This window comes from Desmodus rotundus, chromosome 8 (genome assembly GCF_022682495.2).
Source record: "Desmodus rotundus isolate HL8 chromosome 8, HLdesRot8A.1, whole genome shotgun sequence".
Classification (NCBI taxonomy): domain Eukaryota; kingdom Metazoa; phylum Chordata; class Mammalia; order Chiroptera; family Phyllostomidae; genus Desmodus; species Desmodus rotundus.
The window spans coordinates 37126315-37270493 of record NC_071394.1 but is presented as its reverse complement, the minus strand read 5'-3'; the positions used below and the strand labels follow the sequence as shown (position 1 = coordinate 37270493).

General features: G+C 39.8%; 1 protein-coding gene across 1 annotated transcript; it reads right to left on the bottom strand.

Annotated features, from left to right (window-relative positions):
• Positions 1-22672: 22672 nt before the first annotated feature.
• Positions 22673-92454, bottom strand: CPA6 (carboxypeptidase A6). The gene is made up of 9 exons (XM_024572248.4): positions 92273-92454; positions 85131-85245; positions 82959-83060; positions 80218-80322; positions 60138-60248; positions 59573-59663; positions 31339-31541; positions 27448-27532; positions 22673-22958 (listed from the first exon to the last, which is right to left on the bottom strand). The coding sequence occupies exons 1-9, from the start codon at positions 92452-92454 to the stop codon at positions 22771-22773; spliced, it is 1182 nt and encodes a 393-aa protein (XP_024428016.3). The 3' UTR covers positions 22673-22770.
• Positions 92455-144179: the final 51725 nt, after the last annotated feature.

Below are 144179 nucleotides of genomic sequence, written 5' to 3'. Positions count from 1 at the left end.
GAGCAGTTTAATTTTGTCTGTTTTATTTAAATAAGCCCAGTTTTAGTTAGGGCAAAATGGAGCAGTTATCAGAGCAGACACCTTGAGTGAACTGGAAATATTTTATTTATTTGGCTGACATTTTTCTGAACATCTCCTATATGTCCTTACCCATGCCCTCATATAATAACATTACGTTTTTTGAGAAAATATTATAAGATCACAGATATGAGAGGCCACAGACCTTGTCTAGAGAGATGGGGAAATATCAAACTCTATGAAGAATCTGGGATTTTACCCTACTTGCAAGCTAACAAGCCAGCCTGGTAATATTTCATGGGTGCTGACAGAAGACACAGGACTCCTAGGCCAGGGACAAATGACTTTACTACTCACAGCACAGTGGGCAGGGCTAGCATGGTGTCGGTACCAGGTCCCCTTACCCCTGCCCATGTCCCATGGTGCACTTGGGTCCCATGCCAGTACATGCCATAGGGTGTGTTACAGAAGAGGAATGCTAAGCTTTTATAGTGAGTGGCAAGCAAGATGCCACTTCAGCCTTCCAGATTGCTCTCTGCAAGCACGGCTGTTAGAGATGGCCTGGGTGAAGAGTAACCAGGGCTTTGTGTTTTTGGCATCCCTGGCAAAAATGTGCAGGAGGGATGCTCAGGGCCCATGCTTAATGACTTCTAGCAGAAACTTCACTGAGAAGACATTTAGATTGGAATGAATTGATATGTGATGAGAACAAGAAAGACACATTCCAGTCAAAAGAAATAGCATTTGCCAAGGCCCTGAGGTATGAGAGATACTGAGATGTTTCAGGAACAGTGGAGAGTCTGGCATGATTGGCATGGTGGCGATAAGGTTGAACAAGTAGTCTGGCATCCAGCCAGCAAGGGCTTTGCGTGCCATTGGGATTATGGTGCATTGGCTTTTGTTTTATTTTTACTTACAAAGCTCTGAGCATTTTAAGTAGAGATATAACATGATTGAATTTTATTTTCTATTATCTAGTGATAATGTGGAGAATAGGCCAGAATCAGAGATAAGGTACCTGAGCCTTTTATTAGGTATTCTGGAACATCTCACTTATTTTATATTCTTTGAACCTCTGCCCTTTTCCCCCCTAATTTTTCTAAGACTTCCGACCTTATCTTACCCTATGTTCTGTTCTCAGCTTCAAGGGCCCCACACACTCACCTTCACGCCTGGCAGCTCTCTCCCCTCTCCCTTTAACTCACATTGAAAATGTTGACATATTTTCTGCTATACAGTAGGAATATTTTTATTTAATTTACCCAATTTTCCAGTACTTTTAGAGTTGTAAACATGTTATTTTCTGGGAATTTATCCACTGATTTTTTCATATGTCAACATTCTAGTAAGAATTTTTACTTGGCATGATGTAATTTATAAATCCAAAGTCTGGAAAAAGTGACTTATAACATTCAATTTATTAAAATAAAAAACACACAAATATTCTTTCAAGTAGTATTTACTTATTCTGAAAAGAAATCATATAAAGATAACTATAATATTTTAAAAGATTAAAAAATGGACTAACTGTATTGAACAAAAAGTCAAGACTCAAAGTGTTTTCTTTTATTTTCTCTGTAATTTTAAGACCATTCCAAATTTTGCAATGCATTCTGGGGAAGAAGTGATCTCACCATTATTTTTAAAATCCTTTCTGGGAAAGTGCTCTCAATCCTTGTGTTAGTTCCTTATTACCACTGTAACAAATTGCCACAAATTTAGTGGCATAAAACACTATAGTTGGGGAGGTCAGTAGTTCATAATAATTATTTTTTAAAATTTGTCCATTACAGTTGGCAGTCAATTATTTTATATTAGTTTCAGGTGTACATCATGGTGGTTAGACATTTATATAATTTATAAGTGATCCCCTAAAAAGTCTAGTACCACCTGACACCATACATAGTTATGACAATATTATTGACTATATTTCCTAAGCTGTACTTTATATTCCCATGACTTTGTAACTGCCAATTTGTACTTTGCCATCGTTTTTACTGGGTTAAAGTATAGATGGGGGCAGGATTGCTTCCTTCTGAGAGCTCTGAGGGGGAGGACCTGCATTGTCACCTTTTTTGCCTTTTAGTGGCACCTGTATTCCTTGGCTCATGGCCCCTCCCTCTACCTTCAAAGCGTTTCACTGTGACCTCTGTTGTTACTGTTGTTACATCTGTTTCTGTTGTTACATCTCCTCTGCCTCGGGTCCTCCTTCATCCCTCTTACAAGGACTGCGTGAGTACATTGGGCCCACCTAGGTAATTCAGGATAATTTTCCATCTCAAAATCTTTAACCTAGTCATACCTGCAAAGTCCCTTTAACCTTAAAAGGAAACATCCACGTGTTCTCAGGATTAGGATGTGGAATACTTTTTCAGGGAAGAGGGTCATTATTCAATGCGCCACAATCCCACTTCCCACTGAAAGCGCTGTTCTTTTCTTTTTCCACAGCTTTACTTGATTTGGGGTTATGGCTGAGATAATTGGATTTCCTAAGCATGTCATTCCTGCATTGCTCTGTTTTAGAATAGGTTTAGAAAAATACGTTCTTGGAGCTCGAGGTTTCTGAGTAAGTCCTCCTCCTCCACGGAATAGCTGTTCTTAGAATATGCCAGGTGGGTTGCTAGGTCTGTCTCTCATTACGTCCCCTATCTGTCTGTGCCCTACCCATACCCCCTCATCCTTCCCATTTCAGGCATCATGCCTCCAGGCTGCTGGTATCTGCATCTCTTTGCCCTGGTCTCAGAGCCTCTTCTCTCTGTTCTGGGACAGGCTGGGCATGCTGCAGAAACGAACACCCCCAGCCCTCAGCCCCCCTGACTAATAAATGGAGCTAGTGTATAAAGATCCCAGTGTCTTCATTTGTTTATGGTAATTTGTTTCATTGAGATATAATTTATATAACAAAATTCATATCAAAGTAGAAAATTCAGTTACTTTTCGTATATTTGCAATGTCATACAACCATCATCACTATCCACATTTTTATTCCCCCCTGCCCCTGCAAAACCCCCATACCTCTTACGGAGTTACTACTCCCAGTTCCTCCTCCTCCATCCCCTGACCACCACTAGTCTCCTTGCTGTCTCCATGAATTGGCCAATTCTGGACATTTCATGTAAATGGAATCATACTCATTTTTGGATGGACAGCTTCAGGGCATATGTTCAATGCTGATTTTCAGATTTCCCCAGCAGGATTAAACTCATTGCCCACACTGGTAATTGGCAATGAGTTGACTGCTTTTCCTTTCTTTCCTCACTTTCTTACCTACCCACCAATGTGTCCTTGAATTACCTCTCAAATAAAGAGCATGAACTCAAATCCTTGCTTTAGGGTCTGCTTCTGGGGAAACCCAAACTAAAATACCAGGTATATCAAGGTAACTAATCCACTCATCAAATATACACTGAATATTCACTCTGTGCTTGGCGCATCGCTCAACACCAAAGAGCAGCACAAACAAGCCCAGTATCAGCCCAGCTCTCATGGAGGGTGTTTAAGAGGGGAGTAAAGACATTACACAACTTACAAGTGAGATGAGTGTTCCAAAGGAGTGGGTGCGATCTGAGGAACACAAGGGACTTAGCCAGGTGAAAAGGGCGGGGAACATGTTCCTGGCACGTGGACCCACTCCAAGATAAGGGTGAGCATGGTGCTCTGGGGAAGTGTGAGAAAGCCCTGTGGCTCTTGAAGAAAGAGTTGGAGAATAGCTGGGTGGGGTACTAACATCTCCCTTCAAGGAAGGATTTAGTGTCCTGCTGTGGAGCCTACAGCAGTCAGCAAAACAGTCCACAGCTGTCAGCTGTTTCAGGCCTACTTCTCTCCCAGAGCCACCTCACCCAAGGTCACTCCCTTCCTGGAGCTGTATCTCGTAGCTGAGTGAAACAGGTACCTGGAGGCACAGCCATCAGGCCCTGGTGGGGGACGCTCTCACCGGCAGTACTCACCCCAGAGCTCCTGGCTCCATTTGTTGTATCTGCATTGCAGTTCTATTGCTTCCTCAGTCGAACCTGCTTCTGCCCCCCCCCTTTCACAGGGGTTAATCCTCCAGAAACATCGTGTTCCTCAAACTCTGCATCAGAACTGGCTACTGGAGGACCTGATCTTCAACAGCAAGGGAACAGGAAGGCTTTGTGCCATATGTGATAATACTGTGAGGTTTCTCTCCTCTGACATGAAGGCAGTGAGGATCCTCAGAACCTGATAGGGATGGACTCCACTGTGGGGAACTGTTCCACGCGTGGGAAATGTGGCTCAGCCTCCACTTGGAAAAGCCAGTGGGGAGCGAGGTTGGCGGGCAGGACCCACGCCCATGGATAGGTTCTCCAGTGGGAAATCAGGCCTGCGTTGTACCTAGACTGCTATGAGACTTGCTCTTGCTAAAACTCCCTCACCCTGAGGCAGCAAATGTTTACTGAGTATCTTTATCTTCCCAAAATCTGAGCTAGACCTTCCAGATAAGGAGCGTAGCCTGTTTCAACCACTTCTCCCTTTACATTGCAAATACCCTCCTTTGATGTATTCAGCCACACCCTCTCCTTTGTCTGCAAAAGATAACCACCCAAAACAAACCTTTGCGTAGTAAAGGAGGACCATCTTTGATGTAAGGGGCCTAGAAAAACAATAAAAGCCTGTCCAGGCAAGGGTCGGGGTGCTCTCCTCTTGAGGGAGTGGCCAAGCCATTCCTTTTCCTCCACAGGATTTCTGTAGTCCCTGTGTATGTGTATATTGCGGCCACAACAGCAGATCCTGCGGGCCAGGATCTGTGTCATCTGGCGCAACCGCATCACTCCATGTCTGGTGAAGTAAATGAGAGTAACTTCGGAGTCCTTCCTGAAGGGTTTGCAGGTAAGTTTGCCTTTGAGACATTCTGGAAATTCAAGAAGAGCTGGAGGAGAGTGAGAATTTGTTAGGAGCTTTGACATTTTGGGGTACATTTAAAATGCATTTTATTCTTTCTATGTATTTCTCTAAATTTGTCCCAAATGATAACATTTGTATATGTCTATATAAATTAACCATATCTTGTACTAGTAATATATCTGCTTAGATTTATATGGCTTTTCATCCCTGGATCCCTTAGGAATGTGAGCAAAAGAGAACATCATAACAACGTTTTTTCCATGGAGGAAGATATTAGATTATATACTGCTGGCATTTTAAATTTTACGTTCTGTCTGGGTTGTAGACTTTTAAAATGATGATTAGATGCTACTCCAGTGGGTACTTTGAAAAGCACTGAAATATTAAATAACTTGAATGTTTAATTATATTAGCTAGAACAGGGGTATCTCCATTCCTCTTCCCTTACCTTATAGTGTACCACTATGGTCTAGTTTGCCCCCAAGGTACAGGTACAGGAGCCCCTGCCCACCCTAGAGCTCCTGGGATGCTACAGATATCTGTTTTCATTACAGATGTCTTTGAGCACACAGGCAGTTGTGTGACTCCAGTCACTAAATGACTAGAGGTGTATGGATGGGCATTGCCACGAAGGTGATGGCACAGCACCTGCCTTACACAGCCTGGGGTGCTGGAGTCATTCTCCATTGGGCACAGTGCCCCTCACAGCCATTGCTTCCTGGGTGCCCTGGCCCAAGTGCTTCTTGACTTGGGGACCCATTGCAGAAGGCCATCAGGGGTCCCTGACCTAAGCTACTCTTTCTTCTCCCTCTAGTCACTTCCTTAGATTCTGATGTCTCCCCTGAGACCAGAAAAATGTCCAGCGCCCTCCCCTCTCCTTGAGGGAGAGCAACATGGTGCTATCTTTGGGGCTTTTCAGGCAATTTCAGATTAAATAAGTAAAAATACATTATAAATCCTCTGCCAAATAGCAAAATGTCTCGAATTTGTGAAAATGAAAGCAATTTCAATGAAGTTCTAGAACAAACAAAACTAATCAATGGTGATAAAAATCAGAACAATAGTTGCCTCTGGATGTGGTGGGTATTGGACTAGAAAGGGCCTTGAGGATCTTTTCTAGAATGAAAGAAATGCTCTGTACCTTCATTGGGTGTGGGGTGTGTGTTTGTCAAAACTCACTGAAGTGTGTATTTACAATCCATGCATTTTATTTTATGTAAGTTTAAAAAGAACTAGGATGACAGTTCAAAAATGAAAAAGAAATGACTACATAAAATAATCCAGGAAAGATTTAAATTTCAAAATTGTTTGGTTTTAATTTTCTGACTTGAAGACCCATCATCAGCATGCAGCTGTGCTAAAGGGCTGTAAAGACATTTTAATCCATAATCATTTGTATTGTAAACAAAGACTCTTGCGTGAAACAGAAAAATATTGGTTTTTGCATTTCATAAAGTTACCTAGATGAGATTTGGTACACATTTATTTTAGCTTTTGTCTTCAACTGACACAATATAGCAAGTCCTTGAATAAAGTGATTCAGTCAATATAGTTTCCCTTCAACGTTGATGAGAAAAACAAAAGCGCTCATCTGGGGCCACTGTCTATTTGCACGTTCTGACCACGTCCGCATGGGTTTTCTCTTGGACTCCAGGTTCCTCCCACATCTCAAAGATGTGCCATGAGGTGATGTGCCCGTGAGGTGAGTAGGTGGGTGGCCCTATTCACGTCCCTATCTGAGGGAGTGTGGGTGGCCCTGGGATAGAAGGGTGTCCTCTCCAGGGTGGGTTCCCCCCTTGCGCCCTGAGCTGCTGGGACAGGCTCCAGCCACCGTGACCATGAACTGGAATAAGCAGGTAGGAAATTAACTACGTTACTTGTTTTTACTCATCTTAAATGCATGTCTAGCCCACATTGATTTGACTGCTTAATATCAGAAGTGTTCTGGGTCTTTAGTTAGAGGTTTGGTAATGTTTTTGTGACTAGAAATATGCAGTAGGAACTTAGCTCTTGTTATCAATTGGCCTATGGTAAAGTAGGTTTCGTTATATGTCCTTTTACTTAAAGTTGCAGTTTCCAAGAACCACTGAGGATGTTAAGTGAGTACTTAATGTATTTCTAACTACACAGTGGCCACAAAGTTTGGAAAAATAGGTAACTCTGCTTTGTTTGCCCATGTTGTGTGACCACCAATTAGTGTATGCTCTTGACAGGAAAGGGAAGGTCCCTCTGAGACCGACTGTTGCGTGACCCTGGAGTGGTAGGACAGTTTCTAAAGCTGGCCAGATGAGAACACCCTTGGGCGTGGATGCCAGGAAAACTCAGGATGCCAGATGAAAAGTTCAATTGGTGTGTCAGATAAGCAACAAATAATTTGTTAGTATAAGTGTTCATGAGGATACTTACATATCCCTTGCATAAGTGGGATATTACATGGGACATATCGGAAGGGATATAATTATACTAAAAACTTACTTTTTAAAAATCTGAAATTCAAATTTAACTAGTGTTCTTCTACATTTTTATTTGCTGAGTCTGGCAACCCTGTGCTTGGGGTCTGCTGAAAGTGCAGGGGTTTTGTTTTTCTTCAGTGAAAATCAGAGGCGAACAGTCTGAGCCTGTGGTTCTCAAACTTGAGCTTGCACGAGAATCGGCTGCAGAACTTGTTAAAACAGTGTCTGATTCATTAAGGCTGGGGTGAGGCCCCCAGAACTCGCACTTTTACCATTCCCAGGCATTACTGATACTGCTGATTCCAGCGATCTCATCTGAGAGCTACTGAAGGGAGGCGATGCATTACACAGGTATGTGCAAGGATTGCTGAAAATGCTGTGTTGATGTGCTCTGTTCATTGCCATTCTGCCCAGCACACTAAACTATGCACACTAATGAGAGACACCACATCAAATGTCATGTATTGTCATGTAATATCAATAAGCCATTTATTAGACATAGTTGCCTCTGTTTCCATACTTCATGGACACTCTATAGGTGAGTTATTTGCCTCTGCAGTGAATGGATTGCCTTTTAATGAGTGTGAAATTAAAATTCCATATGAAAATTAGAATAGGATTCAAATTTCCATAAGCCCATAAAATAGTCATAGCAGAGAACCTTTGTTAAATTACATACCAAAGTAATATTGAACAAGGTGAGACACTCAGGAATTTTATTTATCTTTTATTAAATACCACCACAATTTCCGTAGCAAATTATATATACGCATAGCATTCATGCAGCCTCAGGACTTTTGGGGTACCCAGAACTGAATTGCCACTTCATGAGTTTTTCCAGGGACCTGATTTTCTTGGAGGAAGACACGATAGAAGAGGGATTTGATTGTGCTTTTGGCAGAACAGGAACACACTGAAATTTTTTTAAGTAATCTTTAAAGCTGATATTTTATATTTCTACTATCAAGATAACTGGTTTTTGTTTTTCACTTTTCTATTTATTGCCTTATTAAAATTGATTTGGATTCCTCTTTGAGGGAGAGAAATACATAAGGAAAAAATGAAAAAGGGTTACTAGAATATTTTGTTGGATGTCCAAGTCCTTTGGCTATTCTTTGATCTACCACACGTACACGTTAAAATCTAAGGACTACCTTATTAGAGATAAATACTAAAGTATTTGTGGATGAAATGGTGTGATATCTAGGATTTGCTTAAAAATGCTACAATAAGAAAAAAGTTGGAGGAGGAAAGATGAAATGTTTGGTAAAATAAAATATTGATAATTGTTAAAACTGGATGATGGGACCTTAGGGTTTCATATACTAAATTACTTTCATGTATTTTAAATTTTCTATTAGTTAAAAAAAAAAGAACTTGGCTTATAGTCGCAGTTTTCCCACTAACTGGACCGAAAAACCATATTGAAATCATTGAGATGTTCTGTGTGTCAATTTTTAGAAATGATTACATTGCAATTAATCAATCATTAAGTAATTATTGAGCAAAGCTTTCTGTGTTGGGAGCACTCTGATGGTACCGGCCAAATTCCCAGGAATGTTGTCAGGTTACTGGAAAGTGTCACGTACTTTAAAAAACTTAATTTAGGTGGTGAGGGACAAATACCATATGATCTCACCTTTAACTGGAACATAATCAACAAAAGAAAAAAGCAAACAAAATATAACCAGAGACATTGAAATTAAGAACAATGTAACAATAGCCAGAGGGGAGTAGGGAGGGGACAGTGGGGAGAGGGGATTACAGGAACTACTATAAAGGACACATGGACAAAACCAAAGGGGAGGGGGGAGGTGGAGGAGGGAGGTGGGTTTGGCTGGGGTGGGGTGGAGGGATGGGGAGAAAATGCAGACAACTGTAATTGAATAACAGTAAAAATAAAAATAAAAATAAAAATAAAAATAAATAAAACATCAAAAAAATCCTTAACTTATGTTTCGAGTATTATTATCACAAAATCTGTTGTTGAAATTTGTTGAGTACAAATGCTTGCAGCACAGACCTTTGGTAAATGAAGGTTCCTGAAGACATTTTTTTCACATTTAAGAATTCAGGCCCTGGGTGGGTAGCTCAGCAGGTGGAATCTCTGGCCAGGGCTCACACAAGAATCAACCAAAAAATGCATAAATAAGTGGAACAACAAATCGATATTTCTCCCTCCCCTCTCCCTCTCTCCTCTCCTTTCTGCCCTTTCTCTCTTCCTCTGTCTTTCTCTCCCTCTCCCTCCCTCCCTTCCCTCTCTCTAAAATCAGTAAATAAAAATCAAAACAGAATAGTTACTCAGGTTAGGTATCTGCTGAGAGAGTAGCTGCTCAGATTCCTACATGAGAATAGGACAGAAAAAAATGTTACACATCTTGCCTCTTTCTGTGTTTTCGAAGAAAAAGAAAAGTAACCCTTAAGACTTCTAAATACCATCTGTATCTACTACGGTAATATATAATTTAGTTTGGACACTTTTGTGGTCAATTCCCTAAAAGGCAGGTAAATGTACAAAGACAACCTTAAAGGTTAAGAACATGCATGCTTGTATGTCTGTTGCTGTGTGTGCAAGAGCATAAAAGGTTTAGAAAATTTGGAATACAATCCAGATACGGCTCTGTGGCAAACTGCCAGAATAGGGAAGACAATGTCCCCCTTCTTTGTTTTATTGTTGTTCATTTATAGCTGTCTCCATTTCCCACCCCCCACTCCCCCTGCCCCACCCATCCTCACTTCCCACCCTCGATCCTACCTGCCTTTGGCTTTGTCCATGTGTCCTTTATACATGTGCCTTGATGAGCCTTCCCCTACTTTCCCCATTATCCCTCTCCCAACTGGTTACTGTCAGTTTTTTCTTTATTTCAATGTCTCTGGTTATAATTTGCTAGCTTGTTTGTTTTGTTGATTAGGTTTCACTTTTAGGTGAGATCATATGTGTTGTCTTTCACTGCCTGGCTTATTTCACTTAGCATAATGCTCTCCAGTTCCATCCACACTGTTGCGAAGGGTAGGAGCTCCTTCTTTCTTCCTGCTGCATGGTATTCCATTGTATAAATGTATCACAGTTTTTTGATCCACTCATTCACTGATGGACACTTAGGTTACTTCCGACACTTGGCTATCGTAAAAACTGTGCTGTTATGAACATTGGGGTGCATAGTTTCTGTCCCCCTTCTTATTTGTGGACTTGAAGTCATAGGATGGGTCAGGTCCAGAAAAGGCCAGTGGCCTGAAGGTCTGGGGACTGGACAGTGTGATCACATGCCCAGCTGTCAGTGAAGTGGTTTACTGCCCACTCCTGAATGGCACTAAAGAAGTGGGAACAAGAAACAACCATAAACTAGGATGAGGATGCGCCCTGCACCCAGTTGAGTAGGTTAGACCCAGGAGCCACAAGGCAGGACTAGGGTGTAGTTACCCCCCTAAATCATTAGAAATTCTTTCCTATGGTTGCTAAGCGATTACTCCCTGCCTAAAGGTGCATTCTGTGCAAAGAGGGCTAAAATCCTTTCATAATGAGGTGTGTTTGAGTTAACTGTACCCCCTTGGTTACAGACTGAGTGTTTGTTGTCCACCCTCCAATTCCTGTGTTGAAGTGATAACCCCAGGCATAGATGTACTTGGAGATGGGGCCTCTGAGGAAGCAGTTAAGGTTAAATAAGGTCATAAGAGTGGGGCTTGTTCTCCCTCTCCTCCCTCTATCTCCCTCTACTCTTCTCCCTGTCTCTCTCCTCCTTGCCCCCTTTCTTCCCCTCTTCTCTCTCTGCCTTCCCCACTTCTCCATCCCCCCCGCCCCATCTACTCCATACACATGAAAGAAAGACAAGCCAGGAAGAGAGGCCTTAGCATGAACTGAATTGGTTAGAACCTTGGTCTTGGACTTTCAGGCTCCAGAACTGTGGGAAAATGAATGTTGTTTAAGCCACCCAGTCTGTGGTGTCAATATTTGTTTTGGCAGCTTGAGCAAACAAATACATCCTCCAATAGATAGCTGAGAGTACTTCCTCCTTCTGCGCACCAGACAGGTCAGTTTTTGCAGGAAGAGGTGAGGAGGAAAGTCTGGAGCATGAGACCTATCTGGAAAGGCAGGCCAATGGGAGGCAACAGAGGGTGCTAGTTATCCAGAGGGCACAGAATTGCCAAGAGAGAAGGCATTGATGCAAGCTTCCCTTTCTTTGTTTACAGTTTTGCTTGTGGACTCTCCTGGCAAGAGACAGTACTGATCACACAATAATTGGTCAGTAAACCTTTGGATAAGTATGCAATTCCCTTGGGACATAGAGTTTTTTTCCCCCCCTCCAGCAGATAACTTGTTCACCATATGCACAGAATGGCTAATGTATCCAATTACTCTTTTAGTCTTGTTAGTTTAGGTTTTTAAGAGTACTATCTTTATCCACAGAGCACTGAATAGGGATATTTCCTCCTACATGAAAGTCTGTATTTAAATTATCTCCTCCTTTTACACGAGCTGTTTATTGAATTTTTTTTCTATGTTGACTTACTTTGTCAACAGTGTGATATAGGAAAGGAAATGAATTTCTTTTAGTTAAACAAGGTGTCCAGTAGCTTGAGTATGAGAAAAGTCTATCAGGAAAGAACACTGCCCCGGCCTTTGTGGCTCAGTGGGTTGGAGCACTGTCTCGGAACCAACAGATTGAGGGCACGACTCCCGGTCAGGGCACAGTCCTATGTTGCAAATTTGACCCCCAGTCTGGGTGTACATGGGAGGCAACCAAGGAATGCTTCTCTCTCTTTCTCTCCCTTTCTCTCTAAAAGCAATGAAAATACATCCTTGGATGAGGATAGAATATATTTTAAAAATTAAAAGAAAAAAAGGGTCCTAGTGATCAGTTACCCACAGTCAATGAAGATGTTTGCATGCTTTGACTATATTAATACTTTTCCCTCCTGTAAAAAAAATGTGCCCGCATTCCCTAGTCTATGTTTTCGCATATTGTAAAATTTAGAAAACTGCTTGGTATGGACAAAGCAGGGCTAGGGCCCTTCACTGGTATTGTTCATATGTTACCTCCTTTAATCCACACATTACACCTGTAATACAGGTCCTGTTATCCCTAATTTGCAGACAAAAACTAAAGGAGGTCTCTCCTGGAGAATGACTTAGAAACCCAGCACTACTAACCTGAACCCCTTTCTCTTCCAAACACAAACCCAAATATTCTTCTTGTCTCATTGTGCCCTCTCTTGTAATGGTCACATTTGGCAATTACATTTGGGATTTTGAAAACACCGTATTCCAGGGTCTCTCATGCCATTTTCATTAATATTTTGGAAACAAAACCGTACTTTGAACTAAGAGCCACTGATTAAAATGTACAAGTAACATAATCCAGCAAATCATGCCTGGGCTAAACATGAAACTAGAGTAAGCCTGGAAAACTGAGCCATTGTTCTCATATGCGACCCAATAAGAGTTTTAATACAGTGTTTGTGTGGCACCAGAATTGGTGCTAGCTGATTAAACAAGAAAGGAGTTCATTACAATATCTAGATATTAATGGGACAACCAGCTCAAAGCTGAGAGTCTAGGAATGCCGAACAACTACAGGCCGCAGAACTGGCCAGAGGAGATTAACCATGGCCGCCACTGCTGCCCAGCAACCATTAGGGACACTGCTGCCGCCCCCGCCCACCACTGCCATTTCTGCAGCGTGAACTTGCCTGCCGTTTGTGCTACCATATGGACTCCGTGTGGTGCCTCCTTTCTCAAGTTGCTCTTTCCCTTTGAAATTTCCTATATTGATTAAAAAAACTTGTGTTATGAACATTTGGTATGACATCTATTCTTTTAGCAAAATTTTAAGTGTACAATCCAGTATTAACTCTAGGAACAATGTTGTACAACAGATTTCTAGAACTTACTCATCTAGTGTAAGTGAAACTTTATACTCATTGGGTAGTAACTCTCACTTCTGAACATATTCTTAGAAGAGCCTAAGTCACATTTCTGTATTCTGCAAAAGATATTGGGGAACCACATTTTCTGGGTTTCATCTTGGAAACACAGGATTCTTCTTTTTTAAAGGTATTTATTTTCTGAGAGGGAAAGAGAGGGAGAAAAACATCGATGTGCAAGAGGAACATGGACCAGTTACCTCTCTCACGCTCCCAGCTGGGGACCTGGCCTACCACCTAGGCATGTGCCCTGACTGAGAATCAAACCGGGTGCTCAGCTCACAGAGCCACACCAGCCAGGGCTGGAAATGCAGGATTCCTAAGACTTCATATTACTTAGACATGGCAAGGGCATTCTAAGTTGCTAGCTATTCAGGAATTGTATTAAATATCCAATACAGATTTTAATATTTATAAGACTGGGATCCAAATGGTTTATTCTCAAATAATGATGTATTTAAAAGAATATGGCCCAGCAATTTCAAAGTCCTTGTTGAACACTGCAAAAATCTTCAGCAATGATTCTTAAAATTCCTTCTTTACTCTCCTATACATCACTCATGCCTCCTGTTCTCAAAGTCCCTGGAAAAGTTCCCATTCCTTATCTAAGGATCCTCTTGCTCCCTCCATTCTACCTTTCCTCCCAATTCCCCATGCAAAAGCTCTAGAACTGGTTTAGTAAGGAAGAAACTGCCTTGGATGCAGGCAGAGGAAAAAGATTAAGACAGACAAAACTAGGAATTCTCTCTAGCCCTGAAGGGAAGGAGGAGAAAGACAGTGGTGCACTAAAAATTTGTATCCAGTCATGGGACATTTTTAATGGTGATTTTCAGCATTAATGGTGTCTTCCATATGAAGACAACTAGGCTAAAGATAATAAATACATAAAAAAGAATAGACTCCCAAGTATTTTAAAAGAGAGATAATGGCTAATGTTCCTATTTATGAATCTAAAAAGTCAATAATTTAGTTTTGCGTCCCCAGTACAGAATTAATCCCTTAGGGGTCAATTTTACTCGGGGAGTTATATTATTATCACAAATAATTAGTTGATTCTTGGACACCCTTAGCTAGCTCAGTGCCACCTCTTCGGTGCATCCCCATGCGTCTCCCATGATAGATTGTGACAGGTGCGGTGACACTTCAAATATTCATTCTTTTATGAAATTCTGTTGACCCTGGCACAAAGCCATTAAACTGTCTATTCACATTTGCTGCTCTACCAGATGAAAATCTTACACGGTTTTTCAGACCAGTATTGCTTGAGACAGATAACTACATCTAAACACATCTAGCGACACAATTTCTGCTCAGCAGACAGCAGACAGTCTCCCTCAGAGTATTGAATACAGCTTTAAATTACCAAAGAATGCTACTTACTGTAGCAGGGGTCTGTGCCAAAAGTATAGCTATAATAGAAATTCAATAACTGAACCTAACACCAGTCATTGGGTCATAAATTTTTTTCTTCTAGAACATGTACACTGGGCAGCTGGCTCACTTTCTGGAGAGGCTGGGTGTTCCTGTTGCTTTGCATTCTTCCCAACCTGGGGAAGCATTTACTCTTGAGTCAGTTTGAAACTTAGGACACACTCTTTCTGTTATGTAGGAAGCTATCACTTTTGTTTAACTCATAATTAAATCATATGGTGAACTGTACTAGAGTCCATACACTATGAAGTCTAGAGTTATCATTTGATGTGCTTTCCTCTCCTCTCCCAGGCTGGTGGAACAAGGATGGATGCCCTGGGCAGAAACTGCCACAGGATTCCCACTGGGGAAAGAAGAAGTTGTCCTGGAAGTCCTACCTACAGAAACATGGCGGGAGGACTGGCGGCACACTGGAAATGAGGAGTTCGAGTCTGCTGTAGAAGGTGTTCAAGTTGCATTTATTTTTGTATGAGTTATTCAGGTATCTTAGCAGTTCTCAGAGCCGTTTGTTTTGTAAAATATATTAGGTATTCAGTATAGCTGTTTTCAGGTTTATTATGCATTATTCTGATTCATGAAAATATTCTATTAAATGTAATTGCTCAGGTAATTACCTTACTTAATCTACAGCATACTTTAATTAACATTGCAGAAATCTGATTCAATCAATTAGGTTTGATCTAGTATAACTTAGCTGTAAATACTTTTCATGATGCAGCAGCCCAAAATAATTATCGAGAGCTAAGGTAAAACATGACACTACCTAAAACCGATGAATTTCCCATGTTAAGAAAGGAAGTCACAATTTGAATATAACCTTATTTAAGAAAGTAAACTATAAAGAATAGATACTTCTGTTTCCATTACTAGTCTATTATAAACAACCTCATAAGGAGTGTTAGAACATAAAGAAATATGCTTTATTTTTACAGCTATTCCCCAACAGTTAGCCTTGAGAACAAATGATTAAACTCAAGCAAGAGTCATCATTTTTTGCTTTGTTAATAGACTCATCAATATCTCATGATATTTGTTTACTGTTATGGGTTAACATTTGTCCCACTCACCGCCCCCCCAAAAAAAGGTATGTTGAAGTTGTAATTCCCCAGTACCTCATAACATGACTTTATTTGGAAATTGGGTCACTTCAGATGTAAGAAGTTAAGATGAGGTCACAATGAAGTAGAGTGGGCTCCCAACTCAATGTCTAGTGTCCTTGTAAGAACACCACCCTGTGATAATACAGAGACACAGAGCAAGAAGGCCATGTGAAAGGAAGGCTGAGTTTGAACTTGTACTTGTTAGCCATGGAACACTAAAGATAGCTGGCAACTGGCCAGAAACTAAGAAGAGGCATGGAAGGATTCTCCTACAGGTTTCAGAGGGAGTCTGGACCTGCTGGCACCTCGATTTTAGAATTCCAGCCTCCAGAACTGTAAGACAAATTTCTGTTGTTTCAGCCACCAATTTGTGGTACTTCGTTATGGTAGACCTAGGAAATTAATACACTCACTCAAACTAAGTTGAGAGCTATAACTCAACATAACCAGAATCTATAAAATTACTTTTAATAATTGTATGTGGGGAGGAAGTATCTTGCTAAATTAATTTTTTAATCCTCACCCGAGGACATGCTTACTGACTTTAGAGAGGGGGGAAGGGAGAGAGAGAGAGAGAGGGAGAGAAACATCCATCAGCTGCCCCTTGTCCTGATTGGAAAATGTACCTGCTACTTAGGCATATGTCCTGACTAGGAATTGCACCTGCAAATTTTTGGTTTGTGGGACAATGCTCCAAACAACTGAGCCACACCTGCCTGGGTTAAACTAATTTCTAAAATGCATGTGCTGTTTTTAGTTTGGTTAACTTACATTCCTGAGCAAGTGTCAACATAAATATAACACTTTTTGCTCCTAGCACCCCTCCACACACATAGCACTGAGCAGGGTGTCTTGAACATAAATCATCCAGCAGTACATTTTGTGGCTTAGTTTAAAAAGATTAGCCTATAAATATTAAAATACCCACTTATAGAACTTGAGCCTTAAATATATAGTGTTACTGAAATGTGAAAAGAATTTACATGAGCTTCATCAAGGCAAATTTTATCTCAAATCTGTATGTGATAATAAGGAAACTGTATTCCCAGCTAATTTGTGGATTATTCAGATTTTCTGTTGTCCTCATTTTGACTTTGAAAAAATATTCTTAGTACCTATGCTATGTGAAGGGCAAGAAAGAAAAATAATATAAATTTAAGTTATTAGTGTTAACTTACTGACAGATTTTATTACATAGGGTAGATAATAGATGGAAATTCAAAATATAAAAAATAAGTCCTGGCTGGTGTGGCTCAGTGGATTGAGTGATGGCCTGAGAACCAAAGTGTTGCTGGTTTGATTCCCAGTCAGGGCATATGCCTGGGTTGCAGGCCAGTTCCCCAGTAGGGGGTGCATGAGAGGCAGCCACACATTGATGTTTCTCTCCCTCTCTTTCTCCCTCCCATCCCTTCTGTCTAAAAATAAATAAATAAAATCTTTAAAAATACATAAAAAATGAAGCTTGGGGAATAACTGTAAATTCTTATTTCAAGAGCTGATTATCATTTGGTTGTTACAGGGGTGATAGTGTTTGATGGAAAGACATTACTATACACCAGCAAAGGATCTGGACCCAGACAGCAATCAGAGCAGGGGCTTTGCAGCTCGCTCCCAATCAAAGGGAAAAGCTTCCTGGCCTCAATGGTCCATGAAGGCCACCAGATGACACCAGTCAGTTGTGTGCATCTTTGTCAGATCCTTTGACAAGCAGCACTTTCCCAATATCGGAAGTCTTCATGAACTTCCAGTCCTCCTGGTTGTTCTGAGTACTTTGGCTTTTGCTTGTTCTATGGGTAGAAATAACTAGCTATACAACCCTCCATTCCTGATCATTTCTGAGCATTTACTGCCAGATGGGGTGAATTGAAGTTTAAATTCCCAGGTGTACTATTCCTAAGCAGGAATGAGCCTCAAACCTACCTGAGATCCATTCCTGCAAACATATAACTGGAGCTACAAGATAAAAAGATAAATTAGATTTATAAAAGAGAAAATTAACACTTCCTGTTTGTCTATTGTACTCTAGGTTCTGTGCTAGGCATTCCACATATAATCTCATTTACTATTTTTAAATTTAATTTTGATTTTTTTAACTGAAACAATGTACATGTTATAGACATCAAAAACTGGATGGTGAGTTGTTGGGGATTCATTAAAAAAATGATCTTCCTTTAAGGGGAGTATACTCTTGGTATGATTAAAAAAATAATAAAACCAGTCAAATTTTATGACAAGTCTCACATTAAAAACAGCAGTCCTCTCCTCCATCCTTCCTTACTCCCTTTCATTAGTTCAATGATTCATAATCTCTTAAATTATTTCTTCTAGTATTTACCTTCTTATTTCTAAGTTAAATGCAAATGCTGGTATTTCTTGTTTTTTCAGTTTTAGGTGTTGTCTATTGACTTCCTGCTCCAGCAAATGAGGACTTAGCTCTCCGATACCTCCTCTCCTTACATACACTTACTTCTTCCTGTCCTTTCAATATATTTATATCACAATTCTTGGTTAAATTAATATTTAGGGCTAACATTATTTAACTCTAACATAAATACTATTTATAGCTAAGTCACATGGTATACTATGATTATATTTCTTCCCTTACATTACTCATTGTTTTTACCAGAGTTAACAATTATATATATATTTGTTGTTTCCTTTGTTTCTGTGCTTTTATTACTAGTTCATCCCCAAACTGTCTGATGTAAGTGGAAGTTGCCTCTGAACATGTGTGTGGTCTGCTCATATTCATCTTGGAGAATTTCATCTGAAGTCTTCAGTACTCCTCCTCCTGTTCCAAGTTAGTTTTGCTGTAAGCCCGACATACAGTGGTTGCTGTATGCTGAATTTTCTCTTCACCATTATCTTTAGATTTTTCTCCATGACTTTCTCCTATGTCGGATTTCCTATTTTCTGAGATCCTACATCTTTCTCTTGATTTACTCCCTCATTTTGGTAGAGCATATTCTTCACAAGCTTCCTGAGAAAGGTACATAATTTAGGGCCTCAATTGTATAAAAATATTCTACCCTGACATTTCATTGATTGTTTTGCTAGGTATAGATTTTTAGGATAGAAAATGTCCTCAAAACTCCGATACATTTCTTAATGGTCTTCAAACTGCCGTGGTGCTTGAGAAGTTTCATGCTACTCTAGGCTTCATTCCTTTGTGATCATTTTGTTCCCTCTCTGAATGTTTTTAAGCTTATCTCATTTTTCCTGGTGTTCATGATACATCAGGTAAATCCTTTGAGAGGATTTGTATTTTCTTCTACCAAATACTTGGAGAATATAACCAATCTGGGATTAATCTGAATTAAATTCTTGGTTAGAGCTTTATCAGATCAGTTAGGTATAGGTTTCCCAAGTTATTCAAAAGTAGCCTCTTCCTATGGAACCTTTCAAAAGCTGAAATGGCAGTAAGTAAAGAAGTGATTTCCTCAGGGCACATCTTGCTAATGGATGCACAGGATAAATGGAGATGAAGCACAGATAATCACAGACACAGTTCAGAGGTCTGGTGGCTTGAGGCTGAGATGCTGTGTGTGGCTTCTCGTGAAGGAGCTTGGTGGGGCTGTTCTTGATGCAAAACAAATGAGAAATGCTCTGTTCGCTTTTCGTCTTTATTTGAAAATCCTCTTCAGATTTCTTTCGGCTAGTGAAAACGAGTACTGACATAGGTCTTTTGTAAAAGCCACGTGGTATAAAGTGAACTTCTGAAAAGAGGGGGATTCCTGTAGGCTGAATTCAGGCCAAAATCCCGGTGAGGGTTGACGTGTGGTTCCAAATTCCCATTGGCGATTCCCCCCTCTTTACTCTCACCAAAATTTGAAACTGTTCATTTTCCATGTGGTCCACTGGAGGTAGTATGGGGGCTATTTGCAATTTACCCTTGGAATTCCCAGAATTCCTGTGGAAGAATCTGCTATTAGACTTACCACCTTGGAGGAGCCTTGGGCTTTTTTCTCTGCTCTCATTCTCCACAAAGCTGTGAAAATTAGTCAGTACTCACTTGGTGTGATAATGCTCTCAGGATAATGGTGCACAACTTAGCTTTCTAGGTTCTTGCCTTTACTCAGTGCCTGGCCTGAGATTCCCTTACTTTTTTGTCTGAAGTGTCAAAGATGATCCAAAAATTACATTTTGTCCAGAAGTTTTAGTTATCTCCAGCAGTCCAGATACATAACTTGCCTTTCAAAACCTCAATTTTCTCATTTGAAAATGAGGATAATAGTAGTACCTCCTGTAGTATTTGAGGAACAATGTGAGATTATTACGTAAAGCTCTTAATGCTGTGTCTGGCACCTCAATTCATGTTTTCTCCTATTTTAAAAGTGGTATTTTTTTCTCTTCCTGTCAAGATGGCAGTGTAGGTAGAAAAGGCTCGCCTCTGCACAGCAACAACAAAATTACAACTAAAATATAGAACAACCATCACTCAGAACTGATAGAAATAGAGTTGATTGGAAGTGTGACAACTATGGAATTTAATCACATTCAGCCAGATGGCAGGAGGGGCGCAGATGTGGAATGGGCTGGTCCCACATCCATGTGTGGTGGATAAAATTTCGGGAGGGATATCTTGGGAGCAAGGAGTCCCAGCCCCACACCAGGACCCATAGCCTAGGTTCCAGGGTCAGGAAGATAAGTCTGCACAACTTCTGGCTGCAAAAACCATCAGGGATTGAGTCAGTTGAAGAAACTGCTGGAGCCCCAAGCAGTTTCTCTTAAAGAACTCACACGTGGACTCACCTACTCAGGCTCTCTCCCTCTGGGCTCGGGTGACAGGGTGGCAGCATGAGGGGCACCAGTGGCATGCAGGGGGAGGCTGAGGTGCCTGGCATCAAGGTGGCCATTGTCCCTTTTCTGGGCCCTCCCCCCATAGAGCCTGAAGACTGGTGCCTTTTTTAAGATTCCATCAACCGAGCTAACACTGTTTGACCTGCCTTGGAGATCCCCAGAGACTCCACCCCACCCAATTTACAGGCCCACCCAAGCTGCTTTTCCATATGAATAGTCTTGGCTCAAGCTTCACAACTTCCTAAATCCTCTCAAACAGGCCACAACTGGTCTCTGTGAGCCCCAGTCCAGGAACTAGCTGCCTAGATTCACAGCTTGGCTTCCCCTGGAAATCTCCAAGGCTAGCACAAGTACCAGCCATCTCAGGTTGCTGTATGACTCAGGCAGGGTGCCACCAGGCAAAACACAGGTAGGGGCTGACCTTGGCCTGACACATCCAGGAAATCCCAGGGGCAAGTACACTAAGGAGACAGCTACAGACCACGTAGGAGCATCTCCACTCTGCTCCTGTGCAGCTGATCCTCCACGGAGGCTGGAGGTTGGTGGTCAGTGGTCACAGCCAGTCCTTGCAGCTGACTGGCCTGGGTAAACCCCTCCCATTGATCTGCCAACAGCAACCAAAGCTCAACTACAAGAGGAGGGTGTACTCACCCCACACTAAGGGTTCACCTCGAGTACTCAGCTTGCATGATTGGGGAGACTGTGCCACTGGACCCTACAGGACACCTACTACATTAGGCCACACTACTGAGACATGGAGTCAAAGCAGCTCTATCTAATACATAGAAACAAACACAGGGAGGTTGCCAAAATGAGCAGACAAAGAAACATGCCCCAAATGAAAGAACAGATCAAAACTCCAGAAAAATAGCTAAACAAAATGGAGATAAGCAATCTTTCAGATGCAGAGTTCAAAATACTGTTTATAAGGATGCTGAAGGAACTTAGTGAGGACCTTAACAGCATAAAAAGGATCCATTCAGAAGCAAAGGATACACTAATTGAAATAAAGAACAATTTACAGGGAAACAACAGTAGAGTGGGTAAAGCTGAGAATCAAATCAATTATTTGGAACATAAGGAAGCAATAAACAACCAATCAGAACAACGAGAAGAAAAGAGGATCCAAAAAAACAAGGATAGTGTAAGCAGCCTGTGGGACAACTTTAAGCAATCCAACATTTGCGTAATTGGGGTTCCAGAAGCAGAAGAGAAAGAGCAAGAAATTGGATATCTATCTGAAAGAATAATGAAAGAAAACTTCCCTAATTTGGTGAAGGAAATAGACATGCAAGTCCAGGAAGCACAGAAAGTCCTGAACAAGATAAATGCAAAGAGGCCTAATCCAAGACACATCATAATTTAATGCCAAAGATTAAAGATAAAGAGATGGGACTATGGGTGTGGGAGAACGAGTGAGAGGTGAAGGGCTTAAGAAGTGCAAATAGGTAGTTACAGAATATCCATGGGGATGTAGAATACAGTATAGGAAAGGGAGTAGCCAATGAACTTACATGCATGACCCGTGGACATGAACAATGGTGGGGGGATTGCCTGAGGGAGTGAGGGGTGCTGAATGGAGGGAGGTGAAGGGGGAAAAGCAGAAGAACTGTAATAGCATAATCAATAACATATAATTTTTAAAAAGTGGTATTCTCAGAATCTAAACATAAGTGCTCTATCTTGCTATATTTTTATAGGTGTATGTGGTACACTAATGCCATGGGATAAAGCTGTGAATACTCCAAGGTCTTGAAAATTTTTTATTTATTATATTAAGGAATATAGTTATTGCTATTTCAAAAGAACCAAGTGATTAAACATCATTGGTAGGTCTGAATTGAGAATAGGTGATTTATTGAAGTAACATTCTCAATTTGTACATTTCATGAGACAAAAATAATTGGAAAACATCCCCCACCTTAGTCCAATGAGACTCTACTGGGATATAAAGTAAATGCTTTTGCTTACAAAAAACTAGGCTATGCTCTTATTTATTTTTTACCATTTTTTAAAAATTGCCACAGAGAGTTAAATTGCATGAGAAATTCCTTTAAAAGTCTAGAGATATGTTCACTCCAAGCAGTTGCCCCTCTCTTTAAAAACAATTTTCATCCACTGTCAAGTAGCTCTTGTGCAAAATCAGCTTTTCCTCTGGCGGCTGACCTGACCCTCAGGCCACATCAGGGACACTTCTTGAATAGGTGCACTGTGATATTCTTCACAGCGAGCATGGTCTCAGTACAGGTGGGTTTGATGAGTGCCTCTGGGAGCAAAAATCCAAAATGCCCAGTGTCACGGAGTTCAAAAGCAAATGTGTAGGGTATTCCGTTTTTGTAGGCCCAATCCATTGAGCTACCAGAACTCACATCTAGAATTTAAAAGGAAAAAAAAATCAGCTTCACTAAAGAGTCTGTATAATTTTCATAAATATATATGTTACTAAGCTACATTAAATTCTTTTGATACACATCATTTCAACAAGAATGATTTAACAGCAGTTTGTTGGCATCGAGCTCATAGACCTTATAAGTCATATCTGCCATCATCCTAAGTGTTGATGCGTTCCCAGTATAGTGACCTCAGATTTCTCAGCCTCAACTCCAACAATATTTGTCTCCACCTGCACTCTATTCACTCATAACCAAAACCATGCCGTGGACTTTCTTCCTCTTGTCACTCAGTTCTTCACTTCCAAGGTCTAAAATATTGAAATTCTGTTCCCCCAAATCCTTCTCATTTCTTGTACTTCTCCCCTCTTTTAAAAAATTCCTAATGAACTTGTTCTTTGCCTTTGCTTAAGTTTGTAGTTCACAGACTCTTCCCAGCCTTATAATTTCATTTTACTCTCTACCTGGCCCTGGTCAATTACTTCACTAAATTTCTCACCAGGCCCCCTAATAAGCCTCATCCATTCCTTTCTCTGCCTTGGTTTTGCTAATTCTCAATCTCTGGCCCAGTTTCTCTGCTTTCACACCTTGTGAGGTACCTGGAGAAATTCAGCTACCTTGCTATAAAGTCTTTGCTATAAATTCACACCAATTGCTAAAGTCTTTCTCTGTTCCCAAAGCTGCTCTAGGTTCCTTTTTTCTAGACCTCTACTTATGGAACTTTTCCCATTCTCTTCTAGTCCTGCCCCTCACTTTCTCATTGTCCCCATACTCCAAAAGTGCAATGTGCCCATCACCTCCTCTGCTGACATCACAGCCCTCTGAATTCTCCCCTTTAGCTCAGAGGAAGAAATGTTGCTCATCTTTTACATGTGTCATCTTTTGATCATTTTACATCTGTCTTCTCTGCTGGGGGACGGGTTCCTTCTCCAGGCCTTTGTTTCATTAATTAACCGCCCCTGTCCATCTTGCAGCATTGACCAAAATGTTCAAGTACCACTTTTCCACAGCACTTCCGTTTCATCATCCCTCTATATGCCATCCTCTTGTTCTCCTTCCTGTTGCTTTAAAACTAAAAGAGAATTGATATATGTAGTTTCTTCTGCATCCTCAGTCAGTTTCTACCTGGTTCTTGCTTCTACTTGTCTATGTTCTTCTCGGTAACACTTTCTTCTCAGTAAATATCAGACTATGACTATGCCTTGATATCAAGCTGCAAAGGTGAAGTGTAAGATTTTTAAAAATTAATGTCTTAGAATTGCTAATATGATGGGTATTAATTGGTAATGTGATTTTTCCCATTATTTAAATTAAAAATTTTTTTCTTTTTCTTAAAAAAGATTTTATTTATTTATTTTTAGACAGAGGGGAAGGGAGGGAGAGAGGGCGAGAAACATCAACGTTTGGTTGCCTCTCATGTGCCCCCTACTGGGGACCTGGCCCGCAACCCAGGCATGTGCCCTGACTGGGAATTTAACCAGAGACCCTTTGGTTCACCGGCCAGCACTCAATCCACTGAGCCACACCAGCCAGAGCAAAATTTTTAAAATTTTTAAATTACAGTTGATATTCAATAGCATATTAGTTTCATGTTTACAGCATAGGGATTAGACATTTATATGCCTTATGAACAGATCCCCTCTGATAAGTCTAGTACCTACCTGGAACCATTACAATATTGTTACAATACTATTGATTACATTGTCCATGCTGTACTTAACATCCTTGTGACTATTTTGTAACTGACAATTTGTACTTCTTAAACCCTTCCTGTTTTACAGACAGCCCCAAACCTTCTCCATCTGACAACCATCCGTTTGTTCTCTGTATCTATAAGTTTGTTTCTATTTTGTTTGTTTGTTTATTTTGTCTTTTAGATTCCACATATAAGTGAAATCATATGTATTTGTCTTTCTCTGTCCAACTTATTTCACTTGGTGTAATATCCTCTAGGTCCATCCATGTTGTTGCAAATGGCAAAATTACATTCCTTTTTTATGGCTGAGTAATATTCCATTATACACACATGTGTGGTGAGTGTGACCTCCTCTTTATCTGACCACCTACCGATGGACACTTAGGTTGCTTCCATATCTTTGCTATTGTAAATAATGCTGCAATGAACATTGGAATGCCTATGTCTTTTCAAATTAGTGTTTTATGTTTCTTTGGATAATACTTTGAAGGGGAATAGCTGGGTCATACGGTAGTTACAGTTTACAATTTTTGCAGAATCTCCATACTGTTTTCCATAGTGGCTGCACCAATTTACAATCCCATCAACAGTGCAGGAGGGTCTCCTTTTCTCCACATCCTCACCAACACCTGTTTGTTTATTTATTGAGGACAGCTTTTCTGACAGGTGTGCGGTAATATCTCATTTTGGTTTTAATTTGAATTTCTCTGATGATTAGTGACATTGAGAATTTTTTCATACGTCTGTGTATGTCTTCTTTGGTTCAATGTCTGTTTGGGTGATCTGCAACTGCTAGCTGCCTGTGCTGGGCTTGGAGGTGCCTGGGAGAGGCTATGCTGTGTATTGAGGCTGAATGCCACTAGTGGTGGCCTTGGGGCCACTTCATAGTAGATACAGAGCATGCTGCGGCTGGCCACTGCTTGTTTTGGGTTTGTAGACCTTTGAGAGATTTTAGTGAAGTCCGCAGCATGGGCCAAGTCTGGCTGCTTACGTGGAACAGCCGCTTGAAGTGGTTTGGGCTGGCATGTGAGTTGGGTGGGCAGTGTCTCAGGGAATTACCAGGGTGGGGCAAGTGGTATTAGCCAGGTAGGTAGAGACTCAGATTTGTCACCTGAGTGCACATACAGGCTACGCTAGGGTAGGGTTCAACAGGGGAATCAGGGCACCTGCCAGCACTTCTGTCCTTGGAGAGAGCTGCCCCTCTAGCTCTTGACTGGAAGCCAGTCAATTCATTTCCTCCCCATAAGTCCCTGGTGCTTTTTCAGCTGCTGTTCCTTCCCTGTGTGTGAGCGTTTGTGAGTGAGTCTGTGTTTGGGCTCTTTAAGAGGACGTCTGGGCCTGTGGCAGTTCTCTGTATCACCTGGACAAGTAGATCCCTGCTGATTTTCACAGACATATATTGTGGGGACTCCTCTTCTTGGCACAGGTGCTCTGGGCTGTGGAGTCCAAAGTGGGCTGGGAACCCTCACCTCCAGGGGTGGCCTCTGCAGCCAAGATATCCTTCCTGATTTGTAACCTCCATACTCGCGTGTGGAACCAGCCCATCTTGTGTCTCCACTCCTCCTACCAGTCTCCAAGTGGCTTCTTCTTTATGTCCTTAGTTATAGGACTTCTCTTCAGCTAGTCTTCAGTTTTCTCTCAAGGGTGGTTGTTCTGTAATTTAGTTGTAATTTGATGTGGTGCTGAGAGGAGGTGAGCATATCATTTACCTACTCCGCCATCTTGACTAGAAATCTGTAATGTGATTTTTTAAATACTATATTCCCCCTTTCATGGTGGCTTTATTGAAAAGTAGTTCTAAAAATGTCAGACTGAGACCATTGATCGTGGAGTATGAAAAAAGTTCTGATACTTAGGACATTATCATTATTAGGATAAACTTATTTGATAAGTAGTGTTGACAAACCAAGCTCTTCTGAAGGGTGAAGAAAGTAAGCAGTTATGAATATAACGGTAAGTACATTAAAGACATCAGGAGGAATTTGCCACCTCACTATAAAGCATAATTGGGTATCACTATCTGTACATATACACATGACCTGTGTGTGTGCATAACTTGACATGCATCCATGAACATTCAGATATTTAGGATTTCTCACTAGAGTCTGAACAGCTGTGGGACATGATCTAGTCTGATTTCTCACTTAACAGTTGTATATACCAAAGCCCAGGAGTGATGTCTGGGCCAGGATTGCATCCTGACTAGCGGCAGAATTAGGACTAGAACCCATGTCTCCCGATTCGTTGTCCAAGTTCTTTCCATATACCCAATTGTTCTTAATTAAAATATTTACTTTATGTAAGAAATATTTCAATCGCCTTTTAAGGGGAAATTCAGCTGAAGATGTTATGTAAGAAATGGAATTTCATAACAAGAATGGTGGGGGAAAAGAATAAAAGGGAAGCTCTTTTCAGGCTGAAACATTACTTCGTGATTTCCTCAAGGCCTATTTCCAGGCTTATAGTAGTTAGAATTGCTTAAGGAGCCTATTTTGGTATTTTCTACTGACATAAGATCTCAATTCAACTTTATAGTCATTACTATATGGCTAGAATATTCTCTGCTTCAAATTTGTCTAAATTGGTACAGTGATTTCTGTCAAGCAGTGTAAAAATAATCAGATATAAACTCCCTTCATCTTCCTTGGCTAATTTGGTAGTCAAAAAATTCACTTTTGTGGGGGACGCACACTCTCTTTTTTTTAAAAGGGAAGTCTTTATACAGGATATTGGTTCAAGAAATGACTCTAACATAACACACACAGGAAACTTACACAATGTGCTGGAGGCAGGTCCGTATCTATACCGTACCCCATACACCGATCGAAGTGCATTCACAGCTTTATAAGCTGCAGATTCCTGTGAGGAAAAAATGGAGAAATCATACCACTTACATCATTGCACTGAAACTTTTGGAAAAACCGGCATGTTGTTTGATCCTTATCAGTCATTCATTTGGAGAACGAGGATGGACACATGAGTTAATAGCTATATGTAATAATATTAGGTTACTCTTTGTCACATGCTGCATTTTGCAATATGTTTTAGAACACATTTCCTTCAACTGATCCTCACGACAAGCCAGTGATCAGTAATATTTCCATTTTACAGATGAGAAAGTCTCAGAGAAGTTAAGTGGTCAGGCTGGGGTTCCCCAGCAAGGGGGGTTGAGTTGGGATGAGGGGATGAGTACTCATATCTTCTGGCGTTCTGTCTTCTTCACATTAGTTCAGAGACACCTATTTCTGTAAATTACAAAATGCTTGATAGGGCAGGGCCCCTTTCAGTATTTAGCCATGTGCCTGTACATAACAGATACTTAATCGATATGTTTTGCATCAATGTTGAATGAGCATAGGTCAGCAAGAGTATCAACACAATCATATTGATCCCTAAGTACATACTTCAGTGGTGATGTACAAGGTATTTAAGGGACATGTGGATCAATTAAGAAGCTCTTTAATTCAGTAAGAATGACTTGTCTTATGGTACATGTTTATCCCTAGTGAGAACGGGAACAATTTCAGAATGCTCCATGACGTCTAAAGGTACCTACGCCTCTGACAGAGCTAGCTAGTAGGTCCCGGATGTAGAAGTTTTGAGGTGGAAGTCTTCCTACCAAAGCCAAAAACCAGAAAAAATATTCAACACAGTCAAAATTCTAAAAGGTGAGTATTCTAACATGAACTGGAATGATACCAACTGCTCTTGAAGACATTTCAAATGGTATAAAAGTGCACATTTCAGTAAGGAGCTAGAGAAGTATTGTATGACCAGTGAGAAGTAAAGAAGTATGTTGAAACCAGTATACAACGCTCCCATTTCAATTCTCCTGTGAATAATTTAGTGTGTCGGTTGAAGCACTCCGGGCAACAGGGGCTGTGTGTTAGACCCAGCTTCATCTTTCCGTCCTCACTCACCTCCAGGAGGCATCAAGCAGCACTTGTAGCAAATGCCACCCTTTGTGGATATTCAGGGACCAGGCCCCAGAACCTGGCAGACAATTTATTATTGTTCTCAATGATGATGACATTTTCCTCTTGGGAGCCAACAGAAAAGGAATGTAAATACCATAATGAGGTATCTTTATGGAGAATGTTCAAATATTTCAACATCGTATCCAATAGTCACAGAAATATTCCATGGCAAGGGAAGATATTTCTACATTTAGGAGATTACTGCATTCTGCTGGTGCAGAGACCTTTGTTCCTCATTATTTCAGGGGACTAAACCCAAGGGGAAAAAATCTATTAAGAAAATAAAAATATATCCACTCCGTCTATTTACATAAAACATGTGCATGGTTTTAGGCTTTTTGGCTCACGGCACTTCTGCCACTTGGTGCGGGTGCATGTAGATAAGAGGGTCAGGTATATCCTTCTGCAAAAACCTGAAACTTCAGCAAGTGTTTTTAAAGAATTATTTTTCCAGTTGGCACAGCTAGACACCTACTTGAGGGAGTTTAAGTACTTCCTCTTTCCTCCATTTCTTTCTCTTTCCAATCGTCCAGAAGGACCCAGGCCTCACTTATCAGACCTCAACCAAGAAAGGAATATATATTTTTATTTAAATATTTCAATATTTAAAGCAACTTAATGAAGGACTTGAAAATGTTAGTGGAAACTTAGACTCCTACATGCTGATGGAATGTTTTTGAACAATTTTAATAGAATTTAATGGTTTCCGGTTGACATTCAGAGTCTATCTAGCTTTTGGGAATTGTAATCCTGGTTTCAGTGATTTTGCTGATTCATAACCCACTAGCAGGATTTCCCAACAGTGGCACTACTGACAGTTTGGACGGAATAATTCTTTGCTGTGGGAGGCTGTCCGTGCACTGCAGGGTGTTTAGCAGAATCCTTGACTTCTATTCCCTAGATGTCAGTAGCACCCCCCAGCCCTGTTATGACAATCAAAAATGTCTCCAACATTGTCCAGTGTCCCTTGAGAGCAAAATTCATCTTTGGTTGAAAAACTAACCTACTCTTTATACCACATCCTCAAACCCAAGGCAAAGAGAAAATAGGCTTCATTCCTAGTGGCAAGATGAATTAAACTATGGAGAACATTCTCATGTGATAGTTTTAATATAGTACATACTCTGTATAATGTTTTGTGGGCATATAAACAGACACTGCCCAGTTTAAAAAGGACTGGATGTTTGCCTATAGAAACATTGTGAAACAAGGGGGTTAGGGTGCCAGACCAACACCAATAACGACAAAAGTCCTGTCTGGCCCTCGGAGTAGCTAAAGAACAGCACTGTCAAATCAACAACCACAATCATGGTATTTCTTTTTCAAAATTTTTCATTTTTTGATTTTAGAGAGAGGAAGGAAGAGGGAGAAACATCCATTTGTTGTTCCACTTACTTATGCATTCTTTGGTTGATTCTTATATGTTCTCTGACTAGGGATTGAACCCGCAGCCTTGATATATTGGGACGGTGCTCTAACCAACTGAGCTACCTGGCTAGAACCTCGTTCACAATATTTCTCAAGAGAGAGAATTTGCTCAGAATTTGCTAGGAATGCCAAGAACAAAGTTCTTCCTTTTGGATGGAAACCTTCCCCCAGGCCTATTTCTGACTTCTTCATGTTCCCTGTTCCTTCCAGTCCTGGGCATCTAGATCAGGAATTCCTGCAACCCCAAACAACTAGTGTAGGACTTAGAGTTTAAGGTATAGGGAGAAAGGAGATCCTTCTCTTTTATGAAACCTTTTAAATTTAAGTATAATGTGCATACAGAAGACTACACAAATTTAAAATTTATAGCTCAATGAATAACCACAAATTGCACACACTTGTGTAGTCCCATCCAGGTCAAGGAACAGAAGAACATCAACAGCAACCCAAGAGCCCTCCCAAGCCTCTTCTCAACCACTGCTCTCCCTCTTCCTCACCTCTAACACTGTATATTAGTTTGTTCTGGTTCTGAACTCAATAGGCCTTTAGATACTATAGGCTCTGAACCAGGCCCACTTTAGAAGGAATTATGCCCATATTGGATAGCTTGGTGGTCTACTGAGATGAAGAGAGAAAGGAACACTACTTTTTCACTTTTAAGTAATCTTATGCCAGAAAGGCTGTTGATTCTTAGCACTAACTTGTCAGATACATGCCCAGAGACTTAGTAGCATTAAGCAAATAGCACTTATAAATTAAAACTTGCTTTTAATTAATGAGAGTCAGACCATAATTTATGAGCAATTATTTATTCAATGAAGTTAATCATAGCTCTGCACATGTGACTGAAGCTGTAATACTCACCAAAGCCATCCTGACATTTTCCGTATAACCTCTGGTAAGAATGTAAATAGGTTTGAAATGATTGCATTTGAGAAGCAGCAGAACACAGTGGTTAAAAGCAACAGCACTGGAGCTAGATTTGGGGCTGAATCTTGGCTGCGACCCTTAGTAGCTGTGTGTTCTTAGTCTAATTAGAATTTAATTTCTCTGGGTTTCAGTTTCCTTACTGATAAAATGGGGATAGTAATAGTTTTGCACCTTATATGATTATAAAAGTAAATGAGTTAATAAACATAAAATGCTGATTAGAATAAACATAATATATGTTTGCTATTATCACGACTACTTAACTTAGCATCATGTTAGCATTAGAAAAGCATGAAGCCTAGCACACAGGTGCAGAGGTCAAACACTTACCACACAGCTAAAATTGGGGATTGTTGCATATTTGTAAGAATAGGGATACAGCAACATCTGAGCATATGCATGAAAGGAGAGGTAAGCTCTAATGTGCTTCTTGTGTTTTCGAAGGAAGTTAGCTACAGCTTTCACTTCCGGCTCAGATTCTGGGAAAGGTCCACAGTACGTATCATCACATGGGTGCATAGAAGCTCCTTCAGCTGCAAGTTAGAAAAGAAAATGAGGTGGGCGAGTGGGCAGGCAAGAAACAAGAAACACAAATCTGCATTACTAAAGTGATTTTTCTTTTATATAAACCACTCATTTACAGAAATCAGTTACTGAAAAATCCAAGATGGTTCAAGCCTTCATGCATAATAGGGGAGTGGCCTGAACATGAAATAGGTACTGATTGTTTAAGTCAGCCTGCAAAAACCACTTTAGAGAGATAGCTCTGTCAGTTGGAGAACTAGTTCTATGTGATCCCCTAGAGAAAGTAAGGCCTCTTGCTTTTATACTCCACAACACCTGTACTTTCCCTCCATAATGCTTAACACACTCATAATTAATGTCAATATTTACTTATTTATCATTCAACTGATATTTACACTGTTCTAGGTACTTGGGATACACTGGAAAACAACACAGAAGCACTCTGCTCCAAGCGAACCTACACTCAATCTGGAGCCTGTTAGACTGTAATGCTCTGTGAAGGCAGGGACTGTGCCCTTCTTGCTGGGCGCCTGGCAATTAGAACAATATCATGGCAAGTGTTCAGTGAGCATTTCTTGAATAAGTGAATGCCAAATCAAAAGAAAAGGCTAGACATCTATACAGGTGTCTGGTGAGATACAAACATTGATGTAGCAAGAACATGGAAACAAGACAAATAATTCTGCAGAGCACACCAAACCAATTTCTATTATATTTTTAGATCAGCAGTATCCAAACAGTTTTTGTAAAACCCATCTTGGGGGGTTTGATAGGGTTTAGTTAAGGAATCCTCAAAGCTAAATTTTGATAATTTTGAAATACAAAATTATGGTATACAGGTCTATGAAGAGGAAGGAAAAATAAGATTCACTGCAACAATCACAAACTAATAAGGTTCCAACAAATTTTGAAAATAATTATATTTTTCACAGTTATTTGCCATTCTGAGCCATTATTAAACCTCCCATACCCTTAGAAAACCGTAAGTCTTTCCATAAACAAATGGAAAATGTTTGGTGATCTTGTGACATAGTCTAATTCTACTTAACATGAAGAGACAACCATGTCAAATCAGACTAAATCTTGAAGGCAGTAAGACTAGTTTATGCTGTAGGAGAGTTGAGACGGGGAATTTAAAGAAACTGTGGCTCTCCTCTGTTGAGTCTAATTCTGGAGAATCCTCCAAAGCAAAATGGGATACAGATGGAACTGAGAACTTAATGTAAAAACTGTAGCCAATATTCCAAAAGGAATGGGAAGAAGAGAGACATCTGATGAACACTGATGTAAAGCACTGGAAAGCAGAGATCACGAACTGAACAACTAATTCCAAAGGGAGCAGAACTGATGAGTTAGAGCAACAGGAATTTATAATAATCCCAATGAATATTCTCAAGATCATACAGGAGGGCATTAGGAACATTAAACAGGGATAACAAGTTATAAAAAAGAATCAGTAAAATATAACAGAAATAAAAATATTCCTGGGTTGAATAAATGCAGTCGATGAGTGAGTTAATGAGGTGGAGTGGGTTTTGAAACATTCCCAGAGGCATTAAAAGGAAATGAAGAACTAGAAAAATTAGAGAAAAATTGAAGGGTAAAAAATTAGAGTAACTGTTAACATCTGATTAATAGGGGCCCTAAAAGAGAAAAAGTTAAACAGAAGTTAAATACTTGAAGTACTGCTAGTTGAAATTTTTCCATAGTTCGAAAAAGATTGAATGAACTTATTGTGTACCAAGCAAGGGAAATTAAAGGGAAAATATCAACTCATTGACACCCAAAGTGAAATTTTAAAAAAGGAAACAATTCCAGAGAAACAGAAGTAGGTCATCTATGAAGGAATAAAAATTAAATTCACATTTACCTTTTTTAATAGGAACACTAGAGTAATATTTCCAAATTATTTTTTTTTAAAAAAATTTGAATCTAGACTTTTATATCTAACTAAACTCTCCTTGAAATGTGAGAGCAAAATAAAGATTTTTTGGCATGAAATTCCTCAGGAGGTATCCTATACACAGACATAACTTGTAAACATCCTGAGAGAAAGTGTTTCAACAAAATGATGAACAACTCCAGAGAAAATACTTGATATGAGAATTACTGGAGAGTAAGCCATTTAGAAAGATCCATTGTCTAAATAAGCAGTGTCCCAAGGAAAATAAAAGTGTAATGATCTAGTATCAAATTCTAGAATATAAAAAACCGATGGAATGATGGGGGGTGAGGGACTAGAAGAAATAAAAGCATGCTAAGTGATTGGTGTCTTTTACAAAGGAAACACAGCTATTGATTAAATTTAGAAATTGATGGAGAAAAACAAAGCTAAGCATGGATTTTAATAAGTTAGGAATAATCACAAGAAGAAGAAAAATAGAACACCAGCTTCACAGCTTGCAGAAGTAACTTTGACCCATTCAACAGAAAATAGTAGAGAAAAAAGAAGAGACATTTGAAAATAGAGAACAGGAATTAAGGTGGCAGAAATAAGTAAGTTAATGAATTAATACATAGTAAGTGATTATGAAAAATACTAACATAAAACTCACTGATAGAATGACTGATATTTTCATATAGAAAAATAAAGAAGATCCAGCAATATCATGTCTACAGAAAAAAGTGGTACATGTGAATATACCAGATGTCTACTTTTATTTTTTAATTATAGTTAATATGTTATATTAGTTTCAGGTGTACAACATAGTGATTGAACATTTATATAAATTATAAACTGAACACCAAGATAAGTCTAGTAGCCATCTCTCACTGTACAAAGTTGTTATGATGTTGTTGACTATATTCCCTATGCTGTGCATTACATTCCCATAATTTATTTATTTCATAACTGGAAGTTTGTACCTCTTAGTCCCCTTCACCTTTTTTTGCCCATTCCCTGTCTCTCTGGCAACCATCAGTTTGTTTTCTTCTCTGTGACTGTGAGTGAGTCTGTTTCAGTTTTTTTCTTCTTTATTCATTTGTTTCGTTTCTTTAGATTCTACATAATAATGTAATTATACAGTATTTGTTCATAATATATTGTAGAAATATCTATCTATGTTGCTACAAATGGCAAGATTTCATGTTTTTATGGTTGAGCAATATTCTATCACATATGTGTGTATACCACATCTTCTTTATCCAGCATCTATCAGTGGACACCTAGGTTTCTTCCGCATGTTGGCTCTTGTATAGAGTAAGTAATACTTACTCTTGTATAGAGTAATACTCTAATGAACATTGGGATGCATATATCTTTTGAAGTTAGCATCTCCATTTTCTTTGTATAGATACTCATCAATGGTCTTGCTGGGTTGAATGGCAGCTCTGTTTTAAATTTTTTGAAGAATTTCCATACTATTTTTCATAGTGGCTGCATCAATTTACAATCCCACTAACAGTGCACAAGGTTCCCTTTTTTCCACATCCTCACCAGCACTTATTGTTTGTTAATTTATTGGTAGCCCTTCTGAAAGGTGTGAAGTAATACCACATTGTGGTTTTAATTTGCATTTCCTTGATCATTTTTATTTTGTAAATTTAAAATATTTTTATTTTTTTTTTATTGTTGTTCAATTACAGTTGTCCCAAATTTTCCCCTGCCTCGCCCATGCCCCTGCTCCCTCAGTCAGCCCCCACCCTGTTGTCCATTACCATGGGTCCTTTATACATGTTCCTTGACTACACCCTTCCCCTTCTTTCCCTCTTATCCCTCTCTCTCCACCCCTCTGGTCACTGTCAGTTTGTTCCTTATTTCCACGTCTCTGGTTCTATTTTGCTTGTTTGTTTGTTTTGTTCATTAGGTTCCACTTATAGGTGAGATCATATGGTATTTGTCTTTTGTCATGGGTCTTATTTCATTTAGCATAATATTTTCCTGTTCCATCCATGCTTTTGCAAAGGGTAGGAGTTCCTTCTTGATTTCTGCTATGTAGTATTCTGTTGTGTAAATGTATGACAGTTTTTTGATCCACTCATTTACTGATGGGCTCTTATGCTGTTTCCAGCACTTGGCTATTGTAAATTGTGCTGCTATGAACATTGGGGTGCACAGGATCTTCTGAATTGGTGATTCAGGATTCTTAGGGTATAATCCCAGCAGTGGAATTGCTGGGTCAAAGGGCAGTTCCATTTTTAGTTTTTTGAGGAAAGTCCATACTGTTTCCCACAGTGGCTGCATCAGTCTGCATTCCCACCAACAGTGCAATAGCGTTCCCTTTTCCCCACATCCTTGCCATCACTTGTTTGTTGATTTGGTTATGATGGCCATTCTCACCAGTGTGAAGTGGTATCTCATTGTGGTTTTAATTTGCATCTCTCTGATGGCTAGTGATACTGAGCATTCTTTCACACGTCTATGTGCCCTCTGTATGTCCTCCTTGGAGAAGTGTCTGGTCTGGTCCTATGCCCACATGGTAGGACACAAAACAAGCCCTAACAAGTACAAGAAAATTAGAATCATATCAGTCATTTACTCAGATACAATGGCTTGAAACTAGAAACCAACCTCAAAGAAAACACTCAAAAACATTCAAATTCACGGAGACTGAGTAGCATGCTATTAAATAATAAATGGGTTAATAATGAGATCAAGGAAGAAATCAAAAAGTTTCTGGAAACAAATGAAAATGAACACACAACAGCCCCAAACCTGTGGGATGCAGCGAAGACAGCCCTGAGAGGAAAGTTCATAGCAGTACAGGCCTACCTAAAAAAGATAGAAAAATTTCAAATATGCAACCTAAGCTTCCATCTACAAGAACTAGAGGAACAACAACAAACAAAGACCAGAGTGAGTAGAAGGAAGGAAGCAATCCAGATTAGAGCAGAATTAAATGACATAGAGACTAAAAGAACAGTTCAAAGGATCAATAAATCCCAGAGCTGATTCTTTGAAAAGATAAACAAAATCCGTGATCATTTTTAAAAGGGAAAATTTTTAAAAGTTTTAAAGGGATTGGTGGATATATTTAATATATAGATATGTTATTTTAAGTAGGTGTTAAATTCACACAATTCAAAATTTTAAAGTTTTGAAATGATTGTATTATCGATATGCAGTTAAATGCTCTACCCCGGTCTATACCCCCTAACCTTAAGATTGTATTTGTAGTTTTCATAGATTTTTGCCAGATTGCTTCCTAAGATTTTTATTATTTACATGTCAACAAGCAGTGTATAAACTATCATCTCTCCCTGATTCCTACAAACAATACCCTTCATGTTTATCACCTTTAAAAATATTTTCAATTACAGTTGACAGATAATGTTATATTAGTTTCAGATGTACTGAATTAGACACTTATATACGACATTTATGTACCTTACGAGATGATCACCCTGATAAGTCTAGTTCCCACACGATACCATATATAGTTGTTACAATGTTATTGACTATATTCCCATCAATTTTTATCGTCTTTTGATTTTTGGCAATTTGATGGCAGGGTAATTTTTCTTCCTTACGACAAGTATGTTTGAACATTGATTTCTATGTTTGTTTCGATTGGCCTCTTCTCTGAATTGCTCATTCGTATCCTCAGCTCATGTTATTCTCTTGGGCTGTTTATCTTTTCCTTATCCATCTATAAAAGAGCTTTGTATAGATAGTTGTCTGTCATCTGCATTGTATTTTACCCTCAAATTTATAATTTTTTATTCAATTGTTTATGGTAACTTTAATCATTTTAGATCTAAAATCTTATATAATCACTATGTTTTTCTTTTTAAATAATTTTTGGGTTTCTTGTGTTGGTTAAGAAAATTTTCCGTATTTTTAGAAATTACACATAATGCATAGATTTTCTTTTAGGAACTTTATCATTTTATTTTTTCCCACCTAAGTTTTTAATTATTTTGGATTTCTTTTTACACATATGTAATATATGGTTATACCTTCAGTTTTTCTATATGGATAGCCAGTTTTATCAGTATCATATATTAAATACTTTATCATTTTTTCCACTGAATTGAAACACTACTTTGGTCACATATTAGAGTCTATTGCATGGGTGGATCTACTCCTAGATTCTCTGTTCTATTCTCCTGATCTATTTGTCTATTTCTTTATTGTTACCCTACCAACCTACAGTAGCATTTCCAAATGCCCTGACATCAGGCAAGACAAGTTCCCCTCACTGTCCTTTTATTTCTCAACTTTATTGCCTTTTTAGGATCTATTTCTATATAATATGATATGATATAATTATGATTATTTTATCAATTCCCAAGAGCTGAAAACAAAATGAAAAACCCCATTGAGATTCTAATTAAGATTGCATTCAATTTCTACTGATTTGGGGAGGATATTATTATGTTGAGCCATGCAATCAAAGGACCTATTATTTCATTCCATTTGCTCAGATTGTGTTCTGTATTCATTCATAGTTTAACATTTTTTAGTATATTTTCTTTATTGTTGTTACTATTGCTGTTATTGTGAATTGAGAACTGTTTTTCAAATGGCCATGTCAGAGTGCTGTAGAAGCCACTTCATGGAACCCTCGGTGTTCTTCCTGTCCTTTCCCTTCTTCCCTCCACCTGCAACTCCATCTAATATGACTGGAACTCGCTCCTCATGCTTTCCCTTTAAACTTCATTTAGAGACTTATGTGCTACCAAAATAACATGACCCATTGAGCAAATTCTATATTCAGTCTTACGTACTATATAAACATATTGTTCTGACAACTTTCCTTACAAAGTATGCCTACCACATATTTAGGATAATGAGTAATAGCTCTATTGACATTTCCTCAGAAAATTAAATACTCTTCTAAATAACTAAACAGTCTAAGTTGCTAAAGATAAACTATTTGCTTTGTTCAAAGTGTCAAAGAAGAGGACATTTAATTCTTTAGTATTTTCATTTTTCATTCTCTGTGTGGATTGTAACTATTTCTAAGCTACTCCTGAATTTCATAGAGGCTAGACACTTACTTTTTCTCAACTTAAAATGGGTAGAATTGCTGTCTTTTATCCTTTGTAAGGGAAGAAATACCAAACTGAATGCCTTTCTCCTTCAAGATTGAGTTGCAAGAGGGAAATCATTTGGAAAATGAGACCACTGCTCTATGTTCCTTCTGGAGTAGGGGGCAGTCAGGGCTAAAGGTGGAGATGTGGGTGGTAGATATATTGCCCTGACAGTGTAGCCTCAGTGAGACCCTCCTGTTGGCCCAGAACTACTCGCCTTGTTCTCAGCATCCTCACTAGATCCAGCCAACACCAATCTTTGCTGGGCGGGTTTGAGTTTTTTACAACATTCCATGCTGGCACAGGTGCTACAGCTCCAACACAGGGTGGGAAAAGCAGCAGAATACAGAATATAGAATGACTCTAGAGATGACTGTGTCTGCCTGTAAATCTGGTAGCACTTCTGTTGTACTGTAGATATGTATTTGTATGGACTCTTCTCTTCTTTAGAGGGTGAGCTCATTTCTTTTAAAGATCATGACCTATTATTCCCAAGTACTTAGTAGAATGGAAACCTTTGCAATTCTTTAGATGTTGCTGAATAGATAAGTGATGTTTACCCTGCTCAGAGAAGGTGCTTGCACCTTGGCCTGTTTCATTGGACTGTTTCTTTGATTAAATAGCTAAACCCCAGTTCACATCTATGGAAGGCTGAGGACATACTAGGGCAACAAAACCAATAAAGTATCTTCAAATAGTCAGTCCATGAGAACATTCTATTACCTAAATATTTCTTTAATAACTTCAGATCTGAAACTCTGAGTTTACCCTAAGTTATAATAGGTATTTTAACAAATATAAACAGTTTCAGAAAGGAAACGAGGTCCTTAAAATTCTTATATACAAGTGATGAGCCCCATATTCTTCATGCACAAGGATACAAATCCTCTTTGGCCCTCAACAAGATACAGAGTGATGGCTTCACAAGTAAGCTTCGCATAGGTCATGGCAGAAACAGGGCTGTTAAATTTCCTCTTAAACTACACAAAAGTGTATTTGTGTGCTGGTAAGCTTTCTTCCAAAGAATGAATGGAGACATATTTGCAACTGGAGAGAACTGTTTGCAATCGGGAGGCTTTGAGGAAGAGGCAGAGAGAGCAGAGGTATGTGGAAGGTGGATGTTGGCCATAAAGGGTATATAGGCTGGCCAGCAAAGCAGGGCAAGGGGCAGCAGCTTCTAGAGGGCCAGCGGGGCGACCTTACCTGACTTTTCATACAGCCTGACCTCCTGCTTAGAATAGTATTCTCCTTTGGTTTTTGACACACATATATGTTCTCCAATCACTCTGTTCTTGTCTTCTCAGTCCTCTTTGTGAGTTTCTCTTCCTCTATCAGTCAGTTGCTTAAAAGGAAGAATATCCAATTGTTTTGACTTTAGTCTGTTTTTTTCAATAATTTCTTTCTTCAATGATTATGGCTTTTTCAACAACTACCGTATTTTTCAGACTATAAGATGCACCTGACCATAAGACGCACCTAGGTTTTAGAGGAGGAAAATAGGAAAAAAAACTGCTCCGCCGCGGTGCCTTGCACGCCCCCTCTACCCACCCCAGCCAGGTAAGCTACATTTGGACTATAAGACACACCCTCATTTCCTCCCAAATTTGTGGGAAAAGTGAGTCTTATAGTCTGAAAAATACGGTACTTACATGTTGATACTTTTATTTATTCAACAAGGTTTTACTATGCACACACCACACACTGGGATACACTGATGAACGAAACAATGGGCCCTGCCTTGTGGAGCGCATAGTGTAGTGGTGGTGCTTGGGGTGGGGTTGGGGGGGGGATAAACAATAAACACAGGAAATAAGTGAATTACACTGTATAGTAGAAAAGTGCTGTGGCGAAGAGGAAAAAAATAGAGGAGTGTAAAAGATCAGGAGTTCTGGGGAGGTGGGCTGCAATTATAAGTTGGTGATGAAGGTTCTTCTCAGAAACTGACTTTTGAGCAGACTTAAAGATCACAGGTGTCAGCCAGAGCATCTGGGGAAGACTGTCCTGTGCAAAAATTGTCTGCATGCCCATCTCCGTACTCACTGGGCCTCGTGTCCACTCAATATGGGGCACATAATACAATAAAGCAGCATTTTATTTCCTACTTATCATGCGCAAACTAAACTGTATAATATTAGGAAGGGCCACGCCTCGATTTAATGCTGTTTGCCTAAGAAGCACATTAGGTAGTGGAATATGCTGTAGCGTTTTAGGGTTTATTTTATGGCTTGGCAGTCTGCCAATGTTATTTACCACAGATTAAGTATTGATTCAGCAGAATGGGATAGCACATTCAAAATTCTCTCTGCCTGTGTTTTTCTCTGAATTTTTGCCTTACTCATCTCCTATACCAACCCTGTCTTTAAAAAACAGAAACAGAATATGAGTAGTGGGGCCTCTAAAAAGGAAATAAATTAATTCAGGTGGAAAGAAAGCCACTAAAATGATCTAATTTTGTCTATAGTCTTTGGGGGCGCTATTCCGGCTTTACTAAAATGCAGAAGGACAGCTCACAAGCATTATTGAACAGTATGTCCCTTCGCGATTTTAAGCAGCCGTGTTAGATACACAATTTGAAGAGTCCTGTACAGACCTGGCCTCAATTACACAGATTCTGATCAGAAATATCTGCTGTACTATAAAAGATCAAGATAGCTGAAAGGAAAAGCACTAGACAGCATCTCAAGGAAACAAGTAAAAAACACGCAGAAAAAGATTCAATACCCTGGAAACTATGATAAAACAGGCTTCTAAGGGAGAGGGACAAGAAGCATAAAACCTGAAACTTTAGGTTTTAGGAGCATGAGAATCTAAAGCTGATTTGTTTCCCCTTAGTTTAGGGGAGCCAATATATTGTTTCTGGAGCTGACACAAAATTCTCTTTGCCATCTTCACATGCAGAACAAGAGCAGAATATATAACATCTCTGCAGTGCAGAGGGAGAGATTTTAGTCTTGTCAAATAAAACAGCATACATCTCTGTTCCGAACATCTCAGCAATTTAACTTGCATGCCACATACGTCACCTCTTTAGCTGTCGAGTACTGAGATGTGAAACTCTACAGGGACCTCATAAATCTAGAAAGGAGACAAGATGCACCTGGGAGGAAATTTGAGGACAAGGCAATGTAGATGGGATACAGTTGTAAAGGGTGCAGTGCAGACAGCCCACGGAGCACAGAGGTGGGGGAGGGAGCAGGGGGATTAGGAGGCCTGGGGAGACTACAATGGCAGAGACTTGGTGGGACTCAAGATGGATGGAACCTGAAAAAATAGGATCTTAAAAATAAAGGACAAAACAATAAAGATTGTATTGCTCCTATGAACCTTTGTCCTTCCTTCTCTCTCTAAAATCAGGATTGATTGTGAAATGAAGAAGGGTTGTGAATTCAGGAAGGATTGTAAAATGAGGAGGAAGGGGGTCTTTAGAGGAAAAATGGAAAGAAAGGGGTGCTAGAAGCAGTGATGGACTGAAAATATCACAAGATGGGGCTCCAATAAGAACTTGTGCTGCTAAAGAGCTCAGTGACAGGCATGTCACAGCTCTGGCTGTGCTTGTCCTGGGTGGACCAAGGACCTGAGTCAGTGGTTTTCATGTGTTGCTGTTGCTACCAGTTGTGTTTTTGGGCAGGGGGTGTCATACAGCAGCTAGATATATGTTCTAAAATTATGAAACTCGAATAATTGGTTTAGTTGTCCTGATAAATAACTCTTAATTTATTACGATATACTCTTATAATGAGGGAGAGAAATGGCCGATTAGAGTGGGTGTGCTCTCCTCATCAGTTGGGTGTGGGGTAGTGGGGGAAAGAAGCTGAGCACTGTTGGCTAGAAAATGATTGCTAGGACTCTTTCCAGCATCGATGGTTTGTGATTCCAGTCCAGATGAAAAAAACCTCCAATGTAATTACATACTCACTTTTCCTTAACATCCTTAGATTCTGTTCTATGGATGTGAGGGTAAAATTCAGTGATAAATGTTGTGTGACTTGATTGATGTTTTTGTTCTTAGAGGCAGTCTCGGAGAATGGATTGCAATCTAAAACTTTGCTGGCAAGTTGTTTAATTTTCAGAACGTATTGCCTTTAGATAAAAATTTCCCTTCCTGCCTAAAGTCCTCCAACCCCTTCCCAAATTGCTGTGTGTTACAAATCTTGGTGTAGGGCTCCTGACTGCCCAAACAGGAATCGTTTACTGCATCCAACAATCCTCACGGAACTGTGGAAGCCATTGTTTTAATTTCTCTCCAATACAGCCCACCCACCTGCTATTGTCTTAGTCAAAACTGTCCTGGGTTATTGTAGGGGGTTCTCTGACTCCAGGCTCTTCTTCAATCTGCATCCTCAGAAGTCCTGAATTAATTTTACTGCAAACATTAATATGCAATTTCTTTGCCTAAAACTTCCCATGGCCAACAACTGCCTCCAAAATAAAGGGACCAGATTAGGGGCCTTTTCTCTATAACTCTTGTGGCTGGCTGAATAATGGCCCCCAAAGATTGTGAGGCCCTGATCCACGGAATCTGTGAATGTTACTTTATCTGGGAAAGGGCCTTTGCAGATGAGATAAATGAAGGTTCTTGAATTGGGGTGATCCTCCCGGGTTATCTGGGTAGGCCCTAACTGTAATCACAAGTGTCCTATAGGTGGGACATTTCATTACACACAGAAGAGAAGGCTATGTGACAGGAGCTGGGGGGAGCTGAGGGAGGATGCGCTGTCACTGGCTTGAAGGCAGAGGAAGAGGTCACAACATAAGGGCTCCAGGTGTGGCCACTAGAAGCTGGAAAAGACAAGGAAATGGATTCTCCTCTAGAACTACCCCCCTGCAGTCCCCACCAAGGAGTGTGGTTTGCCTGATCTTCAGCCTGGTGAAATCCATTTTGGACCTCCGGCCTCTAGAACCTTAAGAAAGTAAATGTGTTGTTTTAAGCCACCACATTTGTGGTAATTTGTTAGAGCAGCGAAAGGGCACTAATATACTCTTATAAGCACCTTTTATCTCTACACAGCATTTATCACAGTTTAATGTAATTGCATTTTTACTAAACTGTCAATCTTGAAGGCAAGAATTATGTCTTTTTCTTGTTTATATTTCTTATACCTAGCATACTGCCCTTGAAATATTTATTAAATAAGCTAATAAATTTATCAGACTAGAGGATGCCTCCAGAAAATTCTTTTTTCTCTTTTCTATTAACATTCCTTGGTTTGGAGGTCAAAGCCCTTTAACTGGATATGTGGGGGATTTTTTTTTTTTTTGGCTGAAGGTCTCAGCATCCTCTTTAACTCCCACAGTGTCCCCATTTCTCCCTGCCCCCCTCCAGTCAGTCACCATGTTCCACGGCTCTGCTTTCCAGAATCTTCTCCTACCTCTCCTCTCTGCCTCTACCTAATTGTGGCATGCATAAGCTCTTACCTGGACAACACCACAGCCTTTCAACAGGTCTCCCTGCTACTACACACTTTAATCTGTCCTTCACACTGCTATCAGGGTACTTTTCTAAACCACAAAGAGATCGTGTTAGATCATGTTATCTTCTCCAAACTACCCCCAAGCCCTCCTTGGCTTCTCAGGGATAGCAACATCAATGCGAACCCCTCAGCATAGTGTCCAGCCCCCACCAATGGGCCGTTTTCAGGCTCCTGTTCTTTTCTGTATAACCCTCTCAGCAGCCACAGTTCCACCCCTCCCAGAGCCTGTTCTACTCCATCAATTCCTCCCACACCTCTTTGCCTTTGTTTCTCCTCTTCCTTCAGCCTAGACTGTCCAGTTCCTCTTGAAACCTATCAAAATCCTTTCATGCCTGGAAGGCTCGGCTCAAAAGCCGCCTGTCTGCAGCTTGCCCACTCTCACCCCAGTAGAATTTCTCCTTCCTCTCTCCTCTGGGAGCCTGACACTATCTCATGCCTCTAGTTGTCAGCTCTCCCTCGGCCTCAGCTCACAGCTGGTTGTTTACATGCCAGGCTCCCTCCCTGGGCTGCGAGTTCCCTAGAACAAGGACTGAATAGTGTTCCTATTTGCCTGGCATTGTGCTTTGCTCAGAGCAGGGGCTCGATAAATGTTTACTGAGTGAATCACTCTGTCCTACAGCAAGGTCCCTCGTAGTCTGTCACATCAAAATTGCATTTGTGTTTTGGAGCTGAAGGTCAGTTTTATTATAATTTGAGGTTATAATAAAAAGTAAGAGCTTGAACAAGAGCCTGATTCATAATGTTGTTTTCTAGGGTCTGGCATACACTCAAAATATATGCAAATAAAATTATACCTGAGAATAAGAATATACCTGAGAATGATAATATATACAAAGAAAAGGGAATCAATAATTTTGAATCATATTAGTACTTTGTCTTTGTTCCCAATGCACCTTCTCAATCTAAGGGTGATGAATGAGATAATTAGTGCTATTTTTTGTCATGGAACTTGCTGGAAGGCCATTCTAGAATCTCTCAAAATTGCACAGGTTGGCATGGCATCCCCAGAACCTCAGTTTAAATAGATGCCAGTGTAAGAAAACAGTTATTGTATTCTAGTGAAATATGTCACATGACTTAAAATGTTTTTGCTGATATACACTTGCTATTTTTCTGCATAATAAAACAGTACACTTTTATAAAATGTTTTGAATCAGTGTAAAACTTTACTTTTTCTCTGTATTTCATATTCACCCCTTCTAGGGGAATATCAAGAGAAATGATGAAGGAGGACAGTGCATTTGGTGTTTTTTAGATTGGATAATATATAATTAAGTGGGAACTCTAACTTTGCATTTCCCATGCCCACTCCATTTGGGGGGTGGTGAGTGGAGTCAGTGAGGCATGATGTCGGGAGGAGCACAGTAAGACTTCTTCAGAGACCCGTGGTCTGCCTCTTTTAGGCCTCACTTCCCCGTGTTTTACTAATAATTAAGCTAAATAACAAAAACTAACATGAGAGGAGAAGTGCTTTGAATGGTAATAGTGCATTCTGAACCTTGACTTTAGTTAAAATTGCATTTCTGGTTTTTCTTTTTTAAGAAAAGAATAGTAACTTATTTTTACTGTTTTAAAATTTTTTGAGTGGCCAATACATGTACATAGTTATACCACACAAACTGGTCCCCCTTCACCTGTCTAGCCATCAATTTCTTTTCCCCAGAAGCAGTCACTTTTACTGCTTTCTTGTTTTATGCTGGGTTTAGTCTATGCATTTATAACTAAAAAGCCAGTTTTACTATGTCCATCTTTGAAAAAAAACTTTTTTTACATAAAGAGCAATATTATTTATATTTTTAAATCTTAAACCTTGCACCGTTCATCTCTATGTGTATAATCCTGGATTTTTTTCATACGAGTACATGAAACAGCTGTATAATTCTGGCTATTTATATTTTGCTGTATAATTGTAGAGTAATTTACTTCACTAGTCCTTCGTGGATGGACACTTGGGATACCTCTAACCTTTTGTTATAAAGAGTGCTGCAATGGGTATCCTTGTATGAGTTATTTTCTACATATGCAACTATAGCAATAGGATAAACTTCTAAAAGTAGAATTACTGAGTTAGTCAAAAGGATGTGTATTTTTTTATTCTGTTGACATTGGCAAATACCCTTCCATGGAAGTTGTACCCGTTCCCACTCTCTAAAGAAAGTATGATACTGTCTGTTTTCTCGTGCGCCTCTACCCAGCAGTCACTCCAGCCAGATGGGGAGCCAACTGGACTTCTCCTGTTTCCCTTGAACTTCGTTGTCTACTTCTCGCTGGAGCCTGAGTGAATGATGCCCTTTAGAACTCTCCATTGTAGCCACGCCCTCCCGGATTCTGGTCCTGCTGTGGTTTACTACTGGTCCTTTCTCTGACACTCTGGCTCCAGTGACCCCCCGATCAGTCATTTTCTTCCTAGCTTTAAGAGCTCCTAAATACCCCTCTCTTGAAAGGCTTCTAATTATCCAGTGTTTGTCAAACTCTTCCATCAAAACACCCCTAACAGGCAAAGTCAACATAGACTGTAAGTCCATAACCTCTTTGAAATCTTTGTTTTACCTTAAAAATCACGTGGATTGTCCACTCTACTCAATTATATATTTGTTTGTTTTAACATCAAATAATTCTCCTTTTGAAATCTTCAAGTGAAATTGGCATGTCTTGAAGGTTTGCTATGACTCTTTGTGACTCTCTTTGTGACACAAGTCCACATACATAGAGTCTCAGTTCCGTCTGACAGGCATGGCTTCTAGAATAAAATCTGTAGAGCTCAGCACAACACTGCATCTCAGCATGTCCATCATGAACCTGGGACCTCTCCTGCCTCATCTCTCACCTGTCCTTCCAGCCCTCCTTCCTTCCAGCCGGGCAGGGCCACCTGCCATGCTCACAACACCTCCTTCTGTTTCATGATGCATGTTTTCCTCAAGGACACACCTGTTCCACCTACCTGGATGCCCTCTTGACACTGAATCTTTTGCTCTCTTTACCTTCTGACCCACAGTTTAGCTTACTTAAATCTGCAATCATCTCTTCTATGAAGGTTTTTCTGATTTTATCAAGTAGAATTGGTCCCTTCTTTCTTTATATTTCCACTGTATCACGTGCATATTTATATATATCTACATAGATACAGCATGTGTATTTCTACATAGTATCTATAACATCTTATTTCAATTTTTTCTTTCTCTTCCTTCTCCCTTCACTCCTTTTTTCCTTCTCTTTCTTCTCCTCACTTACGCCAGCCTCAATGATTAAATCCTGAGGAGGAAAGGAAGTGTGCTGGGTTTGCCTCTGCTTCCCCAGTGCCTAGCACAGTGTGGCACACAGAATGTATGCAGTACAGTTTTGTTTTGGTTTTTTGCACGAATGGAAGAATGAATGGTATTTCTGATGTGTCTGGTCAAATTGCTTTCTAATGCCTCCAGAGATGCATGTTCTCCAAGTTCTACCATTGCTTCCAGCTCAGGTTATCCCATTAACCATTTTGAGGAATCATTTAATAGATGAAATGTTACCTTGTTTTATTTTAATATCATTTTTCATTACTGGGGTTTGCCCATTTTATCATGTTGGTTTATTTTCATGAATTGTAGTTAAAAAAATTTAACCTCCAGAGTCTTGGAGGTTTTTTTTTCATATTTCATATGTGCTCAATTATTTTATTATATAGTGTTTGATTCTGAAATGTTTATATAAAAATGATAGTAAAACTTTATTTCATATATTTACTGCAAATATTTTTTCTTGCATGGGTGCTTATCTTAGTTATGGCTCCTTAAAAAAACACTTAGTTCTTTACTTAATAAAGATATCCACATTTGGCATTTATTATGATATGAGGGGGAACCTCCCAAAACTGGAATGTATTTATAAAAGATTGTATATTTATTCTTATATGTTTAAACTTCAGTCACCTTCAAAGTACTCTCCATTTGATGCAATACACCTATTTGAGACATTTTTTCCACTGCTCAAACAGTTTTTGAACTTGTCAATTTTGATACCTTTTAGTGCTTCTGCCATTTTTTTCACCTCTTCCACATCGGCAAAATGTTTCCCTTAGAGGACTTTTTTCATCCAGAGAAACAAAAACAAGTCACTTGGGGTGAGATTGGGTGAATAGGGAGGGTGGGGCATGGGGGTCCTGCTGTTCTGGGTCAAAAACTGCTGGACACTCAGCGCAGTGTGGGTAGGTAGACTCTCATAAATCACCCATCATGAAATGGGCAAGTGTGTTGAAAGAGTCTTCAAAAAGAATTCACTGAAGCCAAACACATCCTCTCACAACAGTGCCAGCTGGTACACTGATACAGATGGGTTCCTAGAACACTCACCTAGTGGGGGAAGCCTGTACTACAAAGCTTCCAGAAGACAATTCCAGGGTTTTTTGGGGTCCCCCAGAAGATAATTCCGGGATTTTTTGGGGGTCCCTCTTCATATATGTCATGGTTGTCTAAAGATGTGGTTAATTTATATTTTGAAAACGATTCTTTCAAGTGGGAAAGTATCATTTTTTAAAGGTTTTAGGTAGACATTTTTATTATTTTAATGGAATCTCTCTCATTTAAATTAAAAATGTTTCAGTTACAGTTGAAATACAATATTATATTAGTTTTAGGTGTACGACACAGTGATTAGACATTTATACAACTCACAAAGTGATCACACCAATAAGTCTAGTATCCCTCTGACATTATACATAGTTATTACAATATTATTGACTATATCAGTGTAATTTGAATCTAAATATCTGCACTGAACAATCCATTTGGTAGACTGATTATCTTAAAAAGTTAGTTCCATGATATCACCTTTCAATTCAAAACTCTCCCATGGTTTCCCATCTGATTCTGAAAAGAATCCAAAGTCCTTCCTAAGATGCTGGATGTATATCATCTTGTATCTGGCTCTGCTCTGACTTCATGTCCCACCCCTCCCCTCCCTCACTCAGTTGCAGTCATGCAGTCCTCTTGTTTCCTGGAACATGTCAAAGATGCTGCCAACCAGAACCTGGACACTACTGTTCCCTCTGCCTGCTCTGTCCTCAGACCTCCTCCACTCTCACCTATCAGAGTGGTCTTCCCTACACCACTTGCAACAGCTAACTCACCCCACCCCTGGCATGCTCAATTATTCTCCTGGCATTATATTTTTCTTCACAGAACATGTGACAACCTGACTCTGTTTTGTTTTGCCTTTTCCCAGTAACCAGCTCGGTAACTAGTAGCTGAATAAGTGAAGGAATACATTTAGGCATGCATCTGATAACCCCAGATGACCAGTACATCCAATGTATTTGGCATTTTTTTCTTATAATATAAAACAACCTTTTTTTCTTACAACTTAAAAACACTACCATCATAATGTCATTTATGACTATGGTTTGAACGTTTGTCCCCCCTGAATTCCTAATGCCCAACGTGAAGGTATTAATAGGATGGGCCTGTGGCTGTAATTAGGTCATGAGGGGAAGCCCTCATTAATGGGACTAATGACCCCATAAAAAAGATTCCAGAGGGCTCCCTAGCACCTTCCACCATGGGAGAACACAGTGAGGAGCTGTCATCTGTGATACAGGGAGCCCTCACTAAACACTGCATTGGCTGGCTGGTGCTGTGGTCCTGAAATTCCCAGCATGCAGAACTGTGAAAAGTAAATATTTGCTTTTTAATAAGCCACCCAGTCTCTGGTATTTTGTTACTGCAGCCTCAAACAACTGAGACAGTCATTTTGGGGGCACCTAATAATCTCCTCTGGACAGCTAGGGTTCTGCAGACCACTAGGGTTTTGTGAGGTTTGGGAAGTGCTGTTTTAGAAGATAGTATTATTCAGCATAGGACAGCTTTTCAGATAATTATAAAGAGTGGTAGATAAGAAGAATATCATGGTTTTCCTATTTGTGTATGTAAGAATAGCATGCAAAAGAGATTGTTTTAATAATAGAAAGTTACTTCAAAACAAATGTGGATTAAAAATAAGCATATAGATTAAAAGGGAATTGGGAATCTGAACACAAGGCACATTGTTAACATTAGTGACCCAGAAAGAACATAATGCCGCAATGCTTATGAGATGTTAAAAACAATCCCAAGAACCAAAAATTCAAAGCAGTTAGATATGCATGAAATTTACAAAAATATAAAATAACATGACTTGTCAAATGCAAATGATACAGCTGGAGGAAAATTATCAGGGAGATGTAGTTTGTTTTTGGTTAACTCAGAAATGCAATAATGCTGAAAGCAACCAGCACAGTGAAAAAAGAATTAATAGCTAAAAGTTTTAAGGACCTTACTCATGTGCCCACGGTAAGACCAGAGGCCTTCTCAAGACTGAGCAGCCTGGGAATGTTGCCTGCTGAAACAGGTGCAATAAAATTACAGGGCTTCGGAAATCACTTAAAATTACGTGACCAAATGAAATATCAGTAGCCCAGTGTCCAAGGAGCTGAGGGAATGATTCTGTGACCACTATTATGCATCACTTAAAAATATTTTTAAATGCTACTTACTTCAGTGACTTACAAAAATGAGCTATTTGTAAAAGGTTTTAAAACTCTGTAATATCATTTTGAAAAACTTTAACAAAGAAATTTGTAGTAAACTAAGATATTGTCTTTCACTTGATGATTATTACATATTTACCCACAAGAATGATCAGAGAAATAAAACTATATCATTTTGTGTACACACACACACAATCAGTATCAAACATAATTTAATCTGTGGTTACAAAATGCTGATGTTTATAGCAGCACGATTTACAATAGCCAAGTCCTAGAAGCAACCTAAGTGCCCACCAGTAAATGAGTGGATAAAAAAAACTATGGTACATTTACACAACAGAATACCATGCAGCAGAAAGAAAGGAGGAGCTCCTACCCTTCATAACAGCGTGGATGGAACTGGAGAGCATTATGCTAAGTGAAATACGCCAGGTGGTGAAAGAGAAATGCCATATAATCTCACCTATAAGTGGAACCTAACCAACAAAACAAACAAGCAGGCAAAATATAATCAGAGACATTGAAATAAAGAACAAACTGATAGTAACCGGAGGGGTAGGGGGAGAGGGATAACGGGGGACAATAGGGGAAGGGCCATCCAGGAACATGTACAAAAGACACAAGGACAAAGCCACAGGGGGTAGGTTCGAGGGTGGGAGGCGGGGATGGGTGGGGCCGGGGGGGCGTGGTGAGATGAGAATGGAGATAGCGGTACTTGAACATCAATTAAAAAAAAAAACGCCCAGAAAACTGACTTTTAAAAGTATTTGGGTATGTCTTGCATAAGATACATAAAATATAAAACAGAGATGAACTAAGTTTTTCATATAACCAGTATCTGGATTAGCAAAATGTGTTTCTAGAGCAAGAGAAGAAAATAAAAGTGGGGTTTTTTTGTATTTTCTTTAGCTTTAGAAACAGAAGGATTTTCAGTTCAGTCTTAAAACCTTCTAATCTAGAAAGAACGAAATTTGCAAAAACATGGTGAGAGCTGATAAATTAGAGGGGCACTAAGAGGAATCAACAATATATTCTTTGGCTGAGTCATGCGAATGAGGTAGAAGTAATAGCTACTAGTATATCTAATCGGTACATTATTTTAAAAGGCCAAAATAGTATGGATGGTAATTGAATATGAAAAGGTGGGAGAGACAGTAGCAATAATGAAAACAAAGGAAAACAAAAGAAAAATTGAACAGAATGTCAGAAAGAGCTTATGAAAGCATAAACTTGGCCGAGGTAATAGATGTGGACTGGGAAATGAAATGTTTCTGAGAGGCTCTGCATTGGTCTGGGCTTTGTGAAAAGGCACAGAATCTACTGTGGCTAGTTTAAGCACAGAGGATTATTTTTAAAGGCTTGAGGGTCTTTCAGAGACATTGGGTAAGAAACTTTAGTTTGAGCCTTCAAGAGGCAATGTGCAGGTTACCAGGAGGTAAACTGCTTTTCTAAGATGAGGAAGTAGCGCATTCAGCAAAGAGTGGTGATGAGGAAGCTGCCTCAGGTAACCCACACCCCCAACAATGGTGCTGGTCCACAGAAGAAGCCACCAAAAAATAACCCCCATCTTCCTTCCATATTTAGTCTCCCATGAGGGCAGCCAAATGGTAGAACACACCCAGATCCCTAGCTCTAAGGGGTTCTAGGAAGTGCAGTCTTTATCTTTTCTGGCCTCCGAGGTATAGGAAGTCACACTAGGAAGAGGTCAGAATGCATGGAGAGTGCCTACCCATGACTCACACCACAAACTTCATTACAAGAGAAACTTATAGAGAAAACACGTAAAACAACAAGAAAACCAGAAAAATCAGTATGAACCAGTTCTTTCTAAGTTTCAACATCCACTGTCAACTTTTCCCAAATATCACAAGGGCCATATTATACAAGGATTTAAAAAACAACATTTTGAACCAGAGTAAGAAATACCTTAAAGATGCATATTTTTATTTGGAAACCTTTAATCTGAAATGGTGAAGTATTGCTCTAGTACTACTTGTAGGAGGCAGCAGATGAGAAAGAAAGCTGCCTGGCACTGGTAGATGCTGTATGATCAGGTACAGGTGGGATTGTTTTAGGTAATTATGGTGATGATAGAAGGTCTTAAAACATCACCAAGAAGTCAGGCTAACACTAATTCTCATTGTGTTCATGTCTAAATTGATAGCTGGGTTTTCAGGCAATGTGGCAGAATTGTGGCAGAAACGGTGATAAAGCTCCTGCTAGAAACACCTCTAAGTGTTCAATAAATCAATGTAAATACACAGTAGAGTTCTCAAAAATGTTCCTGAAGGAACAGACGGGGAGAGAGGGCTGGAATGAGAACAGCTGAAGCAAAAGCTGCAGCCATTCTCAGGCTTGTTTCAATGGCTGAATGTGGTGGCCGCGGGCCTGGACCAGGGTTTGGATTCTCAATACACAGGAGGGGAAACCAGGCCCAAGCGCACACCTGGGGCCCTGAAAGAGTGACGCTTTCAACTGAAGCATGGGTTACAATGCAGTCTGCCTCTGTGGGGAGACATGAACCTCTGGCTAGGAGAAAAAAGTCTTCCCAGAGAAGTGGCAATCACACACCCGACATCACATGCAAATTCAAGCTACCAGCTTGGTAATGAGGTTTCCCCAAATCATAAATAGCAACTGAGGAATCTTCCCCTCCTTTCTTCTTACCATCTATTCCCCATCTCTCTCTTGTCTGTGTTTCATCGTTTTGGTTAAACAGGCCAAGTCTTAGTATTATTTTGATATCAAGGACCCTTTTGTAGACACATGTTGTTCAGCTCTGACCAAGTGGAGTGACTGATCATGGTAAGTTCGTGACTAAGGGTCACACTAATGACTAGAAACAGGGGCACTGGAAAGAGACGTAGCTTCTCATACTGGTTCAAGTTTTTGTGTAATTTGGAGCATGTTTCCTAATTTCCCTAAATATTAGTTTCTTCATCAGTTAAATAGGGATAATACTAGCATCGACCAATGGGAAATTCATCTTGAGAACTTAGCACATGCTAAGCACATGGTGAATCTTTTTCTAAAAAAGATTTTATTTATTTATTTTTAGAGAGAGGGGAAGGGAGAGAGAAAGAGAGGGAGAGAAACATCAATGTGTGGTTGCCTCTCACGCACCTGCTACCTGTGACCTGGCCTGCAGCCCAGGCATGTACCCTCACCAGGAATTGAACTGGTGACCCTTTGGTTTGCAGGCCAGCACACAATCCATGGAGCCACACCAACCAGGGCCAGATGGTGAATCGTGAATAAATTTTAGCCATGTATCAACACCACCAGTGAGCAAACCCTGTATGATCTAAATTTCTAAGTCTTTAGGATTCTATGTCCTTTATTCCCTTTTAAGTGAGCGTAATAATTTAACTCACTGCTTGTCTAATTTTAAAATTTCTCTATCAACCTCTGCAGGAGATTTTAGGTGATTACTTATCTTTTTACACTGAATTGGTTATAAAGCAAATAGAATAAGCCAACAGATTTTCCCTTTATATTTCTCTAGAATCCCAATTAATTCCTTGGGCATTAGATAAGGACTCATTAAATCTTTCAGAGCTTTCTGGTACAACTTACAGCACCTTGCATTATAGAAGGTGCTTATACATTTATTTTGATTTAAAATTGGATTAATAGATAATGTGTTAGAATCACCCTTAACAGAAATGTCAGGGATTTTATGGGTCAGGTTCAACTATCTAGCTGATATCTTATTCCATCTATATGTCATTTCAGACCCAAGTTATCCAACTTTTGTCCGTAAGTCTCACTGATATAAAATCATTGTCTTATAAGGTAGTGCATTCCTGTTGTGAGTTCTGTCTCTGAAAACTTGGTGAGGGTGAGTTCTCTCCCTGAGCTCACCTGGAGGCCAGTCTCAGCACTTCCTCACATCCCCAAATAGCAGGTCCAATTACACAAACCATAGTCAGTGAAGCGGATTGTACTGAATATTATCAATGGTGGTGGTTATGCAATACTGATGAGGATTTAATTAAAAATTTAATTAAACTCCTCATTAGACATCTTTGAGTTCCAAAGTCCCTTTCTAGATATTTTAGCAATGTTACCTCTCTTTTTTTTACCCTCTCTTTTAACCCCAAATTTAGTCTCTGAAATTCCTATATTTTTACAGCAATTCAGCTCAGGTTCTCAGCTAGAATAACTCTCTCTAAACCAAAGCCCTTAAGCGGGAAGAACTCATCCTCTTAGAAAGATGGCTGCGACCATCTATTCTCTCACAGGCATTGGCTGAAAACAACTGGTAAGGAGTAATTTCCCTCGTCATCTCAGGTGATCTATCGAAATATTTGTCCAACTAAACAGATCCCCCCTTTTTTTGGAAAGAGTAAGAAGGTTTGGGCAGAAGTGCATGTGTGGAGAGGGACATAGTAACTTGACTGTAAAAAATATGGTTTTCCCCATATTACACCTAATTTATGATATTAGGTGGTTGAGTGTTCTAAAAAAAGTAGTTATATTTCATTAAGTGCCTAACTAGCTCCTAAATGGCAATTAAAAATTTTTAGAACAGCTTTATCGAGCCATAATTCACATACCATAAAAATCACTCTTTTGAAGTGTACAATTCAATGAATTTTAGGATATTCTCAATCATCACCACTATCTAATTCCAAAACATAGGGGCCAGCAAATGTAGGTTTGCAGTTGAGAGTACATGAAGTAGAGGTTATTCTTGTGCTATTATTTATTAATTAGTGTATTATGATTATTATTAACCTACTTTTTCCCACACCTGTGTTTCTATTTTCTCCAAAAGAAACCCCTTACCCATTGGCAGTCACTCCCCATTGCCCCCTCTCCCTAGCCCTTGGTAACAGCTAATCTTCTCTCTCTCTCTCTCTCTCTATGGATTTGCCTATTTTGGACATTTCGTATAAATGGAATCATATAATATTTGTTACTTTGTGACTAGCTCACTTCACTTAGCAGAACGTTTTCAGGTTCTTCCATGTATCAGTACTTATTTTTTATGGCCAAATAATATTCCACTGTATAAATATACCATATTTTGTTTATTTATTCATTAGTTGATAGACGTTTATGTTGTTTCTGCTTTTTGGCTGGTATGAATAATGTTGCTATAAACATTCATGTGCGAGTCAATGTATGACAAATGTTTTTATTTCTCTTGGGTATATACCTAGGAGTGGAATTGCTAGGCCTTATGGTAACATGGTGTTTAATTTTTTGAGGAACTATTGAACAGTTTTTTAAAAATTTATTTTTCTTTTACTGATTTTAGAGGTAGGAGAAGGGAGAGAGAAAGAGAGGGAAACATCGATGTGAGAGAGAAACATTGATTGGTTGCCTCTTGCACACGCCCCTACTGGGGACCGAACTTACAACCCACGCATGTACCCTGACTAAGAATTGAACCCAGAATCTTTCAGTTTGCAGGAGAATGCCCAACCAAGTGAACCACACTGGTCAGGGCTATTAAATGGTTTTCCCAAGTAAGTGGCTGCATCATTTTACATTCCCACCAGCAACTGGGAGTGTTCCAATTTTTCCATACCCTCACCAACACTTGTAATTGCCTTTCTTTTTTATTATAGCCATCCTAGTAAGTGTGAAGTGATACCTTGATGTGCATTTCCCTGATGGCTAATGATATGGAGCATCTTTTTATGCTTATTCCTGTTTGTATATCTTCTTTGGAGAAATGTTTGTTCAAATCATTTGTGCATTTAAAATTGGGTCATATGTCTTTTTATTGTTGAGTTGTAAGAGTTCTTTTAATTTTTTTGAATACAACTCCCTTATCAGATGTACAATTTTCAAACATGTTTTTCATTCTGTAGGTCGTTCCAATAGTAATTTATGTTTAGGCAACACTTGATTTATAAAGGGACTAAAGCTTAAGTATGGATATCATCCAAACCTTTTGTTTCTCTCCTGGATTTATTCCAATTTGGAAAAAAGCATGCCCTGGCTGGTGTAGCTCAGTGGATTGAGTGTGGGCCTGTGAACCAAAGGGTCTCCAGTTCAATTCCCAGTCAGGGCACATGCCTGGGTTGCAGGCCAGGTCCCCAGTATGGAGCGTGCGAGAGGCAACCACACATTGATGTTTCTCTCCCTCTCTTTCTCCTTCCCTTCCCCTCTCTGTAAAAATAAATAAATAAAATCTTTCAAAAAGAATAAAAAAGCAGCGTCCATAGCATTCTCTAAAAAGAGTGCAGAGAAAGATGGGAGGAAAACCTACCGTGCCCAGTAGAGAGTATGTGTTCAGTTAACTGTGGAAACTGAATGCATGAGATGGATGTATTCATTGCTGGTTCCCACCACTACTCTGATGTGAGTCCCTCTGCTGGACTTTCAGAGCCATGATATCCATTTCTTGGCCTGAAGCTCTGAAGTATTGAAAAGATGTGCTTGTTTCCATGCGTATGCTGTAAGCTCTCTACACTAAGTGCACTAAAGCACAACACTTACAGGTCAAAGTTTTCGTGGTAAAAAGCAGTTTTGTGTTTTACACTTTAAGTTTGAGACTCACTGACTTAAGAGAAAGAAGCAGTTGTTTTTAATGGGCCTGGGTATTTCCATATCATTTATATTCTGGATGCTTATTTGGAGGTTCACTTTGGGATTTCACTTATATCAATACCCTTGACCTAAGAGTGGTTCCCTCAGTGAAGTTCACCGTCCCCTTGATCAAACCAGTAGCTGTGGGGAGATGGGTCTGATGCTGTGAGGGAGGAAGGCCACATCTGCCTGCCTGCCAAATTGTCTGAATCTACTCGGGAGATGTTTGGAAGGAGAGATGATCCCAGACAGGCTGTCTGCATTTCCACATCACTTACAATAGTCTATCAAGGTCATTTTGCAACTGACATATGTCATAATCCCTTGTCAACATCTTGAATGTTGACTTACAGAAAGAATCAGAATGATTAAAAAATGGGAAGAATCAAAGGAATTCTGGCTGGGACAGCGGTTGAAAGAAATTAAGGAAGGCATACGTATGAAGGAAACAAGCTGGGGAAGGGAAGAAGAACCCAGGGAAGCAGGACAGTTATTTGTAACTGGATATAAACAAGAGTCTAACCTTACACAGGCAGAGCTGGCTGGCTGGCCTGCTAGTGTTACTCAGCTCAGTTACCCATTCAGGGCACTCACTCCGATGGTTGTGGGCATCCTGTGTATGACACATGTATGGGTGCGGGTAGCAGCCAACTAGTGAAATGGGACACATACCTGTGAGCATGCACAATGGTCCCGTCAGGGAGGGGAAAAGAGAATTAAAGAGAATTAGCAGCCTTAGGGAGTTAATACGAATAAGCTTGTTGTCTCAGTCCAGGTTGAAGAAAAATATCTTAACACTAAACAGTCATCAATAATGCTTTAAGTCATCATTTTATCATATTTATGCAATGCCTTTTCTTTCCCCATGGCGCATCAGCGCAACACTCTCCCGAAGGAAAAGGTGCTTTTACAATTGACCTGAGGCTCAGAGGTGAATCAACTATTCTGGAGAGGGAGAAGGGGAAGGTCACTGTTTGGAGCTAGAAATAAATTAGGCATTAAACATGTGTACATTCCTTTAATTCCTATAAGAGCCCTTTGAGGTGGGTATTATTATTATTATATAGATTATGGAAAATTGCCCAAATCTTTTGAGCAATAATGGTAGAATAAAACCATATTTCATACTCTAGAGCCATATTCTTTTTCTACTCTACCCAATTCTTATTTGCCAATTCTAACTGATGAAGGGAGGTTCCCCAGAGGGAGGTGTGGGAGGAGTCTAAGCCCATGCCCATTCTGTCTGGGGCTGGTGGGGCAGGAGGAGTAGCATGTGATACAGAGTCCAAAGTGTCACAGCGTAAGTGATTTATGATAGGCCTCCTTTCTAAGGGACAAACAAAGACTTCTGTTATGCAATGGTCAATATTTTGAAGGAATTAAGGTAGGACTCTGCCTTTTGATACTTCTCCTTTCCCTCCCTTCTGTTGACAAGTATACCAGTGAAGGACACCAAAATATGTCACCACCAAATGCACCCCTTTGACCTAAAAATTATTTTGAGCTGAAGACAATGAAGCAGCAGAAAATGCAGGGAAAGATCTCTGTACCTTCCCCTTTTCTGCCTAAAGACAGGCTATAAATTCTCCTTACCTTGGGGATAGACTCTTATCAGCCAAGAAAGAGCACCTGTGAGGAACCTAAAGCACCTTTACTCCATGAGTTTCCTCCCACATGTTTATCTTCTCACAGATTGCTGCCCTTGGAAGCCTACAACTGCTTTCCTCTGTCCTGCCATTTCTCCTTAAATGTTTTGCTCTTTGTCAGAGATGCTGTGTAAGCCAGAGTTCTAAGTTGTGATTTTGAGTTACTTTTCATGAGGTTTCTCCCATGTGACATACACTGTACATGTTGATAAACTGTTTTGTCTTGTTCAACTGTCTTTTTGTTTAAGAGTCCCAGCTAAAAACTCAAGATGGGTAGAGGTAAAGTTTTGCCTCCTCTACATGAGCTATGGCTAATTCTCTCTCTCTCTGGTACCCTACCTGCTTTTTTTCTTTGCAAGTTCCTTTTCTCAAAATGACATCATTTCCTTGCTTGAAAGGTATGTACCAATGAAACAGGTAATATAGCAGAAATATATTTGCTGTGTGTGTGGCCAATTAGTGTAGAGCTGGCAGATTGGCGGGTTCTCAACAGGGCTCTGGGAGCTTTTGTCATCACAGACAGGTGACAGCAGGCTCATCACCACTCTCAGTGAAAGGATGAAAACACTTCACCAGATTTGTACCGCAAACCAAACTTCCTGTTTCAGCTTCTGAACGACAGAGACTGTATTCCTTAGTTTCCTGCTTTTACATCGGTGTTTAAATTTTCAGTTTCCATGACTGGGTTGATAGATTTAAATCCTTTATGTTTACATATTTAAAAGCCTTTAAATTTTGTTTTGCAAATTATAGCTACAATGTACATATTCATGTTTTTCTCTATTAGGTTTTCATATCCAGAAAAACATCAGTCGTACATTAGAGTCCTAATGAGCTCATCATTTCTGAGTGTAAAAGCTGTGGAACCTTCGGATCTGAATCTCAATGAGTCCCCAACTTACCACACCATTTCACTCTCCAGTTCCGATTGGCATCAACTCCGCGGCACCGGAACCTTGAGTTCCTGGATCTTGTTTTTCTCCAAAATCGATCCTAGAATGTAATTAAAAACATAGTTGCAGAGAGAATAGTTAAAAGATTATTCACAAGCATTTTAGTAGGAAAATCAGTGAATGAATCCCAGCATTGAAGGGGAGAGTCCCTTCTGGAACAGACCAATTCAGGGTGTGGGAAGAAGACTGGACACCGAGGTTCACCCTCTAATATCTGCAGCAGACTTGCTGTCTCTTACCTTAGCTCAGCCTCATTTCTTTACAGGCAAATCAAATGAGCTGAACTGAACTAGTGATTTTTCACAATTTATTTTAAAAGAAATATTTACTCACATGAAATTGATGCAAAGCTATGCGTACAAACAAAATCAAAAGGTTGCTATGATGGGGGAGGAGCGGAAGTTTCTTTTGTAGCTCTGGGTCTCTGGGCTGGCTGCCCACATGCTTCCTTCCTGTTCTGCCAGTTTTCTATGATTTATTCAGTCTCTCTGATTGGATAGGCAAAGTGACTTACATTGGTCCAGCTGAAATGGTATCCATCAATGTTAAACACAGGCATGATATAGAAATACAGATGATTCAACATTTTTCTCATGATTGGATCACTCCTATAAGTTAGAAGAGCCTAAAAGACAAAGGTGACAGTTTTCTTATAAATTGATTCCAAATACAGATTTAGAAAAAAAAATATGAAAATCCTTTCTCTCCATGGAAATACCAAATATGTTGGGTTAAAAAGCAACATGATAATATTAACTATATACTCTTTGACATCATACGCTTGTTTTCTTTAATGAGATGTTTGTCTCAAATTCTATATTATGAATAACATTTTAGCAAAGGTGGCAAAACACTAATCAGGCAGCCTCTTGCCCACTTTACTTTACCCTGCTTGTCCCTAGCCTGACCAGTTAGCCAATGATGGGTAAGATTCCTCAAGGGAGGGACGACCTAAGACAGGCATGGTCATGAAGAGGCACTCAGGGAAGGACTCGGGGGGCTCTAGAAAAAGGGGGAGATGGACCCTCGTCCCTTGGCTTTGACATAGCCTGAGTCCTCATTCTGTCTGCAAGAAGTCTCTTAATCTCTTGGTTGCCTTACTTCCCCTGCCTGATTTAAGCCCGAAACAATGACAGAGGGCGGTGCAGTCCTGTGCTGGAAAGGGCAGATTCCCCGGGGCGATCAGGCCTAAGAAAGAATACACAAAACCCTGTGAAACCTGCTTTGCTAAGAATGTTCTCAGTTTTCTGATAAGGGTCCAAGCATGAAATGAGTTTGTTTCCCAAAGTTTTATAGCCCTTTAGCTAACTGACTCTGACTCAGAATAAGCTCTCAGAGTTCTTTGTATGTTATTTATTGTTTGATCCTTACTTCCTGACAATGATTGATGAGCTTTACCTGTATTCCTGTGCAATTTGAACCCAATAAAAGCCCAATGAGGAAAAGCCTCCTGGCCCTTCTCCTTTGAGAGATTGGCCACCTTTCCTCCCCAAGGAGATCATTTCTTGGTAGACTTATTCTCATCTGTGGTGGACAGGGGGGCTCTTCGGGCAAAGCTCCCCCACATATAATCATTACTTTGTAAGATTCCATTCCATTGTGGACAAAACACCTAAATATATTTTGATATCTTTACATGATACACAAGCTAGTGATACATGTCACTTAATTGTCTGTCTTAGGCTTGAGAGTTAAGCCTTAGAACTTAGTGCATGGACACTCAGTTCTCTCCTGGCTTTTCTACAAAAAGCTTAGTGAACAATATAACATCTCTGTTGTCTTGTTCTTGTGACTGGGTGTTACTTCTGCTATGTCTGACCCCAGCTCTGAAGATTCTGCTCTATAGATTTTGCCTCAGTAGAAAAATATTGAATATACCAAGTCAAGTTAAGACATTTTGAAGTACCACTCCATTTTTTTAAAGTTCTTTTTCATGCACATTTGTCTACGTATAAAGTATCTTAGAAAAACACGTAGGAATTTTACAACAATGGCTGCCTCTGGGGAGCAGGACTGGGGGAGAATATATAGGAAGGAGAATTACTTTTAATTTTATACCCATTCAGATTGCAATTGAAAATAAAATAATTCTTAAATATTATGTATATACTTCCTTAGAAAATTTAATACTTAAAATTTCAGTCTTTCTTTACACTTAATTAAGCAGAATTTCTGAATCCATCGTAAGCAGCATTCTGTATTTACATGGTAAGAATTCTGCTCATAGACAGCAATCCAATATTACAAGTTATTATTAGAAACTATTACTATATTAGATAGAATAATGAAAATATAGGGATATATTTAAGAACATAAGAAAAGAGTTATTAAATATAGTTTTATTAAATATAAATATCTATGGGATCATCACAAATTGATAAACATTAATGTGATTTTCTCCTGTTCTCTGTTATTCAAGGCTCAGTAATAATTTGTTGTCCAAATAGCTTTAGTAGAATTTTCATATACATTTGAATTTCCATCAATTGTGTAATGTTTCAAACTAGAGTAATATCTGTGATATATAATCAATTATCCATATCTAGAAATTTTGTTTTTGTTTAATGAATGGAGGCTCCCCAATGCTTGGAGGAAGCCTGTTGGGGATGGCAGTGACAGATCTAAATGGTTAGTGATATTTCCCCCTTAAAGAGGATTTCCAAGCCACTTTAGAGAGGAAGACAGAAGAGATGGGAGAAAAAGGAGCTGGGGCAGCAAGGCAGAAAAGGATAGGAAAAAGTGGTAACTTATCCTACCGGCACTGGAACCTTGGCTCATTTGTCCCAGTCCAGACTGGGGAAGTCTCACTTCTCCCAAGCCTGGATTATGGGTCATGTCATCACCTAAACACCAGGCTATGCTAGAGATTTTCATGAGAATGTTCTCTTATCCTGCCTTCTCCTCCTTCAATGCAAGTGACTATTATACTTTTGTATTTAAAAGAATATTGCTAACTTCCTTTTAAAAATTACAGTAGATTTTAAGTAAATAGAGAAAGTACAGAGAAGAATATCATATCTATATGCCCACCAAACACATCTTTCCACATTTAGCAAATCTTTTGAGACATTGTAGATAAAACTAAAGCTTCCTTTTAGTCACTCCCTGATTCCATTTCCCTCCCCTCCACCAAGGTAATCACTGTCCTAAATTTTATATTATCTTTCCCATGCATGTTTTGTTTTGCTACATATGTGTGTGTGTTCATATATATATATGAACAATATTTATGTGTATGCTTTGAGAATTCATGCATCAAGATATGTCAACCTTCAGTCTGCTGCTCTCCTCAATATTGTATTTTTGACACTAAGTTGATCATTTATTTATTTTAACTAGTATTCCATTATAGGTAAACAAACAGCATATTGATCTCTTAATTTGTTAATGATCACTGAGGTTGCTTCTGATATTTCACTGTTACAGCATTGCAGTGAACATTTTTGCACATTTTTCCTAGACGTGTGAGAGTTTTTTGATGTTACATGTGTAGGAATGGATTTGCTGAATCATGGGTTTATATGCCTTCCACTTTACTATTGCTGTTCACTGTTTACTGTTGCTGTTTTCTCTCTAAATCAGAAATACCCTCATTAGCAGTGAATGAGAGTTCCCACTGCAATACAAACTTACCAACCCTTGGTATTGTTAAACTCTTAATTTAAAAAATTTAAGGGTATGAAGTCGTTTTGTTTTTTCTTCATATTTCCCTGATTAGAAATTATATTAAATAGCTTTTTATGTAATAATAGGCCATTTTAAATATAAATTGCTCACTTATATTTTTGCCCATTTTTCTATTAAACTCTTCTTATTCTTCTTATATTCTGTTATTAATTGTTAGGTTATATGCATCATGAACATCTTCCTTTCTTGAAACATTGTTTCCTGTTTTCATCATGTCCTTGTTGTACATAGATTTGTAAGTTATCACCACTAAATGTACATGTTTTCTTTAAGAACTTATCTTTGCCTGAAGATCATAAAGATATCCTGTATTTTCTTTCTTTCCTTTTAAAATATATTTTATTGATTATGCTATTACAGTTATCCCATTACCCCCCTTTATTCCTCTCCCCCCTGCACACTCTCTCCCACCCACATTCAAGAAGTTGTTTTCAAGCTTGTTTTTCAAATGTAGGCCTCAGACCTCCTAGAAATGATTCTTTATATGATGTGAGGTTGGGATTTATTAAATTAATTTATTTTTCCATTATGGAAGTCCAGTTGTGCCACTGTATTCATTTGGATGGTTTGTCTTTTCCTTAGCGAGTTAGCACGCTCTCTGTCAAGCATCAAGTTTTCATTTGTGGGAAGAATTGTCCTAATGCACTTTGGTTTACACCCAGTTGCCAAGCCGCACCACGGTTTCCACAGACTCTGTTGAGTCTGGTAGGGTGTGTCGTCCCCTGTCGTTGCACGTCAGAGCGGTCTTGGCTACTTTTTATCCCTCTCTCTTCACATTACTTTTAAAGTCACAGTTGGGCACATTAAAGATGTCCTGCCCTATCCTAGGTTGTTTATTATTTTTTTGTCATTAACAGATGTTGAATTTTAGCATATAATCTTTGTTCATGTATTAACATCATGTATTTGTTGCCATGGTCAATTTTATTAAGTAATTTTCTACTGTTTAATCATCCCTGCATGCCTGGTGTAATCCCATTTGGTTATAATATGTATTCTGACTACATTGGCTGGGTTCATGTTGCTAGTATTTACATCTACATTCCTGAGTGAGATAGGCCTATGGTTTCGTATTTTGTCCTAGTCTGGTGTTGGTTTCAGGGTTACGTCACTCTATTATTACTTGGGGAGTAAACCATGTAGGCCTAGAGCAGAAATTAATTAAATATAAAACAAAGATACAATAGGGAAGATAAATATCTCTGCTTTCTTTTTCATTGATTTTTCTTTGTTTCTTTCTTTTGTTGACTTTTTTTCTTTTCCAATTTCTTGAATTGAAAGCCTAGCTCATTAATTTGGAGACCTAATTCTTTTCTAGTATATATATTTAAAACTATACATTTCCCTTCAGTACTATATTAGCTATATTCTAGGCGTTTTGATATAGTTTTGTTTCCATTCCGTTGTAAATATTATTTTTTTCTTGATTTCTTTAAACCATGAGTTATTCATAAATATTTTATGTTAAAATATGTGAGTTTTCTTCTTAAAGTCATATTTTATAAATAATTTCTAACAACTGCATTATAGTCATTACAGTCAAATAATATGGTCTATGTGCTACAGATTCTTTGCTATTTCTTAAACCTTGCTTTGTGGACGAGCATGTAGTTAAGTTTTTCAAATGTTCCAGTTATGCTTGAAAGGAATATGTATTCTCCAATTACTAGGTATAGATTCTATATGTGTTTATTAGGTTAAGTTCATAATTACATTGTTTATATCATCTATATTCTTACTAAAATTGTTGCCTGTATGTTGTCTTACTAATCGAGTTGTGTTAAAAAATTGACATTATTAGGTTTGTCACTTTTTCTTATAATTCTGTCAAATTTTGTTCTATATATAATATATTGAGGCCATTGATATGGCCTCATTTTAAAGCTCTTCATTTCCAAATAATATATTAAGTAGGGAAGCCGTTCTCTAGTATTCCATTCTAACGTGGACTTAATTTCCAAGACTTGCCAGAATGTGTTCTTCCTCTGACAAATGAACAGGGTGTCATTGAATCGCATATGCCATACTTGTGATTTTTGTAGCTCTAGAAATTGTAGCGTTCTCCTTCCGGTCAGACAAAGCAAGAGTGATCACACTGTGATGACTATTCAGTCCTGCACAGGATGACTGAAAGACCTCCTTGCTCGAATGCTTTAAGTAATAGGACATAGATCATTTCTCTTTTATGGTTTAGGCCGAGTTTCTAGAAAAGAGATGACTATGTGACTTTCTATTTCCTATCCTTCTGACATACGTTAACCCTAAAGGGGTGCGCTTTCCTTCTAACGGGTAGGACTCTTTTTAGCAATCCATTCACACCACCCATACGCACAGAAAAGGAGACGCTTACTAAATAAGTTCCATCTGGGCTTTACACGTGTAACGTCTTGACTACTCTTATTACCTATCAGGAAGGCTTAGGTAAGTCGTGATCTTAAAGCCAGTCGCAAAACAATGCACCACACGCCTCACTGTGGCAGTCTTTAGGTACTGCACTCACCTTACTTCAATTTATTCAAAACTTCGTCACTGAAATGGATTTTTGTTTTAAAATAAAAGATATCAAAGAAAGTTTGGAGTATTATCTTCTGCTAGGAAAACGATATATTCACTACTAGGTTAAGATTTATTTGGCTGGATGTTGCTTTTTTAGAGCCCCATAACAGACTGGAATGTTGGGGCATTTTTTCTTTCTTTTTTTTTTTTTTTTTTAGGATCAGTGTTACTGACCTTTTAAAGTTAGTTTTAAAATTTTCCATTATTTTTGTTTTTTCTCTAGAGTCATTATGGAGGACCTTCAGGTCCTCCATAAAAATCACACATTATTATGTGTGATAATAATCACACATTCGGTGGAGGGGAATAAATAATAGTCACACATTTGGAGAAGAAGGCATGCTCCAGTTGAAGCTGAAGGAATGGCAGTCACCAGTCAAGGTGAAGAAGATCTTCACCTTGACTGGAGTGGAATATAATTATTTACTATGGAAAGAAGTTGTAGCATCTAAGTGGGTGCATCTGACACAAAAGAGGTATTTAAAATTTAATACTAGGAGAATCAATTAGGGCAGGAGAGTTTCCAGGGAAATTTTTAAAAGGGAACTTAATCTATGAAGGTATTTGCCATCGTGCCAGGAGGAGCTTGTTAAATACAAGATGGTAACTAGATAACAGTTTGAAGGCAAAGTGAGCAAGAGGCTCTGTGAGTGAAGGATGGAGAACTAGAAAATCACATGCTAACCTTATAGATTCTAGTCTAAAAAATTAAAAACAATTTCAAGTATAATTGACATCAAACATTATATTAGTTGCAGGCATACAGCATAATGGTTAGACATTTATATAATTTACAAAGTGATCCTACTGATAAGTCTAGTACCCACCTGATACCATACATAGTTATTACAATCTTGTTGACTATTTTCCCTATGCTGTATTTATAATACATCCCTGTGATGGTTTTGTAACTGCCAGTTTGTACGTCTTAAATCTCTTCACCTTTTTCATCCTGCCTCCCAAACCCCTCCCAGCTGGCAACCATCAGTTCGTTCCCTGTATCTATTAGTTTGTTTCTGTTTTGTTTATTCATTTATTTTATTCTTTATATTCCACAATTAAGTAAAATCATATAGTACTTGTCTTTTTCTAACTGACTTCTTTCACTTAGCATATTGCCCTCTAGGTTGATTCATGTTGTCACAAATAGTAAGATTTCATTCTTTTTTAAGGCTGAGTAATATTTCATTGTATATAAATGCCACATCTTCTTTATCCAATCGTCTATTGAAGGGCACTTAAGTTGCTTCCCTATCTTGACTATTATAAATAATGCTGCAATGAACATAGGGATGCATATATCTATTTGAATTAGTGTTTTGGATATTTTGGGGATAAATACCAGGAAATAGAATTGCTGGGTCATAATGTAGTTTTATTTTAATTTTTTGAGGGACCTCCATACTCTTTCCACAGTGGTTGCACCATCAACAGTGCAGGAGGGTTCCCTTTTCTCCACATCCTTGCCAGCACTCGTTTGTTGATTTAGTGATGAGAGCCGTTCTGACAGGTGTGAGGTGATATCTGATTGTGGTTTTAATTGTATTTCTCTGATGATTAGTGATGTTGAATGTCTTTCATATGTCTAACGGCCATCTAAACTCTAGTTGTTTTTATACTTAATTCATACTTAGAACCACCCAGAGATGACTGATAGAATAGGGCAGGTGATAATTGAAAACTTGTATCTATTCATCTGTATTTGCTAGTAAGAGATATAGATAAATATTTAAAATATTTGTGTCACCAGGAAGAATATAATATTAGAAGTACATCCACCCTACTCTTTCCCAGGTAATACTACATGACATCTGTAGAACTTATATGCTGAGATAGCTTAATAACAATGGTTGGTTGTATTTACTTAGGACCAGCAGAGTGAGGGCCAGGATGAACTTTGTGGCATTGTTAAAATCTACCATGTAAGGATCTTTCATCCACCAAAAGGAAAGTACGAGTGTGCTCATTTTGCATGGCTTTGCTTTACGCAAATTTCAGTTACCATGGTTTAGTTAAATAACTTCAGCCCTCCAACCAGTACAGTTCAAATTTCAGTTACCGTGGATTGATTTTTAGTGTACAGATCATTATGTAAATAACGGACGGGCATCAAGATCTGTGGCCAGTCATATCGCTTCTTTTAAAGTCTGTCTTTGGGCGACTGCTCACCGAGCACCTGTTACTCAGGTCACACACGGGCGAAAAAGTGTGTAGCTGTGTTGCCCCTCTGTCTCCTAAACCCATGTAGCATTTCACAAAAATGAATGACAGTGAGAAGAAATTGGTCCACAAGGATTAAAGTTCAGGAAAGAAATAAAAACTAATAATGTAGAGGTGAAATTTGAATCAAATATAAATGAAGTTATAGAAGAAAGGGATAACCACAAGAATGTTGGCACTGCCAACACTTAATATGTGCAGCCAGAGGAACTTAGTGAGGACAGACTTGCCATAAAAAATGAGAAAAGTGGCTGTGATGAAAAGTAGGAAGATGTTCTGGAAGAAATGATGCTGTCAGCGTCTCACATTAAGGAAACACATAGATATTTTACGATGGTGAAAGGGCAAAGGAAAAAAATATTGGAAGCTGGTCCACACTAAGAAAGGAGTATGGCCATTTGCCAAGGCATAAAAGGGAGGGGGGAGGAGGGGAATCTGTAAACTGTCAGCAATAAAAGAAAGATGCTCACTTCGTGTTGTAAGTTATGTAATGAGAATGCACTATCAGAATGACCTGTCATAAGTTTTTATTTTACAAAAAAATAGATCGCTTTAATGATTAGTATTTCTAATTGTTTAAATTACAGCTGAATAAATATTGGGTTTCCTAATTATTTGGTTGTTTCCCTACATATTTATAACAGAGTGAGAGAGTTTTTAATCTTTTGGCATAAATATGTAAAGGTAATAGAACAAACCCAACTTTCCCCACTGATTATTAAAATAGATTTTGAAGGCGTCAGCTTGCAGGGTCACTTTTGCAGCTCTGCACCACTGCAGAGAAGTCAAGGACTGCCTGTACAGACAGTGCCCGGGACATCCTCAAATACTGGGTAGTGGAGTACACGGAATGAAATGTATCTCAACTTAATTAAATTGCACAAACATTAATATAGACCTTGCTATGTACAAGACATTATAAATTGAATAAAAAGGGAGAAGAAACTTGGTTGGAGGATGCAGAGTATTCAAGAAAAGACTGGGGAGGGAGAAAAAGGACAGGAGAATATGGGGAGTTAAAGGTACTAAAAGACTGGCAGAAAAAAATTAAAATATTATAATTACTTGGAATGGTAGGGAAAAAAGGCAGACAATTTAGAAAACATGGGTTATTTTATATGATGAAGTGTTTTTTTATTACACAGTTAAGAACAAAGACTTAATTGCTTACTTAATTGAACTCGTTAAGTATTTGATCTGGGCTTAATAACTCAATTATTTATTCCCTGTCTTTTGGCATGTTTTATGCACACCATTTAAGTTCTCTTCTTTAAAAGGTTTATTTTATTTTTAGTGATATATTTCTTAACCAAAACTTCAATTGAGCTTTATACCTTTTTGAAGGTTTATGTTATATTTTTACCTTTAATGATCAGCAAGACATATAAGACTGAAAAAGATGATTATCTCAAAGGAGTATTCTTTGGGAAGCTTTTGGATCATAGGTCAAAGCTCCTCCCCTTTCCGGAAAGCCTTCCACGTTGGAGGGCTTCTTCTACAACTGCAGCTCCAAGTCTTCCTGAGAGCTCTGTCCTTTACACACACCCACCACAGCCTCCAAATATTATGACTAACCCAGCTCACTATCATCAGCTGGTTCCTAGAAAAGAACTCCCTTCCCTGAAAGTCTCTTATTCCTATTTTTGGCTATTTGAATTATGTGCATAGTACATCTGAATCATATGCCAGATTTTGGTACCAGGATTAGCCATCACTGGTACCCAGTGTAGATGGGTGGGGACGTGTAACGGGGGTGGTTTTCCTGTGTAATCAGACTGGGCCAGGAAGGCTGAGGTTTCACACTGTGTAACAGCAGAAGAATACTGTGGCTCACTGGGGAAACGAAGCAAGTTTTTTTTTTTTTTTTCCTGCTCTCCTTTTCCTCTTTTTTCCCCTTCTTTTTCCTTTCCTTTCCTCCTTTCTTTCTCTTCTTGTTTCTTTCTTTTTCTCCTCTTCCTCCTCCCCTACTTCCTCCTCCTCCTCCTTCTTCTTTTTGGAGGTACTGCCTTTCTGTAACAAGATCAAATTGGATCCACTTGTATGTCATATTTAAAAGTCAGGAAGAACTTTCCATTTCAGACCATTACTGCCCCAAATTGCGCATGGATCATCTTCTCACAAGCCCTTGCTTTATCTGTGGTCTACTACTGAATTAAATAGCGCACAACCATTGATTCTAAAACACCTGTAGGACTATATGCCTCAAGTATAAATGAACATAGTTTGAGAATCAAATGTATTCAGTTTTGGCTGGGTTAAAATTTTTTTAATGATCACATTTGGTCCTGTTTCATATAAAAAAATTGGAAAATTAAAAAAAAAACATGAACAAGAAAATCAAAATCACCCACAATTCTTTTAGCATTTAATGTATTTCTAATATATATGTATGTCAGACATAGATTTTACAACACTGAAATGATAATGTCCATGCTGGTTTTTATTTTATTTTTTGGACATAGCAGCATGCTATGGATAGTTTCTTATATCACTAATTACTCCTCTAAAATATTTTATGAAGTCAGGGCTATCAATCACTTTCTTTATGACTTCTCCTTTGCTTTTATGCTTGCAAATGTCTTCCCCACTTTGAAATCAAATAAATATTTCCCTGAGTTACTTTCAAAGTATTCTGTGAATAACAACTCTGGTCATATTTACCTGAGCAATATAAAATAATTGGAGGCCAAAAGTAAGTGCTATACATAACTCTGGGCCATTTAGCACCGGCCATGGTTTGAGATACTCAATTCAGGAGACTGACAATTTCAAAGTCTCAAAAGTGGACAAAGCCCCAAATTGCCTTGTTCAATTGGAGATGATCCTGAGAAATGAAGCAAATGCTATCCCATATGTATTGGCAACAAAGAATTAAGTGGCCTTTCCACAGTTAAAATTTTTTAAAAAATGGGCTGCTGCTGAAAATTACTTGGCTACCCTATATGAGGTCTGTCTGGAAAAAGTCCAATGATTGTTAATATAATGAGAATGGTTTGCACAACATCGATGTAACCTGGCAGCCAAGGAGAGTGGTCTGGAATGTGCATGCATGAGCAATGATGCTGTACTAGTCAGTGGGGGCGGTAGACACCTTTGAGTGAACATGTGTACTGTGTGGCTGTCACATTCAAAATGACTGAGTGAGTAGAGCAACAAATCTGTATCAAATTTTGTGTTAAGCTTGAACATTCTTCTATGGAGACTAGTCAGATAATTCAGAAGGCTGCAGCTATGGGCAACTGGTGATTGGCAGCTTCATCCCGACAATGTGTCTTCTCATGCATCGTGTGTCGTGCAGAGTTTTTTTGCAAAACATCAAATCATCCAGGTAACTCAGCCCCCCTGCAGCCCAGATGTGGCACCTCAAGACTTCTGGCTTTTCTCAAAACTGAAATCACCTTTGAAAGGGAAGAGATTTAGGACCATCAGTGAGGTTCAGGAAAATACGATGGGGCAGCTGATGGCGACTGGGAGAACTGTGTGAGGTCCCAAGGTGCCTACTTTGAAGGGGACTGAGGCGTCATTATCTTGTGTACAATGTTTCTTGTATCTTCTTCAATAAATGTGTCTGCTTTTCATAGTATGTGGCTGGATACTTTCTGGACAGGCCTTTTTATGTCACTATTACTACCCCTGAACTTGTGCCAGAACTTTGAAGGTGAACTATTACAATCTTCCATCCTTTCCTGTTTCTTCTTACAAGCTTAAGTAATAAAACAAGAAAAGTACTTAGAAACAGTTTTTTTTTTTTATAATGGTGGGCAAAATCACTGGAATTTATTCCTGGATGTCATCGGCCCAAATTAAGCCTATGAATCAGGTATTCACTTATTTGGCTGCTTAATGAATTTCTTTAACATCTCATCAGAGAGTAGTTCATTCTTTTGGCCCAAGAGAATGAAGTTGCAGGAGAGCACGGTTTTTCACGGTCTTGCCTCTCCCTTTTCAATATCCACAGTGTGTTAACAATGCCTGGCCTGGCACAGGGTAGGCACTTAGTGATTAGTAGTTGAGTAGACCAATCATTTAACCTGCTTAATGTAGTGTTGTGTTGGGGTCTTCCCTTTAAGCTAATGACACTGCCAACACTTCAATTGATGCTCTTCCGATTTCCATGACTTCATCGCTCTCTTGGGCATCTTGTCATCTTTGACCGATGCACACTTTCGTCCCCACATCAAGACAGTCACTAGTTCCTAAAAACCTCCTTCACAGGTGCCACCTTTTGTGTTTGTGTCTCATCTCCCCAGTAGAATTGTAAATAAAACTTGGAAACGGTTAATGTCTTGCATGTTACAGTACAGTACTCGTACCATTACAGGACTTAGCAAGCTGCTTTCACAAGAAAAGAAGTGCTCAGTAAGCACTGGGTAGGATAAATGAAGGAATGAGTAATTTTCCCTTTGGACCCTATCTATGCTTTCTTTACTTTCCATTCCTACGTCCGCTCTTCCTGTCCATGCCTAGATTCACTGTGGACTCTTCCTTATAGGGACTTGTCCGTATATCATTGCCTTTCATCTATAAGCTCTCTGACAATGACATGTGCTTTTTACTATATACCAGTGATTTTTAAAATTTTGCCTTATTGGACCAAACTCTGTCTTCCAAGGCTAACTATAATTTTTCAGTCAGTCTCATACTGCGTTAGAATCTACTCATACCAATTATAGGCTTTGTTTCACAAATCTACAACCGCACATACACCAAGTCCTCAAAATTAGTCTTTTCTCTTTTTTTGGAACACTCTTTGATCCCCTTGATCAAATTCTTACTCCACAGTCAAGGCTTAACAAGACTCACCTCCTCCACAAATCTTCGCAAACCTTGTCTTCTTCCAAAACCTCATGGTTTCTCTGGCTTTTGAATTCCTTCAGCTACTATAGTCAGTACAATTTAACCCCCCAAGATACACTGTTTCATGTGGTTATTATTGATCCCTGTGCATAAGTATTTCTCCTTAAATAGAATGCAGCCTATCTGGGTGCAGGGACCATGCATGAATTAGGCTTATGCCGACTTTCATAATGTTGGCAAAGCACCGAAAATGTAGTGCTCAGTAAGAAATTGTTGGACTGATCAATATAGATGTCTTCTAGGGAAGCGCTATTTAACTCTAAAAATAACAGCTTTATTGGGAAATCATTGACACATCTTATAGCTCATCCTTATCAAATGTTCAATCCAGTGTTTTTAAAATATACTCAGAGCTGTGCAACCATCACGTCTGTATAGTTTTAGAATATTGTCATAATCCAAAAAGAAATCTCATATATTTTAATATTTTAAATCACATATACTATATATGAGATTAAATAACATATATTTTATATTATATTATATTATATATTTTAAGTTATTTAATCTCATATATATTATAAGAAATCTCATATATATCAATTCCCCAACTTTCTCAACTCCCCCACCCACAGGCAACAACTAATTTACTCCTGTCTTTATAAATTCGTCTACTTTGGAACATTGCATACTAATGGAATCACGTGAAATGCGGTCTTTTCTGACTGGCACTGCACTCAGCAGTGCTTTTAAGGTCAGTCAATGCTGTAGCACATGTCAGCACTTCATTTCTTCTCTATTCAGGTGTCATTCATAGAACACAGAATCCTCCACGTTAACATGGATAGTCCAGTGATTTTTAGTGTAGTCATAATGTGCAATTATAATTACTATCTCATTCTAGAATTTTCCATCACCCCCAATAGAAACATCATACCTGTTAGTAGTCATTCCCAACTCTCCTCCTGTTTCACATCCTGGCAACTACTAATCTACTTCTTGTTTCTATGGATTTGCCTCTTCTGGACATTTCTTATAAATGGAATCATACAATATGCGGTCTTTGTGTCTGGCCTATTTCACTTAAGCATGTCTTCAAGGTCCATTTATGTTGTAACTTGTATTTTACTCCAGTCCTTTGATGGCTGAATAAGGTCCCATTGTATGGATACACCACGTTTTGTTTATTCACTAGTCAATGAACATTTGAGTTGTTTCTGCTTTTTGGCTATTATGAATAATGTTGCTATGCACACTTATATATAAGTTTCTGTGAGGGAATATGTTTTGATTTTTCTTGGTTATATACAGAGGAGTGAAATTTTGGGGTCACATAGTAACTGTAAGTTTAATTTTTTGAGGAACTGCTCAACTGTCTTTAACCTGTTTTTTAACTTGGAAGTTTTGTTTGCTTTATACTTTAACTTTTAAGTCCATTACTGTTAAGCTTTGTGAGCGTTCCTTTTCCTGAGTATCTACTTGTCTATTTTCTTTCTTCCCTGCCCTCTGCCCTCAGATTTAAGTCTCTACTCTCTGGTAAATACTATTTGTTTGCTTTTGCAGAAAGATAACCTCCAGGTTCTGTAATTATCTCTTTGATGAATTTTGTGCCTATATGAACCCTCTTGGCTCATGATAAATTTAAGAAAACTTACCACCAAAAGGTAATGTTTCTTAAAACTCCCTTGCTTTCATGGTGAAGGGGCATCTGTAGTATACATTTAATCAGTAAGTCCACCATGTCTGCACCCCTGCCCCCACCAAAACCCTCACAGCACTATAAATAGCGATGGCTCAGCTAACCCGGTATAAACAAGCATGGAACAAGAGAAGGATTTTGCAATCCAAGCATGCCTCCATTTGTTTCTTTTATTTGTTTATAAGACATAAAATTTCATGATATGAATACTAGAAAAAAAAGAGAGATGGCAAGTATTGAAATCAAAAGTTATGGCTCTATATTCTTCAACATAATTAAATGATTTTTAATTTAAAAGACAAAACCCCAAAGTTCTTTCTTTTAATTAAATCCTCACCCAAGGATATATTTACTGATTTTAGAAAGAGAGGAAGGGAGAGAGAAACATCAGTTGCCTCCCATATGCACTCTGACCAGGGATCAAACCTGCAGCCTAGGTGTGTGCCATGACCGAGAATCAAGGTCATAGCCTTTTGGTGCAGAGGGTGAGGGATGGCACTCCAACAACCTGAACCACTTGGCCAGGGCAAAGAAAAAAAGATAAAAGCCCACAGTCTTACCATGCATTTTGCATTTAAAAATACCTGCCAATCAGCAGTTGTATGTGAAGATGATAAATTCATTTGAGCAATTTTCAAAATAACAAAGTAATCAAGCCCATAACACCAGGGCAGAAGAGCAGACCTCCCTACCTTTTTCCTGATATTATGCGGAAGTGTTTAAGTATAAATACTTGCTGTAGGATTCTTGTAGATGTTCTTTAAAAGGTTGGGGAAGTTCCCTTCTGTTCCTATTTAAAAATTTTTTTTATCATATATGTGTCAAATTTTGTCAAAGCTTTTCCTTTATCAATTGATAAGATTATGTGATTTTTCTTTCTTTAGCCTGTTACTATGGTAGATTACATTGGTGAACTTTCAAATGCCAAACCAGGCTTACATCTCTGAAATAAACCCCACTTGGCCATGGTGCGTACTTATTTTCAGAGATTGTTAAATTCTATTTGCTAGTATTTTGTTAAGGATTTCTGAATCTATTTTCATGAAATATCAGCTTCTAGTTGCTTTTTTTTTTTTTAACTGTCTCTGATTTTCTCATCAGGGTACTTACTAGCTTTGTAAAATGAATTCAAAGTGTTCTTCTATTTTCTAAAAGAAATTGTGGCGAATTGGTGTTAATTTTCTTTGAATATTTGGTTGAATTCTTCAGTAAAACCATCAGGGTCTACAGAGTTGTTTTGTTTTTTTTTTTAATTTTAAAATCATGAATTCAATGTCCTTAATAGTAATAGCAATATTGAAATTATCTGTTTCATAATGACTTTGGTAGTTTGTGTTTTTCAATTTATTGATCCATTTTGTCTAAGTTGTAAAACTTATATATGTGTAGAGTTATTTGTAGTATTGTCCTATACCCTCGTGATATCAGCATGGTCTCTTTCATTTCTAATGCACGGTATTGGCAATTTGTATCTTCTTTTTTTTTGTCTTCCTGGCTGGAGTTTTGTTCATTTCATGACATTTTCAAGAATCATCTGTTTGTTTCAGTGATTTTCTCTCATTTTGTTTTCAATGTCATTGATTTCTGCTCTTACCAATATTAGTTACTTTTGCTTTCTTTGGTTTTATTTTCTGTTTTTCTAGGTTCTTGAGGTGAGAGTTTCGATTATTGTTTTGAGATTCCCCCCTCTTTTCTAATGTATATAGTTCATGCTGTAAGTTTTTCTCTCAGCATTGCTTTGACTGTGTCCCACCAGTTTGGATATGTTGCATCCTCATTTTCATTCAGTTCTTTCTGCTACCAATATCCACATTGATTTCATTGTGTTCAGAGAACCCAGTCTGCATAGTTTTAATTCTTTTAAATTTGTGAAGGTCTGTATTTTGACCCAGGATGTGGTATATCTCGATATATGGTCCCCAGGTGCTTGAAAAAAATGTGCATTCTGCTGTTATTGGGTGGCGTGACCTATAAATGTTGTTTAGATTCTGTCGGTTGATGGTGGTGTTCAGTTCTTTCATATCCTTGCTGATTTTCTTTCTAATTCTCTTTATGATGATTATTTAAAAACACCAAATTGCAGATACTACAGTTAAACATTTATGAAGTGCTTACTATAAGCCAAGCACTTAAGTCTTTTATATGCATTGTATCGTTTAATCTTACCGGTAACACAATGTGTCACATATTGTTAGTACTGAGGTTCAGAGAGGTTAAGTGACTTGCCCGCTAAGATCCCACAGCTAGTGAATGGCAGAGCTGGCATTCCAGCCCAGGGCTTTCTATTAAATGTGTGTGCATAACCTCTCTGCAATCTGCTGTTCTATCAGAATCCCAGAGCATTTGGTAAATTTTCTTCCAGTTCATATTTGAGTAAGAATATAACATTATAGTGGGGGCTACAAAGAAAGTCCCATCAAGGTATGGTAGGCAGCCCCTCAGCTAGTCTCCAATGAATCTCACCTCTTGGTACCCAAGCTCTTATGTGAAGCCCTCCCTTTGAATATGGTCTGGACCTAGTGGCTCACTTCTAATGGACAGAATATGGCAAAAGTGATGGGATGCCACTACTGAAATCAGGTTACAAAGAGACTGGTGTCCATCTTGGGCCTGCTCTCTCCCTCATAAACTCTGAGGGAAGACAGGTGCTGTGTTGGGAGCTGCCCTGTGGAGAGGCCCATGTGACAATGAACTGCTGTCTTTGGCTCAAAGCCAGGGAGGACCCACAACTGCCAGCAGCTGTGTGAGTGACTCTGAAGCACATCCTCCCCTGCACAAGCCTCTAGATGACCCAAGCTCCTGTAGCCTGGTGAGGGATCCTGAGCAAGAGGCATCGGCTAAACTGTGCCTGGATTGCTGACCCACAGAAGTGATCTGTTGTTTTAAGCTGTTGAGTTTGGGTTAAAGCACCCACAAAGGAGAGAAAGCAAAGGTAGGCAGACAATCTCTTGGCTTCTGACACTACCCTCTCCTCTTAGGGCTGGAAATCGGGAGATGGTAGAGACCACTGATAGACTGGAATAAAAAATGTGAGGAAAGAGGACCTCCGTCCTGTTTACCATGTGTCTGAGAGGACCTCCACTCAGGCGTTCCTCGTTCGCTAGTAAGGGGCAAACACAGGACGGGACAGTCAGAACTATGGTTTGTGTCAGCTAAGAGAGGGGTAAACATCATCCTAGAGTCTCATGGGAGGCAGAGATGGAGCCCGGAGATTCTCAGGTGTCTCCAGAGGGGCCTGGAAATGAGTTGGGAGCCTGGGAACTGGTCATGAGACTTCTGGGGTGAAGGGGAAGTAACCTGTGGAAGGGGTGCTGCTCAGAGCCCCTCTTGGACCAGCCACCCCTGCCTTCTCTGGGAGACTGAGGGTTTAACAAGTGATGGAATTAATGTGTTAGAGATGATGCTCCAGTCCTTGGCAGGTTTAAGGTCATTTAGATCTTTCAAGTCCCTATTCCCTCTGTCCCCAAAACCATCATTAGTGGAAATGGAGACTTTAAAAAGCAAATGAGACTATTTCTTACCAGCCTGTAATGCTGACCCACTCCAGTCACTGCTACCATGTGGCTGTCACACCTGGGCAGCCCCACTGCTTCCACCAGGCCACTGGGACAAGTGGCCCTAGGCCACCTTTTTTTTTTTGTTTCTGGTTATCCTGACTCAGATGGAAAATATAAGTGATAAAGTAGAGGGGCAAACCGTGACCATAAACAGTGGGAGTGAGAGGGGTGTGGCAAGGGTAGCAGAGGGACAGGAATGGCTGGACATGCCTGCATGCCTGGTGATGGCACCGCAGAGGAGGGAAAGGCCTTTCCGTACTTATCTTTGGTGCAGTGGTGCCTAATCTTAATTGATGCTTCTTGCTATTGTGCCAGAATCAACTACTATCTATTGGCAGTCATCAGAGGTGCCTTATTCTTTTCCTGTGGTTACACTGTGTCTTCCTCTTCCTTGGAAATTCAGTTGAGTTACAGAGCTGCTGTACATGGCTGCACAGATTGTGCATTGCGAAAATCCAGGTGGTGCCATTCATATCGCATGAGATGACTTGACAAGTCATCTCTCAGAAATCTTTCCACATCATTACCGCTGGATTCTCATTATTCCCAACCAATAACAAATATCTGAAGTTCTATTAGGTGCCAGGTGGTGTTCTGGGTGCTGGGGACTTGGCAATGAACAAGATAAATACAGTCTCTGCCCTTGGTACAAACAGAGATGATAACACCATAAACATATAAAGTAAGTTTAGGCATTATAACGAAGAAGCTGCACAGGTCGGGGAGAGGTAAAATGTTTCAGAGATAATTTCTTCTGTCCTTTAATAACATGCAGGACCATAGTGCATAAACCATCATTGTTCTATACTTAACCAGTTTTCCCCTCTTTTTGAAACTTGAGACAGCAGACAATATGTTGTGTGCATATGATGGACATTTACTACAAGGTAATAGGGCTAATTGCGTATTAGCTGTTGCATTTGTCCTACCAGGGTAAAATGGTATTTTAAAGAATATGAATTGCTCAATATGCTGAGTGGGAATAGTTTGAAATTTTTATTATTACATAATATTTATAAAATGAAGGATACTTTTATGGGTTTGGTGGTGGCAGAAGCAGATTTTACAAATTTGGTACGTCCTTGACATTTGCGAGGGATATTTTCTTAGACTAGGAGAGTCCTCAGGATCACAAACCTCACTATAGGGCACATCATTTCTCCATAAAACACAGTGAAATAGAACTGAAAATGTAAAATATCTTTTGTATGCTTAATGCTTCTCTATAAATACAGGGCTAAAAATATTTGTAGGGTTATTCTCTGGCTTAGAACATTGACATCCTTAGATTTCTTTATTTTCATTTAGCAGTACTAGTGGTTGGTTTTCTTTTAAGAGTCTTTTTAAAAAATAAGAAGTCAAGGTTTAAAAAAAAACAGGCAAGTCATTACATTCTTGACAATGGACAGGAAAATATCCAAAACATATTGAAATGTTGGTTCCTGAGGCTGGCCCCCTCCTGGGATAGGGGCCCCCTGGATAGGCTAACCTACAGAAGCGTTCGGAAAATGAGACATCACTATGAGTCATTAACAATTAGTCACTGAAAAATGATGATATTAAGAATGTTAAACCCACGGAGGTCAAAGGTCTTTCATATCTAAATTACAGATCCATAGCAGGAGGGGGAAAATGCAATCACTTGCTCATCTCCTTATTGTGATAGCATATGTGAGATCATTTTGACAGAGAAGACAGATGATGGAGAATTTTCCAAGTTGAATATGATATGAGAAATTGCTCTGGAACACCATAAATGTGATTTTTAGCCTTTTCCATATATCAGCTGCTATGGTTGGTTCCTCATTTGTTACAAAATCATAAATGCTCTGAATCTCAGGTTTCTTCTCTTTAATGATGGTTGGGAATTCCGACATCCAAGGGCAGAGGTGAGGATAAACGGAGCCAGGGTCATGAGAGGTCTTTCTAAACATGAAAGCGACCCACAAAATCAAGGTGTTATCATCCAAGCAGGTATCCCTGGCTTCACATTCCCAGTTTTGTTACCTGAGCAGAATAAAAACACATGGGAACCGCTGACTAGCTGAAATGGACCTTGTGTAAAGGGTTTAACTTACTTCTTTTACAAACCACTGACAAAAGGCTGGGCCAATCCATTCTCTTGCATGAATACCACAGTCCATCCAGACAGCTCTTTTGTAAGCTCGTGATCGCCTGCCCAGCTGAAAACAAGAGTATTCTTAGTAACCAACACAGGCTTTTATTTTTGGATTTACTGACCAGCTTAATTTAATAAGGTTTCAGCATAATTCTGTACTATACTTTGTTTCATTAGGTAACCTGTAAAAAAGGAGAGATGCCCTATCTATTTCAGAAGTCCGGGCTTGTTTATGCAGAAACAATACATTTATTGCCTTAATTACAAATCAAAGAACTGGAAAATACACATGGAAAATAACAATTCCTTAAATAGGTTTGCTTCTCTATTTTAATATAAACATGAGAGGGGACCCCCCACAACCCTGGAATTATCTTCTGGAGGGAGGGCCTGTTGTAGTTCAGGCTTCCCCCACTAGGTGAGTGTTCTAGGAACCCATCTGTATCAGTGTGCCAGCTGGCATTGTTGTGAGAGGCTGTGTTTGGCTTCAGTGAATTCTTTTTTGAAGGCTCTTTCGACGTGTTTGCCTGTTTCATGATGGGTGATTTAGGAGTGCTCCTGCGCACACCACACTGAGTGTTCAGCAAGCAGTTTTTGACCCCAAACGGCATGACCCCCATGCCCCACCTTCCCTATTGATCCCATCTTGTCAAGAGTGACTTTCTTTTGCTTTCCCAGGTGAAAAAAGTCCTCAAAGAGAAACGTTTTGCTGATGTGGAAGAGGTGAAACAAAAAACAGCAGAAAGATCAACAAATTCAGAAACTGTTTTGACAGTGGGAAAAATAGCCTTGATAAGTACATTACATCAAATGGGGAGTATTTACTTTGAAGGGGACTGAAGTTTAAACATATAATAATAAATACACAATTTTTTATAAATCAGTTTTTTTGGGTGCCCCCTTGTATGTGACTGTTAAATAAAAAGCCAAATTTTCTGCCTCTCCTCTATCCAAGGAATCAGAAATATTCCCAAGGAATCTTCCACAAAGAATTAGCTCTGTTTTATAGGCAAATTTGATTTCAACACAAAGTGGAAAAACACAAAACTTGAATTGTGGAATTGACAAATTTTTCTCTATAATTCTATTATAAATGTTTCTTACAACCTGGTTTCTAACCCAGTAATCAATAGGTGGCTCTTGACATTTTTGGGGGTCTAGTTTTCACTTATTCGTTAATTCACTCAACTAATGCTTCAGGAAATTGTTTTCGATGTCAGACACTGTACTCAGCAGCGGAGATTCAAAGAGGAAAAGACAGGATTTATATGATCGTGAGGACAGCAGACATATGAACAATTAATCATTATGATGCGAATATGCATAGTTAGTTTGGGAACCTGGGGGTGCCCTAGAACAGGGGAACACGTCTAATTTTCCTGAAAAATAAAAGAAGTCTTCTCGGAAGAGGAGACTTCTTCTTGAGCACCTGAGTACTTGAGCAAGACTGGAAGTTTGCCAGGCAGACAAGTTGGAAAAAGGCATCACAAGTTTGGAAAAGAATCTGAGCACATCGTATTTGAGGAACTGCTTCCCGGTATGAGGGAGGAATGGCAGATGTAGAACACATGAAATTCCCGAGTACTGTATAAAAGAGAGAAGGCTGCATCCTAAGTTCCATGGGAGGAGTGTGTGTGGAGTGGGAGGAGGGAGAGAGCTCACACTGACAGCAATATGGAGATAGCTGGCTTAGAGGATGAGAGGGTCTAGAAAGGAAGTTCAGTACTGGGGCCATTATTGTGATAGTCCAGAGATGAGTGAGGATGAAAGAAAAGGTTGGTGCACATCCCAAAAGAGATTTAGAAGGAAAAAATGTACATTCCTAGTGGTAGATTTAAAGCAAGTGGTTAAAGTAAAGGAGAGGAATTTAGAATGATGCTCATGTTTTTACACTGGGAGAAAAGTGGTGCCATTCTGAGGAGAGGTGGCTTTTGTGACTGTCAACATGAGAATGCAAAGCAGCCAATGAGGCATGAATTTTAAGGCTCCAGAGAGGGGACTCCACTGAATAGCAAAGTCTGGAATGATGGTGGAAACCACAGGGTAGTTTGGTAGATAGGGATCTCGAGATTGTAGAATGAGAGCACTGAGGATAGAATCCTGGGACTGCCAGAACCTAAGGAGAGGATGAGGGCCGAGGAGCCAGAGAATGAGACCTGAGGGATGGTCAGAGAGATGGGAAGAAAACCTAGTGGTCATCATTGACCTTGGCAAGAGAAGGTTTAGAGGAGCGGTGGGGGTGTGAAGGCCAGTGAGTCAACGTCTGACTAGGAAGTGAGAAAGTGCAGGGAGATGTTTTATTATAAATCTTTTGGAGCATTTGGCTGAGAAGAGATGGAGTGCTCCAGGCCGGACTAGAAGAGAATGCAGGGTCAAGGGCTAGGAACGACGCATACCTTCTTACACATTTATGTAGTTTTACATTCGTTCATCTTATGCAGCATCAACTCACACTAATTTGGGCCATTTTGAAGGCCATTATTTTTAGGTGCATTAATAACTCGGAATATGTCAGTATTGTCTGGAATACTCAGTGGCAAAACTCTAATATGACTTAGAAACGAAGGGAAAACTTTTCCTTAAGTTATCAGATAATGTTAAATATTAGACACTATGACACCATTTCCTTTCTTTTCCCCATATGTCAAAGTTGGAATGAATGTTTAGTAAATATTTTAGTTAATAATTTCCTATTTTTACCTTTAAAATGAAAAGAGATCTTCCCTCATATGATTTCCCAATAGAGAACATGTGAATGAGGCCTGAATGAGTATTATTCAGATGATGCATCCAATTTTGAATCTAAAAGCAAATAAATAAAAATCATGTCAGACTCTCATAATCACAGAGCTTTTAGAGAACAAAAGCTAACAAGACAACAATAGGTCTCAGAACTCAAAGAGCACACATGGAATATAAACTTGAACAAAAACCAATTATCTATTTTAATTTTCTTCAGGATATTTAAAATTACCTTTTATTTTCTGCCTTTACAAATAGTACATTCACGTCTTTATATTGTTCCCTTTTGAAAGCATACCTCCTACTACCTTTTATCACTAGTATCTTGATGGCAGAGTTTTGCAGAAAATTAATCAATGTGTTCTGGGGTCCTTTTGAAAATCAAAATTTACTTCCATTTCCCCCCCCCCCCCCAAGTATTTAAGAGGAAAAGAAAGAAATTGGCTTCAGGAAAATCATCCAAGCTACCCGAAAGCCCAATGTATTATAATTTGCCACTGAACGGAAGATGCTAAGAAGAAGACATTTTTTACCATTTAAAGATATTCATTCTACTGAACCATACAACAGAGGGCATAGTCTGAATAAACTCCCCAGTAATAACAACGCATTTGCATCGGTCCTTTCACATACACTTGTCTGTCATCAGAAGAAGGTATATTTGAGATGGATGAATGAGGCACTTAGAAAGATGGGTGACATTTCTGACTTAAAAGCTGTATGAGTAAGGAAGCCACACAAGAGCATCCCACTGTTCTGTGATGTGAAAGAAAGAGTCTGTGCTGAAAAAATAGATTTTGGGAAGTACCATAGTACTTTCTTTCTGTTCTTAGTCTAATGGGTCTATGTACATTACACACACACACACACACACATCTATATAGATCTATTTTTAAAAATTGACTTTTTTCTAGTGAATGTTAATAGAACTTTCATGTGCTAAATTATCTAAAACATTTCCTTGTTGTAACACAAAATTCATAAAAATAATTTTGAAAGGAAAGTAGACCCAAGAATTATCAAGAGAACCAAGAATTCTCTTAAGAATATAATGGGATCTTATGAATTCTTTGTCTGGCATTCCTTCGCTCAATTCAGAAGAAACATGGAGAATATATGTATGCATTCATTCTGTCCTCTACTGTCTATTTGGAGGTCTCTATTTGCTTGCCACTAGGAATACAGTGGTGAATAAGAAGTGGCCTGTGTTCATGGAACTTGCAGCTTATTAGAGAGAAAGGCACTGATGAAAAATAATCATACATCCAGGTGCTATGGTGCATGAAATATGCTGGGAGTCGGAGGTGGGGAGTGGCGTTCTGATCCAGCTTAGGAGAATAGAAACAGCTGTCTTCCTATGTAACGCTGAGATTTGAAGAATAACTAGTTGTTGTCCAGGTGAATAGTAAACGATGTGTTAGTGGGAATGAGATTGCTGTGCTTTCCAGGTAGAATAAATAGCAGCATGTTAATAGGCCCCAAGGTAACACAGATGAAGCTTGGCCTTTGGGAGAGCTCAGATTTGCAGAGGGTGTGGGGTAAGAATCAAAGTTCACTCTACCCTTCAACCAAATCATTGTCTTCAAACTCTGGTTAGCTATACCTTCCATCAATATGTGCATCAAGCTTTTAAGTGAAGGTCTTTATAACTACAATTATAACAATATCACTACACTCTTCCAGTGCACTTCCCATGACCTTCATAGGGGTGGGTGGGGTAAAGCAGATGAATTCAAATTATTTTGCTATTTCTTATACAGTAGTTAAATGTTTAATGGAATAGAGGACCAACCTGAGGTGCCTAGACAATATAAAGAGCTGTACTCGCCCTGGCTAAGTGGCTCAGTTTGTTGGAGCATCATCCCTTACACCAAAAGGGTGTGGGTTCCATTCCCAGTCAGGGCACATACTTAGGTTGAAGGTTTGATTCCGTGTACAGGAGGCAGCCGATCAATGGTTCTCTCTCACATTGATTTTTTTTTCCTTTTCCCTCTCTCCCTTACTCTCTTTCTAAATATCAATAAATACATCCTTGGGTTAGGATTAAAACAGAAAAAAAAAAAGCTATACCTATTCTGCATATAGCCTCTGCCTCAAAAAAATGCAATAAAAGCTCCTTTGATTACATACTTCTTCTAAGGAATGATAAACTTCATAATTATATTCAGAGAGGGATCTTCGATTTCTCTGGGCTTGCAAACTGCTTTCCTTTTCCAGTGCTTTCTGAAGATCTTCTATGAGGATCCTAGGTTTGAAATGATAGACATGATGAAAATGAAATGGAGATAATATAAAAATCAGGTAATATCAAAATAAAATCATTCATCTATGAAAGAAGGCAGCAAAGATAGACATTTCTAAGAATACCAAATGTTGGAAGAATACTCATTTTCAGGGAATAAAAGCTGTTAAATAAATTGTGTAATAGATATAAAATGTAAAATTGTAAACAGATGTTCCATAATAATAATAAAAATAAAAATAAAATAGTAATGGTAATAATAACTACTGCTCATTGAGTAGCTATAAGAACTGCCTGATGGGTATGAACACTGATATTTATTGGGTGCCTGCCAGGTGCTCAGCACTGTCCTGTGTGTATCCCACACTGTCCCATGTACATTATTATCTAAGATTATGTGTAAATAAAATTGTATTGTTATCCCCGTTTCAAAAGTGGGGAAACTGAGCCTCAAAATGGTGAAGAACTTACCAATGTCCTCTGCTAGTGAGTGCAGAACCAGAATTTGAACTTGGAACATGAACCCAAATTTGAATTTTTTAACTCCAAGTCCAGTGTGACATTATGAGAACTGAAATAAGAGGAAGTCTTCCACTCCATTGCTACATCGTACTTTCTTGACGCTTCTCTCTGTTCCTGTCCTTTTCATCACTGACTTTTCTCATATCATCACCCAGCAACCTGACCCAAGACTCAGAGAGGAAAAGGAAAGAAGTAAAGAAGCTACAGTTCTCAAGAAGAAACTGAAGAAATGCACAGAGTGGGAAAAAGTGAATTTCACTGCCTGCCACAATGCCAAGAGAAGAAAAGCTCAGCCAATCAAAGTGGATGCATTCAGAAAGTGAGAGCTGAGGCTGGGGGGTGGGGTGGTGGGATTCCAGGGTCACTGGAGTGAGTGGAACCAGCTAAGCTATAGTTATTAGTGTCCTTAATGAGACAGCTGAGCTGGATACAGGCTTGTCTCCCTGATACTCAGCCATGTCCTCTATCAGCGGTCCCCAACCTTTTTGGCACAAAGGACCAGTTTCATGGAAGACAATTTTTCTACAGACGGGGTTGGGGAGGATGGTTTTGGGATGATTCAAGTGCATTACATTCAAGCTCACCTTCTGCTGTGCAGTCCAATTCCTAACAGGCCTGGACTGGTACTGGTCTGTGGCCCAGAGGTTGGGGAACCCTGTTAAAACTAGTGGTAACTAGCCATGAAGTAGCACATTCATATGGAATGTCTAAAAATGTTGAAGAGTCAGGTTCCAGCCAAGGTGGAGGCATAGGTAGAAACATTTCACCTGCTTCCTTGTACAACCAAAAGAAGGATAACAATCATTTAAAAACAATAAACAACCAGAACTGCCAGAATAGCAAACTACATGGAACTCCAACAACCAAGGAGTGAAAGAAACATTCGTCCAGACCAGTAGGAGGGGTGGAGAGGGGCAGGCAAGCAGGCGGAGAGGACCCATGGCAAGGCAATGGACCATGGGTGAGGAGGGGCTGGCTGCTGGAGAAACTAAAGACCCCAGAACTCTAGGTGTAAACTACTGTGGGGGCTGCGAAAGCAGTAGAAAGTCCAAGTATCACAGAAGAGTTTGTTGGAAAGTGGGGCTAGAGCATAGAGGACAAGCAGTGTTGTTCCCTCTCTGACCCCTCCCCCACAAACAGTGCCACAAGGCAGCAAAGAGGATTGCTTCACCCTGGTGAATACCTAAGGCTCTGCCCCCTTACAACTTAACAGGTGCACCGAGACAAAGAAATATGGCCCAAATGAAAAAACAGATCAAAACTCCACAAAAAGAGCTAAGCAACAAGGAGATAGACAACCTATCTGATGCAGAGCTCAAAACACTGGTAATCAGGATGCTCACAGAATTGACTGAGCTCAGTCTCAAAATGAAGGCTACACAAAGTGTGAAATAAAGCAAAACAGAGGGAACCAACAGCGAAGGGAAGGAAACTGAGACTGAAATCAATGATTTGGAACAAAAGGAAGAAATAAATATCCAACCAGAACAGAAAGAAAAAACAAGAATTAAGAAAACAAGGAGAGTCTTAGGAACCTCTGGGACAACTTTAGTGCTCCAATATCTGAATCATAGGGCTGTCAGAAGGAGAAGAGGAAGAACAAGAAATTGAAAACTTAAGTGAACAAATAATGAAGGAAAACTTCCCCAATCTGGTGAAGAAAATAGACTTCCAGGAAGTCCAGGAAGTCCAGAGAGTCCCCAAAGTAGTTGGACCCAAGAAGGAACACACCAAGACATATCATAATTAAGTTACCCAAGATTAAAGATAAGGAGAGAGGTCTTAAAAGCAGCAAGAGGAAAGGAGACAGTTACCTAGAAAGGAGTTCTCATAAGACTATCAGCTAATTTCTCAAAAGAAACCTTACAGGCAAGAAGGGGCTGGAAAGAAGTATTCAAAGTCATGAAAGGCAAGGACCTACATCCAAGATTGCTCTATCCAGCAAAGCTGTCATTTAGAATGGAAGGGCAGATAAAGTGCTTCCCAGATAAGGTCAAGTCAAAGGAGTTCATCATCACCAAGCCCTTATTATGTGAAATATAAAGGGACTTATCTAAGAAGTAGAAGATCAAAAACGATGAACAATTAAATGACAACAAACTCATAACTATCAACAACTGAACCTAGAAAACAAAAGCAAAAATTAAGCAAACAACTAGAACAGGAACAGAATCACAGAAATGAAGATCACACAGAGGGTTATCAGTGGGGTGGGGGGAGAATGGGGGGAAGAGGAACAGGGAATAAGAAGCATAATTGGTAGGTACAAAATAGACGGGAGGTTAAGAACCATCTAGGAAATAGAGAAGCCAAATAACTTATATGCACAACCCATGGACATGAACTAAGAGGGGGAGATGCTGGGTGGTGGGGGTACAGGGTGGAGGGGGTATGAAGGGGAGAAAAAAATTGGGATAACTCTAATAGCATAATCAATAAAATATACTTAAAAAATAAAAATGTTGAAGAGCCCCTCAGCAATTTTTTGGGCCTTGCAGATAGCTAAAAAGCTTTGCTTTCATATCTTATCTTCCAAAAGAACTGTGCTTAGCGCTTTAAGTGCTATTAAACGAACATGTAATGGTGTCTATAAATGACTTTCAAGGTTGATCTATATAGGCCACTTCATAAAAAAATTTTCTTGAATTATCTGAGTAAACACTTTTTGCTCCATGAGGAAGTAGATTAACTTAGGGTCATGCTGGGTGTTGGACAGTCCTTTTGATTCACTCATGTATTTACTGAGTATTTTACCCATTGTGGACAAATACTTAGGAATATATCCTTGGCTTACTGTTCTTTTTGTTTCAATTTTCAACTTCAGAAATAGAAATCTTAAATATCAAAATAAGGTGGGGAGACACAGAGCTGGTAAACTCACTTGGTAGCTGCTTGTAGTGGCTCAAATGTGAGTGGAGGATTAGTCCTCCTTTCTGTATTAGCCCTTCCTCTCTCCCATCAAGGAAAGAAGTTATAGATCAAAGCAGGTTTGTATGGACTAAAAACATCTTCAAATATGGCCAGTGTAGATCTTAAGAACCATATGAACCTTTACATCAATGTCCAAACTGCCTGTGTTGTGAGAGACTGTGGAGTGGTAAGAAAGATGCGAGTTCGATTAGAGCTGAGGTGGTTGGTTATAAACTGTCAGCACTTTCCAGTTACTGCAGGCGATGTTCGGATAGGTTTCTAGTACCATTCCTCTGTTTCTCCTGCTACTTTTCTCTATCTCAGGAGACTAGGGAAAAATGTAAATCGATTTGCCAAAGCCAGCAATCCACATAAGAATCCCAGGGGGTTCAGCTGGTTGGAGTATTGTTCCATATACCAAAGGGTTGCAGGTTCGATCCCCAGTTGGGGAGCATACAGGAGGCAACCAATTGATGTCTGTCTCTCTGTCTTTGTCTCTATCTCTCTCTCTCTCTAGGAAAAAAAAAGATCAGAAAAGAAAAAAATCAATAAACATATCTGCAGGTAAGGATTAAAAAAAATCTCCCTCTGAATTTTCATTTTAAAAAGATAAAACACATAAATACAAAAATAAAAAGTTTTCAAGGGTATAAAAATATTCAGAATGTTTCCAAAATGGAGCTGTAGTGTATTGTTTTTGCCGTATTTCCAGTGAACTGACTTTCCAAACAACAGACAACTTGTTTCCTCTCAAGGTAAGAGCAATCCCTCGCATACATCGCTAAAAAGTTTTGAGCTTCTGCTGCTGATACTGTTTGTCTGGCAGCTCTTGGTAGAAGGAACGTTGTGAAAAGGGGGTGAGGATTAGGACACAAAGACACTTACACATAGCGGGAAGATGATATGAAGAGACAAAGGAGGAAGACAGCTATGTACAAACCAAAGAAAGAGGCCTGGGACACACCCTTCTCTCACAGCTCTCACAGGGGACCAACCCTGCCAACACCTGGGTTTCAGACCTCTAGCCTCCAGAATCATGAGGTGATGTCACACTTCTGTTTTTAAGCCAGCCAGTCTGTGGTACTTTGTTATGGCAGCCCTAGCAAACTAACACAGTTCAATAATTTAGACTGCACCTTAATACAGGCCCCAAGAGACCAACCTGAAAATTAAAATAATTGTGATGTGGCCCTGACCAGGTAGCTCAGGTGGTTAGAGTGTCATCCTGATACAGCAAGGTTGGGGGTTCGATCCCCGGTCAGGGCACATACAAGAATCAACCAATGAATGCATCAATAAGTGGAACAACTGATTGATGTTTCTGTCTCTGTCTCTCTTTCTCTTCCTCTCAAATCAATCAATCAATCAATATAATAATAATTGTGACATGGCAGGTATAGCTCATTTTCCTCATCAAGTTGTTGATTGGAAACTAGTCGATTGATGAGAAGGCCATTAAATGGAGCCCAAAAATGTTTTCTGTAACTGTGTCTTGGTTCTTTGCATCTTATTATTATTCCTACCCCAATTGTACATGTTCCTATGCAGAACTTTCCAGGTGATGTTATCACCTAGTACAAAACCACCCCCTCCAAGCTTCTGGGGTGGAAGTGGGGCTTCAGAGTTTGAAATTCCATGACAAATTTTTACAGGTTTTTAATTTACAAAATGATTGAAAATTTTTATGGCAGAATGAGTCATTTCATCTGTCATGTCATTAAGAGGGCATCAGCTAGGGTGCCAGACACATGGGGTCACATTATCTTTGCTTTAAAGATGACTCTAGCTATACATTACGTATAATTGTACAGACTAAATGATAATCTTTTGAAAATACCCCAGGCTATAGTAATAAAAGTCAATTAAAATGATCTCTACCTACTGGCCCCATGGAATTTAATGGACTCTTACATGTTATTATCTTGGGACCAACAAATGAATAATTCTAAATAATTGTTCTCCATGAAGAGACAACTGGTTTAAAACAATGTTTTCGACTCAATTCTCTGTGACATACAGTGTGATATTTTATTCTCTTAGTTCCACATGACCTATATTTAATAGCAGGAAATAGAGACTTGTTAAAATAACTGGTGTATTCTTTTGTACCAAATAATAATTAATGAAGCATGTGAGTTGTTACCGAGCACCTATAGATATAATTACCAAGCTCTTTCCTGCCAGGCATTCAGAAAATCAAAGCTGCAGCAACGACTAAAAGGTGTTCAATATGAAAAATGGTTTTTTGCACAGCTGCGACTTACCCTGTTCTAGAAGCACAGATAAAATATCTTACTGAAAAAGAAAATCAGTACTTTAATAAGGCTGCAATTATATTCCTGGAGGGGATGTATTTGTATGGACCAGAGTCAGATGTCACTGTTACACTGTACCCCTTGGCCCAGCTATCCACAGAGAGTAGAGCCTTCACCACTAACCCCCAGAGCCACGAGCCCATCCCTGGCCTCGCCAGACATCGTTACAGGTCTTCGTGCTTGCTTTGGCAGCACCAGAACTTGTTAAAAGGTTGGGGTACTTGAGGTTAGTCATTGACAATCATGCTTCTCAGTCCCCAAATCCTAGGATTCCAAACAAAAGGTAAGTCATTTGACCCAGTCTCATTAATTCACTACACTGCACTTCAGATCCTCCACTGACCACCATCCCTCCACTACTTTCTTCTCTCTTGTACCTGCTGGAATCCCCCTTGCATTGTAGATAAGCTTCCTACACCCTCCAGTCTTTTCAGAGAACTCTCTCTTCTTATATTCTTGCCCCAATAGAAATTGGACTCTTTTAAGAATGCAGGGTTTTTTTGTGGCTTTCTCTTCTTCCACTCCACCTACCAAGGGGCCAGAAATGAGGGAGGTCAGCATGCTCCTGGGCCCCCATTTTGGCTTCCCCCCTAATCATCTAACTTCCAGGAAAATCTCATCCTCCCTTTATCCTCATACTATTCCTAGCTGCTTTTTCCTAACTTCTGGGTATGTCCCATATTCCCCATCCAGTAACATTCTCTCTCTCTCCACCGCTAATCCTGCCATCGGCCAAGGAGGTTGAAGACTGCTATGATGATTCTCTGGTGATTCGGCTCACCCATTCTTGGCCACATCAGCCTCAGTGATCTCCATTACACTTCAGCCATCTCTCCCATGGCTACCCCCTGAATCTTGCCACCAGCCATAAATGTTCTACCCCAGAACCCTTAACATCCAATAGCCAGCACTCTGTCAAAACCTACTTCCTTCCAGTTGTTGTTCTCAGTCACACTATACCAGTTTTCAATATAGCATGCTGCCTTCAATATAGCCTGCCAGCACCCCAGGCTGCTCTCCTTTCCTCCCCCAGAAAAAGCCTTCTGTGTTTATGCTGATCACTTGGTGATGATGGTGAGGTAATATGTCCATGTGGTTCCTCTCCCCTCCCCTGTTACATTAATAAGCTCAAAGGTAAATACAATTGTTATAGTCATGTTGGCTTTCCCAATTCAACAAACAGGACCCGAGACATTGTCACTGGCACTCAATAAATAACCTGAATAGAGTTACCATTCAGTTCAACTTAGTACAAATAAATTAAGCAATGAATACATGCTTACTTGTATGGGATGTTGGCTTCCTGCAAGAAGGCTAACAGAGCTCGGGAACCATTTTGGAGAATATGGACATCAGTAACTGTTCCCGCTGAGACATAGGAGATACTGCTGGGCTGCCACAGGTCCACCTGTAGTGCAGGAACCAACCTATAATTCACATTCAGTGTAGGTGGGGAAAGATCCATGCCACAATGTCAAACACGTTATCTCGTTTGCATTCAGTAACATAAGCACATTATGGAATTAGACTCAATGCTTGCTTCATTAGGGTAAAACTATTTGATTTTGAATTTGTTCTCCAAATTACATCATATCCATATAAAATTTGATCTAATTTATAATAGTTTAAAGACAAATTTATTAAAACTGCAAGGTAAAAATGAGATAACATAGTTCTAAATATTAACTAGTTTGCAATTATTGATTGTACAAATATTTGAATAATAAGAAAAAGAAATATAGAAGTTACCCTTTATCCTACTATAAAAGCAAACTGTGGCAGTTTGACAACATGTGGTAACTTTAAATGGAACACTCTCCAGGTACCTCCTCCTTCCCCAACACGTGCCTTTCACCAAATCCTACCAGGTCTTCACACGTCCATAGAAACATCCTTTTCTCAGGGAGGACTTGCCAGCTAGGGTAGGTCTCCGTGTCATGGTTCTTAGAACACTTGGTGCTTTCATTGTATAACTTCCTCTTACCAGAATGTAAGCTCCATGAGGGCAAGGGATTTGTCTATGTGGTTACCACCCCATCCCAGGTGCCTAGAATAGTGCTTTGTGCATATGAGCAACTCAGTTGTTATCTGTTGCATGCATGTCCCCACTTAATAATTCACTGTATGTTTACCACGTGTTCAGTGTATGGCAGGAAAGCAGGAGCCATATCTGTTTGGCTTACTGTAGTGTCCCCTGTGTTTTGTCTAGTGCTCTGCACCCCGTGGGAGCTCCACAGTCACTGAAAGAATGACTGTATATTTGCAAATGATATCTCCAATAAAGGGCTAATATCCAAAATATATAAAGAACTAACACAACTCCACAACAACAAAGGTAAATGTAAACCAAAACCACAATAAAATACCACTGCATGCTGTCAGAACAGCTATTATCAATTAAGACAAGAAAGAAGTCTTGGAGAGGATGGGGAGAAAAGGGAACCCTGGGCACTGCTGGTGGGAATGCAAATTGGTGCAGCCACTATGGAGGTTCCTCAAAAGGTTAAGAATTCAGAGCTACCATGTGACCCAGCAATCCCTCTTCTAAGTATCAGCTTGAAAAATTTGAAAACGTTTATTCATAAAAATATATGTGCTCCTATGTTCACTGCATCATTATTTCCAACAGTCAAGTCATGAAAACAACCTAAGTGTCCTTTGATGGATGATTAAAGAACACCTGGTACATATATACAATGGAACACCACTCAGCTATGAAAAGGATGAAATATTGCATTTTGTGATGACATGAATGCATCTTGAGAGCATCATGTAAGCAAAATAAATCAGCTGGAAAAGGACAAGAACTGTATGATTTCACTCATGTGTGGGATATAAAACAAAAAGCAACAAATGAACAAACAAAGCAAACTCATAGACACAGACAACAGCATGGTGGGTACCAGAGGGCAAGGCAGGCGGGGGGAGGATAAAGAGGGTAATGGGGGTCGAACATATGGTGACAAAAGGAGACTAGACTTTGGGTGATGAGTACATAATGCCACACAGAGATAATGTGTTACAAAATTGTATAATGTAAACTTACATAATGTTATTAACCAATATTACAACAATGAATTTAACTAACAACAACAAAAGGATGAGTGATTGAATTCAGCTGGGAGAGAGGAAAGCACTGTCTTCTGCATAAGCTTTGAACTACATTCAATTCGGTGCAATTTGTACGGTCGTGTCTGTCTTCTCTCTGCTTTGGGACTCCCTTTCCTGCATTTCCAGCCTTGGCTTGTTGGAAAGCTTTTATCAGATAAGGTTGAGTTTATCTTCACTTAGGTATTAGTGTCTGCATTCAGTTAGGAACTCTGTAAGACTAAAAATACTTTGTGACTCAAGGAAAAATACACCGTTAGTGGTATAATTTAATCTGGAACAAGGTAGAGAAGCCTTTATTTGGGGGACAAAGAGTCTATCTATTTTCTTTCAAGCAGCTGACTCTTCCACTAACTTGCAAAGGCAAATCTGACTCAGCAAACTTCCTAGCCCAACCATAATAGAAAAACAGAACTGTGGGGATGGTAGGGATGCTGAGAGATCATTTGATCCATCTGTCAGCCCTTGGGCAAGGATACATCTAGGATTCAAACAAACTGTCCCCAATAGATGCAACCAAGCCACATCTTTTTAGTCTCCAAAATAGGAGAGTTGATAACATATTAATTTAATTCATATCCATATTTAATGAGAGAGCAGACATTTGTCTTAATCTCTTACACTGCAGCCCAATTTCATTTTTTTCTTGTTCCATTCATCAGCTGGTTTCTTGCCTTTAAGACATAAAGAATGTTGCTATCTTTCACTTTACTTTATATGTCAGATTTTCTAATCCTTTAATAATCTTTGGGACTTACCAGACTTTCTTTTTTTCTGATTGTATCGTTTTTTATTCTTATAGCACTAATTTTAAAAAAGTTTGATTACAGTTGCCATTCAATGTATTAGTTTTAGGTGTACAACATGGTGACTAGACATTTACATAACATATGAAGTGATCACCCCAATAAATCTAGTACCCATGTGACACCATACATAGTTATTATAAAATTTTTGACTATATTTCTTATGCTGTATTTTATATCCCTGTGACTATTTTTCTAACTGACTATTTGAACTTCTTAATCCTTTCCCCTTTTCACGCCTCAAGCCTCCTCCCACCTGGCAACCATCAGTTTGTTCTACAGACATCGTTTTGGTATCGAGGTTTGCTACTGCCCCTTAATGCCAGTGGAGATGAGAAAATAGTGCCATACACATGGAATAAAGAGCTACAGGAACCTAAAAAGATATGAATAATGACTCTGAAGATGAGTGTGTAAGTGTTATTTTCTGGAGTGTGTGCTAAAATAAGAATCCTCATCCCACAGAAGAAAGTAGCTTCCCCACAGGAAAGTTCCAGGAAGCAGTGTGCCCTTCAGCCTGTCCCAGGCAGGCCCCCTAGCAAACTGACCTGTTGTTGGAAAGCAGCTGATCTAAAGGAAACCAACTAAAAAAAATTCTCACAATCAGGAATTGTATTTTGTGATATTAGGAAAGTGAATTCTGATATTAGGAAAGTAAATAAAAATGAATTATTACATTTTCTCCAGTAAATTTGGCAAAGGCTGCTTGGGTAAGTGATGTGGGTATTCCGGTTGGGGTGACAGGCACGTGCCTGTATCGTGGTATGGGGCAGAATAATAGTCATGTGAGATGTGCAAGGGGCCACCTGTCTCAACAGATATTTCTAGTCTTTTCAATAACACCGTAAGATAGGAGCTAGTTGTAGATTTCTGAATAATACTCAGGTACATAAAGGTCAAGTCTCTTTCCTATGGACAATCAGCTACAAAACGGTGACACCGGGTATGCCTAACTCAGGTATCCATGATTAACTGACTGGGTAAGTGTCTCAGGAATGATGAAGAATAAGCAACATTCAACGTCCTGACTTGGTGTTTGAGGGGTCTAGGTGATGGGTCTCACAACCTGGTCTTTTCTGTCAGGGGTTATTTGTCCTATACATTAATATGCAGAGATTTTAAAGTTCCAATCAGCCCACTGTGGGCAGGTGACCATCAGTCATTTCCATACGGCCATATCACATCTGGATGGAGTGATAAGCAGTCCCTGAACTGCAAAACTGGTGACCCTGGATTATGGTGACAACAAAGTGTCACCAATCTTGTCAGGATGGTCTAAGGCTGTTTGCCAACCATTGCAGACTGTGCAGCAAACAGCCATTTATCCAAGGAAAGGATGCTCCTTCGTAGCACCTTCCAGCCTTGGCATCAGGCGGTTGTTCCCATGTGTTCCTTTCCTGTGATCACCTGTCAAATGTGGTCAGATCTACTTATGAGGTGGAGGCAGTTCAGTGTAAAGGTCATGAGTATGGATTTTGGAACCCAATGCCCCCTGAACTCGAATGCTAGCTCTGGTAGCATTGGCTGTGTGACTTTGGGGGTAGTTTTAACATTTCTGAGCCTCAGTTTCCTCATCTGCCCTGTGGATATAATTTAAAAAGCTACTTGCAGGCTTTTCTGTAGGATTAACTGGAATAATAGAAGTAAAACACATAGCAGAGAGTCTGCCACACAGTGAAAGCCACACATTATTTTTTTCTTATTATTGTTATTATTTTTGCAAAGCATAAAAAAAGGAAAAGCTGGAAGCAGTAAAGATCAAGTTACACTTTACATGTTTCTGGCTAAGACGAATACAGTGAGACTGTCCTCTTACTAGACGACATTAAAACCTCTAACTGGCATTAAGGAGGATGGTAAAGCAATAAGCAAGCCATGAATAGGAACGAAGCTGGACTGTGTTCTAGCCCAAAGGCAGATAGCTGGATTTGAAGCCACTCTAACGTAGTGGTTAATTCTGTGAAATCTGAAGTCTGAATCCCTGGGATTAAATTCAGGGTCCCCCAGTTAGCATCCATGTGATGTAGGGCAAGTTCCTTAACCATTCTGGGCCTCACTTTCTTCATCTGTTAAATGAAGATGATGATTCTTGGTTAATTAGTATTTGATAGTCTTAGTGGTTATTGGTGTGTTGTTGTTGTTATTATTATTATTATTATTATTATAGGATTATGGACATTATAGAAAATTCAGTGATTAAGAACAGGAATTCCAGAACCAGACAGGCTGACTCTGAATCCCAGCTCTGCCACTTATCAGCTATGTGACTTTGGGCAATTTACTTTAGCTCTCTGCACTTTAGTTTCCTCATTTATAAAGGGGGGTTACGAACACTCTATTTTCATAGATTTGTTAGACTTAAATAAACTAATACACATACAGTGCCTAAATCAGTACCTGGTGACTGGGAGGTATTCATTAAATAAATAATTCAAAATTCAAAAATAATTTTTGTGCAGTATAAAAACAATCATAATACAGTGTGGCTCTGATTTCATGGCTCTTCTGGTTCTTGTCCTGTGCCCACTTACCGGCCTGGCCCGGCCTCCACAAAGCACCCACCTGTCTTTTAGGCCCAAGGCTGACTGTACACCTTGTTTAGGTGCCACTGGAATGTGATCAGTGTCCTCCAGCAGCTTCAGGGTGAGTCCCATATGCAGATATGGAAATACACCTGAGGTGTTCTTTCAACTTGGTAACAGATGGCCTGCCTCCCAGCTGCCCACAGTAACACAGAAGCACAGGAAAGAATGGTCTTGCTCTATATTTACTCTTATTTTTTGTTGGTTTAGAAAAGTCTTAGACAGCAAGTTTTCTGAGTAAGAAAATTTGATAATTAAGTTTGTTGTCAACTAGTACTTGATTACATTTACATAATCCTATTAATTCATATATTAGCACACACAAAATTTTAATACACTGAAAAGTGTCCTTTCTTATTTACCCTTAAAATGGTCTTTTTTGGCCTGGGCCCATTTAAACTTCTTGAATCTTCTTTCAGAATCTTTATCAACTGTAGGGAGGCTTCTCTGCCCACCAGGTTGAGGTCACCTTTGTTATCCCCTTTCATAGAACCTTAGTTATGCCTTACTTGTATTGTTAATCGTTTTATTACTTTCCTTGGGCTCCCATAACAAACTGCAACAAAGAAGATGGTTTAAACTCAGAGATATTTGTTTGTTTGTTTTAAGGTCCGGAGGCCAGAAGCCCAAAATTTAGCAGTTGGCCGGGCCGTGCTCCCTCTGAAGGCTCTAAAGGAGGGTCCTCCCTGGCTCTTCCAGCTTACTGTTGCTTCAGGTACTCCTTGGCTTGTGGCCACTTTACTGCAATCTCCGCCTTTGTCTTTACATGATCTTCTCCTGTTTGTTGTGTCTTCTCTTCTGTCTCTGATACTTGTCATTGGGTTTAGGGCTCATATGGGTAATCCAGGATGATCTCAGGTTAAAAATCCTTAAGCACATCTGAAAAGACTTTCCAAATTAGGTCTCATAGGTTCAGAGGGTGAGGGAATGTACATACATTTTTGGAGGCCGCCATTAAACAAACTCACTGGTAGTGTCATATTAATATCTGTTTTCCCCATTATCTCCACCAGAGTAGAAACTGGATCTCCCGCCCTCCCTTCATCGTTATATCCCCAGTTCTTAGAACCATGCCTGGAATACAATAGGCACTATATATTTTGTAGCTAGAATAAATGAAGCCATGCACTTATTTCTTTCCTCTGTCCTCAAATATATATGCTCTTCAAGATTGCTCCAAAGCATTTTTAGGTTCCTAATTCTAGTTCTTCTTATGAAGAAATTGATAAGGGGGCCACTTAAATTTTGTCTACTTACCCAATTCTCAACTCACAAGTCCTTAATTGTGAATTTTTATTACATTTAAGTGTAATCTTAGCACATGCTGTTGCTCAGGTCACGGTACTGCATCCTTGTGGTCTATTGACCCCAGCGGTCACTTCGGCTACACAGTTAAAGAAATGCCTATTTTTCACTGTATCATTTGTCTTTGCTCTACTTCTTATGACTTGCCAACATTTCAAATCTCAGTGGGCTGCTGGAAGGGAGACTTGGCCAGAGAATATGGTCTCCTATAAACCAAGCATTTGGTAGGCTGTTAAGTTCCTGAGGCTAATTTTACCTAAGCCTGTCTTGTCTTTCCAAGCCCTGAGCATTTTGTAAGTTGTCACTTCCCTCAAGCACAGGCCCAATAAAGCTAATAAAAGGCCCCAGAAATTTAGGCAATTAAATTTCTTGTGTTTCACCTTTAAAGAAAGATGAAAATACATAAACTAACAACTAACTAGGGGTTAAAATAAATTAACTAATGACTAATTAGGGATTAAAATAATCAAAAATTTGTGGAGGCTCCATATGGGAATAAAATTAAATCAGTCCAAAAGAAAGCACGGCTTATAAATTTTAATAAAACAACAATTAATACTATAGCTTGAGTCCTAGTCACCATGTATGGGGAGCGTCTGGCTAGATCACTGGAAGATGGGGAGAAATCCCGAGGCAAAAAAAAGGGAAAGTCTTCTCTTCTAGAGATGGGAGGCTGTTAAAGAAGTTAGCACAGCAGCTGAGCAGAGCAGTTTGACACAGCTGGAAGCAGCTTGTAGAGTGTTAGCAAGGCTGAAAAGACCACAACACGTGTGCAACAAGGTGATGCCCCACCGCAGCAGAGACCTGGTGCTCCTGTGAGGCTAGAAATCCCTCCTACCCATTTCTGGACCATGGCAGTGAGAGAAGGGCAGAGACACAGCACAGGCTGATGTGCATGGTGGACGTTGGCCCAAGATGGCTGGGAATTTGGACAATTCTATCTCGTGTGGGACTTTAAAAAGAGAGTGTGTGGAAGCTTGCTCTCTTTCCTGTCCCTCGCGAAGCCAGTCAGGGTCGGAGGCCAGAACGTTCCTGGACTGGTGGGCCCTGGAGAATGTGTGGTCTGAAGAGCTCTGTGCCCCTGGACAAATGCAAGAAGCAGTGGGCAGTGGAGGAAAAGGGCAGTATGCTGCAAGAGGGTTGCTGGCCTCATAGACTCCAAAAGATGCCTGGAGCCAAACTGTGACTGGGAACCAGCTAAGCTACCTGTATTTCCCAAAGGACTGTATTTTTTTTTAATGGGAGAAGGGATTTCAGGTGCATCCTTGAGCTGAGCTGACAAGAGGTGGAGGGGTTATTTGCCTTTGGGGATGTTAAAGGAAATAAGCTTTGAGGTAGAAACCCATTGTTCTTCCAAAATTGTATAGCCTTTAAATAAACGACCCCTTTCCTTTTTCACCAAACCTCTATCTCTGGAGTTTATTGGCAGTGGGCAGCAAAACCCCATGTGGCTATATGGTAACAATCAGAAAAACATTATTTCTACAACATGAGGAAAAGGTGGGAAGCCCTGGAAAACCTTTGTTTTGGTGCCCAAGTCATTCCTCTAATTCTCGTTAAGGCTGATTGCTGATTGTAATCATTGAATAGCCAGTCTCATTTATCAAAACAAAGCATGCAGATTGGAAAAGGGAAAAATTCTTAACATTTCCCTGAACTATTAACTGGTTCATTCACCAACTTGGAAAGATTGTTGAAAGCTATCATTCAAAGACTCAGAACATAAGGGTAGTCAGAAAAAGTTTGGTTTATTGGATCAGTGCAACAAGGGGTAATCTTAGCATGAGGATGTCAGAAAGGACCTCTGGGGTTTGGGTTCATGTTAGGTGATTTTGTGAAGGGGTTAAGGTAGTGGGATTTTTCTTCTGGATTAAATGCTATCCAAAAGAGAGGTAATTCTATCATTGGATAGCTTAATAATTTTTTCTAGAAAGCGGGGGAAATAATGTGGGGCTGAAGTTGTAATTGATAAAGAAGCCATAGTCACTTGTATCAGCCAAAAATGGGGATGCTTGGTCATTCTTCTGTCTGGACAATGTTCTTCTTTGGTCTGTTTAGTCATGATCACCCTGGTCTTGCTTTTTTTTTGTTTTCAATCTTATTATATGGTGGACACAGAGTGGTCTTGTCTGAAGTTGGTGTTCAATAAGGTGATTTATATTCACCAGGAGAACACACAGTCTAGCTGTTGGTGTGAGTCAGGTCTGGATGGCCAGGACCTGCTTTCCCACTTTTCAAGATAATCACCATTCTACCTAGGTTGTGTGATAACTAACAATATGCCAAGTGGGGGCTGGGAACTCTCAGCATTACCAAGCCAGGGTGACTTGGAGGCGATCTGGGGACTAGGGAGTTTGGGTTATGGGATGAGGGATATAGAGCTATGCTGGTCCACCTAGGAGAAATTAGGGAGTCCACCATACCTGCCTTTTACACCCTGCATCTTTCTATGGCACCTACTGTTTCATGAATCACCAGCTTTTTCATGTAAAAGAGTCAATACTACCTTATTTCCTGCCTTCAAGGTGACTCCTACACTAGAGGAGCTGAAACTTAGTAGCCACACAGGAAATGTATTAGATTAGAGAAGTAATATTTCACTATATTTTGCCAGTTTAAAGTAATTCTATACCTGAGAATCGAGTTAGCACTTTTAGCCTTTAGCTTTGCAGAATGGATAGAAATAATCAGAAATCATCTGGTGCATCACGTGGATATTCATTAATAAGCATGTTTGAAGGTAAGAGCTCCCAGGCGGGATCCCATAAAGTAATAAAGATTTCTCTCTATCCTCTTTTGATGATTTATGGTTTTAACATTGAGGACTTCTCCATGATATTTGCTTGCTTCATTTAGAAGTATTCCATTTGTAACAACTTATATTTAAGTCTTTTATCCACCTTGAATTTATTTTTGTGTATGGTGTAAGTTGGTGATCGAGTTTCATTTTTTTGCACGTAGCTGTCCAGATCTCCCAACACCATTTGTTGAAGAGGCTATTTTTGCTCTATTTTATGCTCCTGCCTCCTTTGTCAAATATTAATTGACCGTAAAGACTTGGGTTTATTTCTGGGCTCTCTGTTCTGTTCCACTGGTTTATGTGCCTGTTTTTATGCCAGGCAGTGTGGGACAAATCCCACATGATCTCACCTTTAACTGGAATGTAATCAACAAAAGAAAAAAGCAAGCAAAATATAACCAGAGACATTGAAATTAAGAACAATCTAACAATAGCCAGAGGGGAGTGGGGAGGGAACAGTGGGGAGAGGGGTTTACAGGAACTACTATAAAGAACACATGGACAAAATCAAGGGGGAGGGTGGAGGGAGGTGGGTTCAGCTGGGGTGGGGTGGAGGGATGGGGAGAAAATGCAGACAACTGTAACTGAATGACAATAAAAAAAAGAAGTATTCCATTTGGTGTTTGAATGACAGTATGATAGTGCATTTACATTTTAAAAATGTGGTTCTTTTCTGAGATGTAATAGTCAGTGAAAAGCACTTCAGATTTTGTTGTGCATTTCCTTTTCAGATTCTGGCTCAAGAACTCTACTATGTATTATCCAAAGAAATCAAACAAAAGATCTTTGGTTTACTGAAAAAAAATTCCCAACTTAGGAAGTAAAAGAAATGGTTTCTACCTAGTTCTATCTAAATTTCAATATGTCACATTTCAGAACCTTAATTTTCTTAATTAAAAGTGAAGTGGTTAAATTGCATGACTTCAAAGTACCCCTTAAGCTATAATTCTGCCAAATCCAATGTGCCTTTCTGAGTATAAAAGCTTACATTTTCCTAGAAAAATCTTTCTCAAATTTACCCATATTTTGTCCTTATTCTGAAAGTCAGGAAAAAATTACTCTCTCAGCAATTTAGCACTAGAATCCCCTTTCATGGACTTATAGATCAGTATTGAAAATAATATAAAGCAAGATAGCTACTCAATTTTTTAGAAGTTATTTTCAATCCCTTTGCTGAAAGCATTTTTCCAAAGCAGCTAAAGAGATGAAATGGAAATCAGCACATTATCTTCTTCCACATTAATTGGCACCTGTATGGTAAAGACCAGTGAGGGATCCTCGAAATGGAGGGCTGGATGATCGAGCAACTGGATCATCAATCTTTGAACAATCCAGAGGATCTGGAGGTTGTTCTGTCCCTCAGTTGTTTGCAAGAACGGGCTGATTTCCAAAAGACCAAGCTATGGTAACTACCCCACATCCATTCATTTTTTTTCTGAGCAGCTACTGAGACTCAGCCACTGAGCTACAGGCTGAGGATCCAATGATGAGGAAGACACAGCTCTGCTCTCAAGGACTAAGCAGACATTACATGCTTAGTCTACAGAGAGAAGACACATGAGGACTGTTCTGTTACATTTGGGGAGGAAGTTTGGGGCATCTTCCCAGGAGAGGTATTACCTGCGCACAATACTGAATGATGAGTAGTAGTTAGCCTGGCAAAGGTTAAGGCAGGTGGAGTAAGAGGCATCATTCAGAGGCTTCCATGAAAGGTGGGTTGGATCATAGGAGAGTGAGGAGAGAGTGACAATGTTGAAGTTTACCTGAGCCCTGTGATCCTGGAACATGGTGAAAGTTACACTGCTCCTCTGTGTTCTAGAAATGGCCTACTGCAAGGAACTACCCCCGCATAATGACATAAGAAGGGCTCATGGATTCCACTCTTCTTTGTCTAAGACAAGCCCATGCATAGTTCCTCAGATTCCCATTCTTTGCCTCATAAATAGCTGAACTGTTTGTCCCCACTGAACAATCTGGACAAAATGCCTGCTGCCTTGACTTGACTAGGTGTTAGCTGAGCTTCTTTCTCTCTGCCAGGCCCCTTAACTTTTACCCATGCTCAGCCTGGGACAAAATACAGCTGCTTCTGAGCTTCAACTGACCTCATGATGAACATCCTCTGATCTACTGTCTGTTCATCCCAGTTCCCCGTTATGTCAGAAAGTTCCCCACAAATGTCAGAAAGTGTATGTCAAACAAATGTTCTCTGATTACAGCATAATTAAATTTAGAAATCAGTGACAGAACCTATCTACATTTAGAAATTTAAAAATGCACTTTAAATAACTTGTGGGTTACAAAAGACACAGGTGAAATTAGAACCAAATCAAAACTAAATACAACCCTTCTAAGAGAGAAATTTATGACCTTAAACACTCAAGCTACAAGAGGATACAGAAATTGATGAGTCATATATCTAAATCAGGAAGTTAGAAAAAGAACAGTATAACCTACAAAAAGGTAGAATACAGGGCATAATACAGCTAAGAGATGGATTGAAATGAAAAACAAATGTAATTGTGAGGATCAACAAAACACAAAAGTTGGTCTTTGAAGCATTTGAAATAGAAAAAGTGTTGGCAAATGTGCATAAGAACAAAGGAATGAAGACTCAATCAGTATTATCAATGAGAATGATGTAAACTCAGATTTATCAATTTAACAAAAAGTGGATACTATAAATGATCTTAAGCCAATACATTTGAAAACAAAAATGGAAAAAAATTCATGGGAAAACATAATTTACCAAAATGCAACTTAAAATCATGTTAAGAATAAATAAAAAATCGGAGTAGGTCACTATCAATGAACACACTGCATTAGTAGTTAAACATCTGCATCCTCCCAGCTGCTGCGTGCGCCCCGCCTCGTCACCAGCCAACACAGCAGCAGTCTCAGGGGAGCTCTGACACACGCAGTGCATGATCTCAACCTTACTTTAACTCTTCCAGATTTTACAGGAAAAAGAAATGCTTCTACGATCATTTCATGAGGCTACTATAAATTTTGATAAGAAAAGCCAGGCAAGGATAGCATGAAGAAAGAAATTATAAGCCAATCTTACTTATGAACACAGGTGCCAATCTTAAAAATGTACTTTAGTAAGCCAAATATAAAAAATACTAAAGTCATGACTGAATGCAGTTGTAGTTTAACATTAAAAACCTATGAATGGATTTTGTCATATTAATAGTAATGTATTAAAGAAAAGAAATAATATGATCATATCAGTATACTCAGAAAAATAACTAAAAAATTTTACATTGATTTAATTATAAAATGTAGAAATTAGTAATAAAAAGTATATTTCCTTAATCTATTAAAAGAGATATACCAAACATCGGCAACCATTTACATGCGGTGCTGGTGTTAGAAGCATTCATTTTAAAGTCAGATGCAAAGTAAAAGTGCTCTAATTCCAACTACATAGACTCACACTAAGGGTCATTGCCAAAGCGAAAAAATAATAAAAAAGTTAGTGGCATTTAGGAATATATCAATGTAAATACGAAGGTCTGTCCATAAAGTATCCAGCCATGTACTATGAAAAATAGAGACATATATTGAAGAAGATACAAGATACAAGAAACATTGTACATAGGACAATGACATCTCAGTCCCCTTCAAAGTAGGCTCCTTGGGACCTCACACAGTTTTCCCAATTGCCATCAGTTACCTTGTGGTATTTTCCTGAATCTCATTGACAGTCTGAAACCTCTTTCCTTTCATAGGTGATTTTTGTTTCAGGAAAAGCCAGAAGTCTCAGGGTACCAAATCTGGGCTGTAGGGGGAGCTGAGTCACCTGACATTTCACCAAAAACTCTGCATGAGATGTGATATATGAGTGGGCACATTGCTGTGATGAAGCTGCCAATCACTAGTTGCCCATAGCTGCAGCCTTCTGAATCGTCTGAATAGTTTCTGCTGAGGAATGTTCAAGCCTAAAGCAAAATTGATGCAGATTTATTGCTATATACTTGCTCCATCATTTTGATTGCAATGGCTACACAGTCCACATGCTCACTCAATGGCGTCCCCCACCCCCACTGACTAGTACAGTGAAGTCATCATTGTTCCCGAGTGTACATTCCAGTCCACTCTCCTTGTCTGCCAGGTTACATTGATGTCGCACAAACCATTCTCATTATATTAACAATGGTTGGACTTTTCCTGGACAGACCTGGTATATATACATGTATCAATGTAAATGTGTATTCATTGGCCTTGAAATTTCTTCACAAAAATAACAGTAAGTGGAAAAGCAGGTTATAGAATAGTAGGAATAGGCAACATCACCAGAATTGTGACTTTGTCCTTTGTCCTCCAACAGAGACCAGCGATTAGACACCCATGAACAAAAACAGGTGTGGGGGAACTCTGGAGTACACTTAAGAAAGTTTAGCAATAAGGTGGAACAAAAACCATGAGAATAACTGCACAAAAAGAGAAAGAAGGTGGCTTCGTGTTGCTAGCATCATCCCATCCCCTTGATCAGCACCAGGAGGGGACTTCCCAGATACAGGAGCTCCCCTCACCAGGAAAGGAAGGGCCGGGTGAGTGCCCTGCTTCTCCAGTCTCTTGGGGTCCCACACTATGACCCTGCTTCAATTTCATGTCTGACTGACAAGGCGGAGGTGCATAGAGATGGTCTGAACAAGGATGAAAAGCAGGGGCTACCAACTGCAGCTGTGCAGTGGGAACAATCAGGGCTCACAGTGACCTGTTCTACATATAAACCCAGCAGCTTTCACTGCTGGAGAAGGAACCAACTGCCAGCATGCCAGCCACATACCTCCTGCAGACTTGCCTCACAGGTTCATATTTGTTGATAACAGCTGCCTGAGTCCCTCCCTGTCTCCCCTTCTCCCCCTGGAGCTTGGGAACTGCACTTGCAGTCAGCTCAGGTCTCTGTGGCTGTGTGAGTATAAGATACCAGCTTATGACTGATCCATACTGCTGTGTATGTGCTTATGGCTGCACCTCTAGCTGTATGCCACTGAACTGACACCTGTCACCAGCCTCTACAGCAGTGTGAACACCTTGGGGGAGATTGTGTAGCCATGGGAGAGCACGCTGACAACAAGGGCCTCTGCAGCTGTTTATGGCCATGATTAAGCTCTGTCTTCTGTCATTAATCTGTACTATCATACTCACCTGCAGCTAGCCTCTCTAGCTGCACACCTGCACACCCCAGCCCAATTCCTGTCACTGGCCTCAACTGCGGCGCACATGCCCAAGAGGGAGATTGCACAGTCGTGGTAAAGCATACTGACAGCCAGGGTCCCTGAAACTGCCAGAGAGCCCATAGTTGGCCCAGGCCCTTTCTGTCTGCTCTGGCCCTCACTACTATGAGTGTGTCTTTATCTGGCCCCTGCCACTACACAGGCACATGCATCCGGCCACCACAGCCGAGTGTGTGCATCCTATCAGCTCTGGCCACCACTGCTGCCTGCGCTGAACTTTAGCCACTGAACGTGGAGGTACTGCTAAGAACTCCAACAGCCCTTGTAGCCACTGTGGACATCTCACAGCTCTCACCAAGGACCACACAGTTGTGGTTGCCGTGGACCCCAGTGGCTGGAGATGAAGAGCCAATGTTCTCCTGGACCTGGAGCCACACCTGCCCCCCTGTGCTTGGTGCCCTGCACCACTAGACTAGGGGTCACACCTGCCCTAGCATGCCCCCACCTGCAAGTTAGAATCTTCCCTTACTGAAGTCAGTCCATAAAGTGTGGAAAAAGTGGCTGCCTCTTCAAAGGTGCAGACACCTATGCCTACAGGGATCACAGAGAATTAGGGGAACAAAACCCCACCAAAGGAATACAGTAAAACTCCAGTAACTGGCCCCAAGGAAATGCAGATCCAAGAACTGCCCAACAAACAATTCAAAATAATTATTCTAAAGATGCTCAGAGAACTATGAAAGAATAGAAATAAACAATTCGTATGATATCAGGAAAACACTAGGTGAACAAAATGTGAAGTTAAAAAATAGAAAACATAAAAAGAAGAATGTATTCCAAAGACCCATGGGCGTGAATGGTGGTGTGGGGATTGCCTAAGGGAGTGGGGGGTGCTGGAAGGGGACAAAGGGAAAATAATTGGGACAACTGAAATAGCATAATCAGTAAAATATGATTTAAAAAAGAGAAATTTTGGAGTTGAAGAATACAAGGACTGAACCAAAGAATTCAATAATTTTAATAGCAGACGATCAAACAGAAGAATTAGTGAGTTAGAAGATAGGTCAACTGAAATTATCCAACTAGAAGAGCAAAAGGAAAACGAATAAAAAGGAATAAAGAAGGTTTATGTGATTTATGGGCTACCATAAAAAGAAATAATGAACAACACATCACTGGCATCCCAGAAGAAGAGAGGAAGAAAGGGGAAAACATTTATTTAAAGAACAATGGTAGAGAGATTAAACCTGGGGAGAGATTTGGACATCCAACTTCCAACTTCATGGAACTAGTAGATTACTCCATAATTTCAATCTAAAATGATCTTCTCCAAGACAAGTTAAAAAACTGTCTAAAATCAAAGGCAGAGAATTTTAAAAGTAGCAAGAGAGAAAAAATGTCTCTTAAAAAGGAACCCCATTAGGCTATACTAGTGGATTTCTGGCAGAGAACTTGCAATCAGAAAAGAATGGGATGATATATTCAAAGTGCTAAAAAAAAAAAAAAGTGTCAACAAAGAACACTTTACCTGGCAAACTTGTCCTTCAGATAATAAGGCCAGATAAAGACTTTCCCTAATGAAAGCTGAGGGAGTTCATCACTAAACCTGCCTTACAAGAAATGCTGAAAGGAATGCTTCAAGCTGAAACAAAAGGAGGCTAATTAGTAGCATGAAAACATATGAAAATATAAACCACACTGTTAACAATAACCATATAATTATAACAATTATAACTATAGTTAACAATACCTATGGCATCGTGTTAACTATAGTTAACAATAACTATGGTATTGTTAACTACGTTTATAAAGTTATAAATAACTATAACTTTTAGTTATAAGAGGAATAAGTTCTGGGTATCTAATGCATAGACTTATGATTATAGTTAACAATACCATATTATACACTTCAAAGTTGCTAAGAGACTAGATCTTAAGTGTTCTCAACACAAAAAAGAAATGGTACTCATGTGATGTGGTGGAGGTGTTAGTTAATGCTACAGTGGTAATCATTTTGCAATATGTAATTATGTTAAAAGAACAAATTGTATACCTCAAACTTATACAAAATGTTATGTCAGTTATCTCTCAATAAAGTTGGAAAAAAGAATAGTAGGTACAGTATGATGTCATTTGTACAAAAGCAAATATATATATATATACATATATATATAATAAAATTATATTCTACACACACACAAATTGGGAGGAATACAAAACTAGCTAGGAGAAAAAGACCCACAATTCAAGCCATTTGAATTCTACAGGAGGATGTTTGATTTCTGGTAGAAAATGTTTCCCAACTCTGCCATCTATGAGAATTTTTATCCTCACCTGTTCCTTTCGAGTCTTTTATGCATTCTGGTTGCAAACCTGCCTGCTCACCAGGGACAAGAAACTGGTAACTTCCCAAGAAGACAGGATCAGTCTCACTAGTAACCAGGCAGATGTAAATTAAGACAGAATAAATTAATACCACAGAGACATTCAAAAATTTTAATGCAAATACCTTGACTATACCACTATTAAGTTATTTGAACCTAACTACTTAAAAAGCATAACTGTTAGGTATTTTTTTTCACTTGGCTATGTACGAAGAACACTTTCCAGTCAATACATACAGATCTATTCCAAAGTGTGTAAACCAATAATTCGTTGATGAGTTTGGGTCCTTAGAAAACAAATTCCAAAAATGCAACTATTGCCCTCTCTCTGAAATATCTGAAGACAGACTTCTTTGTGGCATACTTTCTTTGTGGCAGATTATATTCCTGAAACTCTTATAACTCTTCTTTGAAGGACATAGGCCAGAACAGATGGTAAATTTCTGGTACTCTGGTTTTCCCACAGTTCGTACCTGGGCACCTATTAGATGCCTCTTCTACCTAGCTTTTCTTGTTAATTGACTAAGCCGGTGCTTCCACTCTGTTGGTGGAACTTTAAATCCAGGAGTCTCTGCTGTTAAATAAACCATATACGCTCACAGAAGATCACGCGAGGCTTTCCAAAGTGGTGTGGCCCTGGTTCTGCTTTCACCTTGCTGTTGCTGACATGCCGTTCCTCTTGCCTGCACTCTGGATTGTCTCTAAGGTCCAGGAAGGACTAGTGATGGTAGCTACACATAAACGTGGCCCACTGGCCTTACAATGCTGAAGTGAACGCAATACTCTGGAGGCATAGCCTACGATGAACAGGCTCTGTTGGTATCAACTGACAGTTCTTAGACTCTTGTGTTAATTATTCTTTTGAGATTATCAGCTTTGGGATTGTGCATGACTATATCCCCTCTTTATTCCTCTAAATAACTGCATGCTCCCATTAGCTGTTCCAGACTCACTGGGTTGTCATTACATTCATAATTTATTGCCGTCTTTCCTACATCTAGTGGTCATCAAATAAGTATCATAAAATTCACCTTTTATTGACATTTATTCTAAATTTCATGAGTGAGGAAAGATGGGCATTTATAGGCACAAGGCATGAGCACTTTCAGAAGTTTTTGAGGCTGAGTACATTGTATTTAGTAATTAGATATTTTAGATGTATATTTGTAAATGTAAGTGTTAACCCTTCTGAGTGCTGTTCCCAGCTAGAAAAGAGACTTATTCTAGGCTCAGTAGAAATTGGGCTTCATTTAGGTAAGATTTTATTTAGATAGTAATAGAAATGATGCTTTTGTTAATCTGATTTCTAGTTAAACTGGAACAAAAAAATTCAATCACATAATTTTGCACATTCTGAATGGTACTGACGGTAGGTGACTGGTTGCCCTTACAAGCTCACCTCCATCACTCTCTCTCAGAGTCAGATCATCTGTCGAAGACAAGAAGATGCTGTAGCTGTAAGAAGGGGAAGAATGAGAAAGACTGCACACACTGACAGCCAAGTGGTTCTTTCAGTAGAAGATAACTGCCAATTTTTAAAATAATTAACATTTTTCAAATGTTCAGCAGTTTAAGATCTTTAAGCCACCAAAACCATTCATTTCTGAAGTGATAGTTCCATTCACATCACTCTTACACCTGGGCAATATTAGAAAGTTATATTTTTATAAGAAAAAGAGATAAAATGCATTAAATCAGTAAGAAAAAAGTAAAACTATCTGTATTTGTAGACGACATATTATATCTAGAAAATACTAACGACTTCACTAAAAATCTGTTAGAATAAGTGAACTCAGTTGAGTTACAGAATACAAAATCAATATGCAAAAATCAGTTGTTTTTATACACTAATAACAAAATATCAGAAAGAGAAATTAAGAAAACAATCCCATTTACAATTGTATCTAAAAGAATAAAATATGTAGGAATAAATGTAACCAAGGAGGTGGAAGACCTATATACCAAAAAGTATAAGGTATTGAAGAAAGAAATTGAAGAAGACTCAAATAAATGGGAGGAGAGTCTGTGCTCACACATTGGAAGAATTAGTTTTGTTATAATGTCCATACCACCCACTGCAATGTACAGGTTCAATGCAATCCCTACCAAACTTTCAATGGCATTTTTTACAGAACTAGACCAAACAATCTTAAAATTTGTATGGAACCACAAAAGATCCCAAATAGCCAAAGAAATGTTGAGAGAGAAGCACAAAGCTGAGGAATCACACTTTCTGATTTCAAATTATATTATAAAGTAATAGTATTTAAAACGGTATGGTATTGGCATAAATGAGACACACAGATCAATGGAACAGATAGAGTGTCAAGAAATAAAACCATGCACATATTGTCAATTAATTTATGATAAAGGAGCCAAAAATATACATTGGGGAAAGGACATCTCTTCAATAAATGGTGGTGGGAAAACTGGGCAGTCACATACAAGAATGAAAATGAACCCTTATCTCACACTACACATAAAATCAACTCACAATGGATTAAGGACTTGAACATAGACCTGAATGCCCAGTCAGGGAATAGATGCACATCACAGATCAATGTCTAAGGTGTAATATCCTTTAACAGTATCAGGTAGCCCTTGTCTATGTTATTCCTGCAATGCTTTCCCCCTCCCAGTGCCTGACATGGTAGACAACTATTTTCTACCATGTCTGTTTATATTATCTAGCAACAAACCTTTCTATTACAGCTTCTCAAACTTTAGAGAACATCATATTCATTTGGATACCAATTTGGACAAAGTGAAGATTCTTGGGACCTACTGCCAGACACCCTGATTTCAAGAGTCCTGAGTTGGTGCAAGGGAATCTGCGTTTGTAACCAGCCCACTAGGCAATTCTGAAATGCAGTCATCTTTTATGCATTAGTGAGGGATTTGTTCCAGGATGCCCACAGATACCAAAATCCACAGATGCTCAAGTCCCTTACATGAAATGGTATGGAACAATGCATATATTCAGCTCTCTTTATCCTCAAATTTCCAACTGTGGATTGAATACTGTTTTTGATCTGCAGCTGGTTAAATCCCACAGATGTGAAAACTGTGGGTACAGAGAGCCAACTGTAGTTGGTCCGAGGACCATGCTTTATGAAAGCCTTTTGCATTTAGGGACTGTTCTTTCACATAGTCATTAATGACAACACCAAATTTAACTATAGCTTTAAGACATTAAAAGTTTCCCTGCTAACTTTGTACATCAAGAAACCCACAGTAGCATTTAATCACCTGCTCATTTTCAGTGACTCTTGGAGAAAGGTCAAGTCTTGCTACAGTCTGAGAGGAAAACTCATTATTTGGCTGCAGGAAAGGATTTGCATATGGGTATTACTGTAGGGATAGGAACAAAATCGATTCCCAATTTGTCCCAAATCAAATCTATGCATTATATGCATTTTCAGAAAATGTTCCAATGCAGATACGGTATGTTCTGGCAAAAATGTACATTTCTGTAATTCAAAGTAACTTCAACATGATTGATACTTAGTCTATTCAGTCTGCTATAACAGAATATCACCAGTAATTTATTTCTCACAATTCTGGAGGCTAGGAAGTCTAAGGTCAAGGTGCCGGCTGATTCAGTGTCTGGTGAGAACATGCTTCCTAGTTCATAAGGCCATCTCCTCACTGTGTCCTCACACAGTGATAGGACAAGGATGCGCTCTGGGGTCTCTTTTGTAAGGTCACTAATCCCACGTAGGAGGGTCCCACCTCAAAACCTAATCACCTTCCCAAGGCCCTGCCACAGTGGGGATTGTGTTTCAACATGAATTTTGAGGGGTGGGGACACAAACATTCAGTCCATAGTGGTAATATAGGAGGATAATGTCAAAATCCTGAATTTTCCTTGGTCCATACATGATTTTCCCAGTGCACTGCCAAGTGACAGAAGCTGAACACAAAGGGTACAGGAAGGCCCAGAGGAATACATGACCAGTCATGATCCCATTCACCCCACATCCTCACTGTTGTCTCGGCTTGGCCACTACTCTGTCTTGGAAGTGGCCTTTGCTTGGTTTTCCCTGATTCCTCTTAATGTTGTCCTTGATGCTATAAAGCTCATTGGCCTCGACCCTTCAGTTACCCTTTCCATCAAGCTGCTGTTATTTACTGCAATAAATGCTCACTTAGCATACCTATATCAACTGTCGTATTTATTCATTAGGAATTCAGCATTTTATTAGGAGTTTTTGTTAATATTCTGCTGATAAAGCTGCATAGGTTTAAGTGGTCTGTCACTAATCCAGTTTTTCTCAAAAGCCCTGTTCTTTTTAGCATGTAATTATGTAGAATGGAAGATTTTCTAGAATACATATATTGCATTACAGCAAAAACACCTACATTCTTAAACAAAATGGAAATGACTTTTCTACGTGCTGTTTCGAATCATGACATTCTTGTCTGTTGTCGTGAAGAGGGATGCTGAAGCGCGGACAGGTGTGACTTCGCATTTGGAACCATTGGGCCTTGGTCTCTGCACCACGTCAGGGGGGTTGGTTTCTGAATCACACAGCTTCTTACAGTGGCAGAGTGCTGCTCAGTTTCTGACAAATGTGCGGTTCAAGACCCAAGAATCAAACCAGGCACTCCACACACACACACACACACACACACACACACACACACACAAGGATGGAAAGAAAGAGGATAGATTTCTTCGGGCATCCTAAAGTTGTGAGGTACCCACTGAAGGTCTCAGGGGGTTTCTGGTGGCATCCTGTGTAAGAATGAGGATTTTTACTCTACTATTATTTTTTAAACCCTTTTAGCCATTTTCAGTGTACAGTTCAGTAGCGTTAAATATATGCACATTGCTGTGAAACAGATCCCCAGAACTTCTTCACCTATATCCATTGCACCCCCTTCCCCCCACTGCTACTATGTTTTAAAAAAATCCCTGACTATTTGCCAATTGAGCAGGTGGTGACTGTATGCAAATCTGAAATGACCTTTACTTGAGGAGTCATAAAAGATACAGAGACCCAGGGTATTTCACTTTAGCCAGGTTGGGAATAAAGCCAGGAAAAGAGGGAAATATTTTTAATCCTAAGAGCAGAAATGTGGTCAGGATGCACTGTCAGAATTGCAGGTGTATCAATTCATAATTCACAGAAAGGAACTCTGATGCCTGTTAAGCTGGCCTGAGGCCTTTCCCGGCAACTCCAGAGCATCTGCTGCTTCCTTCTGTTGTGTTCAGCAGTGTCCTGGCCCGGCACACGGAACATTAACTTAGGAGCAGGGCGCCCTCGCCGTGACTTTCCTGTTAAACAGCAATGAGTAGGTAACGAAGTCGAACCCACACCTCAAAGCTCATGCACCAAAAACCAATTTCCCTCACCCTCAAGAAGGTCACTTTTTCTGAACAATCTCAGTGAATAATCACTTAGGGATATTTAGATGACCTTTTCCTTGACACATCATGCTGCTTTAGGCTTTGCTAAATGTCTAATCTGTATAATTATACCAGGGCACAAAATCTGGTGTTCTTTGATGTGGATTGCACATATAATCCACTCCTTTTGTCATGTGTATCTCTGACAGGTAACTTCAAACTTTCTTCCATTAACCCCCAACCTCCACCTGGGTCCGAGCAGAGCTTACTGTTACTTCCCCTCCCTCTCTGCTCTGCTATCTTCATTTAATGACACTATAAAAGGGGATTATTCTAACCTTTTTATCCTAGAAGCTATTTGCAGAGACTATAGAACCATTTTTCTAGCCATCAGAGATGGTGCTAAATTGTTTTAAACCCTGTCTGATTCATATTTTATCAGTAAGGCTGACTTTTGCCCATATACTTAAATCCCATTTCATGTTCTTTAGAAATAGTGATTTAATTAATGATTTTAGAATATAACAATTTTTAGAATAATGAGATTGTATAATTATAAAGCACTGGTCTATGTATAAGTGATTTTTCTTTCAAATGTGCAGGCGTCTCAAAAAGTAATTAATTAGAATTATATATACAGAATGATGGAAGCATAATGTAGAAAAATGCAACATTGAAAATGCTCATTATTTTCTCCATGAAAACCACAGCTTCTCCCATATTTTTCTTTGAGTTGCGAGGTGAATTATCCACGTTATAATGCACACAAAACACCCAAACTGTAAATCTAGAAGTCACTTTTAATGTCTTTACCTGGTCTATCTCCCAGTTGATCCTGAGGTAGATTCTCTCTCCAAATTGTCCCTGAAATTCACTCCCATTGCCTGAATCTACACCTTCAACACTTCCCCGCTGGTCCATTTCATTATGCTGCTGGTCCACGTGCCTGGCTCCAGTCTCTCTCTCCAACAATCTGTTGCTTTGTACAGTTGCTACAGTTACCTTTGTTCAATGCAGGCAGGCACCCACTGAAAAATCTCCAATGTTTTCTACTGACTAGCGGATAAAGTCCAAACCCCTTGGCAGTGCATCCAAGGCCTCTGATAATGGACCTTGTCAGTCACATACAGTTTAGTCACACCAACACACTCGTCGCTGTCTGCCTGGCATGTATAGTTTTCTTTAAAAAAAAATTTTTATTGTATTTTCTCCATTACCATTTAGTCCCCTTATACCCACCTTCCCTCATAATCACCACACTGTTGTCCATGTCCATGAGTCCTTTTTCCTTTTTTCTCAGTTCTTCCCCCCTCATCTCCCCACCCTTAGCTGTCAGCCTGCTCTCTCATTTCACTCACTCTCACATGCACCCTGAGAAGTAGGGGCTATTACAACCCCCCATTTTCATAGAGGCCCTGCTTCTAACCATGACACTGTCCTATTCCAACCACTGTATGTGGGACCTAGGAGCCTGCTGTCTGCAATTACACGACCTGGGTTTAAAACCTACTTCTGCCACTTATTTGCAGTGGGGCCGTATAAGGTTTTCTTTACCGGAATGTCCTGCTTGCTTCCTTAGTATCTCCCTCATACCCCTAAACGTAGCAAGTGTGAGTTCGATCCAGGTTGTGTGGGGGACCTGAGGCTTTCTCAGCCTTGGGGTCTAATGTAAGAAAAGAGTACACACACGTATTCTCATGATTTTGTATAATTACAACAACAGACAGGGCGTTGCAAGGATTCCAGGCAAGTAAGGAAGCCTGAAGCTTCCACTAGGTAAATCTGCCTTTGATTTATTGCTCAGTGCCGTCTACTGAACTACTGTTTACTAAACTTTCTCAGCCTGGCAGAGTGACTATGATAGTATGGGCTCGATAAAAGTTTGTTGAATTAAAGAATAAAATCTTATTTGCCCTTAAGTTTGGCTCAAATGTCATCTCTTCTGTGCATTTTGTCTTACTTTTCCCAGTTATTTGCTTTCTCTCCCTTTTTTCCAGAGTACTTTGTAGACACATTTACTATGGTACTTTCGACACTACCTGCTTGTTTATTTGTTGTTTATTTGTGGACCTGTGGTCCTCAAACTTCAGCATACAGCAGAATTAGCTTGCGGGGCTTGTTCACCTCACTCCCAGAGCTCTGGACACAGTGGGCCTGGGGTGGGGTCAGAGGGTTTACCTTTTTAACAAGTTCCCAGGTGGTGCTGATGGGCAAATTCTACAAGAACTATGCCCCATGCATTCTAAGCACATTCCTGGTTCATGGTAGGTGCTTCAATATGTAGATTAAACTGAAAAAGAATAAAGCCTTTACCTATTGAAGGGCATTCCCCCTCCCCCTCCCCCGTGTGAACCCATTGTGAATAAAGCTTCTACGGACATTTGTGTACAAGCTATCATGTAAACGTAAGTTTTCAGTTCTCTGGGCCAAATGCCAAAGAGTGCAATGTCAACTACTCATAAAAGGTCATTTGGCCTTTATTTGAAAATAACCTATATTCCCATTTTTGGCATGCAACTAAACACATAACAAACTTATCTTCTATTTAAAGAACTGGAAGGAGGGTGTCCATTTGAATAATCTCTTCATGCACAATATAAGGCTACGCCTTTATGCACATCTGCAGACCCCGGGGCTTGTGAGAAAGCCTGGCAGGCCTGCAGCTGATGAAAGGGTCCAGTGCAGGGTTTCCGTCGGCATTTCTGAGCATCTGCTATAATAAACAGACTGCTCCTTTAAAAATAAAGATGTCTTTTCCTTTCTTTCATCTGTATACTTTATTCACAACAAACACACTGTGGTTTTTTTTTAAGAAAAATGCCTCTTAGTTTCCTTTCCTCCAAATCCTTTCAAATTAAACAAATACGGTCATGCAGTTGATAATGAAATGTTTTTCCTCTAGCTATTAAAATCGCCAAGCTTAGAAGTGGAGCATTAGAGAAACGAGGCCGCATACACGCAAAAGTAAATGGAAATTCATAAATAGAACAGGAGCAGCGGCAGGTTACTTACTGAAGCCTGGGAGAGGGTGGGTGGAACACAATGCGGTGACCGCTGCTTTGCTAGACAAATGTTAATGGCTTAGCAGAGGCTCTGCCTGTGGCTGCGGGACTCGGATGGCACGGGGATAGCATATAAATCCCCATCTCGTGGCTTTCAGCAGGCATGTTACTCACTCTGTGGCCTCAGTCTCTAATAACTGGGTGAATACAAAACACTAATTAAGGTGACACCTGTCCTAATGCTTTTGAGTACATTACAAGAGAATGAAGAAAAGGCCAACAGAATCTCTGAGGAGAAGGGCCCATGTCTCAACTACATGGCAGGATAAAGGTTATCAATTTGGTTAAAATGATAAACTCCACTAGAAGAGTTATATTTATACATATATTTTTAAATCTTCACCTGAGGATATGTTTATTGATTTTGGAGGGGGGCGTGAAGAGAGAGAGAATGACAGAGGGAATGAGAGAGAGAGCGAGAGAAACATCACTGTGAGAGAGAAACATTGACCAGTTGCTTCCCATACACTCCCCGACTGGGGTGGGAACCCAGAGGGGAGAAGCAGAGAAATCAAACAACTTCAGGTCTAAAGAGTAACGATCTTATGAGTTCTCAAGGTAATTTTCTATTTGTTCAAAACACAAGGAGAAAACTTCTGGTAACATAATTATATGAAGGATATTGATTATACAATAGCTAAAAAGTAGAAGTAGTTTTATGAGCACACAGGAAATAACCTGTAACAATCATCTAATTTATTTCTTAAGCACTTGCAGTATCAGCCCCACACAGCCCCTTTAAAGCTTGTCTATTTTTCATACATTAGAGTGGAAGAAAACAACGCTTTTCCTCTTGGGTCTCAAGATTCAGAAGTGACCCAATATTCAACTCACTCATTTTTCAAGTAAATATTTTAACATCTTGCAACTGAAATATAAGGTAGTCTTTTAGTCCCAAAGGAAAACTACTAAAAGTAATAAAAGTAAACAGAATAATGACTTGGTCTTAAATAATACCAAATACACTGCTTGTATCTGATTCAGGTCTCCCAAAGGTTGCTGAGTGAATAAAATAATCATTTGTGATGAGAGAGAGAGAGAGAGACAATCTTGATCTTCAAACCTGAATCCTTGACTTTATGCAAACTCTGTTAGATTCCTGTAGGATGTGTGTGGGTACTTATCTATTATTGTAACATATTGTGGTACAATAAAAAAATAAATATGTGATATTTGTCTCTGGGTCCTGGCCTAGAGTGCCTAAAGTCCTTGGAATATACTATCTTTTGTATGTTGATGAGATGAGTTAAGAGTGTGGGGGGAGAGTAAATAGCTTCCAGATTGGGGATAATATCCCCAAACCCAATGCCCTGATCCTTGGGGAGGGGAGAAAGGCTGGAGATTGCATTCGATCACCAATGGCCAATGATTTAATCAATTGCACCTACTAAAGGAACCTCCATAAAACCCCTGAATGATGGGGTTTGGGAGCTTTCAAATTGGTGAACATACTGAAGTGCCCAGAGAAGGCATGGAAGTGCCACCTCCCCATACCTTGTCTATACGGGTAGCTGTTCCTGAGTTGTACCCTTTTCTTTCTTTTTAATTTTGATATTTATTTATTTATTTATTTATTTTATTTATTTATTTATTGTTCAGTTACAGTTGTCCCACCTTTTTCCCCATTGCTCTCCCTTACCCTGCCCCTCCCCTCGACTCCCATGGTCAATACTCCCCCCCATTGTCCATGCCCGTGAGTCCTCTATTCATGTTACCTGGCTTGCCCCTTCCCTTTCTTCCCCCAGTTATCCCCCTCTTCCCTCCCCTCTGGTCACTGTCAGTTTGTTCTTTATTTCCACATCTCTGATCTATTTTTCTTATTTGTTTGTTTTGTTGATTAGGTTCCACTTATAGGTGAGATCATAGAGTATTTGTCTTTCACCGACTGTCTTATTTCACTTAACATAATGCTCTCCAGTTCATTCATGCTGTCGTGAAGGGTAGGAGTTCCTTCTTCCTTTCTGTGGTGTAGTATTCCATTGTATAAATGTACCACAGTTTTTTGATCCACTCATTTATTGGTGGGCACTTAGGCTGTTTCTAGCACTTGGCTATTACAAATAATGCTGCTATGAACATTGGGGTGCATAGGTTCTTTTGAATTGGTGTTTCAGGGTTCTTAGGGTACAGTCCCAGTAGTGGGATCGCTGGATCAAAAGGCAGTTCCATGTTTAGATTTTTGAGAAATTCCATACTGTTTTCCACAGTGGCTGCATCAGTCTGCATTACCACCAACAGTGTACTAGGGTTCCATTTCCTCCACCTCCTCGCTAACACTTGTTGTTTGTTGATTTATTTATGATGGCCACTCTGGCTGGTATGAAGTGGTATCTCACTGTGGTTTTATTTTTTATTTTTTTTTTTTTTCTCTCTGTGGTTTTAATTTGCATCTCTCTGATGGCCAGTGATATTGATCACCCTCTCATATGTCTCAGGGACATATGTATGTCCTCCATTTTTATTTGGATTGTTTGTCTTCCTGGTGTGGAGTTGTATGAGTTCTTTATATATTTTGGAGATCAAATCCTCGTCCAATGTGTCATTGGCAAATATGTTTTCCCATACAGTCAGTTCCCTCTTCATTTTGCTGATGTTTTTTCTAGCCTTGCAGAAGCTTTTTTATTTGATGTAGTTCCATTTGTTTATTTTTTCATTTATTTCCCTTGCCCTAGAGGATGTATTGGTGAAAATATTGCTGCATGGATATCTGAAATTTTACCACTTATGTTTTCCTCTAGGACTTTTATGGTGTCACAACTTATATCTAAGTCTTTTATCCACCTTGAGTTTATTTTTGTGTCTGGTGTAAGTTGGTGGTCTAGTTGTATGCTTTTTAATGAACTGATAAGCAAAGTACATTCCTGAGTTCTGAGTCATTCCAGCAAATTGTTAAACCTGAGTAGGGGGTCATGGGAACCCCTGAATTTGCAGTTCACTGGGCAGAAGTGTGGGCAGCCTTGGTACTTTATTTGCAGCTCATGTCTGCAGTAGGGACAGTCTTGTGGGACTGAGACCTTAGCCTGTGGAGTCTGCTGACTGTGGGAGTTAGTGTCAGATTTGAATTGAGTTGTTGGACTCCCAGTTGGTAGTAGTGAATTACAGAATTGGCATGAAAAAAAGAAACATATTTACTTTCAGGAAAAAGAAACATATACAAAGCAGTGGGAACTGCTTTGGCCAAGGAAATGCGAGGTGATGTGGTGGGAGTCCCTGCCAGGCAGAGCCTTGGTGTGTTCCCCGTCTCTCTCTGTGTGTCACGGCAACCAGCAGTGTTCTGAACTGAGGTTGCTCCTTCAGCCCAGGTGCCAAAGTGGGGACGATGCTGAGCAGAGCTGCAGAGGGACCATGAGCAAAAAATAAACCTTGTTGTTAAGGTTCAGGCATAACTTGTCTCCACAGCATAACCTGGCTTATTAGAGTTCAAGGGATATAGAATAAAGGGTTTATTATGGAAATTAGACTATGTAGCTGTGGGAAGCAGGGAACAAGTCACTCTGAGGGTGTTGCCTCCAGTCTCCTGGTGGGTCTGGAGCCACGACTGGTCAGCAGGGCTGGAAGGGAGGGAGGACAAAGTGGAACCTGCCTGTCTCTGGCTGCCTCTGACCTTCACTACATGGGTACCTGTGGAAGGAGCTGGCATTCTGTGCTCCAGACCTGCATGTGTACCTGCACAGAACTTGAAGAAGGTAAAGAAGGAGATTCTGTGGGATCTGAGAGGTTGTGGGCCAGACTTCTGCTCCCTGGACATAGTGAGGGTGAATGGGAAGGTCAGGGACCATGTGGGTGAGCTGTGGACGCCTGGGCCTCAGGGAAGGCTGGCTTCTTCTTCACCTCTGCCATGCTTATCTCCAGCAGTTTCTCCTGTGGCCAATCATAACTTAGAACTGGATGGGAATTCTGGGAAGCTTAGCTAAATTAACAAACACAAATGCACTCTTGCTTATGAACACACACCAGGAAAAAATGCAGGCTCTTCCCAAATCCCTATCTGGACTCAGACTTTGGTGAATGGAGAGGGACCATTTTTGTACGTCAACCTCTTTTTGCTTCCTTTCGCCCAAGACCCAACAAGAGCAAGGCTAATGGTTGGTCACCTAGGCTCTTTGTCAGAGGACTGTGTCTGATCTTGGCCCTTGAGATTAGCCCTTGGACCAAAGAAGGAGAATAAGTCCCTCTCCTCCTAAGACCTGAAGCTGAGCTTTACTAAGCCATCTCTGTCCATGTCTCTTTACCCTGGTTCTGCCAGACCTTGCAAGGGTGGTGGGGGTAGGGAGAGAGAAGACAATGAGAAAGAAATTTTACTTATGTTAGGTCCCATTTATGGTTCTTTACCTGTCCCATTAAGTTGGTACCTTTTTGAGGGTTACATGTTATCTTTGGCCTATAACAGGAGTCTTTGCTTTTGGAAATAGGGGCAAGTGGCGAGGCTTGAGCACCACCAGAAGTTAGAGAGTGTCTCACTGAGCTGACTGATGCCCAAGGTCTGTCGGATGGTTACTCTCATAGGACATCTGTGCGCCCCTGCTCCCACCTGTTGAACTGCATGCTCACCAAGACTTAGTTGTATTTATTCCAAACCCTGTTGATGCCCATTAGATCAATAAGTTATGAATGGAAGTGATGCCTGCAGTTTCCATTTCACTCCTGAATAATGAAGCTGCTGCTGCCCTCTCTGTATCTCTTACTGTATCAGTTGTTTCTAGCAGTAGCAGTCGGATTCAATTTGAAGTTTTTTCTCCCCTATCAGAATCCGCATCCTTGTGCAACATCAAGAGAGATCAGCACCATCTGCCAGCGAGCCCCTCCACCCTCAGGTTTGCTCTCAGCTCTGCAGGGTGTCTGCTCAAAGCGCCCCGGGCACCAGCAGCAGCAGGCAGTGCTCTCCCTCCAAGGCTGAATTCCGGCTCTGTGAGAGCCTTCCTGCAAGCTCCAAAGACTAGTAATCCTAATTTATTCTCTTTGTTCACAAGTCCAGAATTAAGTATAGAATGGACACTGGGCTTCTAATCACAGCTCTTGAGCTTTGGGGAAGACCATTTTCAAAATTGGTTTTGTGTTATGGCTAAGTCTGTCCATTCCTGGAAGAAAGTATTTTTCTCTAGATTGTATCACATTTCTACCTAGAAATTCTTAATGGTTTCCCACTGTCCTCGGAACAAAACCTCAAGGTTTTACCCTTTCCTCCAAAGCCTTGTTGTATGAACTTGCCCTGGACGGTATCTCTCGGACCTCATAGCTTACCTGCTCCCTCCCTTCTGTTCACGACACTCCCGCCATCCTGGCTTTATTTCTGTCTGTCAAACAACTAAGCTCAGCTAGGCCAACCTGCCTTGCAACTTACAGAGATCTTTGCCTGGAATTTCTCTCCTGAGACCTTTGCACAACAGGTTATAGTCTTCTCACTTTTTTAAAAAGGCCTTTTCTAAACTTTCAAAGAATCCCATTTCCTCGATTGAATCCTGTTTCTTTCTTTCACAGCATTCGCCACCATCTGTAATTACTTTCTTCATTTGCCTATTTTCTTCTCCATGACTATAAACTCAGAAGGGCATCTATTTTGTGTATCTTGTGGATTACCCTCTTTAAATATCTAGTGAATAAAAAAATGAATTTAGCTTTTGGGACTATCTAAAAATGCAAATAAATGCAAGTTGATTACTTTTATGCTTCAAAGGAACCCAGAAACTCAAAGTACCTAAATATAACTTTGTTCTTTTCCTAAACCAACTCCAAAGAAGTGGATAACTATTTCCACAGGATGGGCCATTCATGTCCTACAGTAAGTCATCTGGGAAAGACCTCGGCAGCACTGGGGTCAGCACAGCTTTGATGCAAGACCTTGTCGATGCAAGACACCGTCAGAGTGAAGAAGAGCTATTGTAAACTGTTCACCAACGTGTTTCATCCTGGCAAATGCCCAGCACAAATTTTTCAGGCTGATGTCTTCCTCCAGCCTGGTCTCACTTCATCATGAGGCTGAAGGTGTCCGTGAATATGCCCTGAACACTGGCTCAAAAGGGAAAAAAGTACAGTCTTATCAAGTAAGCACAAATTTAAAGCAAAGTATAAGAGTCAATAAAGGACCCACAGATAACAGGGTGGGGATTGACTGTGGGAACAGGTAGGGTAAGGGGGTGGGTAGAAAGGGGAAAGCAACAGGGAAAACTGTGGCAGAACTGTAACTGAACGACAATAAGAAAAAAAAGAGTCAGTGGAATTGATGAGATTTTCTTTTAACAAAACCTTGTCAAATTACATCTGCCCAAGAAGTTTTTCCAGGTGATACTGACTCACCTCGCTTTCCAAAGCACGCAAGGCCCACCCAAATCAGAGGGTTGGCTATCACAGTGCCCTGGCACCGATGCTTGTGGTCCGGTTTCATACATCTCACTTTTGGAGAGTTGTATTTCATTCAGAACCAGCTGAAATTTCTCTTTGCCCTCACATACTGGCACATTTTTGCTATACCATAACTATACAATCAATGAAATTTGTTTCCAAAACATTTAATGTTGATATATGCATGTGACCTAATAAGACCAATATGCAATTTTATTTAATTATTCAGAGAATGATTTACCAACTGATATATTCTCCAAGTCTTATACTTCTCCCACGGAAAGTATTTACTGCCCTCTCCACAAGCACGCCTCTACAGGAGACTGGGCGGAGGAAGGGACCAAGACGAGTCTCCCCTGCACACTCAGTCTCAGGACAAGACCACTGGCCTGCCCACAGACCCCTGCACTGCTCCATAGCCATGACGTCCTGTAATTGCTTCCTTGTCAGGTACAGAGTTAGATGGACAGCCATGCAGCACTTAACGAGGGGAATATGCTCTGAGAAACGAGTTGCTAGCCAATTTGGTTGTTGTACAAACATCACAGAGGGCAGTTACACAAACCTGGATGGCCTAGCCTATATTACGCACCTAGGCTAGGCGGTTCAGCCTATTGCTCCTGGCCTACACACCTGTGATGAATATTGTAGGTAACTGTAACACAATGGTATGAATGTGTATGTTTCAACATATCTAAACATAGACAAGATTCAGCAAAAACATAGTATGAAAATTACAATCAGATTACAATCTTATGACACTGCCCTTGTATATGTGGTTGCTTTCGACCAAAACGCCATTGTGTGGCACTTCACTGCATCCATACATGATCTTCAGATTTCTGCTCAAGTTCTGTCACAATTTCATAGGAACAGTAGAACCAACGTTCTCTACTATCAACATAGCAAAGTCTATTCAAATATTTCAAGGGTACACATACAAGCCAGCTTTCCTATTTATTCTACTGTTTATTTTTTTAAGGCCTTGATAAATTGTAGCATAAATCCCTCTGCAGCACAGCTCCCAACCATAGACATCATACTCTGAGTCACCTAGAGAAGGTGACAAAATGGGAAACTCATCTGCACCCTTACAAATACAGTTTTACACTAGGGCCTTCTATTGCTGGTGATTTAGACAAAAAATAGCCTGTTTCCCAGATGTACTTTTTGGCAGGGCTCTGTTTCTAAACCATCACACAACGAAATGGAGAGAACACTGTAATTACTACAGAAATGCTCTCTAAAGGTGCTTGCTAGACTCCATCATTTCTGACATGTAGTATTAACCTGATTTACAGCCTCCCTCAATGGGAGAAAGCTATACACTCTCGAATGGTTTTTCTCAAACTTCCTGTCCTTTAATACAGGTATGTGCTAGGAAGGAACACAAAGCTTTCAAAAGCAAGAGACCAGTTAACGGTGTTCTGTGAGGACTTGGATCTTCCTAGGGGTCCAGGGCAATGGCCCCTCTGGATGGGAAATCTTTGTATAGTGTAATAAACTATTTTGTTATGGTGGGGAGAAAGGGTTGAAGGCAAGGGGCCCCCAGAATCGCTGATCATTCTTTCTTTCCCCACCACTCTTCTCTGCTACTAGAAGAGGCCCACACTGGGGAAAAGGGGTCGCAGTGGAGGAAGCTGAAATTTGCCCACTTTTCAACTGTCTCTGACTTTTTATTTGAGTGTAGATTGACATCTAAACAGACCAGCCGAGATGTGGGCTGTAGGCCAAATGGAAATGGACTGCCAGGCTAGGTCCTACTTTCCTTTTAGATCCCCTCCCTCCTTGTGTGTGACTCAGAGCCTTCATGCTACCCTCTGCTCAGCCTCATTCACCCAGACATTACAAACAAAAGCATTTCCCTAGCTATGCTTAAAACAAATAATTATCATTTGGAGAGTACATGCAGCAACACAAACCCCCGATTATTTGAAACCCTGTTATACACAAGCAAATGTGGAAGATTCTACATAGATGACCAAATACTTTCTAAATTTCCACTTTCAATTCCTATTCTGATTCACCTTATATCCTTGTAGAACTATCCAATGAATCATTCTCTCAAAACACTTTCTATGTTTCTCCCACACCCAAAAAGTATAATTACTATAAATTGCCAATAGAACAAAACTCCCAAATTTTAATCTTAGTGATTTACAGCTCTCCATTAATTTCGTGAAAAATACGTGTCAGGAACTCTACTAGGCGTTGCCGAGGATACAAAATGAGCATAATAAGATTCCTGCTTTCAGGGAATTTACAGCCTGATTGGGAGAACATATGTACAAAAACAACCCACGAGGCGGACTATACGAGCCACAAAGGAGACATAAATAATAATGACAATTCTACACCAAGCATTTACCACGTGCCAGGTAGTCCACACCTCTTGCCACCAGCCCTCACAACAACACTATTACATGGAGGTAGGTGTCTCCACTTAGAGATCACAATAGCAATGGCTAAATTCCTACCAGTGCCAGGCATTGTGTATTCAGGATCACATTTAATCCCCATAAAAACTCATTTTATAAGTGAGTGTTGGTGATTTGCCTGAGGTCACAGAACTAGTCAGTGGCTGCTAAGGTCTGAATGTATGTATGTATGGTCCAAATACACATGTTGGAATCCTAATACCCAGTGGTATTTGGAGATGGAAACTTCGGGAAATATTAGGTTATGAGGGAGAAGCTCTCATGAACAGGATTAGTGTCCTTATAATCCTGTTAGAGGGCTGAGAAAGCCCCTTAGCCCCTTTCTATCATGTGAGGATGCAGCGAGAAGTCAGCCGTCCGCAACCCAGAAGAGGGCCTTCACTAGAACCAACTAGCCTTGAACCCTGGTCTCGGACTCTGTTTGCAGAACTATGAGAAATACATTTCTGTTGTTTATCAATCACCAAGTCTGTGATATTTTTTGATAGCAGCCTGAATAGACTAAGACAATGACAGAACCAAGTTGCAAACTCAGGTCTCTCGAACTCAACTCCAAAGTCTTTCTTCTTTGGACTAGGCCAAGTGCCTCCTTAGGGAGAAAGAGCCAGAGAAGGTCAGCAACTTGCCAGAGTTCATCAAGCTCTTCAGTGGCCATGAGGACTAAAAGATAAATTTATTTGACTTCAAAGCACATACTCATTTCCTTTTCCTCTTTTGTTCTTCTTCCCTTTTCTTCCTGAACAATTTGGCCCTAAAGCCATGAGGTAGGGCAGAGCAAGGCAGGTTTTCTTGTTTGGGTTGTGATGTGGAAACCCAGAACCTGGGCAGGGTGACAAGGATGTCTCTGTAGGCAGCAGCTTGAGGAGGGTGTCACACTGGAGGAGGGAGGGGAGTGTGTGGTGTCACAGCCTGGGCAGGCTCACAGAGGAGTCCACATGGAGGGCCTGGCCAGGTGATGGGTGTTAGAGCCCCAGTGGGTGAGGGGAGTTCCCATGTGGATGGGTACTCAGTCTGAGTGTCTGAGCTTGAGAAAGTTAGGAAGGCTTTCTGCACAGGGCAGTGGGGGCCTGGCACAGGGCCTTATTTGGTGTATGTGTGTGTTGTGTATCAAGGCAGGGGAGTGGTATGAATGGGTTACATACAAGGGGATTGGTCAAATAACTAAATGCATATCAAATAATGGGAGGCTTGTTTCTCAATGCCAATGAAGAGAATTACAAACATGGAAAAGTAAAAATAAAAATAAAACAAGTAAACATAAAGTAAAATTAAAATAGGTATTAATGTAAACTCATGGCTTTCAATATAAAAGTAGATACAGAAGTAAATGTGAGTGTACATGTGAATGCCTGGATGTACATACGTGTGTGTGTATAAGCGCATGTTCCGGTGCTCTGACCATCCAGCTTCAGTGAGAGCACCTGGTGCCCAGACCTTAGCTTCTCAATGCCATTCCTCCCCGAAAGAAGCCAGGACTCTTTGGAGAAATGGCTAATACCAGGGCTGGGCAGGGTAAGTACTAGTTGAATTGGGAACTTCCTCTTGTATCAGAAAGACAATAGCTAAAAAATAATAAGAATATGTCAATAAGACACAGAAGCCAACTTAATGGGGCTCCCACTGGCCTCATACAGGAAAAATATGGCATCTATATAGATCATTATAATTGATTAAATGTATTGAATAAAATAGAAAATATTGAGTTCATATTAATATAAACAATTATACATATAGGTAAATTAAAGGCTTTACGAGGAATGGGACATTATGTATTTTCAAAGTGATTCCCTACAAAGCACTTGACACATAGTGGAGACGCCTGGCAGACACCTCAGTCAACAGATCCCAGCAAACACTGTCACCATGGCACCCTGACACTTGTCCTGTGATAGGGTGCAATGAGCACATGGTGACATTCTGGCATTCCTGCCAAAGAGGCATAAACCAGATCGTAGCCATGAGGAAGCATCCGACAAGCCCAAATCGATACGAAACAGCCGGCCTGAAGTCTTAAAAGCTTCAAGATCATGGAAGTCAAGGGAAGACCTATTTTCAGCCGAGGGGAACTAAAGACAGAGGACAATTTAATCCAATAGTGTGACTCCATACCAGATGCTTTTACTATAAAGGACGTTTTTGGAGAAATGGCCAAAGTTGAGTGTGGTCTGAAGACTAACCGGCAGTAAGGTGTCAATGTTACTCTCTGGTTTTGAGGGCTCCACTGTGGCTATTAGGAGAAAGCCCGTGTTTGGAGGAAACACACTCGGAAGTGTCCAGAGTAATGGGACAAACTACTTTCACATGGCTCAGGAAAAGAGCCCCTTGCTCTATGCTGCCAAGTTTTCTGTAAGCTTACAGTTGTTTCAAAAATTTAAAAAAGTGATTAGAAAGCTATGTACTCCCTTGTACTATATTATGCAAATGTCTTCATGGAGGAGATGGAATTTGGGGAAAGTTTAGGCAGTAGCGAGTGCTAGGAGGAAACCTTTTCATGTAAAAGTAATGGTGTGTTCAAACACATTTAGCGTCTCCCCCACCCGCCATGTTTGAACAGGGAACTGGAATGCAGAATGGAAAACTGGCTAAGATGGGCACTGGATTCAGTCCAGGATTCAAACGCTGAATTTGTTTTTAAAAAACTATGTGACCTTTGGCTATTTGAGTCCCAGTTTCATTACCTGTAACAGGGAGTAAAGCTGATGTTTGTGTGTGTAAATTAATGAGTTTATGCATGCTAAGGGCTCAGCTAGTTCCTGCCACATAGGAGGGCCAGCAATGATGATGAGAGTACGGCCACAGTGATGATGCGAGCCATGCTTTAGGGAAGGTCATCTGCCTGTGTTGTGTAGAGGGGTGGGGGCTGGTTCAGAGCGACCCTGAAGAAAGGCAGAGCAGTTGGGAAGTGATTATCAATCATCCAGGCAAGAATAATGGCTGTCAGAATGGACGGACTGGCAGATGAGAGTTTGTTAGGGTAAATGCTCCAGACTTAAAACAGTGAATTAGATCCCTGGAAGGTTAAAGATGGCTCTGAGATGCAGTTTCTGGCAGAGAGAGGGGAGCTATTACTGATTAGAGGAACCAAAACTTATCCTTGCAAGAGAGCGCTAAGTCCAAGACTCCTCATGTAGGTCCTTCTAACCTCAGAAGTGGAATCAAAGATACAGACATACTTTAAGGCTTATTGTGTCTTCTTTCCTCTGGCTGCATCTTTATTCTTTCTTCCCCACACTCTGCTCCTTCCTTCCTGCACATCCCACTTAGGCACTCAAAGCTCTATACTTGTTCAGGTCTTGTTCGGGATTCGTGCTTTCATGTTGAAAGAATGACATGACTGCCCCAGCAGAGTTTACCATCTTGTTGGTGAGACAGAATACATGTATAGGAAACAGAAAGAACCGTGCAATCGTCTCTAACTCTAGGAGTAAAGCTTGCTGAAGTCTATGGTGGTCAAACCCTGATTTCTCTCTCTCCTTTGCCTATGACTCTCCTGTCACATCCCCAAAGCTTATTGTTATTTTCTGAAAATAATGTGCTCCTATTAGAATGCAAGCCACACAGTGGCTATTCAAGCTATTCTTAGGTTTGTGAGTGTGTGTTTTGAAGATCAAGGACTGCATCTAAGGTGTTTGTTTATTTAATTCAGTTTTTCCGCAACAGTTCATACTTTAACAAAACTGCATTCTCTTACATGAGTGTGTTTTCAAAGTCACAGGAAGAACAGCAGAGAGTGGAATCAAATGCACAGAATGTTCTTGAAACCATCATAGAAGTAAAATGTTTATACTCACATTATCCATTAGAAGGGACACAGGTCTGTTTCCAGCTACACTTTGTGCATAAAGCAAATTTTCTAATTTAAAAAAGTTTAATTCAACTCATTTTACACATGAAGTATGATGTCAATGTATTTTAATTAGTGATTAAAATTGCCAATATAACGCTGTTTTTTTAAAAACTGTAAAATAGCCCATCATGCAGCAAAATGCACATCCTGATTCAGCAACGATCAGAACAATCACTGCAAACAACAAAGGGAAACGCTGGCCTTTAGAGGAATTTTGTAAGGATTTTTTGACTCAAGGTCAAAAAACATTTACTGAGAAATGAATTGAGAATCACAATGCGGCCTTCTAAATCTTTTAGCATATAGCATTTGGCCAGATCAGTCATGTCATTGGAATTAAAGCCAGAGATGGATATGTAAAGCAGCATGACCCCAAACAAATACATTGGATAATGGAGAGCAGGTGGCAGACAATTAGAGGGCCTGGGACCATGCCATGGATTTTTTTTTTTTTTGCTGGTCTTACTCTGTTGTTAGGTAAGCTGTAAACCATTGCAGAATCCTCCTCCAAACCCAGATGTCAAAATTGTGTGTAAATACTTCAAAGGGGAAAGACTGGAAGGATAATGGCACATGGAAAAACAAAGATGACAAGGAACATTCCCTCAGCAGCGAGAGATTGAAAAACCCCACACAGATCTGGTGGAGTGTGCTTACTTCTGAAAATAACACTCGCTTTGAAGTCCGCCCTTTTAGTCAGAGCTCTGGTAGGCAAAGGACCTCCCTTACTGCTGACATGACGCATCAAAGGAAGCACCTTGCACTCTGAGGGAGGTGCGTGGCCACACAGGCCCTGCAAACCGAGCAACAAAGCAGCTAATGGACGTGGAGCCAAAGTCCTATAAAAAACATCATTGTTTTTGGTTTTCAAAGGATGGACTGCCTTGAAAAAGGCCGTTAGGAATGAAATTTCAATGGTGCTTACGTGCCAAATTGCTACTTGTTTTTTTCCCTGGGGAAAACAGAATGAGTAAATCATTAGTTGGTATTGATCAACCATGTGGAGTCTACTCTGCAAATGTGCATGATTTGTGATGCAGGTTTGTCTCTGGCACCCTGACTCTCAGGGAGATCGTATCTGCCTCTGCAATGTCATCTTCACTTTGGCAGAGGTTTTGGAGACTGCCAGGCTCCTCGTGCACCACCTTGGAGAATGCCTTCTGCAAATACCGGGCTCATGTGGGTCACTGTAACAAGTGAACCCTTCCTTTACTGTTGCCAAGCCCCCATTAAATTTTCAGAGAGAATTTCACTCATAAATGGTTGCAGCTAATTCATGATTTCTATTTCTCTGTTAGACAACCAAATAGCTTTTGAACAGCTTTCCAGGGAAAATGCAAATCCCCAATTCTCCGGATTAATAACTCAAATCAAGGGGGACAGCAGCCACTGTTCCACTGTTCTCCTGCTTGGCATCCTCCTTGCTGCCCACTATTGCTTCAAACTACTCTTGGTCTAGTTTTCCTAGTTTTCCTGTAGAAGAGCATCTTCCTCCAAAGATAATGCTGTTTGGATAAACCATCATCTGTCTGTACTCAGTGCTCCCAGTGCTGACCTTGCAGTCATTTTCTTCGTGTACTGGGATGTGCACCTCCTCATAGTCTACAGTAAGCACCCCACCTGCAGACAACACCCTAGAAGCTATCATTTCTGTGTCTGACACCCGACCCTCCGCCTTCTCAACTCCAATGACCTGGATTTCCACCCTCTTCAGACACGCACTATAAGGGCAACACCTTGCCTTCGAAATCTTTTTTTTTTTAAAGATTTTATTTGTTTATTTTTAGACAGAGGGGAAGGGAGAGAAGGAAAGAAATATCAATGTGTGGTTGCCTCTCATGCGCCCCCTAATGGGGACCTGGCCTGCAACCCAGGCATGTGCCCTGACTGGGAATCGATCTGACAACCCTTTGGTTGGCAGGCCAGCACATAATCCACTAAGCCACAGGGCTGTCTTTAGCCAGGGCTGCCTTTGAAATCTTACATCTCAATTTCCAACTCTTGGGCTACAAATTCCTAGCTATGCTTTCATGTTTCTGAGTTTTAATATCATTTAAATATCTAGTCCCTATATCCTTCTGCTTTCTCCAGACTTCTGGTTCTTCCTTAGCTTTGATTCTTTCTTTACCCAAATGGGACATTGTGGTTGATAGCACTGAAAACAATCTCACCATATAACAGCATGTTGTTATCCCCTCATCACCAAATCCCAGCCCTAGACCAATGCTCCAGGTGACCCTTTCCATCCTAACACCCAGAGAAACAGAGATGCCGGAGAGATGGAGGGCATGTGTAGAGTGGTTTCTCTAATCTCAGCAGGACACTTAATGCTGCCCATTAATCCTCCTTCATATTCACTGGAGATTCTACACGAGATGCTCAGGAATGCTGGGGAGGCACAAAGTTGTTCCTTACAGAAAAGTGGCCATTTGGAGTAGAGGGTGGTCACTCCCTACTCAATAACCTGGCATAAAAAGGTGAGTCAGACATCCTGCACTGGAATCTGAACTGTAAGAATGGAAAGAATCTGTCAGTTGGCATCTGAAGAGACCGAGAGAGGGTCAAGACATGTAGAGAGCAAGAATCACGGTAATAGTAGGGCCTCTCCTCTCCCCACCTCTTTCTTTATAAGTGTGTGTGCTATTTATTACTTAGACAATGGGGTAAAGAGAGGGGGCAACCCAGTGAGACTCCTCTCTCACACTGGGTGTCAGACAGGTGGGCTTTCCGGGGGAGATCCAGGTCTTGTGGAACCGGAAGCACATACAGTTTTGAGGTATCATCTCAAAAAATACAAAATTAATATGGTCACAAAAGCAATTCAAATGAAAACTGTTGCTACTTAATATTGAGCTACATGCTTGGGCAATCGAATTATTTTTATATGGCAACCACTGACTTATTGGTGATATATATACGTGTGTATATATAGAGAGAGAAAGAGAGAGAGAGAGGGATGCCATTGAAACACTAGGTTCCTTGGGCCACTTAACTGAGTCAATGGCAGTTTTGCAAAGCATTTTGTCTGAATCATCAGACTTACTCAGGCAAAAATGCTCTAAGACCAGTCAGGGGTGTCCAACCTGCGGCCCATGGGCCACATGCAGCCCAGGATGGTTATGAATGCAGCCCAACGCAGAATCATAAATTTACTTAAAATCCTTTTTTTTTTTTTTTTTGCTCATCAGTTTTTGTTAGTGTTTGTATACTTAATATATGACCCAAAACAACTCTTCTTCCAGTGTGGTCTAGAGACACCAAAAGATTGGACACCGCTAGGTGCTCCCTCGGGTCTGATATGATACATCGGTAAACTTAAAACACATGACCTTTTCACACAGATATGCTCACTGCTAGAAGTGCTACAGGTTTATGCTCTGACAACACAAATTCTAAAAGCAAGAAATTTTACTCCACATGATTTCCATTGAAAACATATGGTACATTTGTCCTTGTATGGGCTTCACCACTGAGCATATTTCTGACAGCAGAGAATGTCTGTTTTGACTAGACATTTGAGGAATAAATCTTTTGCTTATGATTATATATATCTGAGGAAATGAAGAGTATTTTACACAGTAGCTTCTGGTTTCACACATTTCAAACCTTGTTTCTTAAACACTAGTTCTGGTAGTGGGCACTATGGGATGAGTTTGTTTACATTTCCCCTTGCCACAAAGTTACTGTGTTGGCATACTGGGTGGAAGGAGACAGTTAGTAGTAACTGTAGAACAAGCGATGCTGAGTCCTATAGATATAGTCCCGCTTAAAGCAAACTGAGTGCATCCCAAATTCCACCTCCCTTCAGGGGCTCTCTCAAATGGCATGGCCTTTCCTAGGCCAAGAGGACATAAGTGACAGGGGAAAAATCTAGGTTAAAGTAAGTTGAAAATCTTACTTTTTCTAATACCTATGGGCCTGTGAACACATTGGGAAGGGCTTTCGAGGTGAGAGATTCTAAAGATTCCATTTTATTAGCTTTGTAGTAAGTTTAGCTTTGCATCTGGACTCTTAAGGCTGGCCTAGCACATAATCTGGAGGTTCCTAGTAGGAAGGTCGGCTACTTCCATATACTGATTGAAGAACAGGCATCTTCCTTATCCTTGTCGATAACCACAAAGGTAGAAAGGGTATTCAAGATCCAAAGAATTAGGATCAGTGTTTGTTGAGTCACATGATATTAAAATTCCTTGAGACCAAAGGGAAAGGAGATTAGCTGTAACCTGCTGCTAGTTCTCACAAGAGAGTAACTTAACCCCAGGGTAAACAAATCTCACTTAAATAATATGGATGAGGTCAAGTGTGTATCATCAGGTAGAAACTCCCTGCAGTGTTTGTGTCCGCACCCAGGAGCTGTATCCACACCCCAAACCCTTGGCTAGTCAGTCCTCTCAGCCTTGAATTGTCCACTCAGTATATCAACTCACTGGAGGCGATGTGTTGCTCCACTTAAAGCAGGGTTTGGCTAACTTCTTCTGTAAAGGATCGAACAGGAACCACTTCAGGTTTGGGGGGCTGCAAGGTCTCTGCTGCAACTACTTGACTCCACCAGAGTGGATGTGGTGGTAGACAACATGCCAGGAAGCAGGCGCCACTGAATTCTAATGAAAGTCTATTATGGATGCTGAAATCTGAATTGCAGACACTTTTCTTGTGTCACAAAATGTAATTGTTTGAGTTTTTAACTATTAAAAATATAAAAACCATTTTTAGTTTAAAGGCTATACAAAAACAGAAAGCAGGTCAAATTTTGCCCCAGACTGTAGTTTTTGCTGATCTCTGCTCTAAAATGTGCTCGGGAAGGATTTGGGAGGAAGCTGGCGGCAGGTTCAGATGGACACCACTTTTCTGGCCGGCATTTCTGTGCAGAGGCAAAACCATGCATCGGCTGCTCTTTAGGCATCATGCTGAACATCTGAAACACCCTCGTGGGTCTCCTCCCTCAAAGGGCTCAAGAGCCACATGATCACCTTCCCTACCCATGGCTTTTGATCAGCTATTGGTGGTTTGGGTTGGTTTGGCTATTGCTTTGGATCAACAGCATGTTATAGAGACACAGTATCCATGCAGGCTCATGGATACAACCCAATTAGTACAACACCACTGGCCGCCATGGGGGTTGCACCTATTCTGTCGAGATGGATCGGCCACTCTGGCTGTCTGTGCCTGGTGTCCGCTTCCTGTCACTGTGCTCCTCATGGATCTCTCTCATTATGAGTATTGAAGTCCGAGAGGCTTCTGCATAACCAGGATTAGTCCTGGTTACCTGCATTTTTACGATATATCAGTTTAGTAATGGTATATAATTTAAGTCATCCTTTTCATTAACTTTTAAGTGTAGCGTACAACTCTTATTATTCCATTTATAAATCTATATCTAAAATAAGAATTTTATGTTCCCATATTCTTTGATTTTTTGATTAATTTGAGTTGCACTGGATAAACTTCTTTAAGTAATAATCAGCCTTTAATGTATCAAATTCGTTTAAACATTTTACATTGTATTCATCAATGTATCCCATAGATTTTACTTCAAACACCTGACCAGCAAGTTTTCTACCTAAACAAGTAAATCCTTTCTATACATTTAAGTTAAAATTACAAATTTTAATATTATTAAACTTACAATTATGGAGACTCAAGTTCGCCTAAGCTTTCCATTACTATGTATAAGTGCAGTTAAATCTCTTCCCAACTTTCAACTTAAAATCCTGTCTATAATCATTTACACATTTAAATTGGAATCTCCCTGACTAATCCATCAGGTTCTCTATCATGTCAAATTTTCTTAAACATCACAAGCACAATAAATACCAAACACATACTGACTATCCCAGTGATCGTAAAACTTATGTCTAACCGAATCCCCAAAGTAAAGATAATATGATTTGATTTACTTTCAGTCATTCTTACTTTTAAAGCATCTGGGGTCAAAAAGACCTCACCTTTTAAGTTGAGGGTCACCAAACTACACACACCTCGGCGCCTGCTGCCTGTTTGGGTATGACCCCAAGCTAAGAACGGTTTTTGCATTTTAAATGTAAGTGGAAAATAACAGTAAAAGAAGAAGATTTCAGCATGCATAAGTAAACATAGGAACGCAGCTGTGCTCATTTGTTTACATATTGTGTATGACTGCTTTCAGGCTAGGGCGTCAGCGTGGAGTGGGTTGGAGAGACCATATGGCCCTGAAACCTCACTTATTTACTCTCACAGAAAGGTAGGTTTTTTTTTTTGTTGTTGTTTTTAGAAGACCCAAGTACTGCTGTGATTGAATTTCAAAAACCCAAATAAAGGGTCACTGTAGCAGAGAGTTTTGCCTGAGGGGTGTTTGTAGACTATGGATGAAGAGCTTCTTTTAAACACTATTTAACCTCCTTCCTCCTCCATTTACCCAGAGAACAGCAAACAATAAAGACTAAGGAAAGGAAAGAAAGGATGGGAAAGGGCAGAGCAATATGGGGTGGGCTAAAGTAGGCTTACATGTGTGAGTCCTCAACACAGATTTATTCTTATATTATTGATTAATTATTATATTTTTTATTATTATTAACCTACTTTTGCCCACCCCCGTATTTTGGTTTGAGGACAGAGACACCCCCACCCCATAAATCCCCTTACACACCCACCCACCAAGACACAATATGTAACTGTGTGTGCAGCTCGAGGAGCGCTGGGGGCCAGTTCCCACAGCGCCGCCTGGAGGAAGTGCCCTGGCACCTGCACTCTGAGCTCGGGCTCTCACAGGAAAATGCAGGCTCACGTTTCAGTCAAGCCTAGAGCTCCCATGCAGGGAATTTCGCTTTCTTTCCTAGCTGTTTATGAGACTGTTCACCCATCTTCTTCCCATGTTGCTCCTCTTGCCGTGACAGATGGTTTAACTAAATACTTTAGCTAAGCCTTTCTGGGGCAAGCATCTCAAAATTCAGTTCGAGCTTAATTTACACCTTTCCTGTCATCACATCAGGAAGTCTCACATGTAATACTTGCATATGTGCTTTGCTATGCAATAGTTTATAATTTGAATTCATAACTTTTCTCGTAAGCAATATTTCCACAGCACTTCTGAGTCACAAGTAAAGTCATAATGAAGCAAAGTGTCATCCAGATGAGAACAGAGAAAGTTCAGGCCCTTTGGCTGTCTTTAGCTTTGCCTTTCCATGAACTCCCAAAAAGAATTGTTGAAATGCCTCCAGAGCATAATTTAGAGTCCAGTTTTCATTTCCAGAAAATCTAATGTCTTAAAAGTAAAGTAAGGAAAGATACTTGAAATAGGAGGGGAAAATCTGTATGGAGAGGAAAAATAAGCCGGAGGGTTAAAATGAGTTTAATTCCTTATTATTACACTGAAATCATGGCAGGAAATTTATAGCGCTTCTATTGCTAAAACAATACTTTAATATATAGCTATATATTTTTTAAAAAAATGCTCAGTGAATGGGCAACTCGAAATGCCCTCTGAAATAGAAAATTATTCTCAAACAAAATCATATCAGTTTGCTCACTCTAAATGTCAAAGGTATCTTTCGTTTTGAGTTTCCACTTTAGCTCAGTTCTAAAGTACGATTTGTTTATCAAGATCATGAGTGATGGAGACTAGAAGTGGGGGGAGCCATGAAGATTGATGTCGGGGAGCCGTAATTATGGAACTTGTATAGAGAAACTTCAGGTTAGAGAGCTAGGAATGTGGTCATTGTGTAGTGTTGTAAATATTTTTTAGCCCATTTCAAAAGTTTTGTAAGTCTATTTTGCTTTTTGTAATTTTAATTATTTTTTTGTAGTGAAACATTTGAGATCTGTTAGTGAATTATTGAGGTGGTTTTGATCAAATCCTTTTAAAAAATTAAATGAAAAAGTCAATTTACTTTTTAAAAAGGGTTTGATCAAAACTACCTCCGTCAGTGGTTCCAGGCAGCACAGCACCCTCGCTTCAGAAGGACTCTGCTAATGAGATTACACCCTGGCTAATGGCCAACATACCTTCCTTGAAAGGACCATTACGCAGCCTTGTAGGCTGTGGCATGGAGGAGAAGGAGCATAGAAGGAAATTTAATACCAAAGCAAGAGCTATGGGGATACAGTTTACAAAAATCCAGGATTATGGACCTTTGAAAGCAGCTGTCTGGAGGGTCAGGGTAGAACCTTTAGTGGGGGGTGGGCGACAGCTTTTATAAACCTTTTCTGACCCTCAGACCTGCCTTGTAAAGTCTTCAGGAGTTGCAGGAGCCACTTCCTTATTTTTAGGTAGTATTGATAAGGAGAGGCTAGTACAATGTTTTCAAGTTTTAAAAACATTTTCCTACAAAATAAAACACTGAAACAAGTGTAGAACTTCTTTAATTATTACAAAGAGAAAATCCATGTAACCATAACTATATTTGGAAACAAAACAGCACCCCTAAAGGAGAGCATTCTCCTGAAATTTTCAGCAATCATTTTACATTTTTTTGTTTGTATTTTTTTAATCATCTAACAAGTTCTTTCTAATTATCTCACCTATTCTTTGATACTTTTACTCAATACTCTTGTCATTTCTGGGGTTGATTTTTTTTGTTGTTGTTCTATTTTTTTTCTCTCAATTCGTTTGAAAGTTATACTTCGCTTGAAGGACAGCACCTTGATTTAACATTTCCTCTGGTGAATGTTGCTAATGAACTCTCCTAGTTTTGTTATACATATTCCACCCTCATTCTTGAAAGACATTGTTGGTGGATATATTCTTAAAGGTTGGTATGGATAAAGTGAATTTGCATATTGGGACCCCACTGGCCCTGCCCACTTCACAAATGGAATTCTAGGTCAGCCTGCACATACAGGAAACACCTGTCAGGTGTTTCAAGGAAGGGCTACTTATTTCTGGTTCATGCTTACTCCTAGGACAAAAAGCAAGTAGAACGGTGTATGTAGCTTTGTTACGGTTTATAGAAAAAGGCAGAAGAGAAATATATACCCATATACGGACAGACCTCAAAGATATAGCAGGTTCAGTTCCAGACCACTGCAATAGAAAGTATTGCGATAAAGCAAATCACAGGGAGTTTTTGCTTTCCCAGTGCATATAAAAGTTGTTTGCCCTATACTGCAGCCTCTTAAGTGCGCGATAGCATTATGTCTAAAAAAAGCAGTATACATACCTTAATTTAAAAAATACTTCATTGTTGAAAAATGCTAACCATCATCTTAGACTTTAGCAAGTCATAACATTTTTGCTAGTGGAGGGTCTTACCTTCGATTGGTTAAAATAAACTCATTACCTGTGAATGAAATAAAATGAAGTATGCCTGCACAGAGATATATTTATCTTTACCCAGTCCCTCCCCCTCCCACTCCCCCTCCCAGGTTTGTGTGAAATGTCTGTAAGAAATGGGTGACACTGGTGGCCTCTGTGGGAAGAACTGGGTGACTGGAGAAAAGAAGAGGGAGATTTTTTTACTGTCTGTCTTCTAAACATTTGAATCTTAAATATTATCAATATAGGGTTATGTATTCAAAGATAAATAAATCCAACTTCTTATAAGTCCATTTTAACTCTACATATGTCAAGACAAAAAGGAATTACTCTTAGCAGAATAACTCTTGTGTATTGAGACCCAACACCCTAAAGGTTTATTTCCCTTAAAATAGAGACAAAAGCTGACATCTACCAAAAGCTGGCTTCTCCTCCGCCTCATCTCACCAAGTTCAACGAAGGCATGTTCCCTGCCAGACCCTACAGAACTAGAAAGAAGAGCAAAGCTGGAACATAACTGTCCAAATGGGGAGAGGTGAAATGAGTTCAGGTCAGCACCTCAACCGAATGTTAGGAAATTATAGCTCATTTCCACTTGAAGACTAATTATGGCTCATGTTCCTAGGAGAAAATGAGACAAAGCCATCACAATACCTCTTAGCATTTCTTTACCTGCTTGGAAATGGTGAGGATTAAGTTACCTAACATTTATAAAGAATTTGGAGCCCCTCGGTAGCAAAGTGTTAAAGATTATAGAGTTTTATAATCTTGTACTTTCTGTAGCTTAAATAAAATGGCAAGGTTCTCATTATAAACAAGAAATTACGTGGGACACAAAGCGCTGGGTAGCCAAACTGGAGAGAGATAAGTTTTTATTTTTATGGTTTGATCTGGGTTTTATCTATTCTATCCTTAAACAAAATGCTGTTAATTTCAGGGATCATTTCATTTCTATGAATTATCCTTCTATACTGTACAAGAATTGCATTCTTGATACGCTTCCAAACTAAGTACAGAGGGTCATTTTGAACTTACAATTACATGTCTGTACTCTTTACCTCCCAAGTGGAAATGGGCAGGGGACTGTCCCAAACTGTTTTAATTTTTGCACTTCTTTTTACAAAATTCTTTAGGAGAAAAACTTAGAAATTCATTTAACTCATTAAATTACAAACACATTTATTCTTGAAAGAGTTCCTTCTGCATTTTATTATACTTCTACGACTTTCCAACAGGAGTGAAGAGTATTACTAGGAGGAAGAAAGGGTCTATAAATTTAAAATGGATACTAAATGAAACCAACAGTCCCTAAAGCATCTCTGTAAATTTTTGTTAAACAACATTAAAGAGAAACATTTGTAGAGTCTTTGAAGAGTACTGGGAACATTCAGATCTGTAATCAGTATTTACTAAGATTTCCTTTAAGATAACCCGGGGTTGTGGTCATGGATATTTAGTAAGATGGTCTGAAAATAATTTCCAGGCAAATCTGATTTGTCCTTCCACCTTCCTTTTGAGAGTAACCAAGGTTCTCGAATCACTGAGCTTTAAGTCACCTCTGAAGCCTCCCTGCTAACCTCAGATCAAACTGAACGTAAATTGGGTAGTTGTTTAGCTTTGCTTTGCTTTTGCCTTACCAGCCTGTCCCCTTGACTCAAGTTAAGCCTATGGGTTTCACTGACATTTTTCATTCGTTGGATTAAAAAATGTAGTATCCATCTTTTTAAAAACCATATTCTTTGTTCACAAGACATGCAAGGTAGTATTTTTACGTGGAAGGAGTGTGTGAGCAGCAATTTGGTTGGAAAGGGGGAAAGGATGTTGAGAAAATGTCAATTGTCGACATTGAACATGTCTGGTGATGATGGAGGTTGCATGGGGTTAAGGCAAAGAGAGCTACAATTTATTAACCTTAGGTCATCCCAGTCAAGTTGGCTTGTTGTTTCCAAGAGAACATGTGTCTGTGTAAGAAAACCGGAATCTGAGAACAGATTGAGAGAACAACCAAGTTTTTCAAGGGCTCGAGACAGAGAATGAACACACCTACTTGTGGACGTTGGAGAAAGATTTGGATGAGTTAGCATCTGAGACTGGCCCTTTTGATAGGTTAAGAAAGGAAGGGGCAGGCATTCCCAGAGGTGTGTGAATAACAGCTCACCCTCACCTGCTTCAAAGCTTTGCTCAAATGCCATCTTTTCAGTGATGTCTTCCCTGACCATTCTATTTCAAATTATACCCTGTGCCTCTCAACCTTTTCCCCTACAACTCTGATCCCGTAATAGGATATAGTTTTACTTTTTTGTTCATTTATCTCCCCTTATAGAAATCTGTTTCATAAGGAGAGGGATTATTGTTGGTTTTATTTATTGCTATAGCCCTCAGTTTTTAGCATGCCATCTGGCACGTGGTAGCCACTTAATATTGGAATACACTTTTACATTTGCATAAGCAAGGCTTAAGTCAAACATGTGGGGCATATTTGGGCAACAGTGGATAAGTAGGTTTGGCTAGATTGCTTAACATGTGTAATGAAGAAACTTGGACTAAACCTGCAGAGGTTCTACAAAGCTGTCCTGTTTTTGCTCTAGATGACCTCGTGAATGTCTCTAAACTCTTGCCCCAAAGTCCAGTTTCTATTCACAGCACAGTGTGTAAGTCATGCAGTGCCCAGCTGTGGTCATCAATGAAGAACTGTTCAGGGAGTGAGTATGTTTTATAACTTCCCAAGCTATACTACTTTGAAGAATTTAAACTCCTGTGATATTCAGTGCACCCACAAGGCTTCAGTATGCCCAGGAGTCCCAGAGATGGGTGAGTCCCAGAGCTACTAGTTCTGTCAGGGAACCACCAGGTACGGCAACACATAGACCCAGAATGTCCATTGGCTCAGACTCCAAAATTTTCCCTTATTTCTGAGACAGCTGTTCTCTGCTGGTGGGTAGCCTTGCATCATGTGGTGATTTAGGGACCAGGCTCCCCTCATCCTGCGGCTCCACTCCACACTAACCTGGTCACATCATTGCACAGACCGTGGAGTGTGAGCAGGGTTGCAGGGCCTTGATCTGTTACATTCTCCACTTCCGCTTGCACTCCACTGGCTGGAACTCACCCACATGTTCACTCCTATTGGTAGAGAGGCTAAGAAATATAGGCCCCAAAGAATTGGTGACTGGTCAGTATGTTGTTTTAGTCACTAGATATGAGCTTGAGAGGATCACCCAAAGCCTTCTTCAGTTAGCACAGTCTTCTTCAATAGGTTCAGGTGTGGCTCATGACACTTTGAAATGTACAAGTTAAGAGGCGGGTTATCTGCCCCCTGCACCTCCTCTTGCCCCAGGTGCAATGGTGAGCAGAGATAGGACATTCACGGTAACGTCCCCTTTGGACAGGGGAGACTGGGGAGTGCGTGGAATCACTGGCCCATGTAATGATGTATATATGTGGAATCTAAAAACCAAAATAAACTTGTAGATACAGAGGACACACTGATGGTTGCCAGGTGGGAGATAGTTTGGGAGGATGGGTACAAGAGGGATTTAGATGTACAAACTGTCATTTACAAAGTTGCAGGCATGTAATATATATAGTCAGTAATATTGTAATACCTATGCATGGTGTCACATGAGTACGAGACTTATTGGGGTGATCACTTCATACGTTATATAAATGTCTAAGCACTATGCTGTACACCTGAAATGAAAATAATATTGTATGTCAACTGTAATTAAAATATTTTAAAAATTATATATTAAAGAAAGACTCTGCTCTGGAGCAGTGAAGGGAGGTCTTTGGTTGGACCCAGGCTCTGCTCTCTGGGAGGAACTGCTTCTCCTCTCACGGTTCTCCCTAGTCCCCTCTAGGAGGTTTTCCTTTGCTCCTTTTTCTTCACGGCCACATTCAAAGTGGGTATTGATGAGTATGTGCTCCTTGGAGGTAGGTAGCTTTTGCAGCCTGCTTCTGGCTTGTTCAAATTTGTGGTCCTGAGAGTTGTGAAAGGCTTTATCCAGCAAAGTGGGGTCTTTTTGGGGGGGGTGGAGGTTGGGTCCGTGATATTTTGGGCCATCTGTCAGAAACTAGATAGGCTTCTGGTCTATTTTCTTCCATTGTTTCATTTGACAGCAACCACATCCAAAGTTGTCTTAGGTGTAATTCTCTGTTTTGTTATCATTTTTTGTCTCCTGGACCCCAGGCACTGCTACCTCTTTCCAAATTAATGGAATCCACTTTGAGGGCATTAGAAAGAGCTGGTTTGAGTGGAAAGGTGGAAAAGTAGTTCACTTAATCGAAGCCACTTTGCAAACCTGAGAAATCTTAATGTACTTTTTTTTTTTGCTTAAAAACTTTCGAGTCTTGTTTAGAAGCATTCTGGTTTTCTTGCCCCTTTTTATACACCCAATCCTTTTTCATTTCTGCTTGTAAACTCACCAATCCCCACCTAAACTCAGCTCTTTCTTGTAGTGACTTTCTGTAAGCAGTGAGAGGAAGCAACACATGCAACTACTTTCCTTCGAACTATAGGATCAGGAGACACACTCTTTGGCTTCTATGTTCAGCTGATTCCTACTTTTACCAAATGTTAGCAAATGTTTTGTTACTAAATAACACTGGTCTGTCTTTCTAGACTGTGATATCTACGCACTTTGTCACGAACTACCATGCTTCCATTCTTCTAAGGACCTTTCTTCTTTCCCCCAAATTATTTACTCTCCCATAAGAGGTCTACATCCTGCCTTTTCGTTCTCTAATAAGATGGT

Coding starts and splice junctions, on each gene's coding strand:
- CPA6 (XM_024572248.4), bottom strand. CDS start 92,454: ATGGATCTTTCCCCACCTACACTGAATGTGAATTATAGGTTGGTTCCT. Junction 80,323..82,958: donor GATCTCTTTTCATTTTAAAG/GTAAAAATAGGA, acceptor TCTTGTTTTCAG/CTGGGCAGGCGATCACGAGC. Junction 59,664..60,137: donor ACCATTTCAGCTGGACCAAT/GTAAGTCACTTT, acceptor ATTACATTCTAG/GATCGATTTTGGAGAAAAAC.